Source organism: Dryobates pubescens, chromosome 10 (assembly GCF_014839835.1).
Source record: "Dryobates pubescens isolate bDryPub1 chromosome 10, bDryPub1.pri, whole genome shotgun sequence".
Lineage (NCBI taxonomy): Eukaryota > Metazoa > Chordata > Aves > Piciformes > Picidae > Dryobates > Dryobates pubescens.
This window is the reverse complement of record NC_071621.1, coordinates 24349127-24463110: the sequence shown is the minus strand read 5'-3', so window position 1 is coordinate 24463110 and position 113984 is coordinate 24349127. Positions and strand designations below refer to the sequence as shown.

Sequence of the window (113984 nt, the reverse complement as noted above, 5' to 3'; positions counted from 1 at the left end):
AAATAAATAATCCAATGTTCATTTCAGTATATGGCAAAGTATTTTTAGAACATGCAGAGATTTAATTTTCCATTTATAGCAGTTCTTTAAAAGGCTATGGTCAAAGGTTTTGCCAGCATCTGCCACAGCAAGTATGTTTTCCCCTTGGGGTCTACACTTTGGATCATTGGTTTTGTCCAGCAACTCTAGAGAGAAAAATACTCATTTATTTAAACGTGTGACAGATAGCTTGAGAGCAAAGTGGGAGGGGAACATTTAAAAAGTGCATTTTAAATATCTGTGTATATTGTGTATATATATTTTTTTTCCTTAATTTAACCAAATTGGTCTTTTTTATATTGCCTGTGGCAAGCAATGTTGTACATGCCAATAGAAAACGTACACTACCACTGCATTTAGACTGCCCATGTATCACGTCTAGGGACTTGTAGTGCTGTTTTAAATACTCCTTTGAGGAATGTAAATTAAAACCTTGTACAAACTGTTTTGTAGTACTTTTTCTACTTGTGAATAAAATGTTCTATGAACCACTCTGGGTTTGCTGTCAAATTGATGATAGGATTCAAGACAAAGTTAGGGAGCACTTTTTTATTGTTTTCTAAATTCCATAACGTTTTAACTGTATTAAAATGATGGTCTCATTTGTTACATCTTGTTCTTCTACTGCCTGCTGTTTAACAGTAGCATCATTCTTCAGGCTGGAAGACCTTTGTTGTGGATTTTAGCAGACAAGCTATTTTACCCCTTCCCAAAGAAGTAAAGATTGGAAATTTAAATGGAAGTACTATTCACAATTGTATCCAATGGCACAAAAACATACAAAATACACTAATTCATACTCAGCCTTAGCCCAGTTCTCTCCAGCCTGGGCTTCGCCAAGACCTCACTAGGCCAACATTATCCAAAACCTCCCCCCCAGCCAGGATGAAACCCCAGACTTCAGTGCTTCCTCCCCTCCCCCCCACACCCCAACCTCCCTATCCAGGCAAAAATGACTCAAAAAAAATTAGGCCAAAAGCCTCAACTCTCCCATAAATACCAGAGAGATACCAGCCTAGCACACTGGGAGAAGAGAGAGGGAAAAGGGCAGAACAGACAGGAATGCCCTTTTATAAAGAAGGTGCAGGATTATGGGAATGAAATAAAGATTACACTTTTTTTCAGTGTCTGCCTCTCTGCACCTCTCTGGTACTTGGAGGACTTTCAACTCCATGGTTAAGATGGCAGTCTTAACCCCACAACAACCTTGACAAAGCAGTAAGCTAACATCAAAGTTTAAAATCATAATGCTGCAAAACCTCTTCAGAATTTTGCTTCTCAAGGGAAAAAAAAAAGGGGGGGGGGGGGGGGGGGGGGGGGGGGGGAAGGCTTGTAAGCACTACAGATTGCTGCCTTTGAAAAGGAAACCAAGTACTGCACACCATAGACTGTTGAAGACAAGATACACAAGTAAGTAATGAGAGTAGCCGTGAAACAGAAAAGGATGTCCTCCTCCTGCCCCTTGATTAATACTAGCAGAGCCTGCTCTTGCGTTGCACTGGAGCAGCCAAGAGTGGCTGCAAACCTTGGTTGAAGAAAGAGGGAATTAGAGAATACCCAGAGAGGAGATCTCTGATGATTTAGGCTGTTTTCCAAATGTGGACCAGAAGGATTATATATCAAAAAGATCCAGGAAACTGTTACTCCAATGGGATGCTGTACTGTTCAAATGACTAGGAAAGGGGTAGTGTGGTTTGACAAGAGCAGAGGACTGAGAAGAAAGAGTGATTTGGTAACTGCATATAATTATGTGACTTCTTTTGGTGAAGGCATATGAAGCACAGACTGGAAACTGAATCCAGGTAAGGACAGTAGGTGCAAAAAGCGAGGTATCTTGTGGTGGGGAGCGTGTAGCACTAGTAGCTTTTATGGGAAAGTTTGAGAGAAATTGAAAGCTGCTCTGTTGCTAGTCTCTGTATTGCTCTTACTTCTCCAGTCTTTTTAAGGATGCAATTCAGAGCTTACCCTGGGAGCACCTTCTCAGAACAGCAAGGCTTCATTATGCAGCTATGGCCATGTGGTGCACTCCCAAGTTGTCTTCTACTTGTCTTCTGTTGAGGCTGTCAAATATGGCAGCTCTCCACACCCTCAGCCCACCCAATCCTCCTTCCGGTTCACTTAAATGCTTCTAGGTCTGCTAAGCAGGACCTGGCATGTTTGGTAGCTCACCAGGTGTCCTTAAAGGTAGCATCGTGGCTCTTGGCACAGGTCAGATTGCAAGATTGTCCCTCTGACAAAAATTTAAAATCAAGAAAAGAAAAAAACACCAAAACATTAATGGGGTGGGGAGGTGGGGGGAAGGGAAGGACGAGTATTTCGTCTATTCTACCTGGAAACAAAATACAACTCAAAACACATCGTATGTGTGATTGTAAACCTTGCATACACATTTGATCCTATCAGTTGTTACTACATAAATGTCAGTAGCAAGGCTACCATTTTCTAGCCACTCATCTTTCTAGAAGAGGTTTAAAGAAGAAAACACACCCCCAGATGTTTTCCCTGCTTGCATTGGTTTTCAGTACAAAGAGCTGCTTGCCTTTTCTACAAGGTAGACCAAGCTCTTAATCCAATGTTCCTCATCCTACCAGGAGTCTGAGATCCTATGGCTTTTCCCTTTGTTGTGGGCTCTTTTGAGGGCCTTTGGTTTGCATTCCTGTGAAGTCCCTCCAAGCAACAACCTTCATGCATTAAATTAATCCTCTGGCTGACTGTGGTGATGGAGGTTTAGATCACTACCTGCAGCACATTCCAGTGCAGACACTGCTGCTTTGTTTTGCCTGCTTTAAGAAAAGGCTATTAAAGGGAGCATGCAGCGTTTCATCAGGCATGGAGCAAGCTGAGGTTGGGTACTGCAGAGCAAAGGCACACAATGCACACTTTGTGCTGGCAGGGTGCAATTTAATCCATACTTAGTTTTGGCATGAGTGATGGTAAAAGCCACTTGCTCTTCACATTGCACATGAGCCATTTTGATTCTGTCTGATAAGGTAGTGCTTTCAATAGGATAAAAAATAATACTGGGTGGCTTTGCTAGCGACCCTGCTGGTTTCCACAACAGCAATGAAGGATGGGATTAGAGGAAATGTTTTCTAATAGCATACTGATAGAGAGGGTGGCTGACTGAAGGCATACAGAAGCTTCTAGCAAGTGCCATGGCTTCAGCAGCATAGTCAGTTGAGTAAAACTGAGATTCTTTTCCTTTTCATGATAATTTACTTTTATAAATCCTTCCTTATCACAGTTGGATTTAACTTTTTGTTGTCAGGGAGATTTGGCTTGTTGAAATGTTCTAAATGGCATTTTTCTAAAGCATTGGTGGAAAAGCACACCCCACCCCAAAAAAAGAGGCAGCTTTTAGAAAGTGCTTTTACTGAACCTCAGTCCTTGTGGAATTTTTCCATTTCTTCTGCCCAGGTGCCAGTCTCAGTTTGTGGATGAACAATTCCCATGCCATTCAGCATGCAGACACTCTAAGCATAGAAAATATCACAAAAATCCACTCTGTAATCATTAGTTCAAGAGGACTGTATCATGGAACCTGTCCAGAGAAGGGCAACGAAGTTGGTGAGGGGTTTGGAGCACAAGCCTTATGAGGAGAGACTGAGGCAGCTGGGGTTGCTTAGCCTGGAGAAGAGGAGGCTCAGGGGAGACCTTATTGCTCTCTATAACTACCTGAAGGGAGGTTGTAGCCAGGTGGTTGGTCTCTTCTCCCAGGCAACCAGCACCAGAGCAGGAGGACACAGTCTCAAGCTGCACCAGGGGAGGTTTAGGCTGGATGCTAGGAAGAAGTTCTTCATAGAAAGAGTGATTTGCCATTGGAATGTGCTGCCCAGGGAGGTGGTGGAGTCACCATCACTGGAGGTGTTTAGGAAGAGACTGGATGGGGTGCTTGGTGCCATGGTTTAGTTGATTAGATGGTGTTGGATGATAGGTTGGACTCGATGATCTCAAAGGTCTCTTCCAACCTGGTTAATTCTATTCTGTTCTATTGGGAGAAAAATAAAGCATTGGAATTCAATAAATCACCCTGAGTTGAGTAAGATCTATATCTGTTCATTGGAACAGGATGGTAACTATTTCCTAAGTACAGAATGGATGTGTCCATGAAGATATATTCTACAGCAGAATGAAAGAATAGCCAAATTTAAAAGAACCAATCATCTTGCATGTAATCTGAAGCAGGCCACTTAGTAATTTTATTCCTAAATTATTAAACATGAGGAAATTACAGAAAACCACAGACCAATTTCACTTACAGAATGCTTACACTGTGCAAGTATTCATTCTGCATGTGGCAGAGGTTACAAAATTAATTGAGAACTTTTTTTTTTTTAAAGAAAGTAGTAAGGGCTCTATTTCAATTTTATTTAATCCCTTTTCAGTCCAAGAATTCAAGTGTCACACACTTTTCATGCATCAACACTGGAGCCTTAAAAACAAACAAACAAACAAATAAGTAAACTGACCTCCAGCTAGTGTTCTGTGGCTCCTCTCCAGGATTTTTAGAGCTGCAATTCACAGAATCACAGAATGTTAGGGGTTGGAAGGGACCTTGAAATATCATCTAGTCTAACACCCTGCCAGAGCAGGATCACCTATACCAGGTCAGACTGGAACACATCCAGGCAGGTTTTGAGTATCTCCAGAGAGGGAGACTCCACAACCCCCCTGGGCAGCCTCTTCCAGTGTTCTGCCACCCTCACAGTGAAAACATTTTCCTCGTGTTGCCATGGAACTTCTTATGCTTCAATTTCCACCCATTGCCCCTTGTCTTGTCATTGGGAATCACTGAGAAGAGCCTGGCTCCATCCTCTGGCACTCACCCTTTACACTTACAAACATTAATGAGGTCACCCTCAGTCTCCTCTTCTCCAAGGTAAAGAGCCCCAGCTCCCTCGGTCTCTCCTCGCAAGGAGATGTTCCACTCCCTTAATCATTTCTGTGGCTCTGTGCTGGACTCTTTCAAGCAGCAGTAACACACTGGAATATTCACTGAATGAAGGCAATTTCTCTGCCAGGTTCAGTATTATCTGAAGGTCCTGGCTGGCCATATCAGAGGAGATCTGATTGTAGCAGCAGCTCAAAGGCTTTTTAGCTGCTGGGGCATTTCAGCAGGAATGGAGACACTCTGCATGTGCCTGCTTCCATACAGTGGGTGTTTAAGAACACAACATTGAACCAAACAGGAATGGTGGAGGTTACTTGTTATGAAAAGAACAAGAATGAGAAAAGGACATCTGTCTATCAGCGCACCCAAAAAGAGCAAAAGCAGTCATCACATCAAAATTAATCACATCTTAAAAGCCCAAGTAAAGATCTAGTCTTCTCTAACTTCAGAGTCACTTAAATTCATGTGAACTCATCTACCTGAAGTAAAATAAGGAAGATCTAGAATCAGCAGAATAACCCCATTTACAGCATCCATTTTGTTCATACATTGCAAAGTCACAGAATCACAGAACATTAGAGGTTGAAAGGGACCTCCTGACATCATTGAGTCCAACCCCCCTGCCAAAGCAGGATCACCTAGGGTGGTCCACACAAGAATTCATCTGGGCAGGTTTTGAAAATCTCCACAGAAGGAGACTCCACAACCCCCCTGGGCAGCCTGTTCCAGTGCTCTGTCACCCTCACTGCAAAGAGGTTTCTCCTCACGTTGAGGTGAAAGCTTCTATGTTCAAGTTTGTATCCATTGTTCCTTGTCTTATCGCTGTGCACCACTGAAAAGAGATTGAACCCCTCCACTTGACACTCACCCCTCAGATATTTATAGACACTGATCAGATCCCCTCTCAGACTTTTCTTCTCAAGACTAAATAGCTCCAAGTCTCTCAGTCTCTCTTGATAGAGGAGACGCTCAAGTCCCCTAATCATCCTCAGCACGCCACAGCTGGTTACAGCTGCCTTCCCTCTGCAAGTCTCCCAGCTGTGCAGAGATTAGCTGTAAAAGTAAAGCCCTAAACCCTGCCAAAGATGACAATACTGCACCTTCTGCTGACATATCACTGTTGTGACCATGGGAACTGAAAGTGTTAAGTATCATGCAATAGAGAAACCAAAAATAACTAAATGTTTAAGCCTTGAGGCCTTCTTGGATTGGCTTTCTAATGTCTGCTTGCACAAGCTGCATCTAGTGAAAGGTCTACAGCTACTGCAGCTCTGAAGTAAGCTCTCCTCCTACAATTCTTACCTGATCTTAGGGAGAAGAAGTTACCTTGCAGTTTGGCCTTGTTATAGAATAGAATAGAATAGAATAGAATAGAATAGAATAGAATAGAATAGAATAGAATAGAATAGAATAAACCAGGTTGGAAGAGACCTTTGAGATCATCAAGTCCAACCTATCATCCAACACTATCTAATCAACTAAACCATGGCACCAAGCACCCCATCCAGTCTCTTCCTAAACACCTCCAGTGGTGGTGATGCCCCCACCTCCCTGGGCAGCCCATTCCAATGGCCAATCACTCTTTCTGGGAAGAACTGCTTCCTAACATCCAGCCTAAACCTCCACTGGCACAGCTTGAGACGGTGTCTTCTTGTGCTGGTGCTGGTTGCCTGGGAGAAGAGACCAACCCCCACCTGGCTACAACCTCCCTTCAGGTAGTTGTAGACAGCAATAAGGTCTCCCCTGAGCCTCCTCTTCTCCAGGCTAAGCAACCCCAGCTCCCTCAGCCTCTCCTCATAAGGCTTGTGCTCCAAACTCCTCACCAGCATTGTTGCCCTTCTCTGGACACGTATACTTCATGCTTCAAGAGCTGGAGGGTTTAAATGCAAGATAATCTCTGTTCTTTTCCCAATTACCTCTTTTTTCCTTTTTTCTCTTTTTTTTTTATTTTTTTCACTACCAAAACAAACATACAGCAAAGAACCAAACAAAGCAAAACAGAACACCCCAAACCAAACAAACCCAAACCCCACCGACAAAAAACCCCACCAAAACCCAACCAACCAATGAAACATAAACAACAATCAACAAAGCACCACCACCAAAAATACTGTTACAGTTTCGCTTACATTGCACTGTTCAGAACTGCCCATTATGACTCTGATTTCATTTTCTCATGCAAAAGAAATGCAGTTACCCTCCAGTTACCCTAATGCCACCCAGAAGACAGCCCAGGATTCAGATGCTGATTCATGATGTTTCCAGTGTTTCTCTCTGCTGCTCTGTCCTCAAGCCCAGGAAGTGAGCCAGAAAGAAAAAAAAAAAGTAAAATCAAACCACCTCTTTGACCAGAGCAACCCCAGCCCACACCAGCAACCCACTCTTTACAAATCTGTTATTAAATCACAGCTTATGGTTAGATCAAACAAAACACACACATTAAAAGAAAAAGGAGACAGAGATAAGGCCATAAAGAATTATGCAGGAGAGCCATCCACAAAACTTTCCATTTGTGTATGAAAAGGTCAGCTAGGGCTGCGCAGGAAGAGAGGTAGGAAGGAAAACTCTTCTCATCTTCCCCGTGGCCCTGCCCCTCAAGCATACCAAGCATTTTGTCTTCTTAGTAGGCACAACAATTTGATTTAGTGAGGTAGATGTGCCTTGCTTACTCCTCATTATGATGCAGAGGGTTTGCCCTCCCCATCCCCTGCACAGTGTCACAAATAGTAACACCTAACTGGCACCTAAGGCTCTTTCCAATCAGGAAAGGAGTGTCTCTAGCTCTTGCCCCATCTCCTCCTGGTTTATGGCTCTTCTCTACTCATCTGCCTTATTTATCACTGCTGTGATTTTCAGGGATTCATGTGCCTTTTCTTTTAACCCCCAGGCCTGTGTTTCCCATTCTTCTGCCTCCACTAGCTGACCTGCTCCCTCATTGCCACATGAAAATACAATTGTGGATTTAATGTCATGAACTTGGAAGATGCAACACAACATATGCAAATGTCTCGAAGAATATCTCTGTTCTTACATGCAAGCAAAGGAAGTAGAAGAGAGGGGAAATTACAAGGCCCTATGAGGGGCTTTCAAAAGTCCCTACAGCTGCTCATCAAAGCTGAGTTCTGATGGATCTGGCCCCTCTGCAGTGTGAAACTCTTCGCTCACATCCAGCTGAATACAAAACCAATGCCATGGCTCTTACATACAGTGGTTTCCCCATCCATTAGAATAGAATAGAATAAATCAGGTTGGAAGAGACCTTCAAGATCATCGCAGCCAACCTATCAACCAATCCAACCCACCTAATGAACTAAACCATGGCACCAAGCACCGCATCAAGTCTCCTCATTCCTGCAGCCGAAGCAATACTATATTATGGTGGCATCTGCTCACCCCCATTATTTTTTGCTAAGTTGGTGTTTGCTCAAAGTCTTCCAGTGGATAAAAAGATTTTACACAGGAAACATACACTATATTTCAGTGTGCTGCTGCAGTACAACATTTGTCCATAAAGACACATTTGCACTTGGTCTGTTTGGGTGTAGCTCTTTATTAGGTGATGGAATGGGAAACTGCAACCTAGTTTGGGTAACTGAACCTCTTCTGTAGTACAGCTCATGAAGTCCCAGCAGCAATTAATTCCTCAGTTTGCAGTGTGAAAATCCAGATTCAGAAATGGCTGAAAATGTTGCCACCATCATGCTGCAAGATCTTCCAGTATCATTCTAGATGGGAATTGTTTGCTAACAGCTTTTTGTTGAGGGCTCACAGCAGAGAACCCATCATCTCATGTCAGAGGGTGCTGACGTGCTTCCACTGGCTGAGAAAGCTTTCTGTGGAGCCCTGAGTTCAAGCCAGGCTAAAGAAGTCCCTGCCGGTACATTGCCCAGTGGAGAAGCTGGAGTGCACCAGGTAAAGACCCAAGAGGAGATGATGATGTATGAAGAGCAAGAGAAGAAGATGATGTATGAAGAGGAGAAAATGATGCTGAGACTGGCCTTGTAAATCCTATTTTGCCCTTTAGATGTAATGGGCTAAAATTCAGAGTTGAGTAGAGGAAGGGCAAAGCTGCAGATAGAGCAAGTGTGGGTCTGAAACCTGGCGTAACAGGAACAGCTTTACAGAGCTTGTAAGGATGTATAAATCACATGAGCTTAGCCTCACCCCTGAATTTACTGCAACAACTAGAGACTAATTTGCCATCTGTTTGCTTTCAGCAGAGCTAAAGAACAGAAAGGTTTGCAGTAACTTGCTGCAGCAAGTGGTCTGTACTGGAGAGCACATCTGTTCCAGGAGGGCTGGGACATGAGCAAGTCAGAACCTAGTTCTGGTTTTTGCTAGAAGTGGTCTTGGGACTCACCACAAATCTATCACGTTCCCTTTCCTTTTTAATATTTGTGAGCACTAATTGGCAGGATAGTGAACACTTTTCTAACCAAGGTGGACACTTTTCTAACCAAGGCACCTTGCAAGGCTGAGGAAGAGCACGTCTGTCAATCAAAATGTGCTGAACAGAGAGACCAAACTATGCTACCTGCCCCTTAACCTTACTGATTGCAGCATGCATCCCAGGTGTGGTCTGCAGACCCACGTGCCTCAGTCCTCTCTTCATTTTTCATAGATGTTTGATGCAGACCCAAGTGAAGAACACAGCCTCACCTCCCACCTGCACAGGCACTGTGGCTGCACGCAGCACTGCTGCACATGAAAACCAAGGTGGTGAGCGGTCCCTCAGCACAAAGCAAGGTCTGAGCTCCTGCTTTTCTCTGTCACAGAATGGATTCCCTTTTCCCCAGACAGCTCCATGGCATTTGTTCAGAGGCTGAATGAGCCCACCAGGAGTTGTGCCATGGCTCAGCATGGCTTAAGGCACCCAAGGAAGCTTGTGGCAGGCAGGAGACGCGGCTCTGCACTTGTGAGGGTACTGGCACAGACCTCAGCCAAAACCATATTGATGCAGAAAAGCAGATGGTAGGGAGGGTGTTTGATCTGAATGAGGGAAGGGTGGGGATTCCCACTAGGCAGAGAGCAGGAAAAGCTCAGCTGGTGCAGTCTTGGAGCTGGTACCCGACTGAGCACAGCACTGAGGGAAGGAAAGCATGGGAAACTGAAATAGATGCATCAGTGAATTCAGAGGGGAGGAGAAGACAAGTTGTGATGCAGAATGTACAAAACTGCTCAAAGAAGAGCTAAAGAAGGTAAACAGATCCTAGAAAAGAGTGAAATGTGTATCATGCTATCTAGGAACACATGAGGACAGTGTCAGAGGACTCGCTCTCTAAAAATGCTCCCAAAAGCAGTTTTTCAGTAACTCTGACTCTGGTATGCAGGTGATTTGTGTGCTTCCAGTCAAAACAAAAGATCTCAACATATTCTTGGCTGGCCTCAGCAGGGTTTAACTCCTTCCTTAGAATTTAAGACACATGTCCTTTTTGAATGAACGCAGCTGTACTGTACACGTTTTAGTTCAAACTGACACACGAGACACACTGCATGTCTGAATTCAGAATGGCAGCTGATTGAGTGCACCTGAGTGCCTGCCTGCAGCAAGCATGTTCATCATGATCACTACATCTCTACCAGGATCAGCTTGCTGTAATGGACCTCTAATTACCTACTCCTTTACTGGCTGATCTCACTACACCACTGTAGCAAACAGTTTGGGCTTGTAATTACAACTTAAATACTGCAAACTTCCAGCTGAGCAAGCCAACAGCATTTATCATTTGGGATGTCAGGGGTACTGTGAGGAAGGATTCTCACTTCAGAATCATGCACCATTTTCCACTGTGCTTTTTTGCAGAGACCATGCCTTAACCAGAAGAAAAGAAGCTGTCTTCAAATGCATACATTTTGTGGGATACTGTCTCGTACAGGTATAGAAGATTTTTCATGCAACACTAAACCGTAAAAGCAGAGACCTTCCAGTAACCAGAAGCAGCAGCCCAGGACTGTTAAGTCTCATTTTCATCCTGCAGGCATCATTTCCAAGCGTCCTTACTAATTCTGGGAACTACTGAAACTCTCCAGCCCTCAGTACTTTTGTTTCCAGCACTTGCCTTACCTTCCGAGCTCTTGTTTCAAGGCCATGTCATGACACGAGCTTTTGATACACTCTTCTCCCTTTGCTTCTGTTCTCACTCCAACACACAGCCTCCCTCCCTGCTACAATGGCTTCTGCAAAGCCAATCACTCACCCTGCCTGTGCCCATTTGGCCATGCCCAGGGCTTCCAGCACACCACTGCTCCAGTCATTTCTCCTTCCAGCTCCCCACAGGTTTTCCACACCTTTTACCTTTTGGTCTCCTGGGTTTCTGCCACATTGGACTGCCAAGCTGCATGACCACCAAAAGCATCTGTGCACATCCTGAAGGCAAGATTGGGAAAGGGCTGTTTTTGAGTACCACTCACTACTGCAGGTCGGGACACAGGAGGTCAGAGCACTCACAGTAGGTGACCCACCTGTGTGTGGGTTTTGGGAGCGAGAGAAGAGGCAAACCTGACTCAGGCCAACAGAAAAAGCCATGGAAGATATTAACACACCTGGGGCATTAACACTGCAGGTGTGCCATGGAGCACAGGTCCAGCCTCTACCATGCTGGACACACACCAATCTGCCAAGTACAGCTCTCTCTTAGAAAAGCCACTGATTACTGCTCTTTGGCCCTCCACATTGCCAATGCCCAGCTTCACATGAGCATCTTCCAGTCCATGTAGGAGGGTTAGCATTTCAGCAGCCCCACTGATCATGACTCTGGAAGTGGAGCAGCTGCTGCCAAACCTCAGTACTCCTGAACAGTGGGAAAATACCAGTTTGGCTGCCACGTGCCCTGCCAAAGGATGTGCCAGGACTACTAATAGACCCAAATGACCTCTGGGCATATTAACACCTACTTTTTTCCAAGCAGTGGTCACTGCCAGCACCAGTGCCTCCTTTCACTGCAAACTGTTTTATTCACATTTCAGTTGCTCAAAGATTCACCCATGGACAGCAATTTGTTGGCCACCTGTGCAGCCAAAACCACATCTCAATCCCACTGGCAGGTGCTGTCAGCCTGTTGGCAGTGGTCTGGCAGAGAGCCTTTGGACAAATGATGTAGGTCTGCAGCAAAACACTGCCTTCTTGGGGATTCGAGGAGGAAAAACTTGGATTAGCCACTGCATCTCATTGCCTGAGTACATTTTCACTACAGAAATACTCCTGTTAGACACATTTGTACTCATTTGCTGCATGCAGTCTAACACATGGGACACATCCAACCCCCAGCCTGGTCCTATGTGGACCACAGCATGCTAGCAGCATACTGCAGCCAGCCGAGCTGCTCACTCAGGCTGCATCTGCAAGGCATGTCTTCAACCTCTTGTCCTTTACATTCCCCTCTGTGTTTAGGAGATTTGCATGTACACAACAGCCAGGCAAAGTGGAGGAAGGGCAAGCAACTATCAAGACAAGTTTTGAGTTTGTGAATCCCTTGGGACTGTCAACAAGGCACAGAGAGGCGCTACAAGAGCAGCTAAACTAATATGGATATGATGGCAGCTGTGTCAACAATGGTTCTGTCCTAAGGGGCAAATGCTTATACACTTGGACTTCTAAGACATACTCAGCTCGTCACTTTGGGTAGCATTTTCAAAATCCCACCTGCAGACCTAGCTCAGCATTAGCAGCTCTTTGGGTTCTGAAGTCACTCAAGCACTCCTGAGTATTTAACAGAGGGTAAGAAGGGACTCCTCTCAAGAAGCATTCTCAAATAAATGCCTCCCTATGAACAAAAACCCTGAAGTGAGTTGAAATAGTGCAGCTCAGTTGTTCCCATTCCATAGCAGTTGCATGAGAGAGCTGGAGCTCCCAAGGCCAGCAATGAGTGTTCAAGAGGTGCCGTGGCAACCTTACTGCCAGCTGGGGTTAAACCATGATAGCACTCCAGCAGGTGAGATGCAGCAGCTCCAAAGAGGCTTCAGGTCCCCGCTCAGGGCAGCTGCACCCACGTCCTTTCAGCCTGTGGGGCAAGTCTGGTTTGCAGCACAAGGACCCTTTCAATCCCTAACGGTCTGTGATTCCTCTGTAGGGTAAGTCATCATAAGTGGGGTTAAATTATCTGGGGGATTTCCAACAACCAAATGGATGGAATGGGTTCTGAAAGAAAACAAAGAAATCTAAGCCAAATCTAATATAAAAGATTAATTAATTAAAAGTTTACAGGTCAGTGGATGGCGGTGAGAAGTAGCAACAGTCTAAAAGGGAGGGCCCAAAGCTGGCTCAGATGATTTGGCATAAGGAGGACTTTTCTCCCACATGCATAAAACCAAAACTTTTCATCTACCCCATCATTTGCCCCAATATTTAGAGGGAGACTAAATAAAATGCTGAAATGTCAGCCAAACTTCATGTCTCCTCTTTCCATGTACACACTGTGATTGTTGTCTCAGGTTTTCATAAATATGCTATCCAGGGAGCTCTCTTTTAACAAAGCACCTTAAGAAATCACAGAAGCCCCACATTAACTGGCCCATAGACACTGTTTCAGAGGACCAGAGGTAAAATGGCACACATTGACAGCACTGATGCCTCTTTTTACCCAGAGCTGAAGCACCAAAGGGGCCTCTGGCCAAGGATACTGTGAGCTCAAACTGTCAGCTTCCCCAGTTCTAATGACAATACAAGGTGTACAGTCTCAATTCTATAGCCTAAAACCTGAGGAGTATAATGGAAAAGAGAAAAGCTTAAGGGTTCTGTTTATTTTAAATGATGCTTCACTTTGGTGTAACCCATTCAGACCTGGTGTGCAGGATGCAGTGACTGGAATTTGCAGTGTTTTCCATTGGACACAATGTCCTGGCACGCAGAGAGCAAGCTATAAAAAGAGCTTAGCTTTTAATGATCCTTTTAGTGTGTGAAATGTCTTCCTCCGCACCCCCACCCCACACCCCCAATGAAACAGGTAAAGTGAAAGATGCAAGATGGGATGAGAAACAAACATAAAGCAGGAAAGAAGGGAAGGGGGGAAAGGGAAAAGGAAAGGGGAAAGGAAAAGGAAAGGAAAGGAAGAAAGGGAAAGATAGTAAGGCACAGGCTTCAGACCAGCTAAGAAGGATGTTCTGATAGTCCAAGTGAAAGGCATGGAAAACAGAATAGCTCACAAAGACATTGAAAGTCTAATTAGCTATTTCCCTGCACCCATCCAGCCTACATCAGTTTTTCACACACAAGAGAAAAAACAAAAGCAGACTTTCTTGGAAAACAGCAATTACAAACTGAACAAACTACCAAAACCATCTTGTCTTGGGAATTTGGCTGAGACACCAGATTGAATCAAAGATAACTACTTTGATTAAGTAGAACAAGTTATCTAAATCCCTGTTTAGGGAAAAACACCGCCAGCAATTCAGCATTGTTTTGAGAAAGGCCTTCCAAGTCAAATAGGTTCAGCAAGAGCAAAAGCTACAGACACTTGGCTCTTCTCAGTGCATGAAGGACACGTTTGTCGAGCAGGCATCAGGGCAAACCAACAAATTCAACTTACAGGAAAACAGGAAGCACATTTGTCAGGGTGGTGAGGAATCAGGTCTGATCAGAACTTACCTGTTCACTGACAGCTGAGTTGGGTTACAGATTCTAACAGCACTGCCTCTTCCTTGCAGCACACAACTCCAGCTCCCGTTCTTAGGGGACTTCTCTACCCCGCTGTGACAGTGTGTGCTCTTCGCGCAGTTATCAAGAGACAGCAAACTGTAACTTTGACTCTCCTTTGTAATGAATGGGACTTACTAAGGCTAGCATGAATCATTTTGATAAACACACATAAGGAGTTTTATAGGACTTCTAGTATGTTATGAAAGTTGCTATATCACTTGCATTCCCTCAGGGCTCCCTTATAAAATGATTTTGTTACAACTGTGTTTTTCTTGGAACTAAAACATAGACAACTGAAGACATCTGTATCTCAAGAGAAGCATTGTAAGCCAAGACATTTAAGGTATCTTTGCTGCCTTGTTTATTTCTAAAATTCATGTGAAGAAATGCCATCACTTGTGGACTCCAGGATTATCAGCTGTTCAAAACTGAAGATACTCATTTCCACCCAGGTCACCAGTAAGTTGCCTCCATGCAGGTCGTGGCTGCACAGAGCAGATTCTGGGGCTCAGCCAGCAAGAGCTAGGAGGGCTCTCAAACGACCTTAGGGTTAAACACTCAACAGGTATAATAACAGAGGTCTTTAATAACTTCATTCGAGCTATTGAAATTTATCCTGGATGAGGATTTGGCTCTGCAGAGAGGGCTGCAAAGTGAGTTAAATAGATTCCGCTTTGCTAGCGAAGAAAAACAGGGTTGGCTGAGAGACCTGGGGCTTTTTAGTCTGGAGAAGACTGAGAGGGGATTTAATGAATGTTTATAGATATATGTGGGCTGGGTGTCAAGAAAGAAGAGACAGCCTCTTCTCACTTGTGCCCTGTGACAGGGCAAGGGGCAATAGATATAAACCACCTAAACATGAGGAAGAACTTCTTTACTGTAAGGGTCACAGAGCACTGGAACAGGATCCCCCAAAAGGTTGTGGAGTCTCCTTCTCTGGAGACTTTCGAGACCTGTCTGGATGAGTTCCTGTGCAACCTGCACTAGATTCTATGGTCCTGCTCTGGCAGGGGGGTTGGACTCGATGTTTTCCACAGGTCCCTTACAACACCTAACATCCTGTGACCCTGTGGTAGAAGTGTGCAAAACATTGTAACAGCAACCCCTTGGGACATTTTTCTCTTGTACGTGTTTTGAACACCGAAAGCAGGCTTTGAGCCTTTGTGACTGCTTCAGAAGGGTATGTTAATAAACAAGACTCTATTTTTAGCAGCTGCCATGCTACCTTGTGAGTATGCTAGGGGAGCAAAAGGAGCTTGTTCAACCCTTACATGAAGGGCAGCTGCAAACATCAGCCAAAAGCAGGCTTGTGACCATGTTTAGAGGATAAGCCAATATTCAAACATCTATTTGATAAATTACTGTTTTTTCATGAGGTGCAATTGCTTAAGAGTGCATTTTGGGATGCTGTCCTGTGGAATGCAACCTAAAGGGGCTCATCCATCCTGACTTGCCCTGTTTTGGCAATGCTTCACCTTCTTGGTGGGTCACATTTGGGGCATTTATTCAAGGCCTAGCTCTCCCAATATTCATCTTCTGCAAGTTGGGGAAGGCAGGTGTGAAATGCTGTTCATGCATGAGATACGCTTCAGGCTATGCAGGCATGAGCATCAGCAACTGTGGGTAGGATGGGAGAAACTTACCATGCTGCCATTTTGCTTTTCCTCTGACATGATCAAAACCACCAGGTCAGAATTACAGTCTAAATTGCCTCCTCCTATCCCCCTGGAGGGTCATTTCCCACTGCAGATGTAAAAGCAGCAGGAGGGGGGCATTTGGAGATGTCTAAGGAGTAAAGTGAGTGGGCTGTAAGGAGATAGAGAGACAACAGCCAAAAGCCACTCCATAAAACCCAAGATGTCTTGAAGAGTAATTACAAGCACCTCCTCCAACGGTTTTGATATTGTACTACATGATACTGCCACGAATGTAGCCATATATGACAGGCAGTAGAAGCAAGCAATAGTGGCACTTGACCATTGAAAAATGCTAACATTAAAAAGGAAAAAAAAGGATTAAGTTTGGTGCTTTGAGGCGTTCTGAATTTAAAAGTAGATTCCTGACACTTCCATTCCAGCTATCTGTGCTCACTCTCTGTAGTCAGTGGAGCAGCAAAAGGCAAGTGCAAGAGCTGGTTCATCCCATCCTATGACAGGTAGGATATATCCCATTTTGAAGGTGCCTGTTTCTTCTCCAGTGCAAAGGCAGCTGGAATGGGAAGCTTTAGCCATCTGCAAATTGCCTTGGAGGCTACAGGCTCCTAGGCAGCTGCCTGGCAAGATGCATCCTGCTCCCTTTTCTCTGTTTTTAAATCTGCAGCCCAGCAGAGCACGGACCAGTCATCCAGTCAGATCTATATCAGCACTTTGCTTCTGGTTTAAGCTATTTGTCTTTAACAGATTTTTTGGATGCTTCCTCTGAACAAGCCATAGCCATTTCCTACAAATGGCGAGCCGTGGTGCTCCTGTTGAAGAGCAGCCACAGCAGACTTAAAAGGTAAACAAATCCCAGCCTGGGGAAGATCAGAAAAGCCGACAGGCAGTCCTGCTGGTGCTGATTTATACTTCCTTATCTTTTATCTCCTCCCCTCTCCTTCTCGAGCACGCTAGCTGTTCTCCCACGGTCCGTCTCACAGGGAAATACATATGCGTGCTTTCTGCAATCATTCATTTTCAATTCTCAAGTTCTTTAGGTCTAATTTTAATATAAGACTCCCCTTTTGGTGTACTGCAAGCCTGTCAGGGTAAAGCACTCACTTGAACTCGTTCCCACCAGCACGTAAAGAAATCTCTGGCTCTGGGAACAGAAAACCTCCAATACTTTGCCCAGAAGCAATCTGAAATAGCAGATGCACAGTGCCTCCCACTTAACAGCAAACAAAAAAAGGCACTTGGGCTCACATCACTTTTCCAGTTCTCCACTCAAGAACTCCTCCCTAGCTGTGAAGCAGTCAGCAGGACAGTTACCCAGCAAGCATGGACTTGCTACCCTCTTGGCCAAAGCTCTTTCCAAACACACTCTCTTCTTAGCTCCTAAGACCAGAAAAAACCAGCTGTCCTCTAGCATAATGAAGGACACAGGGCTTCTCTGAATTAGTCTGAACGTATTTTTGAGAAAATAGGCCAGTTTTAAAGTACATTTCTAGTGCTGATCCGTCAACTCCAGCACTGTCCCTCATGTATGTCCCAGTGCTCAGTTTTTCCTGCTGTTAAACAAATAAATAAATGAAAATTAGGGGCAAATTTGCCTAATGCCAACTTTGAGCTAGCACCTCCTGCTCAAGACTTGTTTTCAGACCAGTGTTCAACCTCTCAAATCTCTGCTCCTGTATCACAATTAGGATGATATTTTAGCATCCGCTAAATTGAAAAGCATGCTTTCTGAGCCAGCAATATTGTTGGTACAGTGGTCATTCATTTCCATCTCAGTATCATCATTTTGATAGCTTTTACTTCTGCAGACTGATTTTAAGCCTGACCTGTTCTCCAAGCTGCTGTCTAACATCTGCAGAAAGCATTGCATCAACATATGATATGAATTCTTCCACTGAAGACAAAGCAGAAATATTTAACACCTTTGCCTTTTCTGTTACTGACAGGGTTGTAATTTCCATTTTAGACCTACTGCTTTGGGAAGACACCCCCACCCCCCCCACCCCACCCCCCTTTTATTCTTCACAAGTTTTTTACTTGGAGGTCATTTTGCTTTTGTATCAAGCCTTTTTCATGCCTAATTTCTAATCTATATTCAATTCTTCCTTGCCCTATTTCCTTTCTCTTCCCTGCCTCATTAAATTAACAGCTCCCTTCTGCTCTGTATCTTTGTCGGTAAGGTGTTCAGAAAACTCCATGCAGCACCAGTTGCATTTGTGTCACCAGAAAGCAATCATTAAGCAATATTTCAGCCTATCTTAAGTGAATCAGAGAAATAATCACATCAAACATGGGGGGGGGGGGGGGGGGGGGGGGGGAAAGGCAGCTGACACCCCAGACTATCAAACGTAATCCATGTGTGTTTTTCTGCTGTGTCTTAATTATGTGTTATTACTTCGGGATTGCATAAGGGTGTAATTTCTTTTGAAGATGTTCACTACTTATTTTCTATAGCAGCTAAAATCCAAAACACAGGACAATTTCAGACTGAAAAGCACGATGCTGAGTTACAGCACTATAAAACCAACTTTGGGATAGCTGGCTCAGCAGGCCCAGGGGGAAAATACGGAATGCTGGAAAAGGATTACAGTGGTTTTTACATTTACAAAGAGCTACACTGCTGGTCACAAGAGAGGTCTCACATTACTGAAAGTACACATATTTGCTGGAAAATAAAAGTCTCCCAATAGAAGGATCAAAAACAAAAAATAGAAAGGAAAAAGCAGCCTACATTTGAACAGCTGGAAGCATTTTTAGAAACTACCAAAAAAAGAGAAAAGAACTAATTTAGAATAATATCTCCCTTTCTGCAGTGAGCATCGTAGTGGTGATATAATACATTCTCAAGAGGCTTAATCATGTCTACTGTTCAATCCTCAAAGGTTATTTCATAAAACAAAAATTAGTGGAGTCCACAAAGTTTCTTCACACAAAAAACCATCCCCAAGCCTGAAGCTGCTGTTCTGAGCTGTATTTGTTTTTCTACAAGCTCCCTTTGCCAAATGTCCCATGAGCTACGAATCTGTGACAATAACCCACAGTCCACTGCTCTGGCAAAAGACAGGATTTTCTTCCTTGCTTTGTCTATAGCTGATTGCACTGTTAGGAAGATGCTGCTTGACGCCGCTCTGATAAAAACTTGCAGAGACTGTTTACAGAAGCGTCAAATGAGACAGTGAATTAAGGAAGTAATAGCAGCCACGGGCATAAAACAATGCGACTACTACAAATATTTTGATAAAGAACCCACACTCCAGAACCAACACCACTCCAGTTTCTTTCAAATTAAAATCCTGGGGTAATCTTTTCATTTTAAATGCTGTGCTTATTCCACCAATTATGATGCTTTATTTTCTTTACCATAGTGCTCCCAGGGCCGTGTCAGCACTAGGATTTCCTTTTGCTAAGTTCTTGTTGTCACAATGAATCTTTCAACATGTGCCAACTCCAGATAAACACTGCTGGCAGTTTGCTCCAATACAAAAGAACAGGCAACAAAGAACACAAGGCTCTCTTAGCAACACCCTTGAATTCCCTTTAAAACATACTTCCATTTAATATTCTACAAAGGGTTGTCAAATTCATGTTCACCATTGATTGTGTCTGAGAACTTCCCATCTTCACAGTGTGCTTTTACTCACACCTGAACTCACATTTGTTTAGTTTTTGTGGTGTATTAATCACTTCACTTCAGCAAAATACCCACCCAGTTTGTTAAATGAAACCATTCATTCTTTCCTAGTAGGGACCAGCTACAGGTATAGAATGTAGTCAGTCAGAAGTGCGAGACAGAAGCTTTCTTGTGGTACATGCCTGAAAACGTGCCTGCTAGTGTTTCATCAGAAGACTTTGTATCTAAAAATACCTAAAATATCTCAAAATACCTAACAGAATGGCAGTGCTATTCATAGAAGACACAGTGAAAAAACACAAGACAGTAAAATATCAAACAACACCTGAGAGCACAAATTCTGTTAAAATCAGGAGCCTGTCATTCAATCAGCTCTCATACTTATTCATCCCTTCTCAAACACCCACTTTTTCTGGGTGAGCCTTATCATGTTTAGTCTTTATTTGCTTCTTTTCCAGTTATTTGTCCTCATCTCTAAGCCTTGGTTCTCTTCCTCTCTTGCTTCTTTCACTGCAGTTCTGCTGAGCAGGATGCTTATGGTACCTTTTTAAACAAGCACTAACTGACAAGGCCATGTCTACAGAAAAATCAGCAACTTTTAAAAAGACAATATGCATTCAAATACCATTGTTATCATTTACTTCCAGAGAAAAAGAAAGCCCTACTGATAACATTTCATTTATTAATCACCCACTATATAGTGCTCCAGTCTATCCTGGAAAAACATTTCTGTTTTGAATGGTTTTGTGGCCCCCTATAAAACCTGCCCTCATAAACTCAGCACTTTAAACAGTTCCCCAATACTCATTCTCTCATTGTTAAAAGGAAACTCCATGTGAATAAACACACAGGGACCAGATTCAGGATGCATCTACGCTGAAACAGAGCCAACATGTTTCCAGAGTGCTTGTTCTCTGTGAGGTAATCATCAAAATGCCTGCAAATCCATATTCACCAAAACAAGATAGATTTCACACAGTAAAGCCCTTAAAGTGGGCAAAACTAAACCACCACGAGCCAGTAAAAGCAAACACACACAGAGATAAAAGGACAAAAGGACCCAGTTAATGGGGGAATATTCCTCTGAAAACAACTGGTGACCCCTGAGCACTGAAGCTGGGTGGAAGATCTGTGAAAGATAAGCCCAGGAACCAAAAAAAAAAATATCTAACTCTGCTGGCTATTTAAAAAGCTACTAATTCAACAGCAAAACCAGTTTTATGGCACCTTGTAAATTCCATTCCTTTCTCAGCCATTTTATGTACTTGATACAATGAATGGGTTCATCTTTTGTATTTAGCTTTCAAGTTTGCTATTCTGTTCCAAACCTCACGAATACCTTCATGTAACAAAAGATGCTATTTTGACTTACAAATATGGCCACAGAGACACCCATTGGTTTCTCACAGCTACAAAAGCGTGGCTGTCTTCCATGGCTATCCCCTGCTATCAAACATTTGTAGGGTACTTGTTTTACTCCGTTGCCTCTCTTTTCTTGTGTTGCAAGGTATCTCTTTCCTCCACACCCTAACGTTTCCCATCGCATACCTGTATGATTACAGTTTTTCTTCTCCCATCTTTTTGTTCCCTATGCCAAATACAGTTTCTAGTTTTCCACTTCATCTTCCTTTCCAATTTCCCTTCTGTTGCAACCACAACTTGCTTTTTCCCCAGTGAAGAACTCCCACAAGGAATAGGGTTAAAACAAGTTTAAAAAAACATCCATGAGCATGTGAGGAAGACCCATGCTAGCAGTTCCAGGTTATAACACTCAGCAGCTGTGCCCTAATACTGAACCCAATGAGCACACCAGAAGATCACTCATACAACTCCACTCCAAGCCAGGAACAGTTACATAGAATACATACATAGAATAGACCAGGTTGGAAGAGACCTTCAAGATCATCGCGTCCAACCCCTCAACCAATCCAACACCACCCAAACAACTAACCCACGGCACCAAGCACCCCATCAAGTCTCCTCCTGAACACCTCCAATGATGGTGACTCCACCACCTCATCCTGAAGGTGAGTTTTAATCAGCTGTTCCAACAAGATCAAATTTTCTAACAGCACATGCTAGAGGATTTGTTCTCTCCAATTCCATGCTTCAGCTTCTGTGGAACAGAAAGCCACCACCTCCATAAATGAAACCAGGTGATTCAATGAAATTATTTATTAACTCTCCCACCAAGTGTTCACTGAGAAGCAAGACCAATCACAACAATATTTTATCCACAATTAAGAAGACATATATGCAATCTTCCACAAAAGAGAGCGGTTCTGTTGAACATTTTCACGAGTCCATGAGAAATGCTTCAAAATCCTGGTCCAAGTCTGAGACAAGGGCATCCACAAAGTCTTCAACTGAAGGTGACTTCTGAAGCATACCTACAAAACCAAGACAACAGACTCTTCAGTACTAATACTTTGACCTAGAAAGGTTTGTCAATAGTAACATCAGCATAGCCAGCTGGTTGAGGGAGGTGATTCTCCCCCTCTACTCTGCTCTGGTGAGACCCCACATGGAGTACTGCATTCAGTTCAGGAGCCCCTATTACAGGAAGGATCTGGATGTGCTGGAGCATGTCCAGAGAAGGGCCACGAGGATGATTAGAGGGCTGGAGCACCTCTTCTATGAGGACAGACTGAGGGAGTTGGGGCTGTTCAGTTGGGAGAAGAGAGGGAAAGTGGCCTTCCAGTATCTTAAGGGGGCCTACAAGAAAGCTGGTGAGGGACTTTTTAGGGTGTCAGGTAGTGATAGGAATAAGGGGAATGGGAAAAAAATAGAAATGGCTAGATTCAGATTGGATGTTAGGAAGAAGTTCTTCCCCGTGAGGGTGGTAAGATGCTGGAACAGGTTTCCCAGGGAGGTGGTAGAAGCCCCATCCCTGGAGGTTTTTAAGGCCAGGCTGGATGTGGCTCTGAGCAACCTGATCTAGTGTGAGGTGTCCCTGCCCACAGCAGGAGGGTTGGAACTAGATGATCCTTGAGGTCCCTTCCAACCCTAACAATTCTGTGATTCTATGATTTCCAGTGTCACAATATGACAGTAACAGCTGTCATGTTTCACCATCTAGAAATAAATGCAATTATGATATATACAGATTACTTAATTTTTTCAAGCTACTTGCTACACATTATCACAAAATTGACAAGTTTCAAGACAGTCAACTGATTGTTATCGTCACAGTCTTGCTTGCACAGGGAGTTACACACATTTTAAAGTAACGTAACCAGAGACTCAGTCATTTCCAAATGACTGGGATAAATCCCTGAGCAGCTATCTAAATCCTTATCTGCTGAGTCTCAGGTGTGACAGTGCCAGAAAAAACAACCTGTTTTCTCAAAGTGGTACACACCTTTAAAGCATCCAATTCAGCATTTAAAGTTCTGTGTGAAATATCTCTGAAATTTTTCACAAGGCGTGAAATGTACTCAAACAAAAGTATTTTCAGCGCCTTGCAGTTTCAGTTTTGCTTTTCTACAGTAGCAGGACTTACCTTCCACTAAGAATTTTAATTAGTGCAACTGTCAGCTGTAGCATAGAATCATAGAATCACCAAGGTTGGAAAAGATCTCAAAGATCATCAAGTCCAACCTGTCACCACAGACCTCATGACTACTAAACCATGGCACCAAGTGCCATGTCCAATCCCTCTTGAACATCTCCAGGGATGGTAAGTCCACCACCTCCCTGGGCAGCACATTCCAATGGCTAACAACTCTCTCTGTGAAGAACTTTCTCCTCACCTCCAGCCCAAGCTTCCCCTGGCACAGCTTGAGACTGTGTCCTCTTCTTCTGGTGCTGGTTGCCTGGGAGAAGAGACTAACCCCCACCTGGCTACAACTACCCTTCAGGTAGTTGTAGACAGCAATAAGGTCTCCCCTGAGCCTCCTCTTCTCCAGGCTCCCTCAACCCCAGCTCCCTCAGCCTCTCCTCATAGGGCTTGTGCTCGAGGCCTCTCACCAGCCTCGTTGCCCTTCTCTGGACATGTTCTAGAGTCTCAATGTCCTTCTTAAACTGAGAGGCCCAGAACTGGACACAGGACTCAAGGTGTGGCCTAACCAGTGCTGAGTACAGGGGCAGAATGACTTCCCTGTTCCTGCTGGCCACACTATTTCTGATGCAGGCCAGGATGCCATTGGCTTTCTTGGCCACTTGGGCACACTTCTGGCTCATGTTCAGCCAGCTGAAATTAGCATAATGAACAATCATGCTCAAGCACTTTGTCAAGCAATACTATAAGCAGAGTGGTTAAAAATCTCACACCTTCCTCCCCAGAATCTCAGTTTTTTAGAAAGCAAGAAGATATATCCTGTAAATGACGTTCAGATGTTTCTTTGTACTTAACGCTACGTTAATGTTGGTCTTTTCCTTGTTATTAACATTTTTGAACATATGGAACTTTACTGCATTACTTGTACCAGAAGAAAAAAAAAATACCAAGAACATTACAGCTGCCAAATAATGTAAAATTTCATCTTTGTACTCCTTTGAAGTGATCTGCTCTTTCTGACAGCTGCCAACGTAAATATAACCTTGTTCTACCCTTTCTGATCAGCCTACCTACTGAACAGAGTTTCATTTTCTTCCACATCCTCAACAAGACTTGCCTTCAGTGGAAATTACAAGTGCATGCTGCTAGAAAACTGCAATCTTTTACTATTACACAATGATTCAAAACCCACCAGGAAACAAAACCCTCCCTTCTATCTGATTTAAACATGTAGTGAGTGTCAACACAAACTGCCACGGCCCAGGAGATTAATGCTGAGCACTCAAAGGAAAACAAATCTTGTTTCAGGTTGGCTGAAATGCTGTTAAGTGAAGTTTGCATCAAGCCATTTTGAAAATTACAAAGAACAGAATTAATATTTTGAAATACCTAGTAAACCTCTCATCTACTTTAACGTTAGTAAAATGACCGTGGAATTACTGCCAGTTCACAATGAAAAATGGCTTGCTCCACGCTGGGCTGAGAAACAGAGGTCTCCAGATACCAGCTACTAATCTAAGCTCCCCAAAGAGTTGTGGCTTCTTGTAGACTCCCTCTCTCAGGTTCCTCAGTGGGCTGTCTGGGGGACATGTATGTGCTCCCTAACAGCCTTGGAAAAGTTCCAGTTTAAACTCTTTTCCTGAAGTTCTATTGGAATTGGAGAGAATGCCTTGAGAAGATGACATGCATGGCAGCCCACTGAAACATGTACTGTCATGCATGACTACTGGAGCTTTTTCTGGAACTCAGTTAGAGCTGTCCAGTCCCAACAGCATGATTAGTGGGTTTTTTGGCCTAACATTGCCTCAGACATTTACATCTGACCTACCTGGCTCTATTTCTAGAGACTGAACAGAAGGAAGACCTTCACAGGTGCCACTCAGCCGATCTTTTACAGAAGTATACGTTATGATGAGGTGTGTTGTACCTATGAAGAACCTACTTCCCCCTGTATTCCAGAAAGGAAACCTGGATAACTAGTTGAGGCACAAAAAAAGTCTCAGGTTGGTGAAATTATTCCTTCATTCCAATTTTTAAGACCTAGCTCTACAAAAGAACCATTTTTCTATAGCTATGTCCTTTTCTATCAGGTTTCAATTTGTTAGCCACTGGAATGTGCTGCCCAGGGACGTAGTGGAGTCACCATCCCTGGAGGTGTTCAAGAGGGGGTTGAATGTGGCACTTGGTGCCATGGTTTAGTCATGAGGTCTGTGGTGACAGGTTGGACTTCATGATCTTTCAGGTCTTTTCCAACCTTGGTGATTCTGTGATTCTGTAATATGGAGGGATGGCTGTACTGCTGCATAGGCAGTGTATAAAATTGGCCATAATAGACATCACCACCACTCCCCAAGCCTCAAAATACAAACCTCACTTTCCAATACTGACTTCACAAAAACCAGCCAGACTGGGTGATGCTTATCCAATTCTTCTGTCACATTAAAATTTATTCTGTTGTGGACAATTCTTAAAACTTATTATCATTGCATGGCAAAAGAAGAAAAGCTAACAGTGCAATGATTAGGGGGAAGGAAAGAGAACAGACTGATGCAGGGATTATCTGCAAGTAGATTTAATTTGCCTCTTACATAAAAAATGGCAAATGAGAACAGGAACATTCCAATCCTGGATGTTACAAAATGAATAAAACAAACATAAATACTTGCTCACATTTTAGTGTGGCCAAATAGAGGTTTTACCAAACCTCCCTTGAAACTTGTTACAAATTGCATTCATTTAAGACTCCACATGGTTTGTTTTAAATGTTTAGAAGAATTCAAAATTGTCCTGGCAATTTTGATGTCATATGACCTCCTACCCAGTAGTTCCAACTTTTGATACAGCTTTCAGACTGCTTGCATTAGTGGTCTACTGCACTCCTATTTTCCCATCGTTGACATCAAAAGCAGACCCTGGCAAAATCTGCTTTTGCAAAGGAAAGAGGAAGAGTGAGTAACTGAGGTCACTGCTGAAAAACTCCTACTGCAGTAAAATGATCATACCCTTCTGAAATAAATAAGTACAGATTTTAGAGTAGACAACTCCAAAAGAAACAGACACTGGTGGTATTTCCGTGTTTTCATCTCTTACTCTACACAGATGATTTAAAAATGGTCATCTCCCTTTAAACTCCATTAAAATATATCAAAGCAAGATGAGCTTTGATATATTCTAAGTACTCAGCACTTCAGTCTACATGATTTAGTAAGATGTCCACAAGGTCTGATAATTGCTGTTTTAAAATCTGGGCGTGTGTTTTATACGTTCAGCCTAACTCCTCTTTCAGCTCTGTCTCTCCCAAGCCTGAGGCAACTACATAACTTATCTTCTCTGCTTTGAAGTTTTCTTTCACATTACAGCACTGTGGTTAACCACACCCTTTTGAGAGATGGTTAGCTGTAACCTACAATCACTGAAAACTGGGAGAAGAATAAAGCCTGTGGCAAAATCTGGCCTCTGCCCCTTTGAAACACTAATTATTTTGGGTCTGTATAGTTTGAGTTAACATATGTTGCCATTCACATCACCTTTTAGGATTTATGCCTGTTTTTTACACAGAGAGACATACAATTGTTATCTGAACATTTTAACAGCCTCCTCAAATGGTAATTATTCCATGAATTACAACTTGAGGCATAGAAAATAAGTTTTCGAGCTGCACTGGAGCACATGCATGTATGCTCACTCACTCAGTTGATTACCGTGTGTGCACACAGCTGCCTCTGCCTGTGTGCAGTATTACACAGCACTAACACATCAAGAGCACAACTTTGTGTGTATTATGCACAAGGACTTCTCCAGAGACCCAAAGGGTAAATGTGATTGCATCAAAACTGCAGGAGAAGCACACTCCAGGATATGTTCTGTGCTCTCAGATCGTCCAACCCAGTACTTTTCACAATGCAATTCACTTTCTGCCTGTGCACCTGGGTTTCTTTCCAGTCAAGGAGTGCCAAGGGAGAGAGGGAGGGCTGGTGCACACCTGGATCTTGTTCAGGCCTGCAACCGGCACACAACTGGACCTGGAAGGGACAGCTGGGCTACGTCTGTTCAAAAGAAATGTGGAATCCCTAATGCCACATAGTCCTAGGAAGGAGAGCATCTGCAAGAGTCACAGAGCCAACTCTAAATGAAAAAGGAATCAAGTTCTTCTCAAACTATTTCCTAAAGAAAATAAAACAAAACAAAATCCTCTGAGGCAATGCATTGTTCACTTGCTCTTTTAATTGCTCCTGCTATCCACATTTGTGGCTATTTCTGTATTTTGTAGATTATCAAAGGGGTAAGATCAAAGGGGTCACTTCAGAAAACGTTAGAAAAGGTTTCACAAAGGCTTTGTGCTGTTTTGTGTTATTTTCAGTGCAAACAAATGCCAAGAGAATCAAATCCAAACAAGAAAAGAAAAAGTGTATTTTGTTTTCTAATTAAAGACTAGTCCAAACAGGAATCTTGTTAGTAACTCCAGTGAATGGCAGGTCAGATCCTTTCTCTTCCCTAATCAGTACATCTATGGAATCATGTTGGAGAAAGATGAAAAGCTAAGGTCATATCCAAACACAAAAGAAAGACAATAGATAGCTTCTGAGAAGAAAAGCTTAACAAAGAAACTGTATAAATGAAATGCACTTGTAAAGTTATCTGTTATCAGTCAATGAATATGGCTAACTTCACAATGAGATACAGGAGAACTTCAAGGGTGAGGCTACATACGTGCATCCCAAAGTCAGACTTGTATGAGCACATTTCTTCATCTATGTATTAAAAAAAACCATGCTCAGGGAACTCAAGGTTTTTGAAACACAGCACTAGTGAGCACAGCATCTGGACTGTTCACCTGAAGAGTAAAATCAACAAGTTTCTAAGTTTGAAATGGAATAGAATTAACCAGGTTGGAAGAGACCTTTGAGATCATCGAGTCCAACCTATTATCCAATACTGTCTAATCAACTAAACCATGGCACCAAGCACCCCATCCAGTCTCTCCCTAAACACCTCCAGTGATGGGGACTGCACCACCTCCCTGGGTGGAATCTAATCAGAAATTTGTTTGTTCACCTGCTGTGGGAGCACAGCTTTGTGACTGATAAAAACCAATAAAAGGTGGAAATCAAGTGTGCTGGAACCTCCATAATGAAAAGGGAGAAAAAGCAGCAAAAGGAATCACAATGAAAAATGAAATGAAATCTAAACAAATTAAAGAACAAATAACTGGCTTTACTTTTCTCCTTAAATTCTCAATTTTTGTAATAATAAATACAAAGCAATTTAAGTATAAGCATGTAAGAAACTTTTCCATTATGTGTGTTCTGTGTTTCAACAGCAAATAATCCCAACGGCACTCAAAATCACTTGTCAAAGGAGTTGAGTCACCTCAATTTCATTTTTCAGGAAGTCATTCAAGCATGCTTGTTTAAGTTTTGCATTGTCTACAAGTGAACATCACAATATAGAATCCTGGTTGTTTTTATGATCTTTAATATATTTTTTCATTTCTTTTCAAAGTAATATTAAAGAAATGCTGAGTATCAAAGTGAAATTTGGAATACAGAAGTGGCCAGGGAGCTAACCTGAAGAAAAAGAGATGTACCCTTGATGGAAGGCTTTCACATCAGAGAACACTTAAGCAAACTGGGCCTATGGAATATCACAGGTCCTGATGGGATGCACCCACAAGTCCTGAGGGAACTGGCAGACAGTATCACAAGGTGACTTTCCGTAATCTTTGATCCATCATGGTCACTGTGAGAAGTTTTTGATGCTATCTCCAGCAAGATCCACACAGAGCAAAAGATGATATATGGGCTAGATTATCAGACAGTGGGGTGGATTAAAAACTGGGCCCAGAAGGAGTCAATTAGTGCCATGAAGTCTAGTTGGATGCCAGTAACTGGCGGTGTACCCCAAGGGTCAACACTAGGTCCAGTCCTATTTAATATTTTCATGAATAATCTGGATGATGAGGCAAAGTTCAGCAAACAGAAGGGCACAAGCCCAGGCACCAGTATATGCTGGGAGCCACCCAGCAAGAAACGAGTTTGGACAAAAAGGACCTGGGGGTCCTGGTGAACACCAACTTGAACATGAGCCAGCAATGCACCCTTGCTGCAAAGAAGGTGAATGGCATATTGGACTGCATTAGGCAAAGCACCATCTGCAGGTTGAGGTGGTGATCCTTCCCCTCTACTCAGCCCTAGTGAGGCCACACCCAGAGTGCAGTGTCTGGTGCTGGGATCCTCAACCCAAAGAGATGACTGAGGGACTAGAGCATCTCCCCTATGAAAAAAGGCTGAGAGAGCAGGGACTGTACAGCATAGAAAACAGATGGCTCAAGGGGATCTTATTAATGAGAATAAATAAGGAAGGGTGCAAAGATGATGGAGCCAGGCTATTGTCATTGGTGCTCAGTGACATATTAGACGTATAGTGGACACAAACTGAAACATGGGAGGTTCTCCCTGGTCACCAGGAAACACTTTTTCCTTGTAAGGATGACTGAGGGCTGACACCCTAGAGGTGATGAAGTCTCCATCCTCAGAGATATTTAAAAGCCATCTGCACATGGTCCAGGACTACCAACTCTATCTAGGTGGCCCTGCTGGAGGCAGGATGGTTGGACCAGGTGAACTCCAGAGGTTCCTTCCAAGCTCCATCCTTCTGTGAGTCTGTATTTCTGTCAAAACATCTGCCATTTTTTGGTAAAGAAGGGCAAGTCTGCAAGTCATGCTGAATGAAAAAGAAAAACCTCCTCGTAGATCAGAAATATAAATAGAACATACAGTTGCTTAATATATGACAAGTCTAAGGACAGCAGAGGTTATGGCCTCAAATACAAACAGATGGGTCAAAGAACTGAAATGTTCTAGTTATGAAACTGTGCCAATCTCATGATGAAATACCAACACAATACCATTGTCTTCCTTATCTGTAGGAAAAAACCACCATAACTTCCGGACTACCTAACAGGAGTGAAGAAAGGCCAATGAATTAATATTCATCCTAGAATTTCAAACAAAAAGATGCCCTGTTAGGACTTAGCAAGTGCCCATACCAGGAACAGTGACTGTAATGCAAAGAACTTTGAATAATGCAGAGTAAAACTTCTTTATCCTGATGTCCTCGGCAGATTTGTTTCCTTCTCATGACTTTTTAACATATTTAACATATGAAGTGTAGTATTTTTGCTATCACTATGAATTATTTTTAGAAGTTATTTTTCAGACTAAAAAAGGCAAATATGGTATCAAGAGGAATAATGCACCATAGTCAACATACTGATGCAACCAAAGCTGTTTTGATGATGCTAAAATGCCACGGCCAAGCCAAGCTGAAATTCTCGTATAAAAGATAACCACATTATGAATTCCAGGTATGCAGAAGTTAGGGGGTTTTGAATCAAAAAATAGTATCATCAATCTTCTTCAAGTATGAGATACTCTTATTCTAAATTCTTTAGACAGCCTTGTAATACAACCTCTTCCAACACTTTGCCCAAACTACCTGGTGTATCACAAGCACTACTGACCACGACACTAAGCTGATGACCAGTCCACTTCACTAAACAAATGAACACATTTTCTTTCACTAACCTAGTGAAAATCAGAATTAAAAGACCAACTAGGGAATGCAGTTAAATTATTTCTTCCTTGAGCAAGGGAATAACACAGTTCTGATTGTGTTTTTTTACCTTGAACCATAAGTATGGGCTCTTTTCCACCGCCGTGTGCCAGCATCTCTCTACGATAACGCTCACCCATTGCCCTGGAGAAACACAGATGTTAGAGCCACCTGCAAACCCAACCTCTTCAGCTTTCACTCAGATTTGCTTCAACAATCTCTGTGGAACTCAAGAGAGAGATCAAATGAAATTTTCCACCCCGAAACAATGAGTACCTTGACTCCATGTTGACTCCTTAAATTCCAGTTACATTTAAAATTGCACTGTAACTGAAGCAGACAAATTTTATACATATGAATATGTGTTGGTGTTTATAGAAGTTAATTTGCAAACATTTCAGCCTTCATTGCTCCAAGGAGGAAAGCTGCTCTGTTACAATGCTCCTAACACACATCTAAGGTGATCTCACAATTTACTTTTTAATTTCACAAAGCAAAATGAGTCAGATAGCTACACTTAGCTTTGAAGCTGGTGACATGAAGCTTGTTTAACACCTGCAGTTGCTTTGATTTCAATAGAAAATTACAATTAGGTATTTATGAAAATCAAGCCATCTAAGTACATCTAAATATGGATATCAGTGCCTCCCAACTGGCACACCTGCATTTTAAGACATTGACACACTTTTTTTTGCACCAGTGAACATGTCCCAAAATATACTTTATACCTGTAGTTATACATGGCTTTTATAATCTTTTTAAAAAAATCAAGAAGATGGCTAAGAATTAATTGTCATTAAAACCCCCATCAATCTACACGGCCCCATTTCATGTTTTCCTGAAGCAAGTAACACAACATTTCATTCTACTTAATATTTTCTCTGGGTTTACCTATCAAATGGGTCTTGAGCAAAACACTGTTTCCACACCATGGAGGCAACAGCCCTAGACATGAGGTAGGAGTAATATTTGGCACCATAGCCCACAAGATGACTGAATCGCAGCTGCCAGGCCTGTAAGGGGGAAACAAACAAAAGCCAGAACAGAAGTCATCTTTCAGATCTTTTACATTGTTTGGTATTTCTGATGTATAATGGAAAAAATCTGGTACTACTGAAGAACCAACAGTTTAAAAAGGAAAGAAAAAAGGAAAGGGAGGAAAGGGAGGAAAGGGAGGAAAGGGGGGAAAGGGGGGAAAGGGGGGAAAGGGGGGAAAGGGGGGAAAGGGGGGAAAGGGGGGAAAGGGGGGAAAGGGGGGGAAAGGGGGGAAAGGGGGGAAAGGGGGGAAAGGGGGGAAAGGGAGAAAAGGGGGGAAAGGGAGGAAAGGGAGGAAAGGGGGGAAAAGAAAGCAGAAGAAAAGAAAAAAGAGAAAAAAGCAAAAAGAAAGAAAAAAAAAGAATGAAAAAAGAAAAGAGAAAAAAGAGAAAAAAGAACAAAGAGAAAGAAAAAAGGAAAAATAAAGAAAAAGAAAATAGAAAAAATAAAGAAAAAAGAAAGAAAAGAAATAAAAAGAAAGAAAATAGGAAAGGAAAAAAAGGGGGGAGGGAAGGGGAAAAAAAGGAATAAAAGAAAGAAAAGAAATAAAAAACAACAAGGAAAAAACTCAAAACACCAACCACCAGAAATCCTAAGTACTGGATATATAGAAATACAAATAGGGTAAGAAGGAGAGAAAACCAAGCAGTAAAAACAAAACCAAACCAAACAACCAAACAAAAACCCACCACACCCCAAAGAAACCAAACCAATTTGACAATAGTGATAATAGTTGTGTTGTTCTATTGGTCTGGAAAGGAAACTGCTATTACCTTATTACAAGTAACACCACATTTTATCATTTTCCATGTGGGTAAGTGTCAGATGTCATATTTGGGAAAGTTCAATTTACATATTTCTGCCACAATCAATAATAGGGACTTGCATTTAATACTGTAAAAAACCAGAGCTTGCTATACACCAAAAAAATCAAGATTCAGACAAATCACATCCAAGATGTGCAAGATTTGCCTGCACATTTTTCAATGCATGTATTTCAGCAATTTTGCAGAACACTGACTCTGATTCTTTGTCGCACTGTAACAATCTCCTGATTTTGACAGCTGAAATCAACTATATTTCTTTATTCAAGAAAGTGATGACCATCACCTTACTCTCCACTAGCCAAGTCAAAGAGGTATGTCTATGTTAAAAAAATACACAAATTACCAACTGAGAGAATGGAAAAAGGAAATATTTGGCTTTTTTACCGTCAAAAAGGTAGCAAACAGTGGCCCATATTCTAGTTCCTTGTGAACTCCTGATGAGAAACAAGGTTGTTAGCTTCCTTTTCTAAGCAACACCTACAAATAAAGCTCTCAGCTGTAATTTACCCATTCAAAAGCTACTTTTAACCAGACGTTCATGGGTGAGCAATCAAGCCTCTACTGGTAGTACTGATGATTATTTTAGAGTAGGAACAGCAACATTAGAGTAGATGAAAAGATGTCTCTAGTCTTCAATTTTCCTGTGGATATTCAGAAGTTTAAACCATTTCCAAATAGATCATATTACAGTGAAAAATCGAAGTTGCTTATTCTGCTACCAAAACAAAGGTACTAATTTCTATGAGCTTGACACAGAAGAGGTTGAAATACTCTTCCCTATCAGAAAGAAGCTGTAACCAGGATAGTATGTCTTCCTCAACAGTGTAGTTTACATTGAATTGTTCAGATCAAATGCTCTTGCATTTAATGGCCTGCACCTACACCAGGTCACCTTTAGGGATGGTCAAGTATTCCATTCATCAGGCTTACTGAAACTCTGTATCACAAGTTCAGCCTGGAGAAAAGAAGGCTCCAGGGAGACCTAATTACCTTCCAGTACCTGATGAGGACCTACAAGAAGGATGGAGAGAGACTGTTTACAAAGGCTTGTAGTGATAGGATGAGGGGCAATACCTTCAAACTACAGAAGAGTAGATTTAGATTGGATGTTAGGAATAAGTCCTTTACCACGAGGGTAGTAGAATACTGGAACAGGTTGCCCAGGGAGGTAGTTGAGGTCTCATCCCTGGAGATTATCAAGGTGAGACTCAACAAGTCTCTGGGCAACCTGAGCTAGTTGAGGATGCCCCTGATTACTGCAGAGGGGGTTGGAATGACCTTTGAGGGTCACTTCCAACCCATACCATTCTATGATTCTAGGTATGCTAGGAGAAAAGAACATCTTCTCACCAACCTGCCCAAGACCAAAATCTTGTTTCAGTCTGCATCTAAAACAAGCCTCATTAGCCTCTGTCCAAACAGAAGACATTTTGCCTAACCTCACCTTTGCTAATATACTGAAGTAAGAAACTTGACGTTGCTTTCTTTCAAAAGAGAAAAGGGAAGACCAAAGGAAGACAATGCTCATCCCTATCCCTGCATTTGGAGAGGCTCTCACACATAATGAAGTCAAGAATTCAAAAATTTATTGGCAGCAGGACAGTATTCAAAAAAGGAAATAAGAGTAGAGGATGACTAAATTTATCTTAAGATAGATTTCTAGGACTTAAAAATTATAGATGAGTCTCTCTCCCTTCACTGGGATAAAGAACACACTTTTAGATAGCTCAAGCTGCATAATTACTACCATTCTCAAACTGCAACTGTCTTCCTATTGCAAACAGTATACACCAGATCATAAACACTACTATTCCCTAGTGAAGTTTGAAGCCTGTATTAATTTGTGTTTGTGTGTTTCTTTTTTGTAACCAGTACAGATTTTCCTCACTCTAGAGTATGAATAACTGTAGCACACCATCATTCCAGAAGCTGTGGATGCCTCCTCCCTGGAAGTGTTCAAGGCCAGGCTGGACAGGGCTTTGAGCAACCTGGTCTAGCAGAAGGTGTTCCTTCCCTGTACACAGCAGTGGGGTTGGAACCAGGTGAACTTTAAGGTCTCTTCCAACCCATACCATTCTATGACTCCATGTCACTACTTCATCAATCCTCATGCAAAGCTTCTGATCAGGAACTCTTAATCTTCAATATTTCACCATCACCTAGAACACATTATACTACTCAAGTACATTTTCTGATTCTCACAATTAACTTCACAAAACTGGATTTAGCTGCCTCTAAACAAATACTTAAACATTAAGAAACATCCTCTACCTTAACTCACAAAGAACTACCTGTCTGTATTAAAAAAAACCTCCTCCTGCTTTACACAGACGAGATTACAATCTAGGCAATAAAATGTTCAAAAAGCTCAAGAATATGTAGGCTTGTATTCCATTAAAAAGTTTTATGATCAATAAAAAATAAAACAAATCCCTATAAATGTATTCTTTCAAACTACACAGTTCAGCCTTTAGCATAAAAATCTATTTTAATAAAGTTAGCTATAGAGGTAAAATGATTTGATTCCTTGTGCTGTTTCCAGTGATGAACAATTTCTCCATTAAAAACCAAAAAAGAGACATTTTAATTTCACTTTTGGAAAGGGTAAAGGCTTGTGGTGGGTTGAAAATTCCACCCCCAATATTAAATTTGCCAGACCAGCAGTTGGAAGCAAATGAATAGAATAGAATAGAATAGAATAGAATAGAATAGAATAGAATAGAATAGAATAGAAATAGGAATAGGAATAGGAATAGACCAGGTTGGAAAAGACCTTTGAGATCAAGTCCAACCTATCATCCAGCACTGTCTGATCAACTAAACTATGGCACCAAGCACCCCACCCAGTCTCTTCCCAAGCACCTCCAGTGATGGTGACTCCACCACCTCCCTGGGCAGCCCATTCCAATGGGCAATCACTCTTTCTATTAAGAACTTCTTCCTAATATCCAGCTTAAACCTCCCCTGGTGCAGCCTGAGACTGTGTCCTCTTGTTCTGGTGCTGGTATTTACAAGCAAGACTACACTCTATAATGGAATGCAATTAATACACAGAATACAGAATTAACCAGGTTGGAAAAGACCTTCGAGGTCATCAAGTCCAATCTATCACCCAACACCATCTAATCAACTAAATCATGGTACTAATTGCCTCATCCATCTCTTTTCAAACACTTCCAGTGATGGTGACTCCACCACCTCCCTGGGCAGCCCACTCCAATGGCCAATCACTCTTTCTGTGAAGAATTTCTTCCTAACATCCAGCCTAAACCTCCCGTGGCACAGCTTGAGACTGTGTCCTCTTGTTCTGTCACAGGTTTTCTAGGAGAAGAGACTCCCCCCCCGCCCCAGCTACAACTTCCTTCAGGTAGTTGTAGAGAGCAATAAGCCCCTGAGCCTCCTCTTCTCCAGGCTAAACAACCCCAGCTCCCTCAGCCTCTTGTCATAAGGCTTGTGCTCCAAACCCCTCACCAGCTTCATTGCACTTCTCTGGACACTTTCAAGCAACTCAACATCTTTCTTAAATTGATGGGCCCAGAACTGGACGCAGTACTCAAGGTGTGGCCTATATGTACAAAACAGACAGCATTTACAAGATTTACAGATATTTACAATTGATGAACAGCACAAGGACCCCCCCCAGACAAAGACCAGGGGAAGGTAATAGTTTCTCCCTCCCTGCCCCACCTTACCCCGCCCCCTACACAAAAGGGACAAGAGAAAGGAGCAGAGAGACATTAGAGCTTAGCCAAAGCAATGCAGCCACGGTCAAGCAGAAACCAGTTAGTACCTCTCTGAGAGTGAAAAAGCGAGAGAAAATTGTTTTGGTACAACTAGTTTAAGGCCCTTATCTCTCCAATGGGATTGTTTAGAACTATCATTATTTTCCTTTTTGCACCCAGTTGACATTTTGCTACTTTCTGTTCAAGATCTGTGAAAAATTTTTAAAGGCATAGCCTAAAACTACCACAAGGCTAGACATGTAGGACTAGGGCACTCTCCTTATTAAATGTTGTATTTTTGGTAAGGAACTAGAAAGTTAATGAAGACTGTGAGTAACCACCTACTTCAGAAAGTTCCATGAACTCATTCCAGCAGTTTATAAAACACTGCATTTTACAGCATAGCCCATGGGTTATGATAATATGCCATCCACAGGTCATGTTCTTGCCTGCTTTTTATCCAGCACAACAGACTGAAATAAAGCTGTGTGACTGATCCACTGCTGTTATTAAAGGGGCGTTATTTCAACCAACATTATCAATCTTCTTTTATAACCATGTCTGAAGTATTTCCTCAATTCCTCTTGCAGTTACTTTCCATCCCCTCATGTAACAAACACAAATACCTCACTGAAACTTTTGTATTCTCACACCTTATCAGGATTTTTTTTAAAGCCCTTTTAGGATAACATTCTTAGGGTAAGATTCAGCTCATTGTACTTTAGCTGCCTTGCCCAAACTAGTCAACATAGGCTTCCTTTGTAGTCAGAGGACAGAGTCATTTATCCAGTTCTCTTTGGAGAGGATAGGGCTGCTGCTCTAGAAGGTATCTGAATAATTTAATACATCTTCTATCTAAAAGCTAACCCACTTCATTAATTCTAACACTATGGGAGGATCAGTTAAACCCAACTGTTTGGAAGACTACATAAAGTAATTTGTGATTCAATTACTTGAATTCTAAATTTAGAGTTGTTAGGATCATCACAAAAATAATCTGACATAAAAATTTAGAGGTGATTCTAAAGACAAAACTATAAGAAAAGAACTACAGGTAGCTTAACATATACTAACCTAGCTTTTATTTCAGTGTGGGTAATCATGGTTTCATGGAGCTCCACTAATTACTCCCCAGTATTACAAAACCCTACAATACCTTTTGGAAATATAAAAAAGAGAAACAAACCCCTAAAGAAATTCTTGTCTAGTGCTTCAATTTTTTAAAGTGTTCTTCCACCAGATTCTGCTGAGACTTCAGCTATTTCAAGGTATATTTAAGTCCACTTTGCTTTGCATCTTAAGACAAAAAACACAAGTAAGAACCTGAAAGTATTTTCAGTATTTAAGACTTTTAATTACAAAATGTGTGCTACAGTAATTACATCAATGAGCAAGTTGTTGAATAGTTTCCACAAGGAACAATATTTGATGGAGATACTATTTAATGCTCTCCCCCTTCTTAATTAAATTCTTACTCTGGCATGACAACCAATTGAGAAGCAGCCAGCTTATCTCCTTCAGGGGCTACTGGGTGGAGAACCCCTGGGTCTTGATGTTACTGTTCCTAATGCCCTTGAATTTAGCTACCAGCACATCTGGAAATCTCCTGTGAGTCATGAAGAAGCTTCAAGGTCTGGTAACTGGAGAGCCAGAAGAGAACAAGGAAATCAGCATAGGATATTTCCCTCTGATGAGACCAAGGTTTACCAGGGGTAGTGGAAATCCAGGACAATGCTGCTCTGGTATGCAAATGACCATATTGAAAGTTAGCACAGGCAATGTTTTCTCAGCACTGTGTCAGCCACTCAGATGGCAGGAGCTGAAGGTGGAACTTCAAGGGCTGCAGGCTACAGGTCAAGAACTATGAAAGCACTTTTCAGCACAGAAAAATGGTGAATTCACTGAGGATGCAGATGATTTCATTTGCTCCACATTTAGCTTAACAAGCTACCCATTCTGACAGACTGGTGGTGCAGGTATCATGTTAAAATATGAGAGGCAGAAAGTGCTTTTAGCAAAATTAAAATGTCCATTATCTGATGACCAGGACATCTGGTCTTACTTTTATTCCTTTGACTCCACTTTGCATTTTTCTGCTTTTACCCAGATCACTTTTCTCAAAATCCAAGAGCACAGAACTGTAACAGCATCCAGCCATCACAGACAATTTCTGTCTCATTCATTCATTTACAGTGACTCCCAGCACCAGTGTGCTAATCTACTTCAATTAAATAAATGCCCTTCTCTGAACTGCTCCCTTTCCCAAAAGAATTGAGTCTGCCATTAGACATGCTCAGAAGCTTGCTGGTAAGGCTCCTCTTTTTGTCTTGTCCCCACACAGTAATGGGAGTGAGCAGCCCAGGACTGTTAGCAGAAGTTTGGGCTGTGGCCACCAGGCTCCAAAGCGTAAGCTCTGTCGCTGGGTGTGCTTACTTTGGAGAGGCCAAACTGTCACATAGAAACTATTCTCCCACTTTTCTGTTTGGATTACTCATTTACAAAACCAGAAAATTATTTTCACATACACTTTTCAGCTTAAAGAATCCACTCCCTTGTTCTGAAACAGATCACAGAATGTTTTTCCTTATTGAGTTAGTTTGTTGCGCAAGTTTGCACTGGGACATCCTCAATTCATTCTCACCTGTAGACACAGTTAACGAGTTCTGGAGCACAGTCTGCAGTGTTTGTGCCGTCTATCTCTGGGGAAAAACTAGAGCACTCACTGACTGACAGGAATAACTTGCTCTATAGGTAGGCAGTGGCTTCCCAAGGCAACTTACTTTCTGTGGTTTTTGCCTGAGCCCCTCTAAGTTTTATAGGATTACATCAGCACCATTCTGGAGTTTCACAACAATAAGAACATCTAATAAAGAGCTTTAAAGCCGCTTCCCTCGCTGCACTTTCTAATCTTGTTTAGAATAACAGAAAGCTAATTTCAAGAAACCACATTTTGTGCTGCACCTCCAACTTTCTTAACTTTCCTGTTTTCAGTGTCATGCACTTCTGTTAAGAGTGGGAGAGCACACAAAGTAAACCAACCCAGAGACACTGCTGACATTTTAGAAAGCGAGTCAAGCAAGAGATTAAGATTTCAATTTATATCACTTCTGTGTTTTTATTATAAAATGATAAATAAATCTAGCACAGCAGGGAATGTAAATATTTTTGCAGTTGTTTACACTAGGGAAGAGGAAAGGAATTCAACATGCAATTAACCACTTAGGTGATTCCAGATAGGTACCATATGGCCTTTGAATTACTTAAAGAGAAATATTTCATTTTCATTTACAGACTATTGATGCTTTTGAGCTGCTTACAGCAAAGTCATTTAAAACTATTTACTCTTCGCTCTTCTCTCCTCCCCATGAAGTGACTGGGGGAAAGGGGACATGGGAGGTAACAACGGACACAAATATCAAAAAGCTCTATGTATGATCTGCATTGCTCTGCAGTTCTTCAAATGTGGATTAAAAGACACAGAGATATGAAAATTGATTCTCTGTTGTGTCTGTCGACCTTGTCTGACAAGCTGAGAGACAATGTTACTTGTACATAACTAGTCTTGGAGGGAAAATGTAAGAAATATACAACCAATTTCCAAAGATGCCCTTCACATTGTAACACAACTACACACATATACATGCACATGCAACACACACACAGAGAATTCTGTTACCAATTAACAATTTCTATGCCTGCCTTAAACATTCATAAGCTGGAGAAAACTAGAATCAGATCATCACAGTTTCCTTTGGGTACAGACTCACAATGGAACCCAAGGGTTTTATTCTACTTTACCAATGACATATTCCTTTAAACAAAACACACAACCCCCCCCCAAAACCTTCATGAATGTGGCTTTAAAAAAACCCTTATTAAATATATTAAGCAACACTGTAACTGCAAAATGTATTTGCCAGTACAACTTAATCATGTAAGTGCTCTGTATCTACACTGTAAGATGAAATTAATGCTCATTTACTCATTTTTGCCAGAGCCATTCCAGACAGGGATTTAGGGGATCACGATACAAATCTTGAACCTGTGACAAACTGCAGTATTAACTTGAAAAAAACACCTTTTCCCCCGCAGTGCAACTGCCACTTCCTGTTAGGCAAGAGGGAGAACAGATCCTCTTTCTTGTTCTTTTGTGTTGACCACAAGGTGTTCAGAGAGAGGACAATCTCACACTGCATTTGAAGAGCACTTCATTTCAGGCCCTGTTTATGGCAATGGCAGATTCATTTCTATCACCATCAAATACTGCTCCAGTACAGCAATCCTGGGGCGGGGTGGGGAAGGGTGTGTGACCTGTGAGAACAGAATTATGTAAAACTAAGCCAAAGCAGTGTGTGTTTTTGTATATCTCTTTCTCTGTATGTATGTGTGTGTATATATGTATCTACAAAAGACATATATAAAGCACATACAGCTATTCAAAATGTTTCCAGGAGGTGTATGCAACTACTTCCTGCACTGTTCCTTAAAATATTCTACTACACTCTCTCTGAAGTATATTTGAGGGCTAACACATGCAAAAAAAGAACTTCCTTAAAAGTGCTTCATATCTTACAATATCTGTAAACACTCTGCTGCTGTGGATAGTTGTCCAGTGAATAGTGTCATATTACCACCAGAAACCAAATCTTCACAGTATTTGCTATCACTATTTTCTTTATCACGAAGGGAACTCAACTCCAGAAAGACAGATACCTAAACAAACCATGAAGAGTGACTTTCAGAACTTTTGAAAGCCCCAGCATCTACTTTAATACTGACCTCAGCAGGGCACCAATCTTTTTGAAATGGCTTTTAGCTATTAATTATTTATAGAACTATTCACTTCCCCAGAGTGCACTATGCAATCCTTTATTAGTCTTTTCCTCAGATGGCAGACTCTTCAGCTTGATTTTGTAGTATACTTTAAAGAAGGCTCAGATGAAAACTAATCCAGGGATTTGCACTTTGCGTAAATAACTTTGTCTTCCAACATGGCAAGGTAAAAAAAGATTACTTTGAAGGGGTTACACAAACTTCAAGAGTCTGAGTAATGACATATGACTTCATCTCTCTTCAAAACACTCCAAAAAGTGGAATATGAGCAACATCAATGTCTCTTCAAGTAACCAAAGAGAGAGAAAAAGTGTAAAAGCAATCTTCTATTAAGGCTCTCTGCTTTTACTGTGAAATTTACATCTCTGTGATCCACAACAGTGGTTTCTTTAAAACACCTATTTCTTTAAGACACCTATTTCTTTCTTTAAGACACCTATTGCTTTCTTTAAGACACCTATTGCTTTCTTTAAGACACCTATTGGACGTCTGTTTCACTCTTCAACAAGTAAGGGGAAAAGCTGGCAAGAGTTTAAAACATTAGGTATTAATCATAATCACATGTGCTGTAAATTAAACCATTCTTCCCATCTATTATCTCCTCAGTCATAAGAAACAAATTATCAGAGTCCAATTACATAGTTTTTTTCATTAAAAAAAAAAAAGAAGAAAAATCAGAACATGCTAGTGTGCCCACTTATTTCCTATCTACTAGCCACATCAACTCCATTCCCTCAACTCTCCTCACAGGTCCAAGTTTCCTTCCTAAAATTGCCTCTTTTTATTCCATTTTTCCTACATCTTTAAGAGACATCTTTAAGACAACTACTACAGGACACAACACTACACAGTGCTAAGTACCCTATGCCAAATACTTATTTTTAAAAGCAGGTATTATTTTCTTCAGCAGCATCCCATGAATAAAAGCATGCTCTTATTTCAGCTGGAAGGGATCTACCACAATCAACTAGTCCAGCTGCCTAATTCAGAGCCCAGCAACGGTTAAAGCAAGTTGTTAAGGGCAGTATCAACACTGACAGGCATAGGGCCATGCTCACCTCCCTGGGAAGGCTGCTGCAGCATTGACCACCTTCTCAGTAAAGAAATGCTTCCTAATCATAGAATGGTAGGGGTTAAAAAGGGGCAATTTAAACCTGCCATGCACAGCTCTGAACCATTCCCCTATGTCCCATCACTGGATACCAGAGAGAAGAGATCATCATATCCCTATCCACTTCCCCTCCTCAGAAGAGCAATGAGCTCACCCCTCAGCCTCCTCTTGTCCAAACTAGAAAAGCCCAGAAACCTAAGCTGCTCCTCACAGGACATCACTTCCAGCTCTCTCACCTGCATTGTTGCCCTCCTCTGAATGCAATCAAGGACCTTCACATCCTTCTTGAATTGTGGGACCCAGAACTGCAGGAAGGAGTCAGGGGGAGGTCACACCAGGGCTGAATTCAATGAGATGATCTCCTCTTTTGACCAACTGCTAATGCTATGCCTGATGCCATCCAGGATGTGGGTTGCCCTCTTGCCTACCAGGGCACACTACTGACTCCAACTGAGCCTGATGTCAAGCAGCACCTCCAGATCCCTTTTTGTAAGGCTAATCTCCAGATACTCCTCTCCCAGTTTATACTTGTGCCTGGCATTACTCCATCCTAAGTGAAGAATCCATCACTGTTAAATTTTATCTCATCAATTATTGCCCAATGATCCAGTCTATCCAGATCTCTCTGCAAGGAATCGTGGCCTTTGAGAGTCATCAGCAGTCCCAGTGTGGTCTCACTGAACTTGCCAACAGTGCATTAAACTCCTGCATCCAGATCCTTGATAAAATACATTGAACAGAAGCGGCCCTAGAACTAAACACTGAGGAATGCTGCTGCTGACCAGCTGCCAGTCAGATGTAGCTTTTCTCAGTACAACCCTTTGAGCTCTGCCCTTCAGCCAGCTCTTCACCCGGCACACTGTAAAACCACTGATCCCACACTTGGACAATTTGTGCAGAAGAATGGCATAAGAAACAGTATGAAAAGCTTCACTAAAATCCAGAAAAACTACATCCCCTGCCTTCCCATTAGCCACCAGGGAGTGGCCTTAGCATGGGATGCCAAATTAGTCAAGTGGGACTTACCTTTTGTGAACTCATATTTACCATGCTTGATGATTGCATTATTCTTTAAATAGTAGTACCAAGTACAGCCTTCTCCATACATTTTTTCCAGAAAATGAGGTTGGACTAACAGGTCTGTAGTGTCCTGGGTGTTCTTTCATGCCCTTTTTGTAAACTGGAGTAACATTTGACAACTCTCACTCACCAGAAACCTCCCCAGACTCCCAAGACTTTTGGCAGATGATAGAGAAGGGTCTTGCTCCTTCAGAACACTGCAATAACTCCCAATGAGGCCCCATGGACTTGTGAACAATCAGCTGATACAACCAGTCCCTCATAATTTCAATGTCCACAAACAGAAAGTCATTGCTCACACACTTGTGGTCTTCCAGCTGCATTAATTCCTTACGCATTACTTACTACTTCATAAAAAAATCACTCTTTTATTTTTATTTTTTTTTAATACAGGGGTATAGGCATGATGCATTTCTGTTTTTCTGCATTTCTGCAACCAGCACCAGAACAAGAGGACACAGTCTCAAGCTGTGCCAGGGGAAGTTCAGGCTGGATGTTAGGAAGAAATTCTTCACAGAGGGAGTGATTGGCCATTGGAATGTGCTGCCCAGGGAGGTGGTGGAATCACCATCACTGGAGGTGTTTAGAAGGAGACTTGATGGGGTGCTTGGTGCCATGATTTAGTTGATTGGATAGTGCCGGATGATAGGTTGGACTCGATGATCTCAAAGGTCTCTTCTCTGCTTTATTCTATTCTATTCTCTAACATTTGTTGTTCTTTTCTATCCCACTCTTCTCTTGCTTCACCAGTAGTGATGGAACTTTATTACCTTCACTGTTTGCATTTTGCAACTTAGTATTTCTAGCATTCTTATTCTGAATTAGTGCATTCTTTCAGGAATTATCTCCAGTCATATCATCACTTCTGGGATAAGCTGGGGAGGGACTTCTCAGGATATCAGGTAGTGATAGGACTAGGGGGAATGGAATGAAGCTGGAGGTGGGGAGATTCAGGCTGGATGTGAGAAGGAAGTTCTTCACCATGAGAGTGGTGAAGCCCAGGAATGGGTTGTCCAGAGAGGTGGTTGAGGCCCCATCCCTGGAGGTGTTTTAAGACCAGGCTGGATGAGGCTCTGGCCAGCCTGATCTAGTGTGGGGTGTCCCTGCCCAGGGCAGGGGGGTTGGAACTAGATGATCCTTGTGGTCCCTTCCAACCCTGACTAATACTATGATACTATGATTTTTTTTATGATCTTGATGAGGTCTTTAAAAGGCTTAGTCCCTTTTTACCAATTTTATTTTTTTTTCCATCAGGATAACTAGAAAATCATCATATTTAGGTATTTTCCAACTACAGCAAATAACTGGCACCCTTCCTCTTCCTGACACGTTGTTTTAAATCACTATTGACATTGTTTTGGTTTTTAAGCTGCTTGGAATTTCCACAATTCTACTTTGGGCTCACTGGAGCTTATCCTGTCTTCTGTTTGTCACACTTTTTTATGGCTTCTCTTATTCTACTAACCTCCTTTGCTCAGATATTCAGTGTTGGTGTTTCTTTTGGCATGTTATGGATTAGCACCGTAAATGTTATTCCCTCGTCCTCAACCCCGTAATGGTAATTTCAAAGCTGTTTGCCAACAGCACCGACTCTACTTTTCAGCTGTTCTTTTTCATTTCCTTTAGCCTAGCTTTCAGTTTTGCTTAGGTTCTAAGGTTACATCGGTTTAACTTAATAAACCTAAGACAAATTTGGGAAGATTTTAGATAAATGTGAAATGAAATCACAGTTTAAAATGTAATTGGCAGCCACTACTTAGCCTTCCTTACCAATAATGTCAAGATTTATGTTCACCACTTGAGTAAAGTTTTCAGAATTCAAAACCACTTTTACATTCAGAGGTTAAGGGTTATCACTTATTTATTTTAAGACAGATGCCTCATTGCTTGCCCAGTCTGACTCTCTACTCTTTTACACAGTGTTACTGAAATTCACATGAAATGTTAAACGGGACTGGAGTTACAGCTACACATTAGTAGCCACTCCAAAGAGCTAACAAGAAATCCAAAGATAACAGATGCCACAATGACACAGATGGCAGATTCCATAACAAGATATTTCATTCAAAACTGCCTGCCAGCCTTCAGTAGGCTGAGGAACAGGCCTGTTAAAACAATCTCTCCCCCTTCACTGCAGCACCACTTCTAAGAGTGATCACAATGAGTACAAGACTGTGATACAGAACTTCAGAAATCACATTGTCTCCAATTTTGGCCTCTGGCTTACCTAAGACAATTAAGCATGAGGTCAGGTCACTTTCAAGCTCTTAAGAAACGGCTCCTAAGAAGGCAAAAGAAGCACACAGCTGTTCAACCCCAGGCAACTCTACAAGCTTGGTAAGCTGGAAAGCTGCCTGGTAGAAAAAGACCTGGGAGTGTTGGTTGACAGCCAGCTGAATATGTGCCAGCAGTGCATTCAGGTGGCCAAGACGACTACCAGAATCCTGGTCTCTACCAGGAATAGTGTGACAAGCAGGACTAGGTAAGCAATTGTCCCCCCTGTACTCAGCACCAGTGAGGCCACACCTAGAATACTGGATTCAGTTTTGGGGCCCTCACTACAAGACAGACATTGAGTGCTGAAGCATTTCCAAAGGAGGACAACAAAGCTGGTGAAGAGTCTTATGAGGAGGGGCTGAGGGAACTGGGGTTGTTTAGTCTGGAGAAAAGAATGATGATGTGAGACCTTATTGCTCTTTACAGCTACTTCGGGAGACTGTAGTGAGGTGAGTGTTGGTCTCTTCTCCCTAGTAAAATATGGCAGGAGGAAAGGAAAAGGCCTCAGGTTGCACCAGGGGAGGTTTAGATTGGATACTAAAGAAACTTCTTCACTGAAAGGGTTCTCAAACAGTGGAATAGGCTCCCCAAGGAAATGGTAAAATCATCATTCCTGGAGGTGTTTAAAATATGAGTAGTTGTGGTACCAAGGGACATGGTTTGGCAGCAGACTTGGTAGAGTTAGATAATGGTTGGATTGGGTGACCTTTTCCAGCTGAAATGATTCTATGATTCTTTTGCTCTTGGGTGTTGCTCAACAAAACAAAACAGGGGGTTGGGCACGTGGTGGCAACGTGCCTTGCAGATACTATTTTTTCCTCAGCAGAGAAGCTGTTTCTCTGCATCTGGTGACACCAACTCCTTTTCAGCTGACCAGCATCCCAGATACCTTTTTTATGTGCCCTATTAAAAAATCCTTGTGTTCTCAACACCCACAGCAAACCACATCTTCCTGTAGTGCCCAACATCCTCCCTGAGAAAGAACTCCAAATGATAGGCTACATCTTTTCCATTGATTTCCTTTGTCAGGAACATGACAGACAAGTTAAGACAATGACCTAGGTGAAGCCTTCTGAGGTCAGAATCCCTGTCTGGGCAGAGTCTCCCCAGCTGCAGGAAGAAGACAAGCAACCACACTGGTGATACACCATTGTTCATGCTCTTCTTCCCTCTAGGGTATCTAGAACAATACCTGCCTTGTCTTCTGTTGGCAAACTTGGCTAGCTAACATATTTGGTCTCACAGGTGTTTTGGTCTCTCAAATCACTAGCAACCATAGGCCATTAAAAAGTTCTCATGCTGCCAAACAAACCTGCACTCTGGACAAAAGCACAAAGGCATATTTAAACCTGTAACCTGATGTAAAATTTCAGGCCACTAGTAGAGGTTGCCCTTCTGAACATGATCATATACTTAACATGCTAGAGCAAAAAAGGTATACAGCAAATTATTTAGTGTTCCAAAAAATATCAAAAGGCCAACATGTTCCTTCCTATCAGATGTAATTATAAAGACGTATGTGGGTTAATTCCAGCACTGCACTCTGTATTCAAGCAGCACACAAATAAATTCTTTCTGTTTCTGAAAGAACAGCATACTGGAAAGGCAAGTCATTGTAAAAAGTATACAAGGGACTATTTGGCAGTGACCCAAAAATGAACACAGATTCACTGTGCCTCCCTGCTCTTCAAAACCATTTCTCCTCACAGTTTCAATTCATACCAGCATCTCCCACCAAACCCCCAATTCAGAACGAAGAAAGGTCACTGTGCAAGGCAGACAATTAATATGCAAGCCCACAGTAACTTTTTTAAAGTAAGAATCAATAATTCAAATCCATACAGTATTTCACAGAGAAAATTCAGGTAGAATGATCTGGGCAGCTGGTGTTTATTGTTAAACCACTTCATTATTGGGAGCTCTTTCCTGTAACTGCAGGAGGTTGCAATCTCCACTATCGCTGCAGAGCCTGTTTACCCTGTGTCTCATTTTTCGTTACGATATTGAACCGAAACCCACAGCAGGAGATAGGAATTATTATGGTTGGCACGGGACTAACAATGCCATATCATTAAGTTTTGATGACTGTCTCAAAGGAAAGTATTTTTCAAGTCTGAACTTGGGGGACAGGCAGGGGACAGAGCAACAGATCATGGGAAGAAACTTTGATCATGTCTCAGGTTGATCAAAGGGTCACCTGACACTTTTGAAAGTCTCTCTGGGCATCCTGGAGACAAAGGTAGAGGAGACCAAGGAATGTACTCTAAAAGCAGACAGTGTTATCAATTTTAAGGCAGACCACAGGAAATGGAAACTGGCTTCAAAAGAGATGAGAACTAAGCTATGATTTGAAGAACAGTACGGAGCAAAAGCAGAGTACAAAATTCACCAGAGTTGACAGGCTTTAGCACCACGTACATTCAGGAAGAAACAGCAAGAAAATGTGTGATCATTAGTATTTGGTTGTTCTTGCTTTTCTAGAAGAGTCAAAGGAAAGACTGATTGCTTTTTAAAGGTATCACAGAGACTCAAGAATCCAGCCTGTGCAAAGTCTGTATTCATTTTCCACGCTCAGTAACAAAACTCCTCTGGCAACAAAACCACCAGACACTACAAAAACAGGCAAATACATTTCCTTGCCCCCTGCCTGGCAGTCAGCAGCTTCTGGATTCAGTAAAAGAGCAAGGAAATCCCAGCAGAATTTCATCCACCAGAAGCCAGCAGTAAAACCTGTGGTACTTTCAAACAGATAAGCAATGGCCAGCCAAAAATCAAGATTTACATTCTTCAGGAAAAGAGAGTCTCGTGGAGTCCTGCTTCTCTGTGCTTCTGTCTCTACAGTCTGCTCCATTCTTCCTTTCTGCCTTGCATGTGGCACTAGCTTCTGCAACAGTCTGTGTCAACACAACCAGTGTAAATGCCACTGTGTGCAGTGCCAACTGCCCCAGAGCCGGTACATCTTGTATGAATGGCAAATACAGGCTTTGACAAGATCTTCTTCCCATTATCTCTCCCAGCATTGGCACATATGACATGATCTTTGCTGAGGATGCTTTGTTTTACTTTCAAATAGGTATTACTACAGAGATACAGCAACATCTGCTCCTTAGGTATAGTTTATGTGCCTCATTTTTAAAGTACTATAACAAAAAGATGCACAAAAATTATCCTACTACCAGATTTGGGCCTCAGAAAGACTCTGCTCAAGATACACTCTGTAGCTCTGCTTCAGAAAAAATGGGTCTGCACAATAAGACTGAACCACAAATACATTCAGAGGATATTTACTCAGTTTATTTGCCTGTCAAGAGAAGTAAGAGTGAATTAAGGTTTATCAGGAGGAGACGATAATGGATGCTTGTTCAGCCCTGATGGACACATTTATGCAGTTAAGATCTTCATTATGAAATAATTACTTTTTCCCAACATATACAAGCCTGACTTTATTAACTCAGAATTGAATCTCAAGCTATTGAGAGCAGCTAAAATTCAAATAATCAAAATATGTTGTTTTCTCTGCCAGCCCCATACTCAGCCAAATGGCAGATTAAGTTCACCTTGTATTTCAATGCCCAGTTATGAAATCAATGAAGGGAATATACTCTCTTCACTTATAAAACACAAAAAGCCAAGAATTTTTTTCATCCAGATGACAAATTAAACCGCAAGCACCTCTGAAGTTTGCAAGGAAGAGCGGCAAAGGACAAAGAGCCAAATTACTGACATTAAGTTACTCTACACAGCACTGACATTCTCCTAATGTATTTTTTCACTAAGTTTCACTGAAATTTAAATTGCATTACAGTTCTTGGCACACTAAATCTAAATCCGATACAAATTTGAAGAACACACTTTCTGACATTTCAAAAGTTCACCAGATGTCTTTCTTCATGTTGAGGCTAAGATTATTAAGAGCTATTACACACTTCTGAAGGCAGCCAGTCACCAGTGGTGTGCCCCAGGGATCAGTACTGGGCCCCATGCTCTTTAACATCTTTATTGATGATCTGGACGAGGGCATCGAGTCCATCATCAGTAAATTTGCTGATGACACCAAGCTGGGGGCAGGAGTTGATCTGCTGGAGGGTAGAGAGGCTCTGCAGAGGGACCTCGACAGGCTGGGCAGATGGGCAGAGTCCAACGGCATGAGATTTAACACATCCAAGTGCCGGGTTCTGCACATTGGCCACAGCAACCCCATGCAGAGCTACAGGCTGGGGTCAGAGTGGCTGGAAAGCAGTCAGGCTGAGAGAGACCTGGGGGTGCTGGTCGACGGTAGACTGAACATGAGCCTGCAGTGTGCCCAGGCAGCTAAGAGGGCCAATGGCATCCTGGCCTGCATCAGGAACAGTGTGGCCAGCAGGAGCAGGGAGGTCATTCTGCCCCTGTACACTGCACTGGTTAGGCCGCACCTCGAGTACTGTGTCCAGTTCTGGGCCCCTCAGTTTAGGAAGGATGTTGACTTGCTGGAACGAGTCCAGAGAAGAGCAACAAAGTTGGTGAGGGGTTTGGAACATAAGCCCTACGAGGAGAGGCTGAGGGAGCTGGGGTTGCTTAGCCTGGAGAAGAGGAGACTCAGGGGTGACCTTATTACTCTCTACAACTACCTGAAGGGAGGTTGTAGACAGACGGATGTTGGTCTCTTCTCCCAGGCAAGCAGTACCAGAACAAGAGGACACAGTCTCAGGCTGCGCCAGGGGAGATACAGGCTGGATGTTAGAAAAAAGTTCTATACAGAAAGAGTGATTGCACATTGGAATGGGCTGCCTGGGGAGGTGGTGGAGTCGCCATCGCTGGAGGTTTTTAGGAGAAGACTTGACGGGGTGCTTGGTGCCGTGGGTTAGTTGCTTGGGCGGTGTTGGATTGGTTGATGGGTTGGACGCGATGATCTTGAAGGTCTCTTCCAACCTGGTTTATTCTATGTATTCTATGTAATAACTAAACTTAAAAAGTACTTAAAATGGACCAATAAATGCAGGCTAACTTTCAAAGCTGTTCCATTCACTGGGTATCTAATAACTGTGGAGGAACAATGTAAAACGCCTATAAAAATGCTGACTAGTCAGACATTATACTCTGAAGACATCTTGCTTCTACTTCTCTTGTCTTTGCCAGGCCAGAAGAGTCAGCAGTTTTGATGAGGAGTGCTGAAGTACATTTTTCTTAACACCCTTCTCACAGAACAAAAATCACATTTTTGCTAAGGAGAAAAATACATTTCCCCAGGAGCAGAAAGCAGAGAAAGGATCAGGGTATTCTGACCAAAGAGTCTGGGGCCAGGAGATCTCTGCAAACTGCACTTTCGGAAGTCACATGAAGTATAGAACAAACTGCACTATTAGTCATAAGGAAGATCAAAATTACACAGCTCAGTAGAAGTCAAAGCTTCAACGCTTTCAGATACCACATGAAAGGAAAAATAAGTGATGTGCCAAAGGTCACAGCAGCACAGTGAGAAAACCTCGCTTCCAAGTCCTATTTCACGCTGACTTCAGATAATAAAAGAAAACCTTAAGTTTCAAGTTCAGCAGGACAAGACTATACAAACCCAACACATTAACTTCATTTTGATTTTTTGCTGGAAATTTACAACCCCCTACTCTCTGGCTAAAGCAGCTGAAAGAAAGCAAACTCTTTCAACAGAGAAATACAATAACAAGCGCATGAGCGTGAGGGGCGAGGAGCAGGGAGAGGTAGGGATACTACTAGGCTAGGAAAGAAAAGATGAAGCTTATACAGTCAGTATGTTTCTACTTACTGTATTAGGTACATATGGCAATCCATAAACTTTCTCCTGTGTTTCTTTTAAAATTTCTGTGGTTGACTTTTCTAGTGGATGTTTCCCATGGTAGATCTGGTCCAAGGCAGCATAAAATACCTGAAAACATAAAATAGATGTTTTTCTTTGGCACATGCCACTGGCATTTGACAACAACAACAAAAAAGGACAAATAGAAAAGAATGGGAGAGAGGATAGGAAGAGGTAAATATATATGAGTTTGTACATCTTCTATTTTTAGCATAACATACAAGGACAGAAACTGGCTTTTGGAGGACACCAACCACCATCATCATAATCATAGAATCATAGAATTGTTAGGGTTGGAAGGGACCTCAAGGATCATCTAGTTCCAAATCCTCCGCCATGGGCAGGGACACCTCACACTAGATCAGGTTGCTCAGAGCCATATCCAGCCTGGCCTTAAAATCCTCCAGGGATGAGGCTTCTACCACCTCCCTGGGCAACTCATTCCAGTGTCTCACCACCCTCATTAGGAAGAACTTCTTCCTAACATCCAATCTGAATCTACCCATTTCTATTTTTTTCCCATTCCCCTTATTCCTATGACTACCTGACACCCTAAAAAGTCCCTCACCAGCTTTCTTGTAGGCCCCCTTAAGATACTGGAAGGCCACAATAAGCTCTCCTCGGAGCTTTCTCTTCTCCTGACTGAATAGCCCCAACCCTCTCAGTCTGTCCTCATAGAAGAGGTGCTTCAGCCCTCTAATCATCCTCATGGCCCTTCTCTGGACATGCTCCAGCACATCCAGATCCTTCCTGTAATAGGAGATCCAGAACTGGATGCAGTACTCCAGGTGGGGTCTCACCAGAGTGGAGCAGAGGGGGAGAACCACCTCCCTTGACGTGCTGGCTATGCTTCTCTTGATGCAACCCAGGATATGGTTGGCTTTCTGGGCTGCAAGTGCACGCTGGTGGCTCATGTTGAGCTCCTCATCCACCAGTACCCCCAAGTCCTTTCCTTTAGGGGTGCTCTCAAGCCAGTCACTGCCCAGCCTATATCGGTGCTTGGGATTGCCCCAACCCAGATGCAGGACCCTGCACTTGGTCTTGTTGAACCTCATGAGGCTGGCTTTGGCCCACCTCTCCAGCCTGTGAAGGTCCCTCTGGATGCCATCCCTTCCCTCCAGCATGTCTGCTGCACCACACAGCTTGGTGTCATCAGCAAACCTCCTGAGGGTGTACTCAATGCCACTGTCCATGTCGCCACAAGAGCGGTCTCAGTACTGATCCCTGCAGGACTCCACTTGTCACTGGCCTCCACTTGGACATATTGACAGCTACCCTTTAGATGCAGCTTTCAAGCCAGTTCTGTATCCACTGAATGGTCCATCCATCAAGCCCATACTGCACCAGCTTGGTATATAATAAATCCATGTTTAGGCCACTGAAAACACTGGCAGTACCAAATCATCATTTGGAATCTTCAAAAACATGGTGCTGAAAGTAGGAAATGTGTGATACTATTTAGTAGGCCATTATGGTCATTTGGCATGATTGAGACTAGTTGAACATCAGTTATACAAGAGTAATTTAAGGGCAAGCAGCCTGTTTAACCATTGCATCATTGCCAGCAGCAGTCCATCCTGCAGGAATTTCAGCTCACCAGAGGTGTGTGTTCTTTCCCCAGTTCTAATGCAATGGGATCTGGAGTGACACCGAGACAGACCCTACAGATATCTCAGGAGGGCCAAGAGCAACAGGTTGATTGCACAGGACACTATGGGACTGATGCAATGACACCTCCTTGTCATTTACTTCTGGAGCAATGCCACAGATATTGCCATAGTTGGAAAAGACCTTTAAGATCACCAATCAATCAATCAATCACCTCTAAAACCATGTTCCTGCCACAGGACAAAGAAGCCATGTTTCTTGCTAATATATCTGTGACTTAATTTTCTTTCTATCCAAGCCCATTTAGTCCTCACAATGTAAATCTGGCCTCAAACCTTGATGAGGTAACAAATACACATTAAAAGTTGGAAGAAAATCTGTCAGATCTATATACAGTCATGAACACACCAGGAAGGAATAGGTGCATGTGAAAGAGTTATCATCACTTTGGTAGTTACTAGTCTGTAGACTGGCAAATTATTCTGTGCCAGTAGATGTCATGAATAGAAGCCCACTACTAAACATTCTCATCATACATTTTATTTCACTCCTGCATTGTTTTTTCCCAAAAAAAAATCCTATATGAACTAACTGTATTCTTGCCCACATTCTTTCTGCATTCTCAGCTATCTCTGTACAAGAACCTTTCAGAGCCAAGAGCATATATTTCAAAATCAGATCTGTAGAGAGGATGCAATTATTTTCATGGCATAGATGTATAGCCACAAGTAGCACCCTCTTTGTTAACACCTGCACAGCGAGCACTGGCTTCTGCCAGCCAGCACTGCACTGAAAGCATAACTCAAAAATCCCTTAACTAATTAAAAATATATGTATAATACCAAAAACTGTGTTAAGTCTGGTTTTGATCAGTGTAACTGATGTGTATACATTACAAGTCCACACTCTAACATTCTGATACAAGTAACTGCACAGAGCAAAGTACAAATATTTAACTAAGTTTTTCTTCTAAATCAGCTTCAGGGAACCAGAGCAACTCACATCTGTTGCAATCATTTGGGTACTTTTCAAAGTGAAGAATTGCAAAGAGCTGATCTTTACATTTGCTCCTTTCTGCATCTCTAAAATAGCAACTATCTTTTATTAGGGTAGTAGCAGATTTATCTCATCTAAACACTAGGTCAGCTGTAAAAAGGGAAATTACATGCTTTTGGCTTATGTAAAAACAAAGGGGGGGGGGGGGGGAAACAATCACAAAAATCACACAGTGGAAGATTTTAGCATATTAAATGCAGCCAAACCCACTGTGAAGACACTTGGCTGGAAGCTAATGCTACTGTTCACATCTGAGAACGGCTGTTGCAGGACTGAAAACCCCTAAATACTCAGAACTGTAATTTCTTTTATTTCCTTTGAAGAAAAGCACCACTGACAGTTTATGGGAAGGTTACATTTACCCACTGAAAACAAAGTCTCCTTAATTTAATTACTGTTCCTCACACTGTGACAGAGAAGTCTTACAGCTTTATAGCTGCACCAAAAATCTGGATGGCAGTAACAAGCTGCCATTTTCATAGTGGAGCTGCAGAAGACAAAGAGCTCAAATCGCATTTGAGTATATAAATGAGGTGGTTTGATTTTACTGAGGTGGCCTATATCTCTCAGTCCAAAAGCACACAATACTTCTATCTGCTGCAAGTTCTCCTTAAATGATTCTATGAATTGAACAGTCCATCTTCAACCTATTCAATCTATCTAGGGATTCTGATAATCCAACCATTTTCAAAAACTGTGTAGATTTAGGCATTCAGCCTTAAATAAACAGCACAGAATACATTCAGAAATACAAACATGAAAATTCACATAAGAATTAAGTAGTTTTCACTAGCTTACATATATTTGGATAATATTACAACATATGTAGAATAGAATAGAATAAACCAGGCTGGAAGAGACCTTCAAGATCATTGCATCCAACCTATCATCCAACACCATCTAATCAACTAAACCATGGCACCAAGCACCCCACCAATTCTCATCCTAAACACCTCCAATGATGGTAACTCCACCACCTTCCCGGGCAGCCCATTCCAATAGCCAATCACGCTCTCTATGAAGAATTTCTTCCTAACATCCAGTCCAAACCTCCCCTGGTACAGCTTGAAACTGTGTCCTCTTGTTCTGGTGCTGGTTGCCTGGGGGAAGAGACCAGTCCCTGCCTATCTACAACCTCCCTTCAGGTAGCTGTAAAGAGCAATAAGGTCTCCCCTGAGCCTCCTCTTCTCCAGGCCCAGCTCCCTCAGCCTCTCTTCACAGGGCTTGTGTTCCAAACCCCTCACCAACTTTGTTGCTCTTCTCTGGACACGCTCCAGCAAGTCAACATCTTTCCTAAACTGAGGGGCCCATGTAACACTACAATAAAAGCTTTGTAATCTTGTATGAATTAAAATGTTCTGTAAGTTCTGGATAGAGAATAGAGACTAGAATGTAAATAACATACCTGGAGTTGCATATCAGCTGCAGCACACACTTTTTTGGACTCACACAGTCTTGATACCATGTTTTTTGGTAGAGGCTTAAAGAAAAAGAAGTCAGAACATCTTTAGAATTGTATATTTGTAAATAGTATGCTTAATACTAGAAAAGGAAGAATGTTAAAAAAATACTGTTGGTGCTATAAAAACACATTTTAATTGCTTTGCATCGATAAAGGAAATCATATTTGCTAACAAAATATTAGATAGGCAACTCTATACATCTATGAATTAAGCTATCAGCAGTAATTTACATAGCAATCAAGAAATTATAGGGTCTCTGTATTTGTTTTCTGTAAATTGATTCAATGTTCCCTTCTATGTCTATTAAAAATATGACTGTCTTCAGAGATAAAAGAACAGATAGGGCAGTTAGAAGTCCTCCCAGGTCATCTTGACTAATTGTCAAAAGTAAGCTTTAGAATAGCTTTTCCTGCTGGTCTTTGAGCATATTTCACCTAGATTTGCACAAAGGCCCACATAATTCCCTCCAAACTGGTGAGGTTTTCATAACTCCAACTGGTACAGCAACAGACATTCTACCTTAACCCACATAAAAATGCTTGGTCATACTGAACAGTAAGCATCTGCCCTTTGAAATTTTTAACAAAGTTGAATGTATTCCACATCTATGGGAATAAAATTATCTATGCCACCACAGGCTGAAAGTCAGAGGAATTTTTCAAGTCATTAAACAAATTCCTTTTGACTTTCTATCCAAACATCTATGAGTACATCCAAAGCCTTTTTAATGCCAGATTTTCAAGAGTATCTGTGTATGAATGCCTGACCTTACCCTTCTTCCCACTATTTCCTGAAGCTTTTCAACAGATATGCTTCCTAACAAGCACATTTATTGCTATGAATTTTATTAACCAAACATATTAAGCATGGCTAAAGCAACTTAGGTCTTGCTAAAATATTGAGGAAGTTACTACAATTTGCACAACATAATACAGGTGTTTGGTATTACACTGAACTTTGGAAGCATACCTACACTTTTACAGCATGTTGAATTGTTCAAGAAATTAAGGTGTTCAAGAGGGGACTGGATGTGGCACTTGCTGCCATGGTTTAGTAGTCACAAGGTCTTAGGTGACAGGTTGGACTTGATGATCTTTGAGGTCTCTTCCAACCTTACTGATTCTATGATTCTATGATAGATGAAAGTCTACAGATCCTGATGGCAGAGGTGTATATTTAGGTTCTGTGCAAATAATATGACTTCAATACAAACCATATTAATGTTCACAGAAAAAAAATCAGCTCCAGAGAAGTTACACATAAGAAAATACTATCAATTAACTCTGTGGAAGTTTAAGCAGATAAGAAAAACTCCGAAGTTGCACAGCTGTTTTATGCAGTAGCTTGCCAGGACTTGTAACCTCTTCTCCAAGAGAAATCTTAGCTGGGTAAAGAATGGGATAGAACAACATCCACTATTTTCCCTGTCATAAATGTGCACAGCTGTTACATTTCATCACAGGAAAATGAACCAATGAACACAAAGTCTCTCCTACAGGACATCTTTATTAGGCTGGTATTTACCCTTCCCAAATACAAAAGTCCTGTTTGAAATTACATGATGGGTTTTGACTACTACAATTAGGAGTAAATGGGCAGTTAGCCACAGCAATAAAGATCTTTGTAGCCAACTACCTTGAGGTTCCATACTGGATTTAGTATTGTTAAAAACACTACTTAGAATCATAGCATCAATAAGGCTGGAGAAGACCTCAGAGATCATTAAGTCCAACCTGTCACCCAATACCTCATGACTAACCTAAACTTAATTATGTAGAAAAGTTATTAAGACAAGCAGAAAATAAAATTACAAATGGTAAGAAGTATTTTGGCTGGACAGTTTTCCTCCTTCAAAGACTTTTTACACTGGAACTAAAGCACATGTGGGCTTGCAATAATGCTTTCAGTTGTCATGCTAGAAACCCTTGTGTAAGAAAACTTACAGAATTTTGAACTGATTTTATTATTAAGCTCCAAACCTAGCAGCAAGTTTTGGCAGCTTATTCAAGGCTTTCATTCCCTGGTGAAGTAGCGCAGTATGGAATTAAGCAAAATGGATTTCTTCTATGGTCAAGTGTATTTTCTTGTTGAGTAAAGAATGAGAAATCTGGATGGAAGCTTTTTAATTGTACTGTGTGACAGTGTTAAAAAAGCTGAACATCCAAAAACTTGGCCACAGCAAATGTTTGTTTTACACAGTTATAATTTAAGAGTGTTACAGCCAAGAGCACTCGTATCAGCAAGGTCAAACCAGTTCTTTCAATATAATGGATTTTCAACTTTATATTTCAGCTATATAAACATTAAATGATGGCTAAGCACACAGGCTTGGTACACAAAATAAATAGAACAAAAAGCACTAAGACTTTTCTAATTGGCATTTTGGTAAACCATTGTCCCAGAGATCGTCAACTGAATTGGGAAATCCAAGTTTTCAGTTCACTGGGGCACAGAGCAGCAAGGTTTGGTGATGCAGTCAGACTTTGAACACTCCCCAAGAGAGCTGGTCATGTCCAGAAACAAATGAAGCACGTCTAACTCTGTTCAGAGCAAAGCATTTCTTATAGTCTCTTTACCCAAGACAGTGTTGCCTGCTTTTTTTCAATTGTACTGCTAATAGCTGACCTCAACACAGAGAATATGGCTCTGCATTCACCCATTCCTTCCTTATGTTCTGCTATAAGCATCTAGCCATTCGAAATTGAACTCCTACAGGGAGACACAGAATGATCATTAATAACATACTAAAATCTCTCTGCCCAGGAGATGACTTACCACCTTGTAAAGACCAAGTAAAATGTAGGTAAACCTAGAAGTCTCAGTAACCCTAAAAGTCTCCAGGAATATATATGTATGTTATTATTTTTTTGCAGCCATGTGAATATCAAACAACCAACATAGGTCTACTCTGCCCTGAAGCTCAAGCTTTAGTATTAAGCAGACTGAAATCAACAGGAAATTACAAATCATTACAACAATACCTACTGACAAAAAAGCGCAGGGGAAAGACATCAATGTCCTTTTGTTTAAATCTACCAGTGCTACTGATCAGGCTCAAACATTGTGCTGTGATCATAACTCATAAGCCAACCAGTATCTGGCACCAGAGAAACATTCCCAAAATAAGATTAAATTGAAAGAATGATAACAAGGAGATCACTTACTTTTTTTCCCCAAACCACCTTTATCATTTTAAATTTTAGTATTTCAGGGAACTAGAATTAGATTCCAGAAGGTTTTTTAAAGATCACCACTCTTCTAGAAAGTTTGTTTTTGTAAATGTCAGTGTCCCAGGTTACACCCATCCTTCATGGGGGCTGAAAAGAACTCAGCCCCCATGTGGACAAAAGAAACCTGATCCAGGTGGGCAGTGAGAGAGATTAGGCTTTCCCCAATCCCAGGAGGAGGGGTCCGTTGGGTCAAAGGTCTATTCCACTCTCCCTTCCTGTCCAGCAAGCCTATTTGAGGACAGACAAGTCTTAGCTTTTTTTCTTTGTCCTTGTCTTGCCTGCTCAAGAGAGGTCATCTGCTGCTGCTGCTTCTGCTTCCTGCATTGACCACACGGCCAGGCCTTTCCTACCTCCATGCTGCATCCACACTTTCTTAAGGACTGAATCCATTTGCATCAAAGGAATCCAATGCCAGCCAGGCCTGGTTTTGTATATTTTTCTATTTACCCTTTTCCTTACACCTTTGTAACCTTTCCTGTTACTGCTATATATGTATTTTGTTTAAAAAAGTGCCTCTTTTACTTCCAAAACAATTCCAGACCATTTTCTCTCGTGATTTTACCTCTCCTTTCTCCTGCTAATTTGCTTTACCTTACCGGGAAATGGGAGACAAGGAGGGAATCTAAATCTGTTTCCATTTGGGCTTTTGGACTCTAGGTAAAGCTCAAACCAGCACAGTCAGGCATACAAATAAGCTGAGGTCTTGAGTGTACTGAGGAAGGTGTACTGTTTCAGACAATAGAAACTATTTCTCCTTGCTCCATCATAATCTCGTACAGTCCCTTCATAAGCAGCTGAGTGAAGAAAAAAATCAATGCATCTGCACAATTGTTTTACTTCTTTTATCAGTTCCCTGACAAAACTACAATCATCCTCCTTTTAAAAGAAAGGCTTCACAGAGCTTTGACTAAAGTATGCTGATTGAATAACCATTCCATTTTTAAAATTCAAACACCACACGCTTGACTTTGGGTTCCACTTTTCCATCCTTCCCTATTAAGCAGCATTAAGATCTTGGCCTGAAATTTTCAGCATCTTTGCCATGGTGGCCAAAAGTACAGAATTCCCTGTGTCCCAAACCATGCTTAACTCCTTACTGTCATGTAGTACCACGACACAGTGGTAATTTATTGTTGCAATCATGCTAATACAATATTGCCTTTGTAATTCCAGCTCTGTGAAAAATGAACTCAGTTCAGATTTGAACAGCTGAAATACTGGCCTTTGTTCAAGGGAGCCTCCAAAGACACAGAAGCTTAAACTGATTTAGCTTGACAGACCTACCACATATCTATGCACTTAAACACAATTAAACAAACACAGTGATATGGAATGGTAGACACGATCCAGACTGTCTGCTTAAGCACTGTTATGACCTCATTTTGGTACAGCTTCATGAGCTTACCCAAGTAATCCAACTTTGGTAACTAATTAACACAGTCTTCTCTCCCCCCCCCCCCCCCCCCTTTTTTTTTTTTCTCCTTACCTCAAGGATTTTCTGTTTGGAGTTATCTTTAGGAAGAGAGGAAAACTAGGCTTGCTACTTTCTTGGAACAAATATTTTTGTGCTGGCCAGGTTTTTGAATTAAATTCACAAGACTTGCTCCTTTTTCCAGAAGAGTTTGCAAGTTTTTTCACTCCTCAGTAATCAACAGCACCAGCTTTCTGTAAATTTCAAGTTACTTTGGACCAGATCCTCATAATCCACAGATATATGCATAATGCATTCTCATCTTTGAAAGCCTACCCACCAAATCTTTTTTCTGCAGTGCTACTGAAAGACAATTTAAAGTGTTTTAACAGTCAAAAAAATACCTCTTTCCCCTCTTCCCCCTCTTCTTCCTATAAGCACAAGCACTGATCCTAAGTGAGGATCCAGAGGACAAGTCTTTCTACAACTTCAAGCTGCACCAGGGGAAGTTTAGGCTCGAGGTGAGGAGAAAGTTCTTCACTGACAGAGTCGTTCATCATTGGAATGGGCTGCCCAGGGAGGTGGTGGAGTCACCATCCCTGGAGGTGTTCAAGAGGGGATTGGACATGGCACTTGGTGCCATGGTGTAGTCATGAGGTCTGTGGAGACAGGTTGGACTCGATGATCTTTGAGGTCTCTTCCAACCTTGGTGATACTGTGAACTGGCTTTTACAGCGGGGGCAATCATAAGATGAGAGTTGTCTATTATTACATTCAGTAGGGGGCACTAAAAATTACACCACCTAAAATTTACAAGCAAAAACTGCACAGATGCAGGAATGCTGAAAGGATGCTTTTTCAAATTATCTGCAGTGCCACTTCACAAGCTAGGCCAGTAAAAACCCCTCCTGTCACTATTCAGCTAAGGCTATGTTGATGTTGCAGGTAAGATCCTCCTCACACAGAAAAGCTCAGTCTCTTTATTCTGAAAACAAAACTTACTGGAAGTTCTCATATGGAACAACATTTGAATGAAATGGCTTTACAAATTTCACCTTTTAACTGTTTCAGCTTTTTTCTTTACTTCCCCTTGAAAGGGAGGTAACATGAAATCATTTTTTTTCCTAATAACTAAAAGCTGGAGAAGAAGATGTTGATTCAAATTTCTATTTGCAAACCAACAAAATTACTCAGTATCAAACACACAAAACAGATGTCCCAAAAGTATTTCTGTGAAGTTGTAAATGTAAGAGAGCTGAGATTTTGTAATCACATACACATACATACAATAGCTAAAAGGAACAGCTGCAGCGATCACTGAACTTCAAGAGGAGATTACTTCAATCTATTTATAATTAAATGATAAATACAGTAACATGATATCAGATTCTTAAAACTAGCTCATATGAACAAACAAAACCAAAAGCAGATTTATAAATGTTGGATAATGGCTTAAAAATGCATTCTAAATTAAAAAAAGGGGGGGGAGGAATTAAAAGCAAACCATCTAAGACTTCAAAAGGCAGACAGTAGTATTAGACTCTTTTTCTCATCTTCCTGCATAATCCATTCTAGCCCCATTCAAGACTGAAATTCTGCATTAAACCTCTCCCAACCGCTCTCTCAAATTGCAAGATTTCACCACCAATAAACAGAAGTTTATGGAAATGCCAAAAGGGACACAGTGTCTGGTTCTTAGCTTTTCCACTGCAACTAAACACAGTTTAGATTTGTTAAGCCATTTTGAAAATGCAAAGCCATAAATAACATTCCACAAATCTCTTTCAGATGTTTTAGTCAAGTTCATTCTCTGAACTCATCTGCAGTCAGGTTAACTCCAATGTTTTAACACTACATGAACATTATAGAGAACACTTAGAAAGTAGTTTTTCAGTCTGCACGCTCAAATGTATAAATGACAAACACTCCTGAACCAAGCACTTTTGGCTCCTAGGTTTCAAGGAGACTTTATTTACAGAGCAAATTTATCAGACAGTATCTGTTTGAATAGAGGTAAAGTAACATTCTATTTGATGGAGGCAAGCATAATTGCACTTTCATAATACTGAAATATACTGAATGCTGAATAGTGGATAAAAAGCTTCAATGAAGTATAATATTACACAACTTAAAGGGCCTTTTTGGCTTTGATGGGTCGTCTGTTCTTCAACCATCACATTTGAGTACACTAAAACCTGCCTCAGTCAAAAGCACTAGACAAAGATCTTTCGTTACTGTTTACTGGTTTGTATTTTTGAAATGGCTGTACAAATAGAAACCACGTTCTGCTGCCATGGGTGGAAAAAACCCACTGAAAATCGTCTTGTTTCAAAGAGCACTGTTTTCTGAACTCCCCATAGAGAGTAGATCCTTGCAGCAGATTGGCACAGCTTTAGACAGCTTTACACAAGAGAAAGGATCAGAGCTTTAATTCAGAGACTCTTGACTGACCAAACCTAACTAATCCTAATCTAATCCTACATAAACCAGCACATTTTTCATCACAAAGCATTTCAATCACTAGCCTATCCTTTGCAAAAATGGGATGTCTTAAAACACAGAGCACTTCTATTTATTTCCATGATTTAGTATCTGAGCTTTATTTCAAGACATACTTTAGACAGTTCAAAGATGAATCACTATTTTTGTCACAACTTACCTGTAATTACAACATTCCATATAAATTGATTCACACACAAGTTGCTGACTTGCTACACTAAGTTTGTGTAGTGCAGAAACCACACTTTCGCAGGGGAAAAAAAGGTTGAAAGCTTTAAATATGTGATTGGAACCTTGGGCATAAGAATTTGCTATACTTTTACAGACTATGTCCATCTTTTCTGCAACAAGAATATCAACTTTTTTCCTGAATGTCATAAATTATGAAATCATTTGTCTATTGTTTATTTCTACTTGAAACATTCTTCACAAATAACATGTGGGAATGTGATTGTTTTCCTGCATACATTTATTCCTGGTTTCAATATTTCACTGATTAATTTTCCTTACCTGTCCTGTTTTATAATGCCTTGCAAACTGGTTCACCACTCGATAGTCATTTGCAAAGTACTCCATCAGAATTGAGGGAACTTCAGCAAAATCAGTAGGACATCTGGTTCCTAGAGAGAGAACAGTTGTACATATTAGCGTTTGCTAGTTTCATTAACACCAACATTTAACTCTTCCCAAAAGGTTTTGCAACTTTTCAGTTTGGACTTTTGGTGAACTTTAATGTTGGTTTTTTTCATTTATTAAGTCAATATTTTATTTCCCTAGCATTATTGTACATATTGCCAGAAAAGCTTCATTATAATCCTACACATTTTATTATAAATCGCAAGGTAAAACAAAATATTTGAACAGCTGGGTGAGGCACCTTATAAAGCTCTGGATCACACCCTTCTTAAACTAAACCAGACTGCAGCCAAACTGGCTCTACATGAAACACCAAAAGTGTCCTAAACCAAAATCAAACTACAATGTAAATGAAACTCTGCCTTAATCCCATTCACAGTTACAATTTTTAGCTTCCCTCTCTTGGCTGAGCTTACTTACGCTTTATATTAAACTCGCTTAATAATACCAAGTCATTCATCCAAGGAACACTCTTGCAGACTGAAGAAGTGTTCTGAGTATCTTAGGAACTATCTTAAGAGTTACTGTTTTCAAAAAGCACTTTCTCAAAACCCATTATTTAATCTTCATCAGCACCTTAGACAATATAAGTTATTAAGATGTATAACAGATCACTAAATCAAAGCTGCATTTCTCATTTTTTATATTAAAGTTAGGGATACACAAAGTTGCTGCTTTATTAACAGATGCACTGGCTCATCACTTCTATCTGTCTGCTAATGCCAACATTCAAAACTAGTCTTAAGTATGGTTTTTGCTTCTACTATTATTTCTTGAAGACTACCCTTTTTAATCACTCCTTTGATCTTTACAAATCTTTCTCTAATTTTTAATTCAAATTCAGAATCCATTTATGTTTTCAGAACAATACTGGTCTTTAGTAAAAACAGCATTTCCCATGCTGCTTTTGACCTCCTAAACTGTAAACTACATTCTTTCACAGTCCTCATTATCAAGAGGCAAAACAAAATCTAAAAGTCTCTGTTGGTAACACATTACCATGGACTTACCTTGTATCACTAGAATACAAAAATGGCAAAACATTTTGGGGGAAAAAAATTCCTTCAGTCAAAGCAGGTACAGAATCACCAAATCCCAGAATGTGTCTGGTTGGAAGAGACCTCAAAGATTATCCAGTCCAACCCTCAACCCAGCACTGAAGGGTCAACATTAAACCCTGTCCCTAAGTGCCAGGGCCACACACCACTTGAACTGCCCCCAGGAATGGTGACTACACCACTACCCTGGGTAGACCATACCAATGTTTGATAACCCTTTCAGTGAAGAAGTATTTCCTAATATCTAGCCTAAACCTGCCCTGGTGTAGCTTGTAACCATTTTCTCTAGTCCTGCTGCTTGCCATCAAGGAGAAGAGGCTGGCCCTCTCTTCACTCCAACTTCCTTTCAGGTAGCTATAGATCTGTTTGTTTGATTTCCAGGATGCTATTATAGAAGATACAGCAAGTGGTCCTTAGGTAAGAAAAGCATGACAAGCTGCTGTAGCCAGAACGTGCCTCTGACTCCTTTGCCACAACTGCGGGAACTACAGTAGCCTGCAAACTGTCAGCCAATGCACTCCTTGCAACTGCTTGCAAAGAGGGACTAAATGAGAAAAGGCAATATTCCTTTCTGTGCATTTGCTAAGCTGTTACTGCACATTCATGTTCACTTCTGCATGATAAAAAGGCCTACCAATGATTCATGCTTGCAAATACAGTATGTTTTAAATTTATCCAATTTGCTTTCATTAGAAGCAACTAGAAAAGGCCTGGCTCTACAGATTTTCCATACTGCCAGTGTATGTTTTCTTGCAAGAACTAATTCACTAATGTTCTTTAATTCAATTTCCTAAATAGTTTCCAACCCAGGATTCATTGTGCTTTTACACTACGTAAAAGTTTAGCTCAGTTTAATTTCAATCCTCCAACTGTTCCATTACTATAAACTCCATGTAAGGGAAACTCTCAAGAATGGATACCACCACTAGAATAAAGACTAGCAGTACACAAAGAAGAGAGACAACTGCCTAATTCTTATTAGAGAAGAAGAATATTCAAGTGTTGTTTGGTTGGGTTTTAAATAATATCTGGGGATTTGATATTGTACTTTCAAGTCAAAGATACAGAAGTATCAATATGACTCAACAGTTTCTGGTTCATCCTCTTTTATTTTCTTGGGGTTTTTTGTTGTTATTTGAGGGTTTCTTTGTTTTTTTGTCTGTTTGTTTGTTTTTTGGTTGGTTGGTTGGGTTTTTTCTAATCTACCCCCTCCTAGAAATTGCACATTAATTAGAAAAAGTTTAAAACAACTTTCTTACCAGTGACATGTTGGTATCGAGTTCTTCCCAGCATAGAATGCATAGCATGCCCCATCTCATGAAAGAGATTCTCCATCATACCAGGACTTAGTAGTGTTGGTGCACTCCTTGTTGAATGGGGCAGGCTAAGCATAAGAACAACTACAGGCAGCTGGTATTCTCCATTTTCCTTTAGCCTGCCTCCACGAACTGTAAAGTGACAGTCCTTTCCGAGATAAAAGCAAACATATGGACAGCCAGTATAACTACACCAATGATACTAAAACAACAATGAAATTACTAAGTTAACCTTCAACTATCACACATAAACATATACTCTATTACACAAGTTGAATTCAATGGTCGTTAACAGTGTTGTTCAATTGCAGCATGCTGTTTCTCCACCTTTATTTGCTTCATTTTCATAAGGAAAACCACCTCATTTATAAAGAAAAGGCTGTGGTTTATGAAATATCTTGTTCTAGAAGTATCAAAATCTCACATTTTTTCTAAAAAGTATCACTAGTCTAAGGAAATTCACTGAAGTGTCCAATCTATAATTTATACATTGATCTCCTCATTCTTCAGCAGTAACCTCTTTATAAAAATATACTACACAGCACTCCTAGTATATTGTGAAATGCTGGAACGTGTCCAGAGAAGGGCAACAATGCTGGTGAGGAGTTTGGAGCACAAGCCTTATGAGGAGAGGCTGAGGCAGCTGGGGTTGCTTAGCCTGGAGAAGAGGAGGCTCAGGGCAGACCTTCTTGCTGTCTACAACTACCTGAAGGGAGGTTGTAGACAGGTGGGGGTTGGTCTCTTCTCCCAGGCAACCAGCACCAGAACAAGAGGACACAGTCTCAAGCTGCACCAGGGGAGATTTAGGCTGGATGTGAGGGAGAAGTTCTTCACAGAAACAGTGATTGGCTATTGGAATAGGCTGCCTGGGGAGGTTGTGGAGTCACCATCACTGGGGGTGTTTAGGAAGAGACTTGATGAGGTGCTTGGTGCCATGGTTTAGTTGATTAGATAAGTATTGGATGATGGGTTGGACTCAATGATCTCAAAAGTCTCTTCCCACCTGGTTAATTCTATTCTATTCTACATAGTAAACTAAAGCAGATTTAAACTTTGTCCACTTACCACCAATTTGCAGATCATTCTAAGGAGTGGAGTGTCTATTGCACTGCATTATGTAGTTAATATACTAGAACTAGGCAGCATGTGTGAATGAACCACTGCAGCTGGAACCATAATGCAGTTTAAATCAGTATTTGGAATAAAAGTTAATTATCATTATGAGTTTTCACCTTTAGAAAGCATTAAAAACTCAGACTTTTGTATTCCTTGTAAATAGTAGGCCAGAAAAAGAGAAAGTTGTTTCAAAATCTACCATTTCTCTAAACAGGGTTCTAGGACATTTCATAGTGTCTATCATTCTGTAGAAGAGAGAGTCTTGAGTTCAGGCTATCAGGTGACGTGTTTTAAATGAAAGGTTACTCACAAAAATATTTCACCCCAAATCACATTTAAAATTGCCAGCTTTCCCTGTTTAGCTTGCTTTAATTAGAAGTAACTTACACAAAACTTACATGGAATGCAAAAAGCCCTAATGTTACAGTCATTAATCAAACACAACTCATGCTGGAATCAAATCATGCATGTTACCTGATGTGGTTTATCAGGCCGCTGAAAAAAGTCACAATAGATGTACCCTAGCAAACCTTCAGTTTCATGAACAACAGCCTAAAGGAAAAAAAAGAAGTATCATTTCCACAGTGAATGCATTGATGTGTAAAACTGAAGACGCAGTATATTTTAATCCCCAAATTTATAATGAATAAATGACAAATAAAGTGGGAATACTTACTCTAAATTAATAATGAAGATAAAATTGTTGGTAATTTTAGCCAGTAAAAAAAAACAACACACACAGAGGATTCACAGTTCATCCCTAGGACTGCAACCATTTCACTCAAAACTAATTAGTCACTTATATTGGTATTAAAAGTAACACTATCTGTAGTCCCAAAATGACTTCTGAGAAGTCAGCAGTAAATGAAGTTGATTTACCATGGAAGCAGAGATAGAAAGAGGAAGGAGTTGTGGTGTTTTCAGGCTATGCCTTTAAAATTTAGCTACAGATTTCAAGCAGGTAAGTAGAAAAATATAAATAAATCACTATTGGGTGTAAAAAGGAAAACAAAAGATTGTTCTAAACAAATTCATTGCATAAATGTCTGAGATAAGAGGAGCTGTACCATAACAATTCTTCCCATTCCTTTTCTCTTCTCTTCTGATCTTGGCTGTTTCTGCTTCGCTCAGGAGAGAGAACATGCTTCTGGCTGGCCTTGGATAAGTCTAACCCACTGGTTTTCTCTCTCCACTCCTCTCTCTCTTGGTACAGGGGGGATCTGGGGCGGAGAGTGGAACGGCTTCCCTGGTCTTTTTGACCAGGGGGGTTTTTGTGTTGCTTGCTAATTGTAAACACTGTGTATTTTGTACATATTCATTGCATTCCACTGTAGAGTGTAGTTTTCGCTTGTAAATACAGCTTCATTTGCTTCTAACTGAGTTGGTCTGGCTAAAAGTTAATGCTGGGGGAAGCTTCAACCCACCACACATACCAAAGGCACTTAAGAGCAAAATGTCCTTCAGGTCTAACTTTTAACTAAAATTAAGACAGCTAATCTGTACTTTTAATAGGTACCCAAGTAACATAAAACCAAAACCTGATTCATGGCTCAGAGGAACACACCATCATATCTAACTTCCCTTTGTCATTTCAGATGCTGAGAACAAGAATACTTACCAACTTTCGAATATCTTCAGACCAAACTTCTCCTCTCTGTGTCTGTTCAGCATAAAGGGAGATTCCTAGGAGCTGACTGAACAAAGAGTTCAAACCTTCCATGCATGCCCCGAGAGAGAAAAACGGACAGTACAAGCCAGGATCAATGTTGTACCTAAGGAAATACAAGAACCCCAAAACAGTCAGTTAGCTGAGCTTTGTAAAAACAGTATTCCTCACCTTCAAATCACAGATGTGACAAAATACACCAGATAAACCTCATGTTTGGCTTTATTCTTAATATACTGAAACTATGTGACAGACTAGCTATGGCACAGTTATGAACACTTCACAGTGCTTCACAGTAACTCTTTTTTTAATATGTATTCAAATCTGGATACCAAACTCAGCAGATGTTGACTACAATTTTCAGAGATGTGGCAAACATAGTCAAACAGACCCTACGGCAACACCATGGGTGGCCAGGCTTTGGCTTTTGATCCACAAAAGGCCACCAGCATTCAAGTGCCACTCCTATGCCAAGACTGCACTGTGTGACTGATCAGAAAATGGAGGTGGCTTTCACTGTGGTGTAAGCCAAACCCTCAGCCAAGGCAGGAAATCAACCAGTAAGCACTGCTGACTCTGTAGTCTTGCCTTTCACTGAAACAAGAGAAACAACAAGGGGAGCAAATCATCTTACACAAATCACAGCTCAAGCTGTAGGAGCTTTCTGAACTTCCAGCTTTGAGCCACATGAAGATTTTAGCATGTGGTGTGGAGTTCAAATACGGACAAGCATCCTAAGCCTAATGTTGAATAACTAGTTATGTTCAGGGCACTGTAGAATACATCATCCTTCTGCATGCACAAACTGAAAATTAACAAAGAAACACTTGCAAAAAGTAGTTCAGACATCTGTGGAGCCTACACTTGGGCTCAAACATCCTCAGTCTCTGACTTTAATAAGTAAACAAACTATCAGGCAAACAAATGCTTTGCAGACTTGGACCTTCCACAAGCTGCTTGGGGCCACACAAGTCTTTGGAGATGACAGCAAAAGCAGAACTGTAATCTCCATGTAGTTGTGCATGCACTCCAAATGACAAAAATCTTCTTGCTCCCTCAAGTAAGTACAAGTGTTATTGACACCGTTTCCTGGGGTCTCAGAGTAAAGACAGTTTAAATATAGAGAATCACAGCCTCTCTATCTTCTTTCATGCTCTCCTGCTTTTGCTTCCTAATGACATGGTAACTAATTACTTAAATTTAAACACACATCAGCTAGACTACAACAGCTGAACACCATAAAATGAGAACCATGCTTTGTTAAGGCCTATTATCAAAAGGCTTAGAGACCAGCTGTGAAATAGTCAGCTGGTCCCCCCCCATCTACTTAACCAACCCTTCCTTCCTTCCCATTCCCACACACAAAAAGACAAAACCTAAGACTGAAGCCCAGTGGGGATACTGCATTTGCCAATACATCACTTTCAACTGTGGCTACAATTCACTACTCAGCTTCACTGCGTGGTGATGCACAGCAGTGGGGAGTTACTTCTCTGTGCCACAGCACTTGTTCTTGTATATGTCAGTATGTTGTATTTTTCTAGTATTTTTTAATACTATACTACCTTGATCTCATACTCCAACAGCCTTTTAAAACTACCATAACAACATCTGTCAAAAGTACAGGTATGCTTTTACAGGATCTTCACAGAGTCACAGAATGGTAGGGGTTGGAAGGGATCTCTGGAGATCATCTAGTGCAACTCTCCTGCCAGAGCAGGTTTGCCTAGAGCAGGACAGCATCCAGGAAGGTTTTGAATGATTCCAGAGATGGAGACTCTACCATCTCTCTGGACAGCCTGCTCTAGTGCTCTACCACCTTCAAAGTAAAGAAGTTCCTCCTCATGTTTAGATGGAACTTCCTATGTTCCAGTTTGTGCCCGTTACCTCTTGTCCTGTCACTGGGTACCATTGAAAAACAGACTGGCCCCATCCTCTTGACACCCACCCTTTAAGTATTTACAACTCTTTCTTCATTTTGCTTATTGTCACATGCAATACAATAAGCTAAAGCCAATGTAGTCCATTCTATTTTTAATTAGACTAGAACATATAAAATTAAGCAGATTTTGCCTCTACTGTACTGACAGAACTTGACGATGTGTTGCAACGCTCAAATTCACACTGCATGCTACAATGCACACATTTTCCTTCTTACAGTGAATCATTAAACCAAAAGAAGAAAATAAACATGGTATAAATTACTTTAGATGAAGCTAGATAAAAGGACTGGAAGCAAGTCTCTAAAAGAAAGCAGAAGAGAAGCCACAGAAATGTGGAGCACAAAAGACAGTGTTTTACACCCAGAGACCCCCAGAAGTACAGTGTACATGTTGAACATCCTCAGATCATGTCAGTAGTTCCAAAGAACTGCAACTCCTTCAAGAGTGGCACTCTTTGGAAAGCTGTAGTAAGTAAATCTCGTGTGTCTCCAGAATTTTATAGCACCATCCTCTGATCACCTTCTGCTCAGCTTGTTACCATGAAAAATTAAACCTACCACGAAATCCTCTTTGGATTTTGCTCTAAAGATTTCCCTGCATACCAACTACAAGACCTCTAAAAGTGATCATTTTATTTAAAGGAAAAACAGCACCTTTTAGCAGCAATACACAACAATCTCCATAATTTAGGACTGGGTTTTTTTTGTCCTATCACTTTAAAATCTTTTACCACCATCCTCCATCCTACTATGAATACTAAACTGCGTTTCCCATTCAAAACTCAATGGCTTCTTTAACTAAGGACAGACCATTAATGAGAAGTTCACTATAAAAGTACTGTCTAGATAGAAGGTTACTATGACATGCAGCAGGATTTCTCCACATACACCCCTCCAGGCTGCAAAATATGGTTATCCTTATTTGTTAAAATTACAACATACATTTCAAAATCAATTAAGAATGAAATAAAAGGCCATGATACTCTTTTTGTATAGCTAAAACATTACATGGGAATATCTCACAAGTTATACATTACTTCTAGTTCTAATTCAGCCTTCAGTTCAGTAGCAACCTAGAGCTAGATCTCCTCAGAGACCATTCAGATAAGCAGCATTTATTAGTTCTGGGTCTGCCCCAGTCCTGCTCATACCACAGTGGTTTCTGCAGAGCCACTCAAATATACTGTACCTTGCTTTTAATTCCTGAAATGTTTATTAATCCAGAGGGAGTACAAGGCGCAGCTACACCTCTGTCTCAAAACCAGGACTAATAGAGACATGCTCAAGTGGTTTCACATGGAGATTGCATTAGGGGACTTTGCAAGGATTTTTGCAGAACTCATTTCAATCAGCCCTGCCAGAGATACGATGACCATGTGCAAAGCCAATCTAACACCTTCACATCTTCCTCCCTCTGATATCCAGTATCACCCAGGGGCTGTCCTGTCTCCCTGTAAACTGGGAGAAGAAAGCCAAAGGTATGATGTATTTCAAGAAACAGCCCATAGTACAATACTACAAACACGCACTTCAGTAGATCAAATTTTAACTCCACTGATGGCTCAGTCATGTCAAATGACTTTCACAGATGAAGGAAATTAAAACCTCTCAGTTGCAGCAGTGAGTTCAGCTGCAGGAAAAGAGGATACAAGAATGATAAGAAAGTCAAAAAGAGCACCTTTGAAAACACTTCACAAAATTAACCCACATTTACACAGCAACCAAGAAAAATGAAGAGAAGCATGATGAGAACTGTGGTATCAAGAAAGATCAGACTGCTCAACATTTTCTGAAAAGCAGATTTTTTTTTCTGTTGAACCTGTTTATCCTGGAAACCACTTCCAAGCATATGAAAGACAAAAAAAGGCATCATGACTAGTCAGCATGGATTCATCAAGGGCAAGTGATGCTTGACCAACTTAAACTCTGGTGATGAAACAACTGGCCCAGCAGAGAAGGGAATAGCAGCACACATCACCTACGTGGATTCCAGTAAGGCCTTTGACAAAGAAGCTGTTGGATGAGCAGATAGGGAGGCAGACTGAAACCTGGATGAATGGCCAGGCCCAGAGGGATTTAGTCGGTGATGCCAAGTCTAGCTGGAGGCCAGTGACTACCACTGCACCTCAGAGGACAACACTGTCCAGTTCTGTTTAAAACCTTCATTAATGATCTGGCTGATGGGGCAGTGTACTCTCAGCACGTTAACAGATGACACCAAACCAGGAGGAGTGGCTGATATATGAGGGGGTCATGCTGGCATCCAGAGGGACTTTGACAAGCTAGAGAAATGGGCTGAAAGGAACCTTATGATGTTCAGGAAGAAGTGCCAAGTCCTGCAATGAGAGGAACAAGCCCAGGTACCAGTATACGTTGAGAGCCACTCAGCAATTTGGACAAAAAGGACCTGGGGGTCCTGGTGGACATCAGCTTTAGCATAAGTTAGCAATGGGCCCTTGCTGCAAAGGTGAATGGCATCCTGGACTGCATTAGGCACAGTATTGCCTGCAGGCTGAGAAGATGATCCTTCCCCTCTACTCAGCACTGGTGAGGCCATACCTGAAGCACTGTGTCCAGTGCTGGGCTCCTCAATACAATGAGATGGGGACATACTGCAGAGGCTCACTAAAATGACTGAGGGTCTAGAGCTTCTCTCCTGTGAGGAAAGACTGGGAGAGCATAGACTGTACAACTTAGAGAAGACATGGCTCGGAGGGGTCTTATTAATGAGTATATTTATTTATATATACATATTAATGTGTATAATGAGTGCAATTAAGAAGGAGCCAGGCTCTTCTCAGTGATGTCCACTGACAGGACTGGAAGCAATGGGCACAAACTGAAACACAGGAGGTACAGTACCCTCTGACCATCAGGGAACACTTTTTCCTCTTGATGGTCACCAAGTAGTGCCACAGGTTGCCTTTAGAGGTTGTGGAGTCTCCCTCCTTGGAAAGATTTAAAAGCCACCTGCACATGGTCCTGGGCACCAGCTCTAAGTGGTCACATTTGAGCAAGCAGGTTGGACCAGATGACGATTCTGTGAAGAAGTCCTATGGAGCCTAGGACAAAGATCACACAGCTGCAGTCTGAGGTAGATTACAGCTTTATCAGAAGAGGACACTTCATGCTAAGTGCACATGATTACCACTTTCAGTTGAAAAACTGGAACAACATGTTTGCTGGGGGGCAGAGAAGAAGAATGCTGAATTTACCTTGTTTCATTTCATTTCTGTCAAACCCCACAATTACATACCAGCAGAAGAAAGCAGTGCTATTTCTTCATGGAAAGAAGAACCAATGTTAAAATATTACTGGGAGAAGTGCCTATTTTTTCCTCATTCTCAGCACTCCTTGAATATGTGCATTGTCCTCATGAACTTACCCCACAATGAAGAGGATGGGGAGAAGGCTCTCTGACAGCTATTTTGTAATACTCTGTTGCTATCCAAAGACTGGGGAGAAGGGAATTCATCTGTAATTGCTTTGTCTTTTAGAAAAGCACGATACTTATCCACTCACACATGAAAAGAGAAGTAACAGACTATACTGGCTGAAAGCAGACTCCCCAGGGGAAGTGGTCCCCCTACCCTGACTAATGTTAGAAGATGCCTGACATTTTGTGTACAATAAGGTCTTGATTAAACCACCACTTTAATAATAAGTTAATGTCCATCAGTTCTGGTCAAACATTGTCAGATTCAAATATCTTCCATGTTTAATGAGAGGTGCACATTAATATTCTACTTTAAAACTTTATTTTTACATTCTATCTAAAAAATATCTGTTTAATAGTTCTAATCTCACTGATTTCTCCATATCTACTAGGGTACAAAGATACTGAAAAAATCCTCAAGTAGCACTTCGTGTTTTATAATACATGACTGGTATATAAATTACTTTTGGACAATCCTGATAGCAGTCAGTGGTGATTCTTTTCCCTTAAGTTACCTGGCATCCATAGTCCTTTTGTTTGCTGGGCACTGCAAGTCATATATGATTATGATAATATAATGCAATTTTCATAATCAGATGATAAAAATCAGGTACTGAAAAAAAAGCTGCTGCTGACTCCACACCCACTAAGCAGTAATCATTCCAGACACTAAAACACAGATCTAATTCACAACTTTTTAATTTGGCCCTACCTTGTACATGAGCTCTTTCAAAAATCAAGTTAAGACCAACTATCATTGAAGAGAGCCTAACATCAAACTTTCACTGACTTCAGGCTCTCTCTGGGTGTTTTTAGGAACAGAAATCAGCCAAAACCTCATCTATCTGAAGCTGATGTCCTATAATCAAAAACTCAGGTCCTGGAATTATTTCAGTGGCAAGAGCAAGCATGTGTCTGACTATTCTGAGTCCTCACCTTCAACATTTACTGCTACTCACTGCAAAATGAAAGGTGTAGCATTGGATAAAAGAACAATGGGGGAAAGGGAAGACATTAATTTGAAATGTTTGAATCTTTCATTGAAAAAGAATATTCTATTAGCAGAACAGGAAATCCTACAATCTCTTCTAGATCTGTAAAACCAAAGTCTGGCTGGAAGGTGTGGGTGGAAAAGTATTTGGAAGAGTTTAAGAACTACATGTTCCCTTATTGAAAACTCTTGTTTGATCCCAGGCTCAAACAGTAGCAGCCATTAGCAGTTTATCATTTCCAGATGACAGGAAAGAAGCGCCTGTTTGCTAGTCAATGATTATGCAACTTCATAGATTCACAGCTTCATCACCTTAGTGAAACTGCAAGAACAAAACATTTCCCAGGTACAGTATTTCAGTGTTCAAATTCTAAACTGCTGTTAGCATAACATCTTAGAATAGAATCATAGAATTGTTACGGTTGGAAGGGACCTCAAGGATCATCTAGTTCCAATCTGCCTGCCATGCGCAGGGACACTTCCCACTAGACCAGGGTGCTCAAAGCCACATCCAGCCTGGCCTTAAAAACCTCCAAGGATGAGACTCCCACCACCTCCCTGGGCAACCTGTGCCAGTGTCTCACCGCCCTCATGCTGAAGAACTTCTTCCTAACATCCAATCTGAATCCACCCATTTCTAGTTTTGCTCCATTCCCCCTGGAGCAGCAATGGGGACTGTGATGTGACAATCAAGCCATACTTCCCTCAGCCCTTTGAATGAAGTTTCTAATGCTGTTCAACAGCCTTGGGTTGTATCTCCAAAACACTCTTTGACCCAGGCCAGATTATCTGAAAGACCACATGAAACTCCAAGATGAAGACTTCTATCAAGCACCCACTAAGCATTTTAAACTGCCCTGTAACAAAGAAAGAGCTTGTCTGTGTTGGATGCAGAGCTTTTTTGAGGGCTGATCCAAGTTTGTAAAATTAATTTCTCCTGAAGCTAAAGGGGAAACTCAAAGTTCACCATCTCCTATCCCAGGTGTACGGTGTTTCTTTGATCATTTTTTTCAAATATGAAACCAAGTGTATTTGAAAATGCATACAAAAGCTTCCCAACAAAACCCTACCAAAACAATGCATTCCACTGCGCATAACTTCTCTAGTGATAGACTGAAAGGACCAAAACTTCAGTTAATGAATTAATTGAGAGCGACTGACCTATACAAAAAGGAGCAGAGTTTCCAAAGCACTATGGCTTAGCCTGCCCCTGAACTGCTCACTGGTCAGAGCAAAGAAATCTTCATCATCTACATATTAATAGCTGTTGATGACCCTACTGTGCAAGTAATTATTTTTATTATGCTACACCTTGAAGTAGCTGCCACTCTATGAATCACCTTATGCTTGATTTTCAAGCTGTTATCAGCTGTGGGCTTAGGTAGTTGTCTAGCTTTAGCTCCTTCTATTTAAAACAAATAATAAAAAATAAAGAAAGAAAACTACAAGAAACAGCTGCTTTAATATAAGCTTCTGGTCAGTTTTTGGCAGGCTGCCTCTACATTTATTCTGCCAAGTTACAATTTTTATCTCCAATGGGAAATGTATTCAAGTATTTTTGGGAAAAGAAATCAGAAAGGAAGTTATTACAACCCATACTGAACTACACTAACAGGCATTATGCTACCAGTGAAATTTCTGCTAAGGGTTACTGCTACTAGCAAGAAAGGTTAATATTCTGGAGACAGATAGTTAAAATCAGCATTGGAAACCAACTGGACCTCCATTTAGTGACAGCAACTGCAGAGAAGTACCTGAAGACAGGTTTCCTTGTATGCTGTAATTTGCAGCTTGCTTGCTGCACCAGCTGAGGAAGACAATGCACGTGGCATACTAACATCACTAGCAGTACATTGTACTCCAAAGCTGGCAAATACATGAAAACATAGTTACAGCACTTCCTAAGGAAGAAAAAAGGATTTGGGTCAGCTAAGCAAGCCAAGGCATGAATCAAACATCCTGTCTGGACACCCTTTCACTTAAAATGTGAGTCCTAGGCCCCAGCAACATGATTCAGAGTGCTTCAAATAGGTACCTAGGAAGCCTATGTCACAGGAAAGCAGACACAAATATAACTCCAACAAGAGTTAACTTGCAGAAGTTTTGAGCTCAGCTATAACCTCTGGAACTTAGGCTTCTTTGAGTGGACTCCATGTTGTCCACCTGAATTCCAAGAGGATGAATAGAATAGCTTTTTCTATGTGAAGGTGCCTTTGAAAATACAGGCAAAGGAGATAGATATGGTCTGATGAACCACACAAGAACTTTGCAGAGAACTACATACTCCAGTCAAAAAGATTTCTTAACATAGAACCTTTCTTTTAGGGTATCAAAGGCCAAAAAAACCCCTCATGGATTGATTTTTGATACCTGCAGTGCTACAGAAGTTTTCTCTACTGCCCTTGACCTTGAGCACGCATTTGTTTCTTAAACTATTATGTGAAGCTTAAAGATCTGCATGTACTTCTGGAAGGGCAGGAAAAGGAAGTAACATTTCCATCTGTTACAGGCATATACAACAGAAAACATAACTATTAATCTAGAAGCTTATTTCCTGAAATCAAGAATGCATTTTTCACATGACTAGATACTAGGAAAAAACCCCAAACCCATTGCTTTTAGTTTAGACCTAGGAAATATTGGAGTTCATTTATGTAAAATAATAAAGAACACCAGAATATCAAACCATAAACAGCATCAAATCACACAGTATCACCAAGGTTGGAAGATACCTCAAAGATCATCGAGTCCAACCTGTCAAAATCTATACATGAACTAATAATCCACAGTGAAAAGTTATTATTTTTCTCTGTGACAAATTTCCAGTTAGCTACTTTGACTTAAAAACCCAAAGAATCATGAATTAAAGTCCCTTCTATTGTAATAAAGAACTTTACATCATTTTGTTGTTCCTGAAGAACTGCCTAACTCATATGCTTGAATGTCCAAAACTGAGACTCAAAAGCACAAACATAAATGAAAAACTTTTTGTCTGTTCATTTTGTCTTAAAAGTTATTCCAATAACTTAATTCACTCTGAAAAATAAAATCTAATTTCAAAATGTCAAATGCACTTATAACAAAGGCCAGGAAAGAATGAATGTTTTCTTATGTACTTTGTATCAGAATGTAAGCTCGGGAACTTTACAAAGAGAAATCTCAGCATCCTCCTAAAGAAAGTAGAAACACAAAAGAAAACAGTAAGTTTCTTTGATGTAAACTCCAGCTTTAAAGGATAAACTGTGTTAAAAAATGTGGAGACTTTGCTTTTACAGTATGCATCCCAGCACTATTTTTAAAAGAAGCAATGTAGCCAAACCAATTTTAAAAAGAAGTTAACTGACACAGTGAGGTTTGGTTACTCTTCAAGAACTACAGACTTCAAACAAAAATGCTGTGTCCCTGTGAAGAACAAAGATGTAGTATGTGATTATAAATAATTATTCCTAAACTTGTATGACTTCACTAAGCCTAAATAAAATGCAGACTTCTACAATCACTTTCATTTAAGCTATACATTTGGAAAGAAACTAAGACTTGTTTTGTGTAGCACGACTTTCATCTGTTCTATTAAGAATGATTTTTATAAACTTGGACTTTAGGGATATTTGAGTAAAGACCACTGTTCATCAGAACATGAGCATTCAGACTCTCAACTGCAAATTGGCTACTTGGCAAGAATTCTTATCGGTGGCCATTAAATGTAGTCCCCAACATATAATTACTTTTTATTCCTTTGAGAAAAATTATCCTGTTGACATCCACAAAAATACAGAACACTAAGTTAACAAATTCTAATAAATTCTGTCAAAACTTTCAAAGAAGCTTGAAAAAAATCTTGGTAGTAGAAGATAAAAGTGAGATGAACCCCTCAGGTTAACTTAAAGAGATCAAGACAAGGAAAACCCCTTCCAATTTTCATTACATGCCAGACTATGAAATTTAATTCTTTACCTGAAGGGAGACTGTTAACCATGATTTATAGAAGACTCTAGATTTCTTAAAAATAATAATGGTAATAGTAATAGAAAGCCTTTGTACTCTCATCAACCATAGACTAGCACCTGTATTTCACATTCCCTTTTTCTTTCTGTTAATTTTACTTCACAGAATATTTTGCATGAGGTCAGGGGGCAATTCAGAATTTTGGTTTGGTATCAATACTCTATGCAGCTTTTAAATTTGACTGTGTTTTCACATCAACAATTTTTTCATCTTTCTATGATGAATAAGGAAATAAGTAAATAATTTTTTTGCATCTTGAATTCTGCTTCCCAGCAAGCCTTTTCAGTAACCTTCAGGTTTTTCCCCCCAGTGAGTTTGGTCCACTAGCTTGGTTAGGCGCACATTAGAAGACGTGACTTCCTCTTTTTATAAACATAAAGTTACACAAAGTTTTCCTTCTCTATGAGCACTTTGTTTGAAGCATTTCCTGGTTCTTTTTAAATTTTGCATTATTTTTCCACTTCCAATTTAAAGAAAGGGACAGTTTTCTCAGACATTCCATGAACAGTCTGGGCTCTTTTTCCGTGTGGTGCTCCCAAGAGAGAACACTCTTCCAGAAAACTTAAAAGTAATTTAACAAAAAGCAGCCATAAACAAGTTTGTTTACAAGTAACTCAAACTTCCAACATTAGTTGCAGCTTTTAGTGGTCTGAGAAAGATTCAGTTACATTTCGGTACCTTGGTACTGAAGTGATAAAAAAAAAACAAAAGTGCTGCCCATTCTCCCCTGAGGCTAGCAGTCTATGTAGAGTCCCAACAAGAAAGAGATGAGTTAGTCTTAATTTCTGCTCAGATGGTCATGCCAAAATCCAAAACATCTGCAATTGCTGTGGTGGCTTCTCTTTCCCACACAGCAGGAAAGTGGCTTATTTTGGCACTGAGTTGTTCATCCCCGAGGCCAGTCTTGTTTATTTCTGCAGTCCCAAAGAGGTGGACTAGTCCAGAGTGCAATACACTCTGAGCACGTCACAGTTGCAAGCTGAATAAAGTCTGTGACATCCTGGCAAAAATCCCAACAGTTAATTATAGCCAGCAAGGTCAGCCTGGTAAGCACCAAAGCTCAGGGAAAGAGGAGTCAATACCAAATGCACTAAGCTCACTGCTCACGGGTCTCAAAAACAGTTCTGTGCCTCTGTCAGAAGCAGCTTAAATACAGTAAATTCCATTTGCAAGGAAAGTAGGTGACCTCAAAAGGTCTCTTCCAGCATTTGGAGTTTTTTTTATGACCTGCAAGAAGTCAGCATCTTTGAAGGATCAGAGCCTTGAGAATTGTAACTGCTGCTGCACTTACTGAGAAATAATGGATTTAATTAATACTATGGTACTTGGCTGCATGAAAACTCAACAGTATTATTTTTATAATATACATACTAGACATCTTCTTACTTGTTAGAGGCTGAAGCATGTTCTAGCATTCACTGTTTTATTGTCCTCAGCCTGCCAAAATTCTTGAGGTTCTCTTAATTATCTTCTTTTAAGATACTACTACCATGAATTTCAGACATTGTCTGCAGTTTCTTTTAAATGTACATTTATATTGACATCTATTTTCTCTGTCACTTAAACTACTGCTACAAAAACATCACACTGTCCTAAGTGTGAGTTTAAAGATATAGAGGCTGAATTATGTTTTGGTTTGTTGGGGCTTTTTTTAAGTTCTAAACTATCCTGTTCTATACAGAAAGAGTGATTGCCCATTGGAATGAGCTGCCTGGGGAGGTGGTGGAGTCGCCATCACTGGAGGTTTTTAGGAGAAGACTTGACGGGGTGCTTGGTGCCGTGGGTTAGTTGTTTGGGCGGTGTTGGATTGGTTGATGGGTTGGACGCGATGATCTTGAAGGTCTCTTCCAACCTGGTTTATTCTATGTATTCTATGTATTCTATGTATTCTGTTACCATCAATGGGAGACTTGGTGAAAGCTTACAGAAACAAAATAATTGTGGCTAAATTTACAGATTAGGTCTGGAGCTCCTCCTGCTGTTCAGTTTGCAAAAGAGCAGAAATGGTCAATAATTGCAGAAGCAGACTGAAAATAAAGGCAACTTGATATGATAGCAAATGCCATTAAGATTCAACAGTCCAAAGGCATGTGAATATTCTACATTCTTCAGAAGTAGACATACAGTTCTTTAATTATCAAGAATCTAACAAAAGATTTGTTTCCCTAATGCTGTTTTAAATATACAACAAACAGAATAGAAACACATAAATACATTTAAAATATGCAATTTACCAATATAAACCAGACATCTTAAAGAAGTCATGAATTTCAGTGACATCTGAAACAAATTGATGTAGGTGTTAAAAAAAACTGGAGAACTAAAGCAAAAGTAAAAGATCCTATCAAGATCACTGTGTCTAATGTTTACTCCCAACATTTCTGTTTGCAAATATGATCATATAGACCAAAACAGTGAACACTAAACCTTTCAACAGACACTGTCCCATCTAGTAAGACTGGCACCCTGAAGTGCAGCTAGAACGCTGCTAAATTACTTAATCAATAACTAAAGCCCTCTAGTGTCTTTACTTATATCTAGGTTTGTGAAGATAATTTGCATCTCATGTAGGGAAGTCTTAGGGAAGACTTAGTCATGTAGGGAAGACTTAGGGAAGTCATTGTGCCCCGGTACTCTGCATTGGTTAGGCCACACCTTGAGTACTGTGTCCAGTTCTGGGCCCCTCAGTTTAGGAAGGGCATTGAGACACTTGAACGTGTCCAGAGAAGGGCAACAAAGCTGGTGAGAGGCCTTGAGCACAAGCCCTATGAGGAGAGGCTGAAGGAGCTGGGATTGTTTAGCCTGGAGAAGAGGAGGCTCAGGGGTGACCTCATTGCCCTCTACCACTACCTGAAATGTGGTTGTAGCCAGGAAGGGGTTGGTCTCTTCTCTCTAGCAACCAGCACCAGAACAAGGGGACACAGTCTCAAGCTGCGTCAGGGGAAGTTTAGACTCGAGGTGAGGAGAAAGTTCTTCACCGAGAGTCATTTGTCATTGGAATAGGCTGCCTGGGGAGGTGGTGGAGTCACCATCCCTGGAGGTGTTCAAGAGGGGATTGGACGTGGCACTTGGTGCCATGGTGTAGTCATGAGGTCTGTGGTGACAGGTTGGACTCGATGATCTTTGAGGTCTCTTCCAACCTTAGCTATTCTGTGATAATGTGATGTACCTGACCAGATCTGGGAAACTATTGTTCTGTACATCAGCAGGAGTCACAGTGACAACAGTAGTCCAAAAGAAATTTGCTTCCCTTTTACCAAAATCATTTTACTAAGCAGAAAGAAATTCCTAACAATACAAAAATCAGCTCCCAGACTTGGTGCCTGAATAAATAAAAAATAGCAAAGATACACTGCCAATGTCTTACTTAGTCTGTTTTACCTGCAGCTCTCCCTTCACAAAGCTGTTAAGCAATTCTTAAAGTAACTTTATTGGGTCTTTTAGAAAGGTCCACAAGGAAAGGAAATATTTTCCTTCCTAATGCCAAAATGAGCAGAATAATCTGTGATCATCAGCAACCCAATTACAGTATGATTAGCTTTATCAGATGATCTAAGAAGGACATTTAGAAAGTATCAGAAGACACTCCTCCAGAAGGAGAAAGAAACAAACACCAAGTCTTGTACACCTAATACTCAAAACCTTACAGGACACAGTGATTCTAAAAATAAGGAAAGCATACGCTATAGGACATATAGAAAACAGACATAGACAATACATTTAATCAACATCTTACAATCATTTTAAGCACTATGCATTGGAATATAATTCTTGCTATTTTGAAGACTCTATACTAGCAAGGTAAATGAGATCTGCAAGATACAAGATGGTATCTTAAAGGAGTATGATTGCTTCTCCATAGATTGCTGCTGACCACTGCTAAGATGGGATGTGAAGCCAGATGGATCTCAGCTCTCCTTCAGCATAACCGCTGCTTTGCTCCCACTTTCACAGAAGCATGCCTGCTACCAGGCCAGTTCAAAATAAAAGCTGCCACTCCCTGGCCCTGCCATAAAAAGCAATCCATGCATACACTGTGGAGTGTTGTGTTCTATGGCAACAGCTACTGGGAGCAGACCCAGCAGCTGGACATCCCTCTCCCTCCCCTGCACATTAAATTCTGCAACCCACCACAACAGCACAGGAACTTTGCTGCACATACATAGCTCAGTTCCCATCTGAGCACACAGCTGCTTAAGACAAGGCCTGTATTATAGCTGCCACTCATAGAAGTACAGCCTCGGTAACAAAGTACAAGAAAGCAGCAGAACAGTCAGGCCAACTGCTAACAATGCTTCCATGCCATGTCTATACTACCATAGTTTTCTGATCCAGAGTAAACTATTTCCATCAGATACATTGTTTAAGATTGGTTAAAAAAAGGGTTAAAAAAAAAAACAAAAAAAACCCACAACCTACAAAACTTCAGTTGAAGGAAGTTTTTTCCTCCCCCTCTCATGAGAGAAGGACAACTTTACGTTATCTTTTCTAATGCAAGCCTGAACGGTCACAACTGCTGATCTGATGGAAGCAACATGCAGTGCTTTTGTCTTTCAGAGCTGGCATCTCATTATGTACAAAAGTCTTCTGGACAATTTAAGCCTGTGTAGAGGATTTATTTCCCTGTCTTTGGAGAAAAAATAAGAACGAATACAATCCATAAACAGGGAAGATCTACTCAACTAGTTGCTATTTCAAGTCTGTAGGTGCATGCTCAGCAAGAGGACAACAGTTAAAATCTGAAGAGGAGTTGAATTGTAGTCAGTGATCAAAATTTATTTTTAAAACATTACTGCAACTCAGCTAAGAGCTAAAAGCAAAACAAGAACAAGATTTTTCTAGAATCCATTTCATCCTCTTGTATGTTCAAAGAAGGGCCAATACTTGCCAGTAAAACACCAAAACAGGAACCATGAACTTCTACAGGCATTCCAGCAGCAACTAAAGAAAGTTACCAACAATTGCCCTACCAAATACTCTGTTTTTTCATATTGAAGTACATCTTCAAAGAAGGAAATCCTGTTTACATTGAGGACTTTTCTTATTGCAAGGAATTAAAGATGTGAATTTACATTACAATCATCAACATAAGGAGCTTACCTCTCAGCACGAAGAGCGCCACTGTAGTAAGGGTGATCCCAAGGCATCAGCTTCTGAAAGAGAATTCCAGCTTATAATTACAATAACAGACAGCAACTGAACCCAAAGTGAAAGTTTTATTTCCCTTTGAACATTTTTTTTTTTTCAGTTTTGACAAGTCACAGAAATTTAAAACATTCAGGGCTAAAAACATCACGAGAAATAGCATGGTGCATGAAAACTTGAAACCTGTTTTTTAAACATTCACTTTCTGCCCTTTGTTTTGGTTATCTCACACTCTGTGCTTGGCTTCAATACAAGTAGCAGCTGAGCTGTCAAAAAGCATCTGAAAACAGAAGACAAAGTTTCTCTTTCTAATTATACTATGTGTTGTACACTAAAAAAGACAAGTATTTTTGAAAAACAAGACAATACTATTCTAAAACAAACCATACACAACCCTGAAAGAGTAAACTACACATGAAAATTTAACTTACTGAATTCTGGGGGTTGAGCTTCATTTTCATTTTTGTCATCATTTCAAAATCTTTTCGAGTTCTGAAAAACATTAGAATGGAATAGAATAGAATAAACCAGGTTGGAAGAGACCTTCAAGATCATTGCATCCAACCTATCATCCAACACCACCTAATCAACTAAACCATGCAACCAAGCACTCTATCAAGTCTTCTCCTGAACACCTCCAGTGATGGTGATTCCACCACCTCCCCAGGCAGCCCATTCCAATGGGCAATCACTCTCTCTGTATAGAACTTCTTCCTAACCTCCAGCCTAAACCTCCCCTGGCACAGCTTGAGACTGTGTCCTCTTGTTCTGGTGCTGGTTGCCTGGGAGAAGAGACCAACCTCCGCCTGTCTACAACCTCCCTTTAGGTAGTTGTAGAGAGCAAGAAGGTCACCCCTGGGTCTCCTCCACTCCAGGCTAAGCAACCCCAGCTCCCTCAGTCTCTCCTCACAGGGCTTGTGTTCCAAACCCCTCACCAACTTTGTTGCCCTTCTGTGGACACGTTCCAGCAAGTCAACATCATTCTTAAACTGAGGGGCCCAGAACTGGACACAGTACTCAAGGTGTGGCCTAACCAGTGCAGTGTACAGGGGCAGAATGACCTCCCCGCTCCTGCTGGCATTTTTATGATGAAAGTGTTGCTGAAACATTTTTTGAGCAACGGAATTCAGTACACAATAATACTCTAAGAAAATGCCCATCAGAGATTGACAGTACTCTACAATAAACAGCAGGTTCATATACTAAGGCAAAAGAACTTTTCTATTCTGCTTCTGTCATTCAGGTACCTTCAAATCAAGTCCACCTCCAAAGTGTTTTCTTCCTTACAGTACACTCAATTTATAGGCAGTGATGAAACTGGTTTGTGCTGTGTCAAACTAAGAGGCAAGAATGACTATCAGGGAAAATTGCTTGGAGATGTAAAATGCATGAAGTTGTGCATATGGAGAGAAGATGAGAAGTATTTGTCATAGCCATGATCTAAAGGGTATGAAAGTCGTGCGAGTAGCAGAAGTGGTGAGTTCTGTGGAAGAAGGACGGTGACCCTTCCACAGTGGCTGCACTGCTCTAGCCCAGGCCAAAAGATGCATACATACCATGCCACCACCATGCCAGTAGGGGCAGAAAGCTGACCTCTGAGACTCCCTACACCCCCCTAGATTTATTTTGGGAACCTTTCAAGACAGTGCACATGCTCAGCAAACTCTGCCTGCAGGGAGGAACCCATGGGAAAGAAGACTACAAAAGGAACAATGTTTGCCAGGCCAGGCCAGCGCTCCACCACCTTGGAACCCCAGGTTGGAGACCACACAGCACTATATTGGAGCTGGTGGTGGTGATATGGCTCTCCTTGCTATCACTGTCCTCTTCTCTCTTCTAATCCCTGATTTCTTTTGACTACATGTGATATTAAACAAGTCAAAGAACCGCTCTTTTACGGCAGTGCCATTTGTATTGAAGAGATCAACTGGGTTCAACAGTCACTTGGTGCTGTGTTCACCTTTGTCCACAGGTATTCTTGAAACCTGCCTCTAAGCCCAAGGTTTGAGGCTCAGGTCAAGTCACTGTTCTTCAGCACTTAAACCTGGTGTTCTTGTTTGCTGTTGCCTGCATTTCTTGACACAACAGTTGCTGCATTCAGTCCTCGATGTTCTTGGATTATAGACGCAATTTATTCTAGGCCAACAGCTCCCCTTAAAACTCTGAGTAAGTCTAGTTTTTTCTTCATCAGAACACATAATAAGCAGCACTGACTGACTTCTTAGTGCAGAAGTCAGTCTATTCTTGAAGTATATATGGTTAGAAAAAAACTTGGTGAAAAAGACATACCTTTCAGACAACTGCTCAGAAAGCTTCTCCAGGAACTGTCTAACTGTCTCTAGAAGTAAAATGGGGGGGAAAAAATAAGAAATTTATTTCTTCCCTTAAAATATGTTCAGTTTACACCAAAACATTCCAAACAAAACAAGCTCCCTTAGAAGAAAGTTCTTTTTAGAACAACTACTCCATTGACCGCTGTGTCATCGTTTCAAGAGAATTTAGTACCACGTCGACTTTGTTACGTGATGGGATAATTTTTGATACCTAACACTGTGCATTTTATTTCTCAGCCCTTTTACACATGCCTTGTACCTGGATTTTTGGCCATGGTTCCCTGGAGAGCCCTGTGGGCAAAGGTGTCATACCCAACCAGCTGTGCCAGACTGTTTCGGCTGGCAAGCAATTCTTCTAAGCGGCTTAACTGCTCAGCGTTTGGGTACAGAAAAATCTTGTAAGCAGCTTCTCGCACCTAGCAAAAGAAAAATTAAAAAGGTCACATTACTACAGTGCAACTTTTAAGGGAATCAAGTGATGTAACTGAAGATCTGGCATTACAGCTGTATTTCACTAGTAGTTTTGGGAAAAGGCCTAAAGCCTTTCAGCGATAGTAATTACAGCTGCCTGACAATTATGGCTCTCTTATCTGTTAAAAATGGAAGGAAGAAATGCAATGAGAAAACCTAGCAGCTGAAGACTGTCAAAAAGCATCCTGCTCCCTACTCCTGTTAACAGACCCCTCTCTGCTCACTGCCTCCCTCCTCCTGCCAACATCTGTGCTTCTCAGACTGTCTTAACTCACTGAAATTTCTGAAAATAAACCCAAAAGAAAGCCAAATTGTTCTCTGCACATCAATTAAGCTGGCTTACAGAAGGATTGATAGGAACCAGAGACAGGGTCAGGAGAAAGAAAAAAAGAGGAAGAGTCTTCTCTTTTTTGAAGTAACAAGCTATTAGTCTGCCCACCTGCCCACAGACAATCAGTCTTTCTCCCATTTCTGCTCTGTTCATTTTTGATTCAAAAGTCTCCCTCTCTCAAAAAGATCACCTCAAGCCTCAGAAAATTTGGTTAAATGCTTTCTGTTTCACAAACAAACTGAAGAACATCTCTATTTTGTATGATCTTTTTATTTTGTAAGCAACAACTTATGCTTTCTTTGTTTGAAATAAGCTTCCTTCTTGCATATATTCTCCAGTTGGCATTTCTCACTTCAACTTATGCCTCTTGCCACCTGTACTCCTCTCATGCACCACTCTAAAGAGCCTGACTTCATCTTCTCCATGGTATCCTTGTAGGTACTGTCAAGCTGCTGTCTGGGTCCCCACAAAGCTGGCTCCGCTACATGGAAAAACAGGCCCAGAGTCCCCAGCCTTTCCTCACAGTGCAAGCACCCCTGGCCATCTTAGTGGCCTCCACTAAAGTCAAGCCTAAAGAGTGACAAGTAAAGGGCTATGATCTCTTCCACTCTCTCTGTACCCACTCATGAAGTCCAGAACACTGGACACCTTCGGTATCGCCAAAAATCCAAGGTCTGTATCCTGCCCCTCTTCCTCAATCCATTCAAAATCTTCACTGCTGCACCAGGGGAGGTAGGCTCAAGGTGAGGACAAAGTTCTTCACCAAGAGAGTCATTCGCCATTGGAATGGGCTGCCCAGGGAGGTGGTGGAGTCACTGTCCCTGGAGGGGTTCAACAGGGGACTGGATGTGGCACTTGGTGCCATGGTCTAGTCATGAGGTTTCTGGTGACAGGTTGGACTTGATGATCTTTGAGGTCTCTTCCAACCTTGGTAATACTGTGATACTGTGAAGTTCTTCATAGAAAGAGTGATTGGCCATTGGAATGGGCTGCCCAGGGAGGTGGTGGAGTCACCATCACTGGAGGTGTTTAGGAAGAGACTGGATGGGGTGCTTGGTGCCATGGTTTAGTTGATTAGATCGTGTTGGATGATAGGTTGGACTCGACGATCTCAAAGATCTCTTCCAACCTGACTAATTCTATTCTGTTCTGTTCTAATACATCCATTGTTTCATAGCTGTCACTGCCAAGGTTGACGCTAATTATTATGTTCTAAAATAGTTCTCCCTTGTTAGTCATAACACCATAATCATAAGCCACATGCACCAGCAAGTAAAATAACTGAGATGCCCTTCTGTTACAGTTTATGCAAAAGCACGCTTGGGGAATACACACCAGATCATCGGGACAGTCAGCGTGCAGACCAGCCACTTGCAAGTAATTGCCTTCAGCTGTGAAATTATACCGAATGTGCTCTGGCAAAATATGTTTGTCAATCTTGTTGGGAAGGTGAGTGCCCATCAGGAATTCGTTACATAAATCCAATATTCTGACGTTGAGGTTGACTGCTTTCTTACGCTGCAAAAATAAAGTACAAAATGCAAACAGAAAGTACAAAAAATTGTTATCTTCAGACATAGCACAAGCAGAATTCAAAGCTTCTAAAACCTTAAAGGGCTTTCCCAGAAATATGCTTTTAATATTAAAATTATAGGCTCAGGGCAGACCTTATTGCTGTCTACAACTACCTGAAGGGTGGTTGTAGCCAGGTGGGGGTTGGTCTCTTCTAACAGGCAACCAGCACCAGAACAAGAGGACACAGTCTCAAGCTGCACCAGGGGAGGTTTAGGCTGGATGTTAGGAAGAAGTTCTTCATAGAAAGAGAGATTGGCCATTGGAATGTGCTGCCCAGGGAGGTGGTAGAGTCACCATCACTGGAGGTGTTTAGGAAGAGCCTGGATGGGGTGCTTGATGCCAAGGTTTAGTTGATTAGATTGTGTTGGATGATAGGTTGGACTCGATGATCTCACATGTCTCTTCCAACCTGGTTAATTCTATTCTATTCTATTGTATCAACAAAATCCTAATGTAGGGCTGAAGTCAACAAGACCAGATGCTCAGAGAGATCTGTAATTTCAGACAGATGTGAAATTTAATAGCAAATGCCTGTTTCTGCTGCAAGAACAGGCACAGTGGAGTTTAAGTAGAATTTACGTAAGCTTTGATAGCTGTTAAACTGTGCCTAATATGATTGCTCTGTAAAACACTAAGAAAAAGAAGAGGCATCACTGAAATGGATAAATCCTACTAGCATCCTAAAATAGATAACTGAATTACAGTTCTCCTTTTACTGTTTGTATTGCACTATTTTATGGAGACTGTAAAGCATTTATGGTACTTCAAGTCTTTCTTTGATGAGTTTGAGATTTAGGGTTTCATCATCATCATTACAGTGTTTCACACCATAAGATTTGCTTCAATTAACTTTTGAACAAGATCTACAACTTCTATTGCACAAGCACCAAAGGAAAGCCTGGACAAATACCTATCCCTTTTTGAAATATTCTACACAATTAACCTGTCATCACAGTGCACAGAGTGCTGCTTTCTCCCCTCTGTAAATAGGTTGTTCAGAGAGCTAAGCAGCTATTTTAAATATCTGGTGCAGGCACCAATCAAAGAAAGCAGGATCCCAGGTCCTGCTTGTAATATCTTAATATATCAACAAAACAAAAGAATGATGAGGGCCAAACTGGGAGGAGCAGAGAACTAACATCTCAACTTAAAAACCACCACACTTTAAAAGCAGTTTTAAATTGACAAAATTCCACAGAGGACAGTGGGAATCCCACAGGACAAACTGGCACAGAATCATCACATCCCATGTTTCATTATCTGCTCTTTGATTGTCAGACAAATTTCTGTTCATATGCTATGGCAAAAAATTACCTTTTCTTCATCCAAATGAATGCCACTGATCTCAAAATCAAACATAAAAAGTTCTGCCACTCTCCTGAAAATACAGCAAATCCCTGTTAAAACAGCTTTATTTGATAGTAGACATAATTTCTTCATAGATTTTGCCCTTAGTAGTTACTTAGGTTTCATGTCTTTTACAGAAAGTAACACCACAGTTAAGTAAGTGTAGTTATTATGGACACAGACTTCCCACAGTTTAGTTCCTTAACAGCTTACTCAGTGAAAAAGGACTTTTCTCCTTTTTAGTCATTTTAGTCACCTGTATTAAAAATATCCTTTAAAATAATTCCATTACAGTACCTTAGGCATTTAAGCAATCTGTGCAAATTACCATTTTGATTTGACACTTCATTTATTCTAAGAGATCACAAAAAGAGCACTTCATATCTAACATCCTTGACTGTGGGGGAAAGAAGGAAGAAAGGAAGGAAGAAGTAACTAACTTTCTCAAACATTAAACTTGTTTAACCATGTCTGCAAAGAAATAATTCTAAACTAACTGTTCAAGGAGCTAATAAAACATTTTACAGCAATCATAAAGCTCCAAATAACTGATAACATGATTCTGAATTATATAAAATGTTTCTGTATACCGAAACCAAGTTATACAGCCTGTGCTCTCTTCTGCTGCTAAAAACACCAATACATATGCCATAGTACAGCATTCCATTTTAAGCAAAATGGAGTTGTTGAAGAAAATCTTACATTTTCCTTTTTCTTGTGTTGAGATGTCAGTTATTCAGGTTAAACATAGATTGTGCACCAGTCACACAAAGAAACATCCTCCAAGACCACACAAACACACACATAATTTAGTACTGACTCATAAATTAGTAACAGAGATGTAGTATGTTTTCCACTTGCATTAATTAATTTAACAAAACATAAATTATAGCATAAATCATTCCTTATTGCATTTATCTACAAAGCTAAATCTCTAAGCTCTATTAAGTACCTGGTTTCTGGATCTAGAGAACTCATAACCACTTCATCAGCTAGCAGACGTCTCAAACTCTGACACAGTTCAACATCTGTATTTAATCTGGAAAGATAGAGAGTAAAGGAATCACAGACTCAATAAGGTTGGAAGAGACCTCAAAGGCCATCAAGTCCAACCTGTCACCCAAGACCTCATGACTACTAAACCATGAACCACTCATTAGCAACAAACACTAATATTTCAGTCTCTTACTACTACTCATTTAAAGATGGAGATTGATATTTACTGAAACAACATTAAAAAACAATGTCTGTATATGGAAACTGCTCTCTGGTTCACAGCCACACTTTAAAAATGAAAAACTTATATACATGAGATGTGCTTTTGTGCATCAAATAGAAAAATAGTTTTGGATGGCATTTTGTGATAAATATGAGAAGACTGACAGCTTATTTTTTACGCTTACAGATAATGATGGCAAAAGCATAAAGGGGAGAAAATTGTTTTCTAATCCTTAATTTGAAAGGCCTCCATTAAAAGCAAATCTTTGCTCAAGTTTGCCATCAGATAAATGTGCTGCAGGCTGCCACTGGTATAGACTAAGAGCTTACTGTCTCTAGAACATTTCCAGACAGTCCACGTTTAGCCCATATCCAGGGCTAAACTACAGCAGTTACTCTATCACCTGATGGTCCTTCCCCAGCAGAGAAGGGGAATCAGGAAAAGGAGAGAAGACCCACAGGATGAAATAAAAATTGTTTTAATGAAATAGCCAAATTAATACCAATGTCAGTATAGGTATATAAAGTTACATTGAAGAAAGGTGCAGCAATCGCAACATGCAGGAAGGCAGGCCTAGATGGGAGCAACCACATTGACGCCTAGCACAAGGCTCCCTTCTCTTCAGCAATCTTCCTCTTTCATGTTGAGTGTGATGCTCTGGGACACACCCGTGAGCCAGCTCATCTGACTCTGAACAGCTAATGGCCTGCAGCCCATGGCTGTCCTGGGATTCTGTCCCAGCAAAATGAAGATACAAATCTCATCATTGTCCCTGTGCTAGCCAATACTGCATCCATCAGATTTGATGGCATGTTGGCTACAACACATATGTTGACCTGGATTATTGGATAAGAATCATGGTAGGGAATGAAACACACACATACACATCAGCATAGCTGCAGTGAGCACTAGCCCCCAGGCTGACAATCTTGAGCACTAACTCTTACCTCAGCTGAGCTGCAGCAAGCCCCTGCAGCTCCATTTGTAAAATGAACTTACTAATCAACACTCCTGTTCAGAAACAGAAAAAGACATTGCAACATGCCTGTACTTCAGGACAGGCTCTGTACAGAAGGTGCTAAATAAAAAGTCCAGTACTCTTAAAAAGTAGGTATGTACTCTGTTAGTAGTTCCTGAGTGATACCACTTACCCATGGAAACAAACATTCAATACCAGCAAGTTTTGAGCATTTACATTGGTTTATGAAGCTCTCAAGTTAATTTATGAATACTTTCTTCTTTCTACAAATTTACTTTAATATTTGAATACAGTTCAGATTTAATGTTGTGATTTAATGTGTTTAATGTGATGGTGTGCTCAATTTAAGTCTTGGAAAAAGTCCAGCTTTGAGGGAAAGGTTTCCCAAACACACTGGCAAGATCAACAGTTTCTGCTGAAACTGAGCTTGAATTTTCTTTTTAGTCAAATACATCAGTCACAAGGTTTACTAAACATGCACTGCTGCCCTCCTCAGAGTACAGAAGGCTTCATGGCCTTTGCAACTTACTATTGGACAACGGGTCAACCAGTCACCACCTCAACTGTTAACTAGGAATTCTGAGGGAAGCAGCATACTCTGGGTCGCCTTCACAGTACTGCTTGGCAAAGCTTTCATTTAAGGCTACCCCTGAATGCCACAGGAGAGGAAGATACTGAAAGAACACTGTATTTGGAGATGAAATATCACCCTTTTCCACCTTCTCAGTAGTAAGAGCAGAAGAGAAGCAAAGGAATTCACTGTGGTCAAGGACCACAGAGGTAACTTTCAGGATTTAGGTTTTTCAGATATTTTAAAACAATTAAGAAAAAAAAGAGAGAGAATAAGAAAAAAAAAATGTGCTGTGAAATAAGGCTTTTAATTAACCCGAAGTCTGCCAGAGTACACCAGGCAGACATCACAACCCTAGGCAGACAATTCCTCTAAAGCTCACTTTAAGGCAAGACTGTCCTTTCCTCCTTCACACATCCTACCCCTGTAGCCTCATGATGAGAGGAGTACATGCAGGAGTATGTTTGCTAGCAGGACTTGTGATTCCATGGGGGATTGACACAAGAGCAGTTCATTCCTAAAGGACTAAACCCCATGGAAGGAAACCATGCTGGAAGACTGTGTCCCCTGGAAAGGACCCCCCACATTGGAGCAGGGGGAAGATGTAAGGAGTCCTCCTGAGAAGGAGGAGCAGAGCCAACATGTTATAAACTGACCACAACCCCAACTCCGACTCGCTGTGCATCACTTGGCAGGAAGAGGTAGAGAAAATCAGGAGTGAAGTGAGCCTGGGAAGGAGGCAGGGCTGGAAGGAAGGCATTTTTGAGATTTCTTTTTACTTCTCATTATCCTACTGCGATTTGACTGGTAATAAATAAAATTAATTTCCCCAAGTATCTTTTGCCTGTGATGGTAATTGCTGAGTGATCTCATTGCCCTTACCTCAACCCAGGAGCCCATTGCTGTATTTTCTCTCCTCTGTCCAGCAGAGGAGGGAGAGTGATAGAGCAGCTTTGGTGGGCAGCTGGTGTCCAGCCTAGGTCTACCCACCACAATAGATGATCCTATGATACTTTTCAAAACTGTATATGGAAATAGCAAAAGAAAAACAGAAAGAAAGAAAACCAAATAAGCCATACTTCTCTACCACGGTACCAATGGTCCTGCAAGCTTCTTCGGCAGCCTCTCGGAATGCAAAGTCAGGATGGGCAATTTTCACAAAATCTGCCTGGCATATTACAAGAAAAACAAAACAGTGAGGCAAAAAGACAAATAAAAAATATATCTGAAATGGTATACAAAGTTGTACTCAAGCAGTTGCATTTCCACTGATATTTATTTCTACAGTTCTCTGCAATCTATTTGCAGAATTTGCCTTTCTATTGATAAAATAAACTTACTGAAATCTGTGCAGACAGCTTTTAAACCAGACAGTGAAATGCATCTTCCCAGAAAGTATCTTTAATCCATGTATTTCTTAAGTTTCAGTATCATGAGTATTTTAGACTCCTTAGAACACAGATATTCCAATGCATTTAAATGTTAGTTAAAAGGGTTTTAAAACTAAAATTCACAATTAAGAAGAAAGCACACCACCAAACATGCACAGAGGGCTTATCTTCAATCCCTACTACTTTTTACACATAGATCTATCAAGCTGTGCTTTGACAACATTACCCACTAGGATGAAATATATTTCTGGAGGGACAATCCAGAAGTTCTTCCAGATTCAGAACAGGGGTTTCATTTGACTTACTGACTTTGTGTAAGTCTCCAAATACTTAAAGGAGTTCAGAAGGCTAGAAGGATGCTAAAAAAGGGCTGGGATGCTAGGGGCTTTCAAGACTGGTGCTGAGAATTGAGGGAGGTGCTAGCCTTGAAATGATAAAGAATTAAAGATTAGGAGTATACCAAAGACATTCAGTAAGATTTTGCAGAAAATATATTAAATAAGCTCAACTTTGTCTAACTGTATGATTGCAGCATGATTGAAAAGGCAGCCTTACAAACATTATACAAATCCTGTATAGTACTGACAGAACAGGTGCAAAATAGCAGATCTTAACACTCCTGCCAAAAGAAACAGTCAGCAAATTGCTTCTAGACAGAGTTCTTGCAAGCCCAGCATCTTTGAAGATATACACTTGGAAGTAGTATGTAGGAGGCAATTTTAACTCAGCACAGTGATGCACAACTATCACCACTAAATTTTGACATTACTATTTTAGTTAGATATTGTTAAAGAGGAATTAGGCATAGTCTATATCAAGTATGAGAGGCACAAGGAGAATTAGTGACTCAACAGAGCATGTAAGTACTTTCTGGAGGAAAAAGTGCCTGGCACAAAAGATATCTTGAATCTAGAAAGTAATTCAGACTTGAGAACTGAAATCACACAGAGAAAGTAAAACCTGAAAAAACAAAGGAAAAAAAAAATAAAAAACAATGACCTATATATTAAGAACTGATTTCAGTATGAAGGTTTTGTTTGCTTCTGTCAAATGAGGAATGATGCTTTCATAAAAGATTTACTTCAGACAAACACGTTCTAGGCAACAATACAAAGGGTTCTGTTAAACTTAACATTTTGTGATATAGAAATGTCACAGCAAGTACTCCAGTTCTATGGGTGACAGAAAATGCAATCTAGGAAATATCCACATTTTGTCTTCTTTTAACAAAAGCTGATACTGTTTAGTGACATCTGCTGCTTTTAATCTCTAAGTTCCTTATGGACCTTCAAGTATAAACTTTCATAAATTAACAACATGTATTGCAGCCCTATCTTTGAGAGCAATCCCTAATTTTCCATAAGGCAAGTGATACAGTTATGTGTTAATATTACAGCAGAACTACAACTCTGATTTCCCTCTTATTTTTCTTGTTGTGGCCTTTATACTATTTTTACATCTGTCTTTAACTGGGTGGTTTGACAGGATTCATAGTTACCTATCAGTCAGTAAAAGCCTTTGCAATTAACTTTCAATCAATGTACTTTTCTGTCTTAACACAAAACTTCACAAAGAAATTGCTACAAGTAATAATTAGAAACAAAATAAAACAAAACCAAACAAACAAAATCAGAACAAAAATAAACTTACCAAGTCTGCTACCCTGCACAAGCTATCTGAAAGCTGATCAAAGATCATTACAGTCTCTGGCCCAGGTGGTGTTGAACATGCCTTCTGGACAAGCTGTTCCGATTCTTGCAATGCTTTGCCCTGTGCTTCCTGAAATCCTTCTGGACAGCTCAGTTCTGGAACACCAAACAGACCCTGCAGTACAAAAAACCATGAAAACACATCACTACTACCCTCGTCAATTTCTGCCCCTTAGCGTCAGGATGGAAGTATCACCACAAAATGTTAACCAAAATAACCCTAGGTAAGCATATTGTGATACTACAACAAAACTCTCCTGCACTGAATGTCTTTGTAGAGAGAACAGTCACACAATCAGCCAAAGACATTGATATCACATGAAAAGCTCTTAATTTCCCAGAGCAAAACCTCACTGAGCTTCTTTTAGTCAGAGCTGTTCTCAGCAAACCTTAAGAGCTCGACACTAAATCCTCAAAAACTCTCCTCTTCCACCCCATAACTTGCTGTGCTTTTTGTCGAAGCACTTTTTACCTCACGTCCAAAGCACAGGGACCAGATAAATCATGGGAAGTCCATTCACATTCTCAAATGAGGCAAAATCACCCCTCTAAAGCAAAAGAGATTTATAAAGGAATGTGGGGACCAAGCAGGGGTGTCAAAGCAATGGATGAGTTGGCCAGAAGCCCTAAGTATCAATAGATTGCTGACAACAGCATAGCTGCATCGAGCCCATTAAACGAGCCCCAAACAGTATAACCAGATCAAAGGAATAGGTCAGCAACAACTCAAAAATTTTACAGTATGAAGTTTTATTCATGAAACTCTTATCAAGTCTGGCCTTGTCCAATAGGGCAAGGTAGACACAGACAGAAGTTATGTTCTGCATTTGTAGAAGACAGTTAAATAGGTCCTGCTGCAGATCAAACAAAATTGCCTACACTACCTGGTAGAGAAGCTCCACAATAAAGACCTACAACAGTAAAAAAACTTAAGACAAAAACAGGACCTCTGCAAGCAATACACTCCCTCTGCAGCTACCCTTATATTCTAAGTGCAGCACCTAACAGTATATGGCACATGATTTCAGACAACATTCATCCCTTCCCAAATTTAACCTCCTCTAAAAATCACAATCTGTATTTGGAAATATGTAGGCACTTCAGGCAAACTCTTTGTGTTGCAGTCAGTTGCATGTAGCTTTCAAGTATTTAGCCAAGTAAAATGAAGAGCTGCAAACTGACAGCTTGTCTGTAAAGGTATACATTCTGAAGCAAAAGCATCCTCTTAAGTATCTGTGATGTTGTGAGTTGCTTCTTACTATTTTCAGTTCATTGTTGCTAAAAGTGCATTTATTTATTTTTTTCTAGTGCTCTTACTATAAACTGGCCACCCTAAAATGGAAGGATTGCCTCACACTTCTCATCTTTTCATTCATTATTTGGGAACAGGAACTGGATTGAAATGAACACTGAAAAACACACAACACACACACACAAACATAAATATACATGTACCACATCACCTTGCTCTACAAGAGACTCAAGACTGCCCCTTCACTCAGACAGCTGATGCAATGTCCTGCAATGACCCAGAGACCTCCTGGCATTCTTGCTGCCCTACATCACCATTCACCCTCCCAAATGAATGTCCTGTGAATGTAGTTCTCTTGTGAACTGGAGGCATCTTCTGTTAAGAGCTAAGGTAGCCACAGACCTTCTGTTCCATATGACACCAAGTTTGATGTAATTTTTTAAAATTACTACAAAAAAATAAATTGAAGTTTCCTGCAGGTGTCTGTGTTCTTTAATAGAGTGACTGCATGGCCACAGCATTATTCTCTTTGCTTGGTCTCAGCATTTGCAGTCCGTCATAGCCTCTTTGCAAGACCAAAACACACATCTCTCTTCCCAAAGAACTCTACATCCCCTCCATGGACCACATGAAACCAGAACTCATTCTTTACACCAGACAGATGCACAGTATTTAACCGGATTCCTTCCTGGAGCAAGCATTACACCAGTATCCCTGCAGATGCAGAGGTTTCCCAAACATGTGCTGGATTAGAGGTCAGATAAGTCTTCACTGAACGAATCTCTCAGTCCCAGAGTTAAACAGTTTAACCAGCCTGGGCACCATGGCAGGAATAGTGTAGTCAGTGGATCAACACCTGGATTTTACAGGTTTTAAGCATTCTGTATGTACTGTGCCACTGAAAGTACCTATCTTGTGCTGTCCAGGGACTTGTTTAGATTCCTAGGACTCTACCTAATGTACTTCAACTCATAAGAAATATACCAAAAAGCCTGAGTGTCACTAGTCTAGCAAATGTGCTTTTTTGCCATTAGCAACTGAATGTCAAGAACAGCATTCATAAAGGATGTTCAGCAGTCCAACCAATATTGAAGCACGGCCGATCAAAAAGGGCACAACCAGGTAAGAGCTGGGAGTGGAGTGATGTATATATATGTGCTTATGTTCTCTACTGAGGCACTAAGCAAATGTTTCCATAAACGAGGCCACGACTGTCGAACTCTTGCGTGTCCAGAAAACAGATTGTTTGGTTCATTAGAACTGAAACAATTCCTTACAGAGACATAATTGCCTAACCCTCTGGTAACAGCCTGGCTGTCCCCGCCGTCTCGATTTAAAAGTTTTACATTTAAAATCCACACAGAGGCAAAGCAAACCGCAAGGCTGCCAGCAGCCAGGACAGCCTCCTGCCGGCCGCCGGCCCTTCCCCTCCAGCCGCTCACCGTCTCCCTGCCCGCCGCGCTGCCGCGCAGCTGTGGCTGCTGCTTCGCATCGAAGGCGGCGCCCACCGGGCACCAACTGGTGCTGACGGCACGACGGCACGGCCTCACCGCCCGGCCCCGCAGCGCTCGGCCCAGCGCCGCCGGCAGCGCCTGCCGGCAGCCGGCTAGCATGGCGGAGCGGAGGAGCACGATCCCGAGCTAACTCCTGCAGCAGGCCCAGGCGCTCCGAGTTCCGCCGCGACCTCCGCGCGTCCGGGCCAAGGGGAGGAGGAGGAGCGCCGGCGGGTACAGCCCCCCAGCCTGCCCGCATCCCGCACGCCCGGCTCCCTCACTGGCTGCTTGGGGTAGAGGCGCCCTTTACCCGATCTGGCGCCGCCACGGGGAAGGGAGGAGCCTGGCGGCTGGGCGGGAGCTGCAGCTAGGCCTGCGCGGGGGCCTGGCGAGCTGGGGCGCCGCGGCGACGGGAAGGCCCTCTGTTGGCTGAATTTGTCCCTTGTTAAACCAAAGTCCATTTTAAAGCGGTTTTTCGATCTAGGTGCGTCTATGGCACAAACTTACGGCCTGTGATTTACAGGGGGGAAAAAACTCCTCTCTGAGAAATTCACTTAACCCTTTCCTCTGGCATAGCGTCCCAGTAACTCCTTCCCTGTGAGTCAGCTGATGCGGGAAGCACAGCTGTTTTTCCCAAAGAAGCACACCTCACTCTGTTCATTTCAGCTCTGTGATCCATACTCGGGGTTCAACAGTCGTGGGCTAGATGTCCTTGCTCCAAGGCAGTATGAGGGGTGATGGGAAACCAGGCTCTAGGCTCTCAACATTATATTTATGCTGAATTTCGTGATGCTGACCTGTGTCACTTGGTATCTGTGTTGTAGTGTCTTTTAAGAGGAGGGAGTGAGACTTACCAGCATCTTTTGTTATATTTTTAAGTTTTAGGGAAAACAAACAAACAAAAAAAAAATTACAAATTATAAATTCTGAGAAAATTCACATAAATTAAAAATTTATGGCACAGAAAATAGAATAGAGTAGAATAGGATAGGATAGGATAGGATAGGATAGGATAGAATAGAATAGAATAGAATAGAATAGAATAGAATAGAATAGACCAGGTTTATTCTGTTCTTCTGGGTGGGTAGAGACCTTCGAGATCATTGTGTCCAACCCATCATCCAACAACATCTAATCAACTAAACCATGGCACCAAGCACCCCATCAAGTCTCTTCCTAAACACCTCCAGTGATGGTGACTCCACCACCTCCCTGGGCAGCCCATTCCAATGGCCAATCAATCTCTCTGTGAAGAATTTCTTCCTAACATCCAGCCTAAATATCCCCTGGCACAGCTTGAGACTGTGTCCTCTTGTTCTGGTGCTGGTTGCCTGGGAGAAGAGACTAGTCTCAATCAGTTCTCAAGTATGCCTGCTTCAGTGTTGATTAAATGATTGCCTTTAATTTGTGAAAGTTTATTTTTTCACTGACATTTTCAAGTAAAGCAGCATTATGCTATATTTTTGCACTGGCATTGAATCCACATAGCACTTCCACCTATCACTCTGTTTCGCTCAGTTTCAGACCTTTGGCTATAGAGACCAAAGAATCATATTTAAAAGCTGTAAAATCCACCCGGCTGCAACAAAACTCACTTGTGCCACAGAGCAAGCAGCCCCTGTGGAGATCTAAAACTACACTAATACCAAGTTTAAAAACTATCTTTAAATCATTGGATGCAAACCATTGAGATTTCAAGTCCACCTATGCATGCTACCTTGGAAGTAACTGCTTTGTAATGTTCATAGAACATGGCAGGGACTTGCATTAGAGAACTTGACATTATACCTTTTATTTCATCCCACTTTCTTTTGAAACATTTGTCCTTCAAAACTGGTGTAGGTTCCCCTGTGTAACTAGAGTAAGTCACCAAGCTGCTAATATGTCAAGCCCATCAGTGTATATTCTCAAGATTTGTCCTCCCTTGTGCAGAAGCTGTTCCAGAAACAATTGTAGCCATGAAGATGGTTTAGGCAGATTAGGAGAATTTGGGATAGGGGGAGGGGGGTTGGTAGGTTTTGAAAAACAAAGCTGACAACATTTAGATTAGGACAGTTTAATAAATAAACACCTGGTATCTTGTGACTGACAAAAAGGCATTTAATTGAAACTCTTCCCAATATGACTCTGAAGCCTTGAGTTCTGTTTCAGCAGCTGGTCGTGAAAACACAGCACAGTAAGTTGTACAATGAGTGGTTGTATGCCTAATTAGGCCTGGCCTTCCTACAGGTACAGGTAGTGTGTTCCTACACCTTCCCACTGTGATGACTTCACCAAAATAAACCCCAAACCCTCAATAGATGTCTATCTGGTCCCAGTCTGCCCTGCAGCCTCCCTTTCAGCCCTCAGCATACTTGCCTGGATGTTTTCTACTTTCTGTTGAAAGCAGTAGAAATTGACCAGCAGATAACTTTATTAGGGAGGGATGAGGGACATATAAGTGCAGCATTCACAGATAATGTGAAGTTACATGGTGGGTGTTGGCAGCAGCTCCAGTGGGTCAGAAGTGCTGAACAGGAGGAACCCAGAGAAGGTGGTATCATCATCAGCATCTGCAAACAGCCCGTTGAAAGTCTCTCCTTGGTGAGCCTGCAGCCACACCTCATCTCCTCTCTGTAGCTCAAGGATGGCAGCTCCTGAGGCCTGGTCCTCTCCACCCTGGTACCTGTCTACAGTGTGCAGCATCTTGATGCCATTTTTAACTAAAGCTACTCGGACGTTCCTTGAGTAGACCGTGATGTGGTAGGTGAAATAGTAAACTCCAGAGTATTTGCAGGTGAATTTGCCAGTAACTGAGTTGTAGTCATTTAGACTGTTATACAGCACTTTGTCAAACTTAATTGGGCGATTTGGGGCAGGAAATTTGGTGGAGACTGTAAGGCCGACACTGAAAGCACTCCTTGGCAGGACCCCTGGGGCACCTACATTCCCCTTATCTCCTCTGTCTCCTTTCAAGCCTCTTTCCCCCTGAATTCCTGGATTACCCTGTGGTCCAAGATCTCCAGTATTACCTTTAGGACCTGGATTACCAGGTGGGCCAATTGGCCCTGGGAAGCCAACTCTTCCAGGATGGCCAATTTCACCCTTTGTCCCTTTTGGTCCTATGGGCCCAATATCTCCTTTTAATCCCTTTTGTCCTTGCAGTCCCAGCTCTCCCTTCTGACCTTTGTAACCCACTGACCCTGTAATTCCTTTTGGTCCCAGTTTCCCAGGTCGTCCTCTTTCTCCTTTATCTCCTTTGTTCCCCTTCTCTTCAACAGTCCCATTGGCTCCTAAGTGGGGGGAGAAAAAGAAAAAGACACTTTCTTGTGATCTTCCACTGGATTAGTGGGGCACAACATGAATTTCAGCAGAAAGAATGTGTAGGTATGTGTCACCCCTGCACATACTATGCTCCCTGTGCATGCAATTTCTCATACATTTAGGTGCAGGATAAGCATAGCATCTGAGGAACCTGCTGTTGTGTTAGTAAACAGGTGCCCTGGCTGAGACCAGCAAGGACAAGCTCAGAGAGAGGAAGATGTGATTTGTCTACAGGCTGGTGGTAGCACTGACAGCACACATCATCTCAGACACAAGCAGCATCTGTCTAGACACTTGTTTCAGACTTCAGTATAGAAAAACAGGAAGAGATGTTTCACAATTTAATGAGAGGAGGGTTCTGTGTGGACAACCCTAAGAATTTCTAGGAGAAGGAACTTTGCTTGGCTTTTTGTCCTAAAGCTACCACATTTTCTATTTATCTTTCATCCAATCTTGGATGAGGAAGCTCAAATCCTTTTAAATGCTGATTGCTGCACAACAGTTTGAAGGTAAAGCTCTGTGATGTGAAGAACAAATCAGCAGTTATATTCTGTCGACCATGAAAAGAAGGTGACAATATCTGCATTAGAGCCTCTAGCTTCTAAAGTTAGGAATAATGCTGTCTTTGCAGTGTAATGTTCTCAATTTACAACTGAGAGAATTTTAACAGCAGCAATGAACAGAAAACAGGTGAGGTTGTATGGTGAGCTTCTGGGAAAAGGTCCATCTGGACAAGGACACAAGAAAAGAAGGTCGCTTTGGTATCTTTAAACAACATTCGTGGCCTCATGTCTCATGTTCCTTCCAAAACTGGGGTAATTTCTAATAGAGTGGAGAAAACTCTGAGGGGTGTAGAGCAGCTTGTAATTATTCCCCCACAATGCATATACTGCATGTTATTCCTCAAGTTCAACTTCAGTATTTTGGAGAACCTGGACACTTTTTGGCAGGCTTCCATGATTTTGGATATATACATTGTCTGTGTACAATTAGTCTCAGGATGCACAAGTCCAGAACCTCAGTTCCTGAATTAGTGCAAAATGATGGCTTGCACAATGGCCTGACATGTGCATCCATCTGACAGGAGACAAGCTGCATGTGCGTGGGCTGGTTAAGCAGGTGAAGTATGCAGGACCTACTATATTTTTAGGTGGATAACTTGCATCTTCTACAATTTCTTTTAAAAGTCCTTCTCCCTGAAGTTTTATATATAGTTATAGAAGCCTTACTTTCCTAAGGTAGCTGCAGATGCTGTGAGGCACAAGGGAGACCTTATTGCTCTCTACAACTACCTGAAGGGAGGTTGTAGCCAGGTGGAGGCTGGTCTCTTCTCCCAGGCAACCAGCACCAGAACAAGAGGACACAGTCTCAAACTGTGCTGGGGAAGTTTAGGCTGTTAGGAAGAAATTCTTCATAGAGAGAGTGATTGGCCATTGGAATGGGCTGCCCAGGGAGGTGGTGGAGTTGCCATCACTGGAGGTGTTTTGGAGGATACTTGATGGGGTGCTTGGTGCCATGGTTTAGTTGATTAGATGTTGTTGGATGATAGGTTGGACTGGATCATCTCAAAGGTCTTTTCCAACCTGGTCTGGTCTGGTCTGGTCTGGTCTGGTCTATTCTATTCTATTCTATTCTATTCTATTCTATTCTATTCTATTCTATTCTATTCTATTCTATTCTATTCCTCCTTAGCAGCTGAGAGAAGCATAAGAGGAGGGAAAGGCAGGATAACAGGCTGAGCAAACAAGTTGTAGGGCATCAGAGGTAGTGGGGTAATTGGAGGTGGAAAATTCCTCTTGTCAGCATATTGTCAGCCTCTGCAACTTCTGGGGCAAGTTTCTTAACCTTTATGGTATTTCTGCTAGATCTAGAGTGTGCAGTGTTCCAGTGCTCACAAACACAAGGGCAAGAGTTAATAGACAAATAATAAATGAAAACACTTCTTCTCTGACCTCGTTCACCTTTTTCTCCATCTGCACCATCTTTTCCTGAACTCCCAGGAAGTCCTGCTTCACCTAGTACAGAAGAGAAAAACAGATTTTAAACAATTAAATTACCAGAAAGCTTGGGATAAGTCCTTCTCTAATCCCTCCTCTTCAAGCCTGGCTTAAAAACAACCATAAAAAGTATTCTTCTGCATGACTTTCAGTGGATGCCACTGGTAGTACTTTTATCTTATGAAAAAACTGATAGCACAGAATCTCTGCTTGATGATAGTTCTTTTTCGAGAAAGAGGGCATAAAGAAGTGGGTTATGGAGGTATGTGGAGGAGCTATACACTGATCAGGACCAGCAACGTGAAGACCTCTTGTCCTGTTGTTGCCTGTTATTTTTCCTGTTGGAAAATCGCAGGAAAAGGAGTGAGGAAGCCACATTTGGCAAAGAAGCTTTGCAGAGTCAGGAGGCCTAGAAGTGAAGCAATGGTAAAACTTCCCTCTCAAGAAGAGACATCTGCAGAGGTTTGGCCAATGCTAATGAAATATTGCAGTGGGCTAATGTTGCCTGTAGATCTGAAGAAGGCATTTACACTCTTACTGCTTATATCTAGCATGACATGGACATTCCACTGCTCTAAACAGAGTAATAATAGAAGTCATTTTTACAGTAACATCACAAGTCACTAGGAGCCATGTGCTCAAGTACCTGGATTCACATCCAGAACACAACAGAAGGAAAAAAAAAGAGTTGGCAGTTTGGATGTAGCCATATTCCAAGAGTAGCTCTCCAGCCATATCTTCTGGAGAACAGTTCTCTAGCAATGTACAATGAGCACAGTCCAACATCTGCTGAAATTTCATTGACTTCTTAGGGAATGTGGTGGGTTGAAACGACCACAGGGACCCATACTAAGTCTTGTGTATTGCAAAGTTTTATGTCTATACAGTATAAACATACAATACATACTCCCAACTTGTTCAAACAAAGAGTAGTCAGTACAGTCATCATAACAGCTTAATCTAGGAAAAAGAACTCAGGGACTTATCAGAAACCAGTGGAGTAAAGTGAGGACCTTTATAAGATAAATGAAAATAAGTAAGCTAGATGTTTTCCATTTTTCCAGATTTTCTGGCCAAGAGGGCAGTTAATGGTATGTGCCTACTGGGTAGCTAATGTGTGGTTTGTTTGTTTGTTTGTTTCTAGGTTTTACCTAGGCTAGGGCACTGAAAGCAGAGAACCCAAAATCATTTTATAAGCAAGAGAGTTCCAAAGAACTCTTTGGCAGTCACTGAGGTAAATATATAAGTGGGTAGAACTGATCACAGGAGTCAAGCTCTCTTCTTCAATGGCCAGTGCTGGAAGAAGACATTATTCATTCTGCCCTTGATCCCAACCCTAGGATGTGTACCTGAATCCAGCTCCTGAATCCACTTCCTGTCTTCCACTGAGCCCAAGCTCAGATTTCCCCAGTGCTTACCAGAGTACCAGCGGTGATGATGATGTAATTGCCATCAAAGGAGCTGGGTTCAATGTTGTATATATTTTGTTTTATTGTTATTATTTTCACTGGGTTTAGGGTGTTTTTTTCCAATCCATAAGTCTATCACCCTTATTCCCTTCCTTTTCTGTTTGTGAAGGCAGAGGGGTTAATAGATCCTGGCACTCATTTAGTGGCTGTCCCAACCCTAACCCTGTGCAATAAAGTTACTCTTTATTGCACATTTTACAAGTGCTGGTTATTTTTCAGCTGATCCAGTTTACCGTGTAGCCATGCAAACAGTTATGGCATATAAGGCAGAAGAGTCAAGTAGCAGGAAAAGAATATGGTGGAGGATCCTGCCTGTGCTAGCATAGCCATAACCACACATCAAATGACACCTTCAACACTGGCTCTGCAGCATACAGTGTCCCTGGAGGCATCTGCTTTTCTGGTGGAGCAGGGGATTCCGTAGTTTAGTAAGCCCATCTGTTAAGACAAACATTTCTACTACCATGAAAGACACAGAAAAATACTTCAGCACATTTTAAGTTAATTTCCTTTGGACTGTTGACCTCAGATTGGTTAACGTATTAGATTATATACTCCACTGAAAAGAGGTGTGATTCACAATCCTTATGATCAGCGCTTGCACGAAGAGCTTATCTGAGAAGTACAAGTTTGATCTGGTTTGATTTGTGCAGCTGAGTTAGCCAGAGCCACAATAGCAGTGTTTGTGACAGCTTTAAGCCATAATTCCACCTGCACAATGCCACATAATAACTGGCCTGATATAAGGGGAAAATTTCCCCCTCCAAAATTTTGTGTGTAAATTTGAAGCAGCAGATTTTTACTTGTCCTATGCTTTGCATTCTGGGGTTGTGTGGCCTCAGGTGAAGAGTTGTATGTCTGTATGCCCACAGATTCATGATCTTGTGCAATCCTGGCCATTGTCATCCCAAGGCTGAAAGTACTATGGAAATTATTAGCTTTAGCATGCTGAGAAGATCACACCTGTCTACAGTATCACACAAAAATCTCTATTATAGCCTGTTGCAGCAGATGTGAATCCTACGCTCTTTTTCATAGTCTCTGTTCCTAAACTTCCCCCTGGTGGTTCTTGAATTACAGCAAGGAAATGCCCTTCAAAGCAAGTCCCACAAATGGAAAATTTAGGAAAGAAGAAATATTCTTACCACTGCACAAGGTATCAGCAGTTCATAGATTCATAGAATGGTTTGGGTTGGAAGGGACCTTCAAGATCATCTAGTTCCAAACCCCCTGCCATGGGCAGGGACACCACCCACTAGATCAGATTGCTCAAAGCCCCATCCAGCCTGGCTTTGAACACCTCCAGGGAGGGGGCATCTACAACCTCCCTGGGCAGCTTGTTCCAGTGTCTCACCACCCTCACTGCAGAGAATATCTGTTTGTTTTGTTTGTTTGTGTTTTGGTTTGGGTTTTGTTATGGTGGTTTTTTGCTTTGGTTGACACTACAGAAATATAGTTGCTATTTCAGAGATGTAGGAGCAGGTTTATAGGCTTTAAAATTTTCAAACAGGCATGAACATATTCCCCAAACAGAAGGTAAAGTCTTTCATTTTTATCCCATGACATCTTCATAGTGTGAGCTACCTGCCTTTCTTCATTATGTCTTTCTTTATGTTTTCTTCTTCAAACACATAAATGAAAAATGTTCTGAAGGCTAGGCAGAACAATCACATTAATGCAGAGTGACTATAGAGAGCTTTGAGAAGTAGTGGCATTGTGTTTGATACATGAAATCATTTATTCTGAGCACAGTACCTGTGTCTCCCTTCTCGCCTTTTGAACCATCACGTCCATCACGACCAGGTACACCATTGTGCCCAGGATTGCCAGGGATGCCAGGATACCCTTGGGTGCAGATGTCCTGCTTTTGTGTTTCTGCTGTGCTGACTACAAGAGCCAGCAGTATAATCCAGCTTTTCATTCTGTAGATAGATTATATGATTTTGGCTGAAAGATTTAAGAAAGCAAAAGTACCATGGCTTAGATCTACCTTAGAAGGGGATGGGGAAGGGAGGAAAAGGGAAATTAGTTTTCACCATGTCTCTTGTTTTGTTTTGTTTATAGGTCTCTTATATAACATTAAGTACAATCCTGGAGCCTACTGAGTGCTTTTCAAAAATTTAATGGGAGTATCAGTCACAGCACCAATAAACATTTGAAACATTAACTCTTCTTTACACAGTTTAAAATAATCCTTAATTGTCTATGATTTGGAGCACCAGATTCTGCTTCATATTTTCCTGTGCAGTGTGACTTGCAGAAAAGATTGACTCTGCAACAGGAAATTTTGATGTAAGTGGTTGGTGAGCAGCTGAAAGTCACAAAAGCTCTGGGGAGGTTTAGAGCTGCCCCTGATATCCTTAGGATCTAGATATCAGACAAGAAAATAACAGCTCATTGCATCCCTGAGATTTCCATACTGTTCTATTTAAACCGTGAGGGCTTTGACAAAGCACAGATTTCATTTACATGGCTGAACTTAACCCAGATTTCAAGATCATAATAAAAGGGCAGCTCAGGCAAAGTTATCTACCCCCAGCTTCCCAAAAATTACAGCAGGGAGCATGCAGTCTCAGCAGCTATAAGGCAAAGAACCAGGTGTCATATTCCAATGAAAGCTGTGAAACCCCAGTGTCTGGCCAGTCTACAAAGGAGTGAATGGTCAAAATTTGAGGGTGATGTAGGTAGGACTAGTGATCCCACATGCATGCACAAGGGTTCATGTGATGTTCTGTTTCTCTGGGCTATAGTTTTGCTTACATCTAGGCATTCCCCTTTTTCAGAAATTTCTTTGTGCATCCCTCTAGTCAGAACAGTGCCCATAGGGAAGCTCTTTCATGGCCACTGCTACCTTTTGAGGCCATTTGAAGCCCCTCTTCCAACTTCCTCCTTCCTATTTCAAAGAGTCATTACCAAATAGCAATTGGAATCTGTAAAGAAACACTTCTTTGCTCTAACTTCCAACCTTTATCAGAGTTGGCCATTAATAACCCAGTATCTATCCAACATCTTCTTAAGGGAAAAATAATATAATTGAGCCAGTCAAACAGCTCATAACCAAGAAGAAACAGAGGTCTTAATGCCCACTTCACAATCCACATTTCTCCTTGCACCTACTCACCAAAGCACAGTTGTGCCTCTCATTTCCCAGGACCTGGCTCTAGTGTCACAGGAGGTGAGCTAGGGCAACTCAACCCCCTAATTAATCACAAGCCAATCACCTCTCTCTCTCTCTCTCTCTCTCTTTTTTTCCCATTGAAGTTAGTCATCTGCTAGGTTAATATGTTGTTACTTAAAGTGCCTCATGTATTTGTTCTTTCACTTGAGCATCCCTCCTGTACAGTATCTCTGAATATAGTCCTACCAGAATGCAGTAATACTTCTGGACACAGCTGGTATAAGGGCAATTAATGGGGAGAGATTAGACTGAGGAACAAAAATAGATTAATGCCGATTCTATTTGGAATTAATATTCATAAATGTCTGATGCATGACAGGCAAAAAGTAAATTTTACTTAATTGGCTTTTGATTTGGTTCTTTAATGAGAACTTAATACTAAGATCAGTATTAATTTGGAAACATTAACTAGGAATGACTAAAAAAATTATGTCTCCAGTTTAGTCTCTTCACCACTATTTCTCAGTCTTAGAAAACAATGCACACAAATACCATGGAGAGAGAATGAGAGTAGTTACACCCTGTTAGCCATATTCAATCCTGTTAGCCATATTCAATCTAAATATTCTTTTAACTTAAGGTAGGCACATTAAGGGAGGCACATTCCTTAATCTTTTTCTTCTCTCTTCAGAAACATTCCCCATTTTGCAACAGTTATTGGAAATGTGATTTATGGTGCCTTTGCCAACGGTCTGCAGAGAGATATTTGACCACCTAACAGCAAGATTCTACTTCTTCTGCTGCTGCTAGTTTGCACTAAAGAAAGTTGAATATAGATTAAACATTTTCTACTTCTGAGCTATATAAATATTTGCTGCCTTAGTCAAAAGACTCTAGAGGAGTACAATAAGAAGCACCCTGTATGGTAGTATATGGTGCAATCTATGTCAAAGTCTGACAGTCATAGAATCATGGAATCAATAAGGTTGGAAAAGACCAGAAAGATCAGGTCGAACTTGTCACCTCTTCACCACATCACCCAAGACCTCACGACTACTAAACCATGGCACCAAGTGCCACGTCCAGACCCCTCTTGAACACCTCCAGGAGTCCTGTCCACTGACAGAAAATCCAATTCCCAGTTTTCAAGGGAGTGTTTCATGCCTAAGGAATAGACAGTTTGGTCCCCATACATGCACAAGCTGACATCAATATCATCATCAACAACACCATCATCATATATATAGGATCTTTGGTCTTACCTCATTCACTTTGTACTTGCAGCATGTTTAGACATCTTTAACCAGAGTATATAAAACCTTCATGTAAAGCAATGCATGCTTCAAATATGTGCCTTGAGGACAAGCATTTGCTTGGTCACTACATTCTCAAAGGTCAATGATTTAACTTTGAGAGCTGTTCAATAATTAAAACAGAGGTTTACACTGGAATCAGGCATGTTCTCAACATTATTGTGCCACATAAACATGTAACAAAGCTAGTTTCCTGTCAAACAATGGACAATGGAATTAGGAACAAAAAAAGAGTATAGAAATTAAAAACACTGCTATGCACAAGGCATTACAAAATGAAAATAAGTAACAAAGTAACAAAGTTGAAGTTGAATTAAAGTAAATAAATAACATAGTAAATGAATGACAAAGTAAATGAATGACAAAGAGCTTCTCAAGTGTAATTTTAAGCTCCCATCCTGCAAGCATCAGTCAAATCTACTGAGCTGCTTATTTGTATATTATTGATAACTGAATTTGAAGAAGCTATCACTTGATATGTGTCTTGGCTGTGTCTTCTTGAAACTATTGAAACAGCTGCTAAGGAGTAGTGGAAGCAAAGCAACTGAGCGTATGCTGGTCATGAACAGTGAAGGATAAAACTAATAGTAACAGGAGTGAACGTGTTATAGGAAGCGGCCTTAATTCACCTCTTTGTGACAGAAAACACTGTTTGAGGGGGTTCCCACACTGCAAAGGATCATATGTGTGATCCTCGTATCAAATAAGGTATCCTCAGCACATCTGAGCAAGGAATAGTTTGTTCTAAGATCTTCACCACCACCCTGTGGCAATAAGAAAACAGTGCAAGCATTGTGGTGCCCTGGTTTGTATCTAGGACATTTTAACTACTGTGCTCTGAGGAAAAGGAAGGACAATGAGCTGCAATTAGCTGCTCTACTTGAATGAACTTCTGTAGCCAAATTAACCTCGCTGCTGTGCTAATTGAGAAGAAATGAGAACCATAACAAATAGTCCATTTCTCTTTACCTGTTAGGCACCATTTTCTAGGGTTGCTCAGTCTTGGCTTCCCCTCACACTTCAAAAGTTTGAGTCATTGACAAATAGCCCACCCTGCCAGCTTGGTGCTGTGCCCTCAGTGATCTGTCCTTCCATGCAGAAAACCTGGTCTTTTTGATGAACCTCCTTGGCTGCAGAGTGCTGGGAGAGCTGGTGGCTCTAGGGGGACAGCCTAGGGGAGCAGCAGGGGCTCACGGGGATGTGGTACTCACAGTGGCAGGGCCTCCTGGAGTGGCAGAGTCTTTATGCTGACCAAAATTATGCTGAGAGTCTTTATGCTGACCAAAATTTTACAGTGCAGCAGTTATGGCCTGTCTGTCCCGATCCTGAGGGGAGAATTACATAATTCATTAATCACATCTACCTTGATGGACTTTGCAATTAGTTTGGTTTAATGATTTTTCAGCAGAGAACCAAGAAAACTGCTGTAGGAATGGCCTTAAAGACAAACGTTGCTATCAGTTGCTTTTAGCAAGCCTTGTGTCATCACAGAATAATGGCTTGGAAATCATTACCCAGTAGCAAAATTTCATAATAGGCTCTTAAAAATTGTTGCATCTGAATGGCAGGAGCTGTCAAGGGGGTTAGATTGTTGTTGTAATTACCTTTGCTGGGAGTGGAGTATGGTCAATGATCATGAGATGGATGGTCAATAAAAGGAGATATACACAACCTTATTAGCAGAGCAACTTCTAGACACATTTTCAAGGCCCTCATGAGTTGGTGTCACAAAAGTCTGGGTCATGTTTATAGGCGAAGGCCGAGGTTAACTGTCTCTAGTGAATCTGCTTATTGAAAGTATATATTGGGCCTCCTGCCTTATTTCATGTGTGCCAGAAATGAGGAATTTGGCATGTACCTGGTTCTGACAGCAAAGTCCCTCAGGATCACCGGGACCTCCCTCTTCCTCCTGATGCAATTTCAGTTTAAAAAAACCAACCTAGGAAAAATAGTCAATAAATCTGTATCATCTTGTTTATTTCTTCTGAGTACACTCCTCCTTGCTCTTCTAACCTCTGCCCTCTCACGTTTTTCCTTCTCAACTCTGCTGACACCATACTCCAGTGATGTGGACACCTTCCAGCTTTGCTTGCCTGTGGAGTGGTTTGTCCCTCTTTGCCGGTGGCCAACTCTGAATGCTTAAAGCATTAAAATGACTCAGATAAAACCTTGCTCAGGTGACATTTCTACCCTGCTCCCCTGTCATCAAGTGGCACAACTGTAGCATAAACAGAGGGAGGGTGTGATGGGTGAGGATCACTTCTCCGGTGCAGCCAGCAGTAGAAATTATCTGGGGATGTCATATCAATTCATAGATTCACTGATTGCATTGGGTTAGAAGGGTCCCTCAGAGGTCATCTTGTCCAATCCCCCTATAGAGAGCAGGGACGTCTCCAAGGAGATCAGGCTGCCCAGGGCCACATAAAGTCTGATCTTGAATATCTCCAGGGACGGGGCCTCAACCACATCCCTGAGCAACCTGTTCCAGATTTTACCACTCATTGTAAAGAACTTCCTGCTAATGTCCAACCTAAATCTACTCTGCTCCAGTTTAAAACTATTCCCCCTCATCCTATCACTACAAGCCCTCCTAAGCAGTCCTTTCTCAGCCTTTTTGTAGGTCCCCTTCAGATACTGAAATGCAGTTACAAGGTATCCCTGGAGCTTTCTCCACTCCAGGCTGAGCAGCCTCAACTCTCTCAGTCTGTGAATATAGTCTACAAGGGGAGTGGGATGTGTATGTGTGTGTGTGTGTGTGTGTGTACATACACATATGCACACACACACACCTGTTTTTGAAACCAGAGCCTAAATACCTAATAGTGGGAGTATGTGAGTTCTCAGCCTTAGGTACCCACCAGGACAACCAGAAGTCAGTTCTGACTGCAGTGAACTAAACCTAGTGCAGATCTAAGATTAAAAACAAACCCAAAACAACAAACATCATCATGTTGTGCTGACAGTTTATAAACTTTTGGCATATTCTCATAGCTACATGTTCTACAGCTAGTTAGAATAACTGAGTTCTGAAAAACATGCAGAAACACACTAAATATTCATGTGTTTTCCTTACAGACTACATGACATACAGTTGTCTGTTGTTTTCTCATTTCTCCTTCAGTACTCTAACAAAAAATGTCTCTGCTGCCAGCAGAAATCATCATGCAGCTTCTAAAAAAACCTCCCAAACACAAACAAAAAACACCCCCAAAAAAACCACCAACAACCAAACAAGAACCCCCCCACAAACCACAACACAAGCAGCGCTATTCCTGCGTGAATTAAAAGCTCTCAAATAACTTGAAAGTTGATGGTATAGAAAGATCTTCAGGATTTAGCCTGATTGCCAGACCATGAAATGAAGTACACAAATGAGCTCACCATGGCCAGATGAATTGCAGACTCTTTAGAAAGCCTATTGATCACAATGTCCTACTACAGTGTTTGCTCAGAGTATGTTTTCCAGTCATCTGATCTACTTCACTAAGTGCTCAGACTGTGCCTTTCACTTTGATATTGGAGCACTCAGCGCACATCCCACTGCAGCAGCAATACATGGGAAGCCTGGGAAACTCAGCTTTGAGGTGAACCAAGAAACAGATATAAGAGCTTGGATATTGGAAGGAGGGGAAAAGAACTGGCAAACCCAAGTGTTCTGCCAGAACCGAACTTGCCAAAGTAGTTTTAATGAAAAGATTTCAGCAAAGTATGTTATTTTGTTAAAGCTAATGAATCGCAACAAACATCATTTTTGACACAGCCTTGAGTAGGAAGGGCACACTCAAGCCTTTCAGATGTAGTTCCCTGCTCTGCCAGAACAACCAGAAACTAAAAACTCCCCTGTATCAGACCAGTAAGTTCAATCTGCAGCAGTGTTGGAC

The 113984-nt window shown here is 41.3% G+C and overlaps 2 protein-coding genes across 5 annotated transcripts; both read right to left on the bottom strand.

The window, feature by feature from the left end:
• Window positions 1–21863: 21863 nt before the first annotated feature.
• MIPEP (mitochondrial intermediate peptidase) lies at window positions 21864–99036 on the bottom strand. Of its 2 annotated transcripts, none has more exons than XM_054164606.1 (19): window positions 98853–99036; window positions 96100–96273; window positions 94138–94226; window positions 91242–91328; window positions 90257–90320; window positions 88703–88885; window positions 86825–86981; window positions 86522–86570; window positions 84664–84724; window positions 84188–84240; window positions 68666–68819; window positions 67522–67599; window positions 65875–66079; window positions 63432–63541; window positions 55724–55798; window positions 51604–51723; window positions 31852–31973; window positions 31031–31104; window positions 21864–22237 (listed from the first exon to the last, which is right to left on the bottom strand). In XM_054164606.1, exons 1-19 carry the CDS (start codon window positions 99021–99023, stop codon window positions 22143–22145), a joined length of 2121 nt encoding a protein of 706 aa, XP_054020581.1. In that variant the 5' UTR covers window positions 99024–99036; the 3' UTR covers window positions 21864–22142. The 2 variants fall into 2 exon arrangements, with proteins under 2 accessions (XP_054020581.1, XP_054020582.1); XM_054164607.1 differs by lacking the exon at window positions 98853–99036 and adding an exon at window positions 97622–97696.
• Window positions 99037–101143: 2107 nt separating this feature from the next.
• Window positions 101144–108476, bottom strand: LOC104307744 (complement C1q and tumor necrosis factor-related protein 9A). Of its 3 annotated transcripts, XM_054164637.1 has the most exons (4): window positions 108206–108476; window positions 107428–107594; window positions 104159–104221; window positions 101144–102175 (listed from the first exon to the last, which is right to left on the bottom strand). In XM_054164637.1, exons 2-4 carry the CDS (start codon window positions 107591–107593, stop codon window positions 101370–101372), a joined length of 1035 nt encoding a protein of 344 aa, XP_054020612.1. In that variant the 5' UTR covers window position 107594; window positions 108206–108476; the 3' UTR covers window positions 101144–101369. The 3 variants fall into 3 exon arrangements, with proteins under 3 accessions (XP_054020612.1, XP_009907137.2, XP_054020613.1); XM_009908835.2 differs by lacking the exon at window positions 108206–108476 and having other exon boundaries at window positions 107428–107725; XM_054164638.1 differs by lacking the exons at window positions 104159–104221; window positions 108206–108476 and having other exon boundaries at window positions 107428–107725.
• Between the last annotated feature and the right edge of the window lie 5508 nt (window positions 108477–113984).

What these genes read in the sequence shown, in the direction of transcription:
- MIPEP (XM_054164606.1), bottom strand. Translation starts at nt 99,023, where the DNA reads ATGCTAGCCGGCTGCCGGCAGGCGCTGCCGGCGGCGCTGGGCCGAGCG. An exon ending in TCTCTAGATCCAGAAACCAG is followed by an intron (nt 90,321 to 91,241) that starts GTACTTAATAGA and finishes CTGTATTTTCAG; the next exon opens with GAGAGTGGCAGAACTTTTTA. An exon ending in CTGACTGTCCCGATGATCTG is followed by an intron (nt 86,982 to 88,702) that starts GTGTGTATTCCC and finishes TTCTTTTGCTAG; the next exon opens with GTGCGAGAAGCTGCTTACAA.
- LOC104307744 (XM_054164637.1), bottom strand. Translation starts at nt 107,593, where the DNA reads ATGAAAAGCTGGATTATACTGCTGGCTCTTGTAGTCAGCACAGCAGAA. An exon ending in AGGCGAGAAGGGAGACACAG is followed by an intron (nt 104,222 to 107,427) that starts GTACTGTGCTCA and finishes CTTCTGTACTAG; the next exon opens with GTGAAGCAGGACTTCCTGGG. An exon ending in TGGAGAAAAAGGTGAACGAG is followed by an intron (nt 102,176 to 104,158) that starts GTCAGAGAAGAA and finishes CCCCCCACTTAG; the next exon opens with GAGCCAATGGGACTGTTGAA.